The following is a 105000-nucleotide window of genomic DNA, read 5'->3' as shown; positions in this document are numbered from 1 at the left end:
AGTAGGTCGTCAAAGCGGTCAAATGACCGGGGCGCGGCGCTTCTAGTGTTAAACACACATACACACACACACACACACACACTCTCTCTCTCTCTCTCTCTCTCTCTCACACACACACACACACACTTTATTAAGAGTGTTGTTACTGTATGTTTGTATGTAATGTAATGTTTGTGTCCATTGGGCCTCATTAATGATCTCATCTCTGCTTCTGGTTTCTTTAGAGATGATGAGTGGTAAGTATCAGAGAGGAGTTGGAGTGTTTGGGTTTTTTAGGGGGGAGGGGGGTCATCATGGTCATCAGGCCTGGTACACACACACACACAGGAGTTGGAGTGTTTGGGTTTCATTAGGAGGGAGGGGGGAGTCATCATGGTCATCAGGCCTGGTACACACACACACACACACACACACACACAGACACACATACAGTACACACAAACACACACACACACACACACACACACACAAAACAAACGCGCACACACACACACACACACAAACACACACAGACACACAAAAAACAATCGCGCGCGCACACACACACACAATTTTAGAGATCAAATTGTTAACTGTTAAGAAGTGCAAAGTAATGAAAGCATAAGCACATGTAACACACACACACACTGTATTAAGAGTGTTGTTACTGTATGTCCTCATGTAATGTAATGTCTGTGTCCATTGGGCCTCATTAATGATCTCATTTCTGCTTCTGGTTTCTTTAGCGATGATGAGAGGTAAGTACCAGAGAGGAGTTGGAGTGTTTGGGTTTTTTAGGAGGGAGGGGGGTCATCATTAGCCTGGCACGCCCTCCCAGTGACGTAACGCCATCAGGCTGTTTCTGTCGCTGGTCTGGTCAACTGCTAATCGGGAAGGATTTCTGAGTTCCCGAAATCTGCGGAACTGCCCCCTTTGGTCGAGAACCAATCAACTTTGAGCAGCTCCAACGGCTCTGGGTAGAGGCGTGTTCAAGGCAGCGGGAAGAGTGTTGTTATTGGTTTAAACTCGGCAAACCGCTTTCTGACATCGACCAGTAGCAAATCGAGGCACTTAAAGGAGGCAGGTCAACCAGCGCTTGGAGAAACCGTGTTAGCACAGGCTGTTGGTCAGACTAAAGTCTCGCAGAGCCTTTGAAAGTCGATGGTAATCAGGCTAGGTCATCATGGTCATCAGGCCTGGTACACACACACACAGGGCAGCCGTGGTGTACTGGTTAGCGCATCGGGCTTGTAACCGGAGGGTTGCCGGTTCGATCCCCGACCAGTCCACCACGGCTGAAGTGCCCTTGAGCAAGGCACCTAACCCCTCACTGCTCCCCGAGCGCCGCTGGTTGGGCAGGTAGCTCACTGCTCTGGGTTGTGTAATTCACCTCACTGTGTGTTCACTGTGTGCTGTGTGTTCACTAATTCGGTTAAAATTGGGTTAAATGCAGAGAACTGAATTTCCCTCACGGGATCAAAAAAGTATATATTCTATTCTATTCTATTCACACTCTTATACACACACACCAGAGGAGGCTCGTCCATTGAGGAAAGGGAGGACAATCCTCCCTAAACTTTTCAGGGAAATTAAAATAATAAAATATACATATATTTAACCAACGTCCTAACTAAAACAACATAGAACTAATTGCTTTTCAAACGCAATGTTACTGAAATTAGACAAATTTGTGAAAGCGACCCCTATCGCAATTGAAAACTAGATGCACCGCATAGCGGTACACAATATGACCGCCGCTCAGTTCTGCACATTCTCTCCAAAACGTATTACGCTTGTCAACTTTCCCGAATCTCCGATTTGTGCAATATACTGTATGTATATATCTCCTACTCTTGCAGCTCATGTGTATATGAGTGTGTGCATGTGTGAGTTTGCTTGTATAAAGATGTGTGTGTGTGTGTGTGTGTGTGATCCGTGAAAGTGTGTTTATCTGTGTGTGTGAATCTGTTGATGTGTGTGTGCGAACTTAGTTACTTTTTAAACTAAGCCCCCTGCCGGCTCAACATAAAAATGGCAATCGGTTTTGCCAATAGCCTACTCACTATATTGGAATTTAACAGTTACGCCATTTTTTTTAATGATATATAGAAGACATCACAACCTACAAAAAGTAATTTCAGGGAGGTATCTAAAAAATACTTTAACCTACTGAGATACTGAAATACAGATGAATAGCCTATGTTTGTTCAATAATGTCTAGTCAGTATACCAAATAAGAGAGGCCTATAGATAGAAACTGTGGTAATAAAATATGAAGATTTTGGTAGTTTGGGCTTTTCGTGTATCCTTCTACTGTAGCCATTTAGCCATCTACTATAGGCCTGGATAATATGCCAATGAAATTACACTTGTTAAACTCACCTCAATAAATATTTTGCAATCATTTAATCCACCATGGGCAATGCTAAAGTTACTGTTACAAACCAGCAGCAGCGTTGGCAGTCCAACGGCGGTACCCACCAGTGGCCCGCTGGAGTTTTGCTCATCGGTTCTCTGGCGGTCCACCGGCAGCTCAGAAGCGGCTCCAGATAAAGGGCCACCCTTTTGCCGCTTACTACTCACCAGCTTCTAATTGGCCTTATTTATGGCCATAATAATGAAAATGATGTACTAAAATAGCAATAATACATTATAACACTTTCCATTTGCCCTCAATCAGAACAATTTACAATTATTTACAGGGCTTACCAAAGTTACCAAATTTACTAAGGTGAAGACAGTGCCTGCTGATGAGAAACCTATAAATGTATTCTGTAGTTTAATAATCCAATATAAAAACATTTATCCTCAGCAACTATTACACAGACTCACCACACATAGTATTAGGTTCAATACATTTTGTTTATTTATTTATTTTACATGCTTTTGTTTATTTATTTTACATGCTTAAACAATTTATTAAAATTATGTTTAATAATGATATAAATATGCAACACACTCTTCAGATGTAAGGACTTAAAAGCCACCTTTCCTGCTGCACCAGTCTAATTAATTTGGAGCGCCAGGGACCTCCTCAAAGCCCGGCCCAGCATCCTCTTAACAGCATCTTTAGTGGTTTTCCCTCCCAAAATAGCAAGTATGTTCACCTGAAATGCAAAGACCAAAATTACAATGGCATCACAATGTTTTCAGCTTAAGCTGTTTTGCTATTTCATGCACAACCATCAAATACAGAGGGTATATATGATGACAAAAATTGACAACATGTCATGTATCAAGCACACAACGCTCCACTTGGGAATGAGATTCAAGTTTAACAACACTCAAAGAGTTGAATGACGTGGCTCTCAATATATGATGTCTGTTCCCCAAAAATGTAGTGGGGAAGGAAAAAGAGATGTGAAATGCGACAGTTGTTTCAGATAACAATGGCTACTCACATGGTCTCACTTCTCAACACCCATTCCGTGATTTGAATAGTATTTTTGAATCAGTGAGTAAGTCAACATTAAAGCAAGGCAGAGCCACATTCATTACGAGAGCCAGGCTAGGACTTTTATGCCTACAATAATCACATGGCAAAACATTTAAAAAACAGACATACCAGTTGATTTTTCAGGTCCGCATCGGATGCAAGCCACCTCTCCAACTCGTCCAGGTCCTCAACATTACTCAATGGCCTGTTGTTGTCCTCCACGAGGCCAAGATCTGCCACACCACCACCACCTAGCTTCTGCAGCATAGATGTATTCACAGCCACCTGCTGCTTTACCTCCTTCAGCTCCTCCTCAATTGTTCAGAAGTGCTGCAGAACAAGTCTGTAAAAATCTATGAATCAAAAGGAATAGATTGGAATTGGCATGACACAAAAAGTAAAGATGCAAAGAAGTTGTGACAGACATTCATGGCTTGTTTCTCCCTTGATATTGGTGCCAGATTAATGAAAATGCAGTTCTACATTGCTGGGGTGTTACTGGCAGCGTTGTGAGCGAATTTGACAGAGGTGTAGGTCTGACTGGTAAACTCTGTTGAACAGATTAGACATGAAAAGGCGTATTTAGTGAGATGATTACTGCAATGGCAGGGTTCATACAAAAAAATTGAGCTGAATTTATACCTATTCACTACCATCAACATGTTTTCTAAATTCTACTACATAAGCAAAAGGTGAAGAATAATGTAATGCAATCACAATAACACATTTAAGATTGGACAATGAACAAAGCTACTGGCATTTGAACAGGGGTGTAGGCTGTCAATAGGCACTGTATTTACCAGCATGGCTGGAGTTGATGAAGCTTGCTGGGTGGTGGAGCTGGCAAAGGTGTAGTGGTCTGACTGGCAAACTCTGTTGAACAGATTGGATATGAAAAGACGTGTTTAGTGAGATGATTACTGCAATGGTATGACACCTGGCACATGCTAACTAGCGCCTAAAGTACAAACACTTCTAAAGGATATTTCCACTTAATTTTCAGACAAACCAAGCAAGGGACCACATGTACAAACTCTACAAATACTAACCATGATATCCATTTTTTATTTAAATGACTTGAAAGAGATCGTCAGGTATAAATGCACCATACAGTAGTGGCCAGTTCATTCATTCAGATTCTGTTACATGCTAACTAGCGCCTAGAGTACAAACTTCTAAAGGATATTTCTACTTAATTCTCAGACAAACCAGGCTAGGGACCACATGTACAGACTCTACAAATACTAACCATGACATAACTTGAAAGAGATCGTCAGGTATAAATACACCATGCTAGTGGCCAGTTCATTCATTCACATGCTGTTACATGCTAACTGGCGCCTAGAATACAAACACTACTAAAGGATATTTCCACTTAATTTTTAGACAAACCAAGCTAGGGACCACATGTACAGACTTTATAAATACTAACCATGAGGTCCGTTTTTTATTTAAATTACTTGAAAGAGATCGTCAGGTATAAATGCACCATGCCAGTTCATTAATTCAGATACATGCTAACTAGCGCCTAAAGTAAACACTTCTAAAGGATATTTCCACTTAATTTTCGGGCAAACCAATCTAGGGACCACATGTACAGACTCTATAAATACATTTTGGAAACAGGTGTTGGCTAGAATTACGCTTTAAATACAGTTTTTAAAATGAAAATAGTAGAGATATAGAGAAGAGATGTTGTACTTACCTAGTCCTAAGTCTGCTACTGGTGGTTTGAGTACTGACATTGTAGGCTATTCGCATCTGCTTGGATGAGTTTGCTTGATTACGTTTCTAAACGTAAAGACATTTACCAACTTCATTATCAGTCTGAGGGTTACACAGTTACGTGCAAGAACAACAAGTCACGTAAGAGATGAAATCGTTAAGCTTACTGCAACATGAGAAATCAAGTAGTGTGAAACTAGCGCATAGACCTAAAAGAAATGGACAAACAGACTCTGTCGTTCTCAATGAGAGGGGGCTGAAACAAACATTCGTTTCCTGTTCATCGTACTGCGCAGACTCAAACTCATTTTGTGACGTTAGCCTGCTGTAACTTGTCTGATAGATCGAAAACCTCTGAAATTGTTAACGTTCGTTTTTTAATATTATTATTATGTGTAGGGGAGCGCCGGGTCAATTGAGACACTTTTCAGTTAAACGATCTTTTCAAAGATTACGTTATGTACACACACATTTTTATCATGTGATCAACAACTCACATGTGTTGTGTCTAAGTTACAAGTGTAATTTAACACATATGTTGGATGATCGCGCTGTTTTCAAACTTTGAACGTAAGTTGACATTTGTATCAAATGCCCCACCTATGCGTGTCGTTTGAGACACATAGGAGGGGCAATTAATACAGCATGTTTTAAACAGAAACTACTGACCTTACTCACGTTTTTATGAAGCATATCGGACAACATACTAGTGTACTCGTCATCCCGAAAATTTCACATTATTTCTCGCAATATAACTAGGTCAAACAAATATTTTTGTCCCGTGCGTAACTTCTGATCAAAAAAAAAATCTACCGCATACAATATTTGTTTCCCTCACTTCGCTGAATATCTGTGGATTCATGTCATACACATGTTTTGTTCATTCAAAATATATGTTGTTCATTCAAACAAGTTGTTGTTAACTCAAATCAGTTGTTGTTCCTCGCAAAACAGTTATTAATTCGGTGATTTATACAGATATTGATCGTGCATGTGGCCACATCCGGGTTATAGCGTTAGGGACATTTAAACAGCTGTACCAATTGAACCTCCAGCGACTACTGACACTTAAACCTGTTTTGCTTCTAAACTTCAAAACTATGACATTGCATACTTTAGGGTCTGTTTAAGTACGAATTCATCTGTTGTTTGATCATATTATTATTGCATGGCACCCAAAATAGAACTTTTGATCACAAAAAAACTACCGCATGTAAGATTTTACTTACCGTAGACAAAAACCGGTTCCCGCTAATAACTTTTGAATGGCGTGACGTAATTTCACGAGATTTGCCAGGATTGGTAGGTGTTATGTGCTAGACGTAGTGTCAAAATATGACGGCTCAAGATTGGATGGTTTTCGAAGAAATCGCTGTGTATCAATTGCCCCATGTCCCAATCGACCCGGCGCTCCCCTACTTGCCTCTAGGTAATGCTTTACCATATCAAACAGTAGGCTACCGTAGGCTACACGCATTTTCACTGATCTTGCGAATGACTCTACGTCATGGTTTTCGTGCAGGCTCACTCAACTTCTTATCCAAACATTACGGGCGAACGTTAGCTTCCCTACAACAGACATGCTAAAATACTTCTTTACGGGAAACCAACGTAATATACGGGGAAGAAGTGAATTAATTTTGCCTTCGATACCCTATATAGAATACACAGAAGCTATAAGGGAGACAAAGGGCACATGTTACATGAAGTTATGGGATCGCAAAAAAATCTGAAATCTATGGCCGTCCAAGGGAGTTAGCAGAGTGTTGATCACCAGCTCATTTCGTGTTTCTACTTCCGGGAATATGCCTGCCCCCTTGAACTAGCGACAGTAAAGAAAATTCCAATATGGCCGCCATTCAGAGCTGAGAAATCCACAAGGGGGCAGCGAACGTTCTGAGAGTGTAGACAGTATGGCGGCCGCCATGCTAATGAGAAGACCGTGGCTAGCTGGCCATTCCATTGAATCCTATGGGGCGTAAGCGCCACTTTGACATCAAATTACGTTAGAGCTGAAGCGTTTTAAGCCCTTTATATGAACATTTTCTATTGTCGGGGTACATACTACATTGTGAAATTGACATAATAATCTCGTAACTGTCTTATCGGCTGAGTAATTAACGTTTTTCCGAAGTCAATGCTAAAGTGTTAAAGGCGCATGCGTCCAGCGAGAGTAAAGCGTCGCCATAGGTCAGACTACGTGCCTACGTCACATGTACGACAACTGAGCCTGCGCAGGAGACAAGACCTAAAAAAAGCCGTTGAGATTTGCTTCCTCGGTCTCTGCTGCCGTCTACGTGATAGCTCTTTCCATATCTTTTACTGTCTATGGAAATCCATCAAACTCCATCTTCTTCGTTTGTCTTCTTCTCTCTGATCTGATCTATCATTCACTGAGCAGCGCCAGCGCCACACACCAGTGGCAGCAGGCTGCAGTGTTTTTCTACCCATGTAGAACGTTGTTGCATTAGTTCTGCTTTTGACGCTCATGTAAAATCGTAATAAATACATAATTGTTTTATTTGGTAAGCACAGGGTAGCCACGGGGGGTGGCCAGTGACACAGCTACATGGGGCACGGGCCATCCTAGGCTTCAGTGTAGAACAGCCACGTTGAGGGACCATTCACTAAATGCACACAATAGCCCCTTTCAGACCGTCGGGCCAAAGCCGAGCTAGCCAGGCCGTGCCAGGGCTAATTGCTTTCACACCTCTTGGCGGGTGCTAACTGCGGGCCAAATCGGGGCTACTAGCCCCTGATTTCTGGCCCAACAAAATCGTTGGGCCAGTCGGGACTACAGTCGGGCCAGAGGCAGCGTCAAGGTGAAGGCGGAGTCAACCCGTTGCTCTGTGTGGAGTCCACAAACATTGCACATGGAATTTAGACATAACGTTACATCCACATAGATATTTGCCTGTCAGTAGGCTAACTCCGTCCAGAGATCACCATGTAGCACAGTAAAAAGTGAACTAATATAACTAACTAACATAGCGTCCCACTAATTTAGGCTATTCCTGCCAGTGTGTTTTCTGCTATTTATACGACCAAATATCCTTAAATAGTAGCCTAGATTAGCCCAGCTTGACATTACATTATAAACTTTGTTTTTCATGCTAGCGTGAACTTCTCCTTTTAGTACACCAGAAGAATACATAAACGCCTGGACATGGTAGTGATTTTCACCGCTTAAAATTCATTTATTTTCATTTTGAAAGAAACATGGTGAGGCAATAGAAAATGCCGTTTGTTTAGAACAGGAAATCGCGTTGCCGGGACAACCTGACATTTTCACTCACGCACTCCAGCCCCTTTCGTTCGGAAATTCTAAAATAACTCTTGTTTGTTAATGCTTCAAAATAACATTTAATAAATGAACCTTACATTTTCCAGTAGCCATAGAGTTGTGGATTATAACAAAGTAGCAGGAGCGTCTACTACTGGCTTCAAAATATTTTCTTTAGCCTACTCTGCTTGGTGCTAGGCTGTGAACTCGTGGCATCGTCGTGAAACTAAAATTCCACTGGAGCTCCATGCGGATTTTACTGTCTATGGATTGTACACACAGCCTTACAAATGTTTACTGCTCTTCGAGTCAGGTAAAATGTCATTTATGTTACATAACTCATTTAGATACACGTCTGTGCCATGCGTTTCTTTAGGAATCCACCGTCTTGTTTTGTATAGAAACGAATAGCCTAAGTGACATACAAACGGACAATAAATGGTGACTGACTTCTATAGCACAGCATAGGAAAGCCTACGCGACTTTCTGCTTATCCTGCTTGAAAAGGTGTGGTAATGGTGACGTTTTCACAAGCGAGGGCGTGTCGAGGTGTAATGCAGAGAGGCTAATGGCCTGACAGTCTGAATGCAAAGGTGAGGCTTGTGGACCCGGGCTATTAGCACCAGTTTGGCCCGAAGTTAGCCTGGCCCAAGCTGGCCCGATGGTCTGAAGCCGGCTATTTATACATTTATTATAGCCCCCCATGGATGAAATTCCACAAAACTTGGCATACTCCCAGAGGGTGTCAGGTTAATCATACACATGCAATTTGGTGCAGTTCATAGCATCTCATCTGAAGATAGGGGCAATTAAAGCAATATTACATTACATTTTCAATTTTTACCATGGGGGTGCAAATCACAAATGACTGGTTATAAGCTAAGTTGATCCGAGCTCTTGAGACCAACATACCATAAAAATGTTGTCATCCTCGGTGCCACGGTTCAGGTAGTTATGTAGGAAAAACTGCAATTTTTGGGCTTCGGGCAGGGGCAGCGCGGGGGGGGAGTGACCCCCGGGGACATAACGAAATTTTTCCATAGAAGTCTACTGGGGCTACATGCCCACCAAGTTTCATGTGCGCCGGTGTTACGGTGTCCCGGGAATCGTTGACGGAAAATTCAGAATCGATGACGGGAAAAAAGAATTAAAAAAAAAAAAAAAAAAAAACTTTGACAACAACTATATGACCAACATAATTACTGCACGAGGATCTTCCTCCTCAAGACCCCCATTAGCGCCCATTATAAACTCTCCAGACCCCCGTGGCTCGTGGATACCATTCAAGTGAATGGCCGAAGGGAGGAAGATCCTCCGCGGAAGTGCCTCCGTCAATGAACCAATCAGTGGAGCTCATGCTGCTAATATCCAATCAGAAATGCAGGATAACTGTACACATCAGTTGGCATGCCGCAGGACAGTCGAGCATGTGGATCGAAAATGAACTTAATTAACTTAATCATTTCAGTTGCTTAGTTGTTAATAAATCAAACTTTGATTGAGCATCCAACTTTGTGTCACTCACTGGACTTACAAACAGAGTCAGAACGGCAGAAAGACGTATAAGAAACTCCAATAGCAAGCAGCTAGCTAGGGTAAGTCTGTCAGTTAACTTAGCCAAGGAGACAGCAATGAAAATAGATGTTGCCTCGTACCTAGCAAATGAATGAACGTCTGAATGAAGACATTTCTGTAACTATTTAGGTCTAATTTAGATGAAAACGAATTTAAGCTAATTTGAACAAGATTAACTAGCCAGGTTGAATCGTAGCCTTCACTAGCTGAACGTCATGTTGCCGTTTTGCACACTATCAAGCTTTCATGAAAACGTGAGCCTCCATGAGCATATTAGGGGCTGTTGTCTAGGGCTACTTGAATATTTTTTAGCCTAGCCTAAATGTCTCTGTCTGTGTTATTGTTTTGGGTTAGATCATGATTGTGCAACTGGTTTGGGGGCATCAAAGTAGAGCCAGAATACTTTGCTTTAGAAATTTGACACTTCTACCCAGCTGCTCACAATTCACATTATCAATCGGCTGAAAACTATAAGAAATGTCAAAATAAAAGTCCTTGCACATTTTCAGTGCATGAATTATGTCTTGCAGTAAAGGGGTATAAAACAGTACAGGATACTAAAAGTATACTAACAAGCTGGGGTACAAATAATTGTATTTATTAATTCCAATTTACTTACTTTGGCATTAAATCATATCCATAACCATAACGTGGGCTTAACAACTTCCCTCTCTGAAAGACCACCCCCCCCCCCCCACACACACACACACACCTTCCTCCGTTAATTCTAAAACCACCAGCCGCCACTGACACACACACACACACACACACACACACACACACACACACACACACACACACACACACACACACACACAGGAGTTGGAGTGTTTGGGTTTCATTAGGAGGGAGGGGGGGTCATCATGGTCATCAGGCCTGGTACACACACACACAGACACAAACATACACACACACACACACACACACACACACACACATACACACACACACACACACACACACACACACACACACACACACACACACACACATACACACAGACACACAAAAAACAAACGCACACACACACACACAGACACACACAAATACACACACACACACCCACACCCACACACTCACAAACAAACACAAGCACACAGGAGTTGGAGTGTTTGGGTTTCTTTAGGAGAGAGGGGGGTCATCATGGTCATCAGGCCTGGTACACACACACACACAAACAAACACACAGACACACACAAACAAATGCACACACGCGCACACACAGACACACACACACGCACACACACACACACACACACACAATTTTAGAGATCAAGTGCAAAGTAATGAAAGCATAAGCATATGTAACACACACACACACACACACACACACAGAGTGCAAAGTAATGAGAGCATGAACATATGTAACACACCCACCCACCCACACACACACACGCACACAGTGCAAAGTAATGAGAGCATGAGTATATGTAACATACACACACACACACACACACACACACACAGTGCAAAATAATGAGAGCATGAGCATATGTAACACACACACACACACACACTGCAAATTAATGAGAGCATGAGTATATGTAACATACACACACACACACACACACACACACACAGTGCAAAATAATGAGAGCATGAGCATATGTAACACACACACACACACACACTGCAAATTAATGAGAGCATGAGTATATGTAACATACACACACACACACACAGTGCAAAATAATGAGAGCATGAGCATATGTAACACACACACACACACACACTGCAAATTAATGAGAGCATGAGCATGTAACACACCAAAGGAGATCAGGAGTCTGTTTCTAATGTCGCATGCTCTGTTGTTTGTGTGTGTGTGTGTGTGTGTGTGTGTGTGTGGGGGGGGGGGGGGGGGGTATTGATGTCTGTTGCTCCCATTGGCTGCCCTAGGCGATACTGAGATTTTGCGCCCCCCAAAAAAAATTATTAAATACTGATGTAAATGCATAAATTCTGCACACTTTCAGTCAGAGATTAGGGCCAGCACTATGCCTAAAACACATGTATGTCTCCAAAACATTCCTCACCTGTTTTCAAGGCATGTCAGGATATAATTTGGTGTAACTTTAGTTAGTGTGATTACACTGTAGGCCAGTGATCCCCAATTATTTTTCCCAAATTATGTACAACAAGTGAGGCCGCGGGCCAGAACCCCCCCCCCCCCCCCCCCAGGAAATCTGCGAGACACGGCAGTTTACAAAAAAGAACACTATTTATTTTGACTGTTAATTAAGCAATAAGCCCCGAGAGGCCGTGGGTTATACTGTATAACCCACGGACTCGAGTGGCTTATTGCTTTTCTAAAACGGTTACCGCGTCGATCTAGCAAGATTTCATGAAACAAAGGCACAGCAACGAAAAAGTAACGATTTATTCATAGATAATCATTCTTCCGCCAAGAAATATATTCCCCCATATGAATGGTTGCCATGCAACAACGAGACGCAGCCACTGCTAGTTTTGTGCTAGCGCATTACTACAGAACGAAATGCGGTCAAGGTGTGTATTTATCGTCCTATATACAACGGCATGGAACGCGATTCAGCCAATCATAATCAAGGACCGGAACTATCCGTTTTAGAATAGCAAACAATTGTACAAATTGAGACACAATGTGGACAATTAAACCATCCACCAAAAAGAGAGAGAGCAAGAGAGATAAAGGGCAAAAAACTGAGAACAAATGTGTTCAAACGGCTCTCCAGCACAGTATTGCATTATCAGCCACATCACTGTCAGCCACTTCACTGAAGAGAGAGAGAGAGAGAGAGAGAGAGAGAGAGGGGGGGGGGGAGAGAGAGGGAGAGGAGAGGAGAGGAGAGGAGAGAGAGAGGGTGAAATAAGACAAGATTCTATGTGAGCTAACTAAAATTTCACTTTAAGTGATTCATGCTATTATTGACAGACAAAAAATATTGTTCACTCACCAATCAGTGTGAGAAATGACAGTGACTGCATGAGCTGGCAATCTTCTTGAAGTCTGGTCTGTATTCTGTTGTGGCAATCTTCAAACACTCGCCAAGGTGTGCATCAGACATTCTGTTCCTCGCTTGGTTTTTGAGATAGTTCATTGCAGAAAAAGAGGATTCACATATGTATGTGGAGGGGAAGACTGTTAAAAGGAGCATTGCAATTGATCTGGTGCTTTTGAATCGATCGCGGTCAACATTGATCCAAAATTCAATCAACCCGTTTTCCTTGTGATGTGCTTTAAGCATGTCAGATGTGTTCATTTCCAAGACCTCCATCTGGAGTGATGCTTCATCTAGAGACGGCAGCAGTTTTTTGGCCTCCGATGTCCACTGGCCATCAGGTGACACAGAGACCGGCTGTCTCAGAAAGAGAAGGATGTCGCGTGACAGTTTGTTGTTGTTTTCAAATCGTTCCTTGAAATTTTCTCTCAAATTGGTCACAAAATTCGTCATTGATGGATCCTCCCGCATATCGTTCTTCTCACAGTGCTGTCGCAAACGAGGGAAATGCAACTTTCTCCCGCGAATGTCTCTCTCTAAAAGGCTCAGTTTTGCCTGGAACGCTTCAATAGCCTCGTACATGTCTGCAACAGTGTGATTCTTGCCTTGTAATTGAAGGTTAAGGTGATTCAGATGAGACATGATGTCACTCAAAAAACACATAGGCTACCTGCCATTTCCTTCTGATCAGTTAAAAACGCATGGAATTCGTGCGCTTTTTGACTCTTCAGGCTGGAGAGAAATGACACAAGCTCACCGTGCAGGTCACACACCCGTTCCATCACACGGCCTTTGCTAAGCCAACGAACATTGTTATGTAGCAAGAGGTCTGTATGCTCCGCTGACATCTCCTCCAACAGTGCTCTGAAAATGCGGTGTTGCAGACTTGAATTCGCCCGAACAAAATTGACTAGTTTTGTCACCGAATCCATGATCACTTTCATTTCGTTGCCAAGTTTAGCGCACAGCACTGATTGGTGAATAATGCAATGAAATGTCAAGAGCCCTGGGATAATTGCGGAGAGCCTGCTCACCAGGCCCTTGTGATGTCCCACCATAGACGGGGCTCCATCCGTAACAACAGACACGATTTTGGCCAAACCAATCTTCACAAAGAACTGTGTCAGCTCGTTAAAGATAATCTCCCCAGTTGTGCGCCCAGGCAGCGGTAGCAAACAAAGTAGCTCTTCCCGAAACTTACTCCCATCAAAAAATCGGACGAACACAGATAGCTGTTCCATGTCGGTTCGATCACATGACGAGTCTATTGCCAGTGACATAGCCTCTGTTTTAATCAGATCCTTGTTTAGGCTGGATGAACAATCCTCGGCTAAAACTTCTATCCTTCTTGTTGCACTGTTGGCCGACAACGGCACCTGCTTTAGTAGCTCCACAATATTATGCTTGTTTTTCTCGTCGTGACACAGCACCTCTTCCACCATATCAATTGCACATTCTTTTATTAACACAGCATCAGAGAAAGGTTTCTTTGCTCTTCCGAGATTCCAAGAAACACGTAAAGAGACTGCTCTTGCCCTTTGTTGTCCTGTGCTGCATGTCTCAATAGTAGAAACTGAGCGTCTGAAAGAAGCTTGCATGCTGGCTATTTTTTGTCTGCGGTGATCCGAATTTTCAGGATAATTTGAATTAAAAGTAGCAGCATGCATTGAAGTAAAGTGCCTCTTGATATTGTCTGCCTTGCAGACAGAGACAGTCTGCATGCATATCAGGCATGTTGGCTTAGCATTTTGATGCTGCGGTAAAATAAAACAAAACTGATCCGTCCAGTCAGGTTTAAACTGACGATTTTCGCTGTCGACTTTCCGTTTTTTTGCACTTGTCATGCTCGCTATACATAGGTTATAAATACGATTTTATTTCACTCACTGACTAGCAGAGATAGCCTACCACCCACTATAGTGGAGAGATCGCTTGTCACGCATGGCCAAAGATAGCGCATGTCTGTTTACTTATGTTCAGACGTCACTTGGCGGGCCAAACATTTGCCCCTCGCTGGCCGGATCTGGCCCGCGGGCCGCCATTTGGGGACCACTGCTGTAGGCCCTAGGTGACATGTTGTTTAATCAGGTGCATGTCACTTTTAGTTTTAGGTTAAGAACGTGATTGAATATGATGCACGGCATGAGATTTTAGGAGTTCCACGGTTTTTCTGGCCGTGTTGGTCGTGTCAATTGTATGAGTATGAACTGTGCTGTTTGTTACAATAAACATTCGAACATTAACTGGAAGACAAGACTTTTTTATAAGAACACGCGTCAGCTATAGGACTCCTATTAGATAAGTTTTAAAGGGATATTCCGCCATTTGTGGAATTACGCTCATTTTCCACCTTCCCTCGAGCAAAACAATCGATATTTACCTTGTTCCCGTTCATCCAGCCATTCTGTGAGTCTGGCGATACAACTTTTAGCTTCAGCCTAGCATAGATCATTGAATCGGATTAGACCATTAGCTTCTCGCCTGCTAGCTTCATGTTTAAAAGTGACTAATATTTCTGGTAATTTTCCCATTTAAAACGTGTGTCCTCTCAAGTTAGAAAGTGCAATAAGACCAACTGATAATGAACCCTGCCGTTTTTCTAGGCTGATTTGACATGGAACTACATTCTCATCTGGCGTAATAATCAAGGCAACTTGCAGCTACTGGCACTACTACTGCTTGATGTCTATGGGGACTATTTTCAGATGCTGCGTACGATATCACTGCGCCTATGGTATGTTTGCAAGTTGCCTTGATTATTACGCCAGATGAGAGTGTAGTTCCATGTCAAATCAGCCTAGAAAAACGCCAGGTTTCATTTTCAGTTGGTCTTATTGCACTTTCTAACTTGAGAGGAGACACGTTTTAAATGGGAAAATTATCAGAAATCTTAGTCACTTTTAAACATGAAGCTAGCAGGCGAGAAGCTAATGGTCTAATCCGATTCAGTGATCTATGCTAGGCTGAAGCTAAAAGTTGTATCGCCAGACTCACAGAATGGCTGGATGAACGGGAACAAGGTAAATATCGATTGTTTTGCTCGAGGGGAGGTGGAAAATGAGCGTATTTCCAAAAATGGCGGAATATCCCTTTAAGATACCAACGTAACGTTGCAAAGATTATGCAGACTGTTACGATGGACTGACACACGCTCACACACACATTAGCCTGTCGAAATCATATGCCGGACGGGTCTCTCTACATGGGTTTAGTTATTGGGCTATAATTAATGAGACCACACTTTTGTTACAATTGAAGACGCTAGCTCCGCTTTGCAGGCTACTTTGTAATGACTTTCTGTTTCCAGCGTTTCTTATTTTTTTCATCAATGTTGTTAAAAGAAAGAAAGATGCTTTAGGGCGCCCTCCAACCAATTGGCGCCCTAGGCGGTCGCCTTGGTGGCCTGTAGGAAGAACTGGCCCTGTGTGTGTGTGTGTGTGTTGTGAATCTTTTTCTATATCAATGCCAAGAGATTTGACTCTACTGTTAATATGGGTACATGAGCATTTCCCAATGTAGTGTTGTGTGTGTGTGGGGTGTGTGTGTGTGTCGGTGTACTGTACTGTATGTGTGTGTGTGTTCAGATGTGTTCATGTCTGTTGCTCATCTCTCTACTCTGGTATTACAGGACACACACACACACACACACACACACACATAATCTAAACACATCCTTCAGTTCCTTGTTATACCCTGGGCCAGAAACACACACACGTTAAATGGTTACACATTCTCTGTCTCAAACAAACTCTCTCACACACACACACACACACACACACAGTTTACTTCTTAATTTGGATTGACAGATAGACATTCATCATAGCACAATCCAAATGTAGTTTAAATGAGTCTTACACAGAATTAAAAGGTCTGCCCACTGAGTGTTCTAAGGATAAAGGTGACACCTACATCTCCAAATGAAGAGGCTCCCAATTATGCTAGATATTGAGCAGAATTTTGCCACAGACGCGCATTTTATGAACATGGCCCAAACTACCAAAGATGAACACTACACACACACACACACACACACACACACACACACACACACACACAGGTCCAAAGTAGAAATAGAGATCATGAATCTATTTCAGTGATGTCTGTTGTTGATGTCTGTTGTAAATCAATGCTCAGAGATTTGACTCTATACTGTATACTATGTGTGTGTGTGTGTGTGTGTGTGTGTGTGTGTGTGTGTGTGTGTGTGTGTGTGTGTGTGTGTGTGTGTGATGTTGATAACTGATAACTGTGTGTGTGTTCCAGATGTGTTCATGTCTGTTGCTCATGTCTCTACTCTGGTCTTACAGCACAGCAGAAGATCAGTGCTGAAGAGAGGAAGAAAATGGAGGAATCTGTCCAGTCTCTGGGTGAGTGGAAGAGATGATTGGTGGAGATCTGATGACTGATGAGTGAACAGGAGAGATGATTGGTGGAGATCTGATGACTGATGAGTGAGCAGTAGAGATGATTGGTGGAGATCTGATGACTGATGAGTGAGCAGTAGAGATGATTGGTGGAGATCTGATGACTGATGAGTGAGCAGTATAGGTGATTGGTGGAGATCTGATGACTGATGAGTGAGCAGGAGAGATGATTGGTGGAGATCTGATGACTGATGAGTGAGCAGGAGAGATGATTGGTGGAGATCTGCTATGTGGTGACTGGGTCAGGTTGTCTGTGTGAGCAAAAGAGCAACAAAAGAATCAGATACTCATCTAACAAAACTCACTGTGTGTGTGTGTGTGTGTGTGTGTGTGTGTGTGTGTGTGTTTGTGTGTGTGTGGGGGGGTCTTCACTTTCAAAATGCCCCTAAAAAAAACAGCAAATGGCACTTCTGCTGCACTCTGAGCAGATCTAAGCTAATCTACACAGTCTTGACCCCCTGGGCAAAAGAGAGTCAGATACTCAGATAACAAAACTCACTGTGTGTGTGTGTGGGTCCTGTAGGGTTTCAAATGCCCCCTACCTTGAAGAAAAGCAAATGTCCCTTCTGCTGCACTCTGAGCAGGCCGTATGTAAAGCAGCCATAGGAAGTTTGGTGTTCTGCTAGGAATCCACCTATAGGTGACATCTGCTTTCCCTGCTGTACGTTCATTTGTGTTCAGAATACGGGTGTTATGGGTGCAGACACACACATCTGCTTTATGCTCATTTGTGACTATTCAAAGCGAAATCAGTCGTTTTGCGCACAACGTTATTTTGAGAAAATCAACAATAACAAAACTTCCGGGTTAAAATGTTGAATTTCACGTTTTTGCATAATTCGACTGTATACAGTCTAAAGTTTCATATCGTGACCGCATTTCACGGAAAAACATACGTTTTGACTGTTAAACCCGGCTAAGATTCAACACATTTGCTGTCATTCCCGTTGTGCACGCGCTGCTTAAAAAGGTGATTTCTCCTCTTCTGGCATATCGTGACAGGAGAACCATGTCAACTTTAGATGCGGTTATCTTAGCGATAGTTTGTGTAATACCCTCGATATACATATCGTTGGAAAGCTTAGTTTATGGCCGTTCACATGAGCACAATAACTTAATTTAATAAATTTTACCGAAACGACTGGTTCCGCTTTACAGGGTCACATTTGTGTTCAGAATACGGGTGTTATGGGTGCAGACCAGTGTTGTGCATGAACGAGTTCAAAAGAACGTGTTCATTGAACACGTTCATTTTTCTGTGAACGTTGAACTGAACGCAACACATTTGTAAATAATGAATTTGAACGTGAATTCGTTCAGATTATGTGAAATTAACGACGAACGTCACTGTTGAGGTCTAATTAAACGTTACGGAATTAGTTTTGTCCTGAGGAGTCGAGTGACACTGTCTGGTCGCATTTTAGAAACAGCATGTCGTTGTCACACTCACTGCCCACGGCGGGCGCCAATCCAAAACTACAGCCAAAGTTCTCTTCTACAGCTTTGCACTACGTTACCCATGATCACGTAACCCATGATGCATTAGCCTACACACAACAGCATAGCAACGTCCGCCGTAGCAACAGCAGAAATGGCAAGTGGAAGTGCGGAGAGAGATGTCGACGGCGGCTCTTATGATTATTTACGGACATATTTTTCATTTTCTAGCAAAGACGCAGACGGTAGAAACGTAACATTTCTGTGCACGTTGTGTCCACCTGCACTAAAAAAACAAGTTCGAACGTCAACAAGTTAATTTTCGAATTTGAAAAGACACATCGAGCTAAAGCATCCATCCAGTCTGAAAGCATATATGCAGGTCCTCGAGGGTCAAAAGGGAAAGGGTAAGACCCCTAGCCAAAATCAAATTCAACAACTCAAATAACACTGCCGACAGCCTTCAGAGGAATGATGTCACAGCAGCAGGTAGACAAACTAATAATGGACTACATTGTTGGAGATTTACAGCCTCTGAGTAAGGTTGAAAAACCCTCCTTCATAAAACTAGTGACTGGTTTGCAACCAGGCAGACATGTGCCTTCAAGAAGGCAGGTGCAGGGACTGCTAAATAAAGAATACATTGAGGTTATCAATAACCTAAAAGCTGAACTTGCGGAGCTTGACTTTGTATGCACAACAGCTGACTGCTGGTCAGCAGTCAACAAGGGATTCATGGGCATTACAATTCATTGGCTTGACAAAAATGATGTATCACTGAGGAGATCAGCAGCCCTTGCATGCCGTCGTGTCAGAGGATCACACACATATGATGTACTGGCAAAAGTGCTGGCAGATGTCTACAAGGAATTTAAAATTCAAGTGACTGACAATGCTTCAAATTTTGTAAAAGCATTGAACTGTTTTGGAGAGAGTGTTGCTATTAATGCAGCGACTGATGAAACAACTGAAGCCAACGACTCAGAATCCACCCCTGCTGGTGAGAGCTCGGATGAGGATGATGATGATGATGGGCTGGAGCCTGAACCTCTCTCAGCATTAGAGGATCCTTGCCTTCCCCCTCACAAAAGGTGCATGGCCCACACCTTAAATCTAGTTGCCCAAGATACAAAGAAGGTAACTGAGAGACAATACAAAACATTAGCAAGGCCTGTGTTTTCAAAGGCATCTGCTCTGTGGAACAGAGTGAAACGGAGTTCAAAAGCCTCCGATTTTGTTGAGGAAAAGCTTAAGATTGGCTTTGTCACTCCAAACGATACACGTTGGAACTCTATGTTCCTCTCAATGCAACGTCTGGCTCGCATAGCCACCTTGACTCCCCAGGCCAGCAGTCTGTCAGTGCCAGTGGATCCTACTCCTGAATACGACAGACTCCTTCTGCACACCGTCTGTGATGAGTTTGGCCTTTGTCGTTTCACTCCAGAAGAAATCGACTTCATCCACAAGTTTGTGAGTGTGATGGGTCCCTTAGCGAATGCACTTAACATCCTTCAGGGGGAAAAAAACACATTCCTTGGGTACCTGGGCCCTGTAACTCGAAGCACACGTTAGCTGCTCTTAGACTTTAAGCATATCTTAAGCCTATCGTAAAAAGATACGCATGTAACTCAAATGATTCGCAAGTCTACGTGTAACGTAACTTAAGACAAAAGTTACGACTGCTTCATACCACACGTAACGCTGTCGTAAGTGTCTGAACAACCTAGGATAACCAAGGCTACTGTCGCTTGCATTCATGCTTGCCCTCTTGCATTGTCTCCGCCTCCGTTATTTTAGCAATTGAGCATTCGTTTCCTGCCATTTATAGTCGCGTCTTGTGTGCTCCTCACCCAGCTGTTTACGGTTTCTGTTTTCAAGTCCCAAATCTTCTTTCTAGAATGTATCTTTGTGTTCGTCAGCTTGAGAACAATTTTTTTTTTTTTAATTCCCTCTACCGAAGTGACAGTTATTTCATTAGGCAGCTGTAAGAGCTTTCATTCCTCAGCTGTAAGAGCAGCTTGGACGAACAGCATTTTCAAGTTGTCAGGGGGGAAACGGACGCTGATTCCCTCGTTACTACAACATCTATAGTGGTTGCTCTTTCGAGTTACAGTTTAAGTTGCGTGCATCTCACGTGTGACTTGCGACAAGTTTCAGTTAAACCCGGATCGTTATGATTTACGAGTTCGTAAGCCATGCGTAACGTAAAGTTAAGTTTGATTTTTCGAGTTACAGGGCCCTGGTTCCTACCATTGTGCAACTGAAAAACGATTTGATTAGTCTGTTGGATGAGAGTTTGAAGCCTACATCTACTGAAGGTCTGACTGCATGCCGTCCCCTCATTCAGAATATGTTGCAGTCAATCTCTAAAAGACTGGATGGCATGCTTGATCAAAAAGAGCACATACTGGCAGCTATACTACTCCCAGTGTTCAAGCTGGACTGGGAGGAAGATGAGATTAAGCGAATGCAGTACCGCTTGATGTTGAAGCAAGAGTTGCAATCTGTGGCTAATGAGTCTGATCAAGCCCAGACCTCTAATGACCTTGAGAGGAAAAGCAGTGCTCCATCCTTTTTCAAGTTCACTCGAAGCCCATCAACCATCAATAAGTCTGAGGTGGACATCTACCTGGACGCCCCGACCTCTGATGAGTTTACTGAGTACATGCTCCTACCCAAACTGAAAAAGCTCTTCATCAAATATAACACAGCAATCCCATCAAGTGCTCCAGTGGAGAGGCTCTTCAGCACTGGAGGCCAGATATTTAGGCCTAGGAGAAACAGATTGGGAGATGGCAACTTCGAAAAGCAATTGCTGTTGAATGCCAACAAGAAACAGTTTGGACTGAAACTGTAGGCTTAGCCTGTGGACTGCTTATCACTTACTGCAACATTGGGATTCCTTATGTGTGTGTGTTTTTTTTTTAATAGTGCAGTGAGACCACAGATCTTCAAAAAGGGTGCATTATGAAAAAAAATAAGACCATAAAGATATTTTCTGTTCAAATGCATGTAACACACTGATTTCTTAGGCTGTCTATTGCAACACTTGGTCTTGCTACCCAACTGTTAATTATATGTTACAACATTAATGGAACATGTCAAAATAAGAATACTTTTTTTCATATTTCTTTACCCAAGAGTGTTAACCCTCCCACTACAAAGGGACTCCTAGTTTACAGGGGTGCATTAGTTGATAAACAGTGAAAAAGAGGTTCTGTTCAAATGCAGTATGAGACTAGCCTTTTGTCTATATTTCAGCACTTTAATTGTTATTTATTTTAAGTATTTGTTTTTATTATTATTATTTTGAGCACTTTTTAAGAAATGTTAGTGCCTCAAACTTTTTGACAAAGATGCCCTTCTGTCACACTAAAATTATTTATGATGTGTGTGGTTTTTTTTATAGTGCAGTGAGACCACAGAGCTTCAAAAAGGGTGCATGATGAAAAAATAAGACCATAAAGATATTTTCTGTTCAAATGCATGTAAGACACTGATTTGTTAAGCTGTCTATTGCAATACTTGTTCTTGCTACCCAACTGTTAATTCCATGTTACAACATTAATGGAACATATCAAAATAAGAATACTTTTTTTTTTCTCATATTTCTTTACCCAAGAGTGTTCACCCTCCCACTACAGAGGGACTCCTAGTTTACAGTGAAGCATTGATAAACAGTAAAACAAGAGGTTCTGTTCAAATGCAGTATGAGACTAGCCTTTTGTCTGTATTTCAGCACTTTAATTTTTATTTATTTTAATTTAATCTAATTAATTGTTTTATTTTGAGCACTTTTTAAGAAACGTTAGTGTCTCAAACTTTTTGACAAAGATGCCCTTCTGTCACACTAAAATTATTTATTGATTTTTTGTTTATATGATACTTTTCATTTATGGTCCTTTTCTAGAGGAACAGTACTGGGGCAACAGACAAATACACCAAAAACAAAAATATTTTTCTTGTCCTTTGTCCATAATATATATGCAAAACCTCCATTTTGTGTAATTTTAAGATCTACGGTGAACAGTTTTAGGTTATGGTAGGGATAGTGATAGAAGTCTAGTTTGAAAAACAAGTTCAGATTTTCATTTTAATTTCTAAATGAACTGAACTTTGAACTATTCAAAATTAAAAATGGTGAACTATGAACGCGAACAGTTCACTTTGAACATGTGTGAACTGAACTTTGAACTAGTTACTAAAAGGTGTGAACTTGCACAACACTGGTGCAGACACACACATCTGCTTTATGTTCATTTGTGTTCAGAATACGGGTGTTATGGGTGCACACACATCTGCTTTATGCTCATTTGTGTTCAGAATACGGGTGTTATGGGTGCACACACACACACACATCTGCTTTATGTTCATTTGTGTTCAGAATACGGGTGTTATAGGTGCAGACATCTGCTTTATGCTCATTTGTACATTGGCATCTGTATTCAGAGCTGCAAACTGTTCTTGATGTATAACGACCCACTCTCTCTCCAGTGTGCCTCTCAAGATTAAGGGCAAATTATTTTAATTGAAAATGGCCGTATTCCTCACTCTGACTTCAGTCAAGTGAGTGAGTGACTTACTGTAACAGCCCTGTTAGTGAACCCTGTATGCATGCAGTGCACTATGGGTGCTGATCTCAGTTCATTATATGAAGTGATATGAAGGGCATGCTTCATCCAGACCTCTTCTACCAGCCCAGGCTGCTGACCTCAGTTCATCATGAGTGCAATAAAGTTAGACCTCAGCCCTAAGGAGCAGCTATCAAGCATCAGATGTCGTTGTCATCATTAGCAGGTTGTGTGAGAGACACTCTACTGAGAGCTTTCACTACTAGGTTGTGTGAGAGACACGATGCTGAGGGCTTTCACTAGCAGATCATGTGAGAGATACGATGCTGAGGGCTTTCACTACCAGGTTGTGTGAGAGATACGATGCTGAGGGCTTTCACTAGCAGGTTGTGTGAGAGATACGATTCTGAGGGCTTTCATTAGCAGGTTGTGTGAGAGATACAATGCTGAGGGCTTTCATTAGCAGGTTGTGTGAGAGATACGTTGCTGTGAGTAAAATATGTTCTTTAAAGCCAGCAATAAGAAAACAAACAAGACGCGCTCCATGGTATACCACAGAGACTAAAAGCCTTAAGCAAAAAACACGCAAACTAGAGCAAAAGTGGCGCACCACGAAAATGGAAGTCTTTCGCCAGCATGGAGAGATTTCCACAATTTCCTCATAAAAATCTGCAACTAGTCTGCTAGACCCTATTCCCACTCACCTTCTTAAGACTGCTCTCCCCCTCCTTGATAACGCCTTGCTTCAGATTTTAAATAATTCAATGCTATTAGGACATGTTCCACAGCAGTTTAAGATGTCTGTTATCGGCCCCAGCCGTGGCGCGACTGGCTGGGGCACCTGCACCGCACGCCGGCGACCCGGGTTCGATTCCCGCCCCGTGGTCCTTTCCGGATCCCACCCCTACTCTCTCTCCTGCTTGTTTCCTGTCATACTCTCTACTGTCCTGTCCAATTAAAGGCATAAAAAGCCCAAAAAATAATCTCTAAAAAAAAAAAAAGATGTCTGTTATCAAGCCATCACTCAAAAAGCCTAGCCTCGATCCTAACATCCTAGCTAAGGCCTATTTCTAATCTCCCTTTTATGTCAAAAAATAGTTTCCAAACAAATTGGCGCCTACTTACAAATTAAAAAAAATCAAGAACTGTACCAATCTGGCTTTAGAGCCCACCACAGTACCGAATCAGCCTTAGTTGAAGTGTTTAATGATCTCCTCATTGCTGCTGATAACGGATATGCATCAATACTAGTCCTCCTTGACCTCAGTGCTGCTTTTGACACCATAGATCATGACATACTACTTCACAGGCTGGAACATTCCATAGGTATCAAAGACTCTGCACTTGCTTGGTTTAGATCTTACCTTACTAACCGCCAACAATTTGTACAGGTCCATAATGAACCATCCACCCAGACTATGGTAAAATATGGAGTGCCTCAAGGCTCAGTACTAGGGCCCCTATTATTTTCTCTTTATATGCTTCCCCTAGGTTCTGTAATTAGAAAACATGACATTAATTTCCATTCTTATGCAGATGATACACAATTATATATTTCCATAAAGCCCGATGACCCAACCCCGTTAGCCAAACTCAACACATGTCTGAGAGACATAAAAATTTGGATGACTAATAACTTCCTGCTATTGAACTCAGATAAAACAGAAGTTATGGTTTTAAGACCAAAAAAGATTAGGGACATCCTATCTACATCACAAGTTACATATAGTGATCTCTCACTTACCTCATCCACAAGTGTTAAAAATCTAGGAGTTATAATTGACCAAGAACTTCTACTCAGTAGTCACATAAAGCAGATCACAAAAACTTCATTTTTCCATTTAAGGAACATCTCAAAGATAAGGAAGTCCTTATCCTTACCAGACGCTGAAAAATTAATTCACGCTTTTGTCACTTCTAGGCTAGACTATTGTAATGCACTATACGCCGGCTGCAATAATACCTGTCTAAAAAGCTTACAGCTTATACAAAACGCAGCTGCTGGCACACTCACTAGGACCAAAAAATATGAACATATTTCCCCCATCCTAGCATCTCTACATTGGCTACCTGTTAAAAGTCGCATTGACTTCAAAATTCTACTTCTAACATACAAAGACATAAATGGCAGGGCACCTGAATATATTAAAGATCTTCTAATCCCATATAATCCACCTAGACCCCTACGATCACAAAATACTGGACTTCTTGTAACTCCAAGAATTTCAAAAACTACAGTAGGAGGCAGAGCTTTTTGTTACCGCGCACCTCTCCTCTGGAATAATCTTCCTCCCTCAATCCGTTTAGCAGACACCCTCCCTATTTTTAAGTCTAGACTTAAAACATATCTCTTTAGTGCTTCCTATAGTTAGGTATGGTGCAGTGTGGAACTGCAACCACTTCAGGGTTTCATTGGAACGGACCACCTCTGCTGTGGACTTGTGTGACTGGTGCTCCAGTCATGCCTGCCATGGTGGCTACTGACCACACCTGTGCTGGTGCTGACTACCCTCCACCATGCCTTAGTTATGCTGCTATAGCATAGCACTGTCATGGACTTCTCATGTGTCATGCCGTACAACTCTCTCCCCTCTCCCTCTGTCTCTCTCAACTCTCCCTCCTCCCTCTGTCCTGTCATTCAACTCCCTCTCCCCTCTGCCTTTTCCCTCTATAGTATAATAATTTATATCCCCATTTATATACTTATTAATACCAACCATTATGACTTATAGTAATACTAACACACTTTATTTCTCTTCCCTTTCCCCTATACCTCACTTGTGAGGTGAACCCTTACCAGTCATCAGCCATCTTTGTGCCTGGCCCTCATCACACCTGAAGTCCCATCCCCCTGAGTGCCATTGCCATCATCATCCCTATGATTGCCCTACCATCGCCTGCTGTGGTTCCCTGCCAGGATCCCTGGCCCACACATCCTAGCGACCCATTACCCTCCAAAATTACTAATGGATTACTGATGGACTATTTATTCCCTATACTGGACTGCTTGAACCTTCTGAGACTACAAATGACTTTACTACTTAACTGACCCTAGGCAGATGGGTTGGGCCCTTGAGTCGTGGATCTGTCTGAGGTTTCTTCCTATATGTATCTCCAATTCTAGGGAGTTTTTCCTTGCCCCTGTTGCTCATGGGCTCTCTTTGAAGGTTTGACGCTCTGTGAAGCGCCTTGAGACATGTGTAATGTTTTGGCGCTCTATAAATAAAATTGAATTGAATTGAATTGAATCCCCAATGTCACATCCAGCATGGATGCCCAGAGGGAAAACAACACACGTGTGGCGCGTCAACACTATCTCCTCTTACTTGAAACAGCAGTGAGTTAAGCACAAAGACATCAGACAAACTTCAACCAGGTTTCGCTTCCAGTGGGGAAATATTTTAAGGCTCATTTGTGTATGACAGTCCATAATTTAAGGCATGAAACACAGTAGGAATGGTTTCAAAATGAAAACCTGATTTAAAAAAGGCCCACAAAACATAATTCGAAATAAGGAAAAATAATCAGAAAAGTGAAATGCATTAATTGTTATTAAAGGAACCGTATGTAGGATTTTGACCAAAACGAGTACTGCAATTACTTTCAAAATACTGTAGAGCGGTGAATCGCCTCCCCCTCCCCTCTGAGTCACGGTTGCCAGCTAGCTGCAGCAGGAACGTAGGCTGCTAGCTTTCAATGGCAAGTGCTGTTTTCCTCAGCATAAAAACAGAGAAATGAACTCTGATAATGCATTGCTAACGTTAGCAATGACTACTAGCTGCTTTTATTTTCCAAACAATTCCTTAGCCTACCTTTTCAATTCAATCCTCCATATGGCCGACATACTTTGCACAAACTTGCATAATTTGTTCAACTGTCATGAATAGGCTATTTAAAATGTCCATTTACAGTAGCCTACAAGTAAGTTAGCCAAACTGATGAATCTTTACCTGTTCAGGAGCAAATTAACAACACTGACGTCTGTCTTCAAGTTCTTCTCCGTTTTCAGCCGTCTCAATCTCCTAAATCCTTGTTTTATTTAGATGTATTTTGGTCTTCGGTAAGGTCTTTTAGGTTCCATAACGTTAGACATTTTTTATCCAACACGTTTGTAGCTGCAGCTGTCTATGGTGGTAACTAGCATAGCTGGCAACCCGGATGGCGAAATACTACTGACTTCGTGATTCGTAGATAAGTGTAGGGCGGTGCATCAAACCAAAACACAACATAACAACATCAACATCAGTTGAGGGCTGCAACTTCACTTTTAAATGAAAATATCTTGGCCGGACTACTGTTGTCAGTATTTGAAATTAGCATGATTTCTAAATGTCTAGTGACATATCAGGGCCATTTTATGATTAATTGAAATACATTTCCTACAAATGGTTCCTTTAATTTTGAAAAGATTAAAAAATCGAATCAAAGCAAAAATGAAATCTTGTATTAAGATCAAAAAAGCTATTTCGTCAATTTGGTAAAATCCAACGTCTCTCCGCAAAAATAAATAAATACATACAGTAGCTCCTGCTCTTGCAGCTCATGTGTATGTACAGTAAATGAGAGTGTGCATGTGTGAGGCAATGGATCAAGGTGATACAATTTGTACACAACTCTCAATGCCTGTTTCCCATGAAGATCCATTCACACACCTGTTTCTCAATTGCTTCCATTCATTTACCGCTCAGTGTTACTCCCAGGCACTTTTGAAGTACACTACTTTTGAAGATGTTCACACACACACACAGTGATGTGATACAAATACATTAGTTAATGCACTATTTGCTTTATTGTATGTCCTACACAGTTGCAAACAATAAAGAAGAACAAATCAGACAACTAAAGGACACAATCCAAGAGCTGCAGAGCAGAATGGAAGAGCTGGAGCAGAGGAATGCAAGAGATCATCAAGCTGGTGAGTAAAGCAGAGCACTGTATGTGTATGGGCCCCATCTTGTGCCTGGAGAATCACACCGCCAGGACACAATGCTAGTTTGAGACCGACATGATTATTGTTCCTGTGAGGCTCAAAATGGCAAATAAACGTGTGCCCACATGGCTTATTGGTTTGGTGCAGCTTTGGTGCAGGCTCTGTCGGTGCTCAGGCCCTAATTACAATGGCAACTAGATGCACCGCATAGCGGTACATATATTTTGTACCACTTTTGCGGTACATCTAGTTATTTTTGTTATCATTTGTGTACATTAGTTACAGTAATATACTATTTTCTATTTCTCATTTATACATAGGTGCAAACAAACAAGAGGAAAATAGCAAGCAACTCAGGATGCTGGCTAAGCAATTGCAAGAGCTGGAGCAGAAGACTGACAGAGATCATCAAGCTGGTGAGTAGGAGCAGATCTTAAGCCTGGAGAATCACACTGCTAGGAGGGACACAATGCTAGCTTGAGACCAACATGATTATTGTTTTCCTTTGAGGCATGTTCTTCTCAAAATGGCAAATGTGCCAACATGGGCACCCAGGAGTGTTGGTGAAAAAAGATGTGGTTTGGTGCAGGCTGTAGGCTACCTGTGCTTGGGCCATAATTATGAATAGTCTATTTACAGCTCTACATTTTCTGATGTAGCTACAGTATGTAACTACAGATCTAGTTATGTGGTAAATGTCAGGTGATTGTCTAATTTTGGTCCAACATCACCATGATCATTGAGATAGTTGAGTGAAAAGTTAGCCAGTCTCCTTGTATAACATCTGTGTGTGACCTCACAAATGCACTTCTAAGAGAAGGGTCAAACAATCCCATAAACACACTGGAAAGTCTTCCCAGAAGAGTCGATGCTGTTATAGCTGCAAAGAGTGGACCGACGATCTGTAGCTACATAGATAGATCAGAAAATGTAGAACTGTAAATAAACTATTCATATTTACTTTTCGCCAAACCACAGCTTTCTCTCGCCTATACTCCTATGCGAGCCCATGTTGGAACAGGAATGGTCCACCCCTAAACTTCCCACTAAGTTGGGAGCATGGAATTGTCTAAAATCTCTTAGTTAACCCTTTGGGCGCCGGATTTTATTTTGAAAAATACTAGATTTTGATATCTAAATTTCAGAAGGCTCTGGCTGGAAAGTGATTTGAGATGGAGACAAAGTGTAAATGAGACAAATATTAAGAATGACCTAAAGTTTATGTTGAGAGTAAATTTTCTCATCTAATTTGCATATTATGACGTCATATGGCGGCGGCCATATTGGATTTTGTATTTTTCAGGAAATACCTGATATTTTGAAAGAGAGCTGAACTTATTTCATCAAATTCAACCTCTCCATCTGTTTGTTATGTTGTCCACATATAAAATGAACAGGAAAAAGTAAATTGTAAGCCAACAGTGGTAAACTAGAACTATTACTATACCACAACACTCAAACACAAAAACGGAAAAAGAACTCTTTTTTTTTTTTTTCTCCACCACCACCCTACTCTATTGGAGGACATTTTTATTTTCTTTTTTCTTCTCTTCTTCATTATTATTATCATTATAATCATTATAATGATAATAATAATAACAGTAACCATTTTTTAGATGCAGAGGCCTAATCAGTGCCCATCTATCCACATAAACATTTATAGTACAAAGTGTACAACATCTAATTGCAAAGCAAAGCACAGAGACAATAAGAGCAATATTGAGATGCCCTCAGAACTATTGCCAAACTGCAAAACTCATGTAAACAGTAAAACAGTTTTTTTGTTTGTTTTTGTTTTATACTTTTTTTTATCTTTTTTTTTTATATGTAATTGTGACTATTGTGCCGTAGCACACACACATGAACAGCAAGCTGGTATTTTATGTACAGAGGCCAAATGTGTGTCTAGCCATCCAGATGACACTGTTTGTAGTTGGTCAGAGTGTGGAACCTCTCATTGCATGGCACAGCACACAGGCCTACCCCACATTGTTTGCACCTGTACTGAGTCTGGCGACGACCTTTAGGGCGGCTACGGTCAGAGCAAACGGCACAGTCTGGACGATCGTCAGCAGCATGGAGCCAGTGGCGCTCTGTAAGCCTCTGTGGCCTTTCTCCCCCCTCTGCTGAAGGCCTTCCCCGTGTTTTGGTTTCTCTCTTTGAGAAGCCCTCAAGCAGAGAAGTGATGACATCCTGCACAAAGGCCTTCAGTGACTTGCGTGGACCGGCGGTCATGCTGCAGTAAATGATATGAGCATTGACCATGCTTATGCTGAGGATCGCGTTGACTATGCGGTTGTACCATTTCTTTGACCTATGTGGAAAGAGGTAGGTTTTCATCCTCTGATCAGCAGTGTCTACCCCCCCCATGAACGAATTGTACCTATCCACACACACAGGTTTATTTATGTCCCTAAAGCCACTGTCTGTGTTTTTGGTCCTGATCCGTTTTCGGACACACGAGTTCCCATGAAGCGTGGACAGCAAATGGAAGCGCTTTATGTCATGCCACGCACACGCCAACATTTTGCCATGCCTCATAAAGACTGGGTCATCTCCTCTGGCCAAGGGCAACTCAGTTTTTCTCATAGCCTTTGGCATACCTCGCCTTTGGCTACTGACTGTCCCACACAAGCCAGTGTCACTATTGGCCAACTCATCTGCTACAGATGGTGATGTGTAGTAGCTATCCATGTATAGCTCATGCCCTTTCCCTATGTGCGGGGCCATCAGCTGCTGAACTAAAAGATGGGTGGCACCTAAATCAGTGGCCTCATCACCATGCTGTCCAGTGTACAGGGACCACTCCAGAACATAACCAGACTTGGCCTCGCTCAAAACAAATGCCTTGAAACCATATTTGTCAGGCTTGTTTGGATTGTACAGCTTCAAGGTGGACTTTCCCTTGAAAGCTATGGTCATCTCATCCAATGACAGTTCTCTGTGAGGGCCATATACAGCAGAGAAGCGTGGGATGATGAGGTCAATGATTGGGCGCACCTTGAACAGCCTATCATAACCTGGCTGGCCCCTCTCAACAGTGCAGTGTTTCCCACACATAGACAAATTTGTGGCGGTGCGCCACAGATTCAGCACCGGCCGCCACATATTGCGTTTCGTTATTTTTTATTTATTTATTTATTGTGCGCTATTGAAACGCGCAGCATTCGTTAAGGTGAATTTCCTTTCCTTGCGCTTCCTCTCTGTCACTCACGCGTCTTTCTCTCATACACACACACAGGCACACACAGCCCATCACCTCCGCGCACACCGCGTCTATCTCCATGAAAACCAACAAGATCATCCCTGGAAGCGTGGTCGGTGGTCGCACTGATGAACCTGACGCTGCTCGGGTAGAAGCATAAAGTTCTCCCGCAGCTTTTGTAGACTATGCGTGCAACTAAATTACCAAACAGTAGAAGTAAACTCATTCTCCTTGGCCGGCTCTCGTGCGCGCTCAATGGACACCCGCCATCGACATGCATATTTAATCCAAATAAAACATTCACAATCGTGAACGCATTGACGCACAGAACTAGCTAAATTACTGTCAAATTCGGTTAGCATCATTAGTAGGCTATGCTGCAGGTATTTGATTAAAACTCTTCAAGTTGACTGACCATCTCAATACCAATATTTTCAACTCCAAGACTTAATGGGTCTGTCCCAAGGAGAAAAAGTATTAGCTTACCTTGAAACTTAAACACATGTGGGGAAACTGAACAGTCCAACCAGTAGAGTATGATAAGCTTAGCCTGCTACTTTGTTTACAATATTTTGAGGCTTCAACCAGACAGCTGAATTTAAGAAGTGGAGTTGTAATATGAATAGTAGGCTATAATCTGCATAAAGTTTGCTGTTATGAATACCAGAAATGTCAGTATATTATATAGAATGTAAATAATTACATAATGTGTGTGCTTCAAATAAAGACAAGCTTTACATCTTGTTAAAAACATAATTTACATTATATGAAAGGAGAGCGATAAAAAAGTGATGCAATGAAAATATGGGTGCACCCCCCCACCCCCCCGTCGGACATGGGGCGACCACCACACATTGCCTTCCAATCTGTGGGAAACACTGCAGTGTCATCATTATTAGCAAAGTGGAAAAAAGACAATGATTTCAAATCTGTTCCTACTCATCACTTTCCCAAATCCAGGTGTATGAGTTGGCCAAAATTCTGCCCAATAGTCCTCAATCTCTGATTTATTTACCAACCCCATGCTCAAATGTAGTGCTAGGAAGGCTTTCATTTCACATACAGTGACATCACACCATTCATGGAAACGGGAACTTGGCATCAGTTCATGAGAGGCTAGGTACTGATGAGTGTATCTATTTGTTTCCACTGTAATATGATTCCAAAAATCATCGGACAGAAAGAGGGACAAAAACGCTATAGGCTTTGAATCATTGCTCAACTCGGTGTCACCGCGATATCCAGTTTGCTCATCAAAGGGCTTTATCCACTCCTCATACATTTCCTCGTCTCTCAAGAAAACCCAGCCATCATCATCATTCCCAGCCCTGTTCTGCCGTCCCCTGTTACCTCTCCCACGCCCACCTCTCCTGCCACCGCGACCGCGAGTGGCTCTGCCTCTGCCCCCACTTACGTTCAGCAACGGGTTGAAAGACGCACTGCTATCGCTACTTTCAGCCCTATTCAGACCACCAATGCTGCCTCTACGACACCCACCAGCCCTTCTACGAACACTTCGCCCACGGCCACGTCTCCCCCTGTGATCAGCACTAGAGCTGGGAGCAGAGTTGAACTCGTGTGTATGTTGGTGAACACTGCCGCGCACGGAGGCACTGTGGCCGGCTTGGTAAAATGAGCGAACACTAACGCTGGTCCCAGCGCTATTCTCACCACTCCTGCCACGTCTAACACATCCATTATGAATGCTCTCATCAATGTTGGGAAAAGGGTCGTGTGTGTGTGTACGTGTCTGTGTTTGTGCTTGTGCATTCTCCTCGCTTTGCCTAGCATCTCCACACGTTGCGTCTTTGCCTAGCAAATTACTAGGCAAAGACGCAACGTGGCTATCAGGCTTGCTAAACGACCGACCATCATCTCCCAAAGTCTGATTTTCTCCTTCAGAATCAGAATCGGCGAAGAGGAGACCTATCACGTCAGTACGTGTAAACTTTTTGCTTGCCATGTTGTTTAAAATCGTGCTAAAATCCAGTAATACCGCTTCTGCTAAATAGCTCCGTGGCTCACTATCTCCGGTTTCTCATCCACGAGTTTGAGTGGGATTTCCTCGAACACTTTGCATTGAAACATGACGTCATTGTGCTCTCGGGTCGAAGTATGGGATGTCTGCCAACTAGTGGTGGGGAGTATATATGAGATTTAGCACTCTACTCGGAGATAATAGCTGTTTTATTCAGTAATAAATGATGTCGCAATGTGGCGACTTTGGCGCCTAAAGGGTTAAAGGGATATTCCGCCATTTTTGGAAATACGCTCATTTTCCACCTCCCCTCGAGCAAAACAATCGATATTTACCTTGTTCTCGTTCATCCAGCCATTCTGTGAGTCTGGCGATACAACTTTTAGCTTCAGCCTAGCATAGATCATTGAATCGGATTAGACCATTAGCTTCTCGCCTGCTAGCTTCATGTTTAAAAGTGACTAAGATTTCTGGTAATTTTCCCATTTAAAACGTGTCTCCTCTCAAGTTAGAAAGTGCAATAAGACCAACTGAAAATGAAACCTGGCGTTTTTCTAGGCTGATTTGACATGGAACTACACTCTCATCTGGCGTAATAATCGAGGCAACTTGCAAACGTACCATAGGCGCAGTGATATCGTACGCAGCATCTGAAAATAGTCCCCATAGACAACAAGCAGTAGTAGTGCCAGTAGTGTGCAAGTTGCCTTGATTATTATGCCAGATGAGAGTGTAGTTCCATGTCAAATCAGCCTAGAAAAACACCAGGTTTCATTTTCAGTTGGTCTTATTGCACTTTCTAACTTGAGAGGAGACACGTTTTAAATGAGAAAATTACCAGAAATCTTAGTCACTTTTAAACATGAAGCTAGCAGGCGAGAAGCTAATGGTCTAATCCAATTCAATGATCTATGCTAGGCTGAAGCTAAAAGTTGTATCGCCAGACTCACAGAATGGCTGGATGAACGGGAACAAGGTAAATATCGATTGTTTTGCTCGAGGGGAGGTGGAAAATTAGCGTATTTCCAAAAATGGCGGAATATCCCTTTAATAATGAAACATTCAGAGTTATTTTCACTGGAACTAAGGGGCCAAGCCCAGCTCGGGGATGGCCTCTCCCTCTTCCAACATGACTGTGCACCAGTGCACAAAGCAAGGTCCATAAAGGCAAGGATGATAGAGTTTGGTGTGGATGAACTTGACTGGCCTGTACAGAGTCCTGACCTCAACCCAACAGAGCACCTTTGGGATGAATTAGAGCGGATAAATTCCCATAAACACACTCTTAAACCTTGTGGAAAGTCTTCCCAGAAGAGTTAAAGCTGTTATAGCTGCAAAGGGTGGACCGACATTATAATATACCCTATGGATTAAGGATGGTATGTGACTGAAGTTCATATATGAGTGAAGCTGTGGTACATCTAGTTTACATTCTACTGTACATGTTCTGATCTAGCCATGTAACTACAGATCTAGCTGTGTGGCGAATGTCAGGTGATTGGAGGAGGTTCTGAAAAAATAATCTGGTGTCATTATTACCACAGCCAAGTTCAAATTGAACTATTGAGAAATTAACCTCTATTTGCAGAATTTGGCTCATTATGTCAAAACTCTACCTATACAGTATAAGACATAGTACCTGGACATAAACAACTCACATCTTTGCAAAAATGAAACACTGCAATCAAAATGTAACACTCCTTTCCAATCATGAAATTCTTGCAACAAAATGAAACACATTAGCACCTTTTGAATTACTCTTTCAAATCAACAGCAACACACTGATGCACTTTATATAAAACTGTAAGGATCTAAAATTCCTAGGCTGATGACATTCCTTTCAATCACATATGGACTCTTGATTAGCTACTAAGTGTGGGCCTATTGTGGACCTCCTGTCACATGTTTGTCCAAAGTCCTCAGAAGTCAACTTGGACCAGGAAATGTAACCAAATGTATTGTCATGTCTTGATTGATTCACTCAAGTGGTTTCACTACAACAATGGTCTCAATTTCACCTACAGTACTCATCATGTGATCCCCATTCATGTAACCTATATCACTGTCTGAACCAATCACAAACTTTGTAGCCTATATAAGGGTAGACAGAACATCATTCATGGAGTTATTCTGTTGTCAGATCTCCCACACCGTAGGTGTGTAGTCTTCAATCCTCTGAGCTGGTAATGTATTTTCATTCTCTGACTGTTTTGCACGATAGCCTAAGTAATTCCTTTAACCTGTTGAAGTAACTTTCACACTATGCATTTAGATGTACTTCTGTAATGTGTCGGATGACTAGCTTGAACCTGTCCAATAAATTGTTAAACTCTGACCCGCATGGCTTTCGCACTCATAGTATGAATTGACGTTCATATTGCAATATTTTGGGCGTCTGCCCACCATGTGTAGTAACAGTACTTTGTAACAGAAACTTTTCCATATTTAGCGAGGTCAGAAATGATTAGGTTAACAGGGGTTCTATAATCCATTGATATTTTCAACAGTGCGCGGATGCTTCACGAATTTCCTTCGACCACTCTCTGTTCCCTCATTGGTTCAGAAAAGTGACGTCTTACAAAACACTGCTGTCTTTGTGTCTCTATTTCTATCAGAAAGACTCGAGGACAGGCATGATGAAAGTTAACATATGTTTTAATCCATCAAAGGATTTACGAATGACACAAGCAGCAATGAGAGTCTTTGGCCTCAGTCCAGGTCACTGTGTGTGCAGACCCTTGCAGATCCTGCCGGAATGACGGCAGGGGGGCGGAGCCTTCCCCAAAAGAATAAGAAAAAGATACCCACCACGAATGCTTAGATTGGTCATCCTTCTGAAATAGAGCATAACAATATTAAACGGTGCATGACATTAACCTGTTGAATCTGGGAAATGAATCACGAAAGTGAGACTGTTATGTGTAAAGGGTCTTGACAATAGAGCCAATTGCGATAATCAAGACTATAGCAAATCTCCTAAGCTAGACTGAATTTTTGCCTAGCCTGTGACGTAGGCTGGTGATAAACGAAGAAAACAGAGCAGTTATACATTTCTAAGGTTCAGGGTGAAGCAAACTTGCATGACATGCTGGGCAATGAGCTTGCAGTTGCAGATGCTCGGAGTCGGTACAGCAGGACAGCACTTGCAGTTGCAATACTTGGGGTCAGTGCATCGGGTACAGATTCTGTGGTTGCAGATGCTCATGGTCGGAGCATCAGGAACAGAGCTTGCCGTTGCGTATGCTGATGCTAGTAATTTAATGACATGTCTCAAAGAGTTGATGTTTGATCGGCTTAGAGGCCCAGCAGGCCTGATCTGATCTCAACATGCCGGAGCAGAGTCGCCAGAAACGCCAGCCACGCAAGTGCGGTCAAGCCGAATACCGGACCCGGCACAAGCACAGATGAACGATGTAGAGTATGATTAATGAAATGACCACCACCAGACATTTTGCTAGAAAATGTACATTATGAAAACTCATTGCAGAGCAGTCTTCATCATCCAAACAGTCACACTAGGCTACTGAGGATAGTCATGAGTCTTGAGATTAGAGCTTTAAGAGCAAAAGATTGGAGTTTGGGAAGTCGATACGTTTTTCTGGTTCAATGACTACTGAAGTTGCAAGACAAGATGCTAAATAGATCAAATATGTAGACATGATGAAGACAAACTTTCCAGAATTTGTCACGAAGTGTACAGGTAGGATAAAAGGCAAATAAGCGAGTTTCAATTAACTTACCTTTTGACCCACCTGAATATCAAACAGCAACGGCACAGTTTTCATGGCAGATTATGATCAATTTAGTATCAACCCCTAACGAAATGGGATGGGCGGGCCGTATCCTGCAACAGAGTCAAGCTAAACAGACCCAAGGGCAAGACGGAAAAGTGTGAGCCACGCCTTTTCACCTTGCTCTTGGAAGACACCCCCAAAATAAGATGTGGGCAGCATAAATAAAGTTAGCAAACAAGTTCATAAATCTCATGATAAACCCCGTACACAGAAATGTATGCCTTTGAATTAAAGGCACGTAACAGCAGCTCAGGGAGACTCGTTCTCTCGAGTGAATAGATGAGCATAACCAGCGTTGGCATATGCAGAGATTGAAACAAGATCGGGAGCTTGCATAAGCTCTGAGCTTTCGTAACTCGTAACTCGGTTACGATGCATGGATGTGGTGCAGATGTGGTGCAAGCACCCGTGGCTTAGTGCTGATTGAACGATGCGGTTCGATTCGAGATAACTGCCGGAGTTGTCCATGATGGGGGCCTATATGTCGATGTCGATTGGCAAGTGTTGTGCATACTAAGAAGTGATATTGCAGAGGTATTTTGGCTGTGTTTGCAAGCAGTCGAAATCCGATGTCCTGCACATCCAATCGGAATCTGATCTTCTCATTGCATATTGCATGTGATCTCATCCGATCTTGGTGTGCAATGCTCAGAACTGATATAAATTACAAACGCCTGGATTCATTAGGTAGAGTTGTAAGCAACCAAGTAGTCAATTTTCAATTCAATTCGGATTAAATTTTTGATATTTTCCAACTTATTATACGTAGCCGCGGCCTAAATACCTTAGTTTGTGAGAAAGTGTCAGAAACGGAGGAAACTACTATATCCGAGATTTTTTCTTTGCAGTGATGCACGCATGACACTGCAACGGGCCTGGTGCACGTGCTGAAACAAAAAAATCAATCGCTTCCACCACTCAGAATTACGTTGCAATTGTTTGATAGGCCTACAGTGCAAATGACGAAAAGGGCACATTTCATGCGGTTTTGAGCCATTCAGACTACACAAAATTCAAGCTAGATACAAACCAGATAAGCAGAAACTGGATTTCGACTGACTGCGGACAAAGCCCAATGTTGTGGCTAGATGTGCCGTGGTTTGAGCTTGCAGAAGCTGACCAGGGGCGGCGGTGCGTATGTGACTATAATGTTTGCAAACTTAACTCAGCGCATAAGTGCCGGCTGTGCGAAGTGACTGAAGTAAGATAGCGTTCTATTAAAGGGATAGTTCGGGTTTTAAGACACAAAGTTATATGGGTTCCCTGTCAGCAACGTTGTGCATCAGCACTGACTTACCCCCCGAGAGCGTCCTGTGAGCCGAGATCCAGCCGGTTTTTGATCGTTTTTGATGCTGAAGAGTGATATATTGAGTGATATATTTGCACCACAAAAACGTTGTCCAGCTGTCAGTAGCGCGCAGTGATAGGAATCGAGAAAATAGTGCCAGTGATAACGAGGTTTGAATTTTTCCTGGACAATGTTTTTGTGGTGCAAATATATCACTCTTTTGAACACGTATGGTTTTGAGAAGAAAAACACTTTACTTTCGTGACCCCAGAAACTTGCCGGACTACTTTCTTCAGCATCAAAAACTGGCTGGATCTCGGCTCACAGGACGCTGTCGGGGGGTAAGTCATTGCTGATGCACAACATTGCTGACAGGGAACCCATATAACTTTGTGTCTTAAAACCCAAACTATCCCTTTAAGATTAAACTAAGGTTTAGCTGAGCTGAAAACCACTACCAGACCTTTGCAAGGTAACGTCGGACCCCAGAAAGAATAGCTATGACGTAAGCCCCAGCTAATCTGGCATAGAAACAAACAAACATGCAACAACCCCAATGGAACATAACCTTCTGGGAGGAGGTAAGAGCAGCATGTGCGTTCCCCTTGGTTAGTCAGCAAACAAAAAACGTAGGCCTACAGGCCCGCATGATGTGACATTTAACCGAATGACTAAATGGTAAATTCCAACAATCGAGATGAACATTTAAAAACGAGAGCACTGACTGCACGTCATGAATTTAACACTTGATAACAAATGAAAGAAAATGTAAGACCATTTAAAATACGCCTTCAAGTGCATATGGAATAATGGAATAGCCTCGCAGACAAGACACTCCGTTGTACGCTAACAGCACGTCTCGTGAATGATTGAGGAAGCGTTTTCCCCAGTGCACTGCACCTTCCAGCAAGGAAGAGTAGCCTAGCAGCGAAACAAAGTGTTTGAATGAAAACAGACACATGACTTTCTAGCTTCTTCTTCTTCTTCTCCTCCTCCTTCTTCTTCTTCTTCTTCTGGCGGTTAGCAAACAGCTTAGGTGCATTACACATAGCGTGAGAGAACCTTCAAAAAGTTGTGGGATCTGCTTTGTCCGAACAGCCGTAACGTTAGCCTACGAGCCGACAAAGACAACGATGTGGCCGATCTACTCTCCGACGAACGAGAGCTAATATGACAGAGTTGAATGATTACCAGATACCTGACTAGCTTCTTCTTCTCCTCCTTCTTCTTCTTCTTCTGGCGGTTAGCAAACAGCTTAAGCCTACCTTACATTGCCAGACTTTGCAAAGATTTGGAAAAGATTTTTGAAAAACTACAGTCTCAGACCCTCTCACATCTAAAGACAATTCATTGAGTTTTTAGTCACAGTCTAGTCACAGGCCAGTCTCAGATTAGGATTTTGCAAAGACTGTGAGTCACTATTTACAAGACTGCTGCTATTCCTTCAAATTATTTCCATCGTGCAATAGGCTACACGTCATCATTCACAGGAAATCACATGATAACCTACTCATATCAAAGTATTTTTTTCGCGTTTCTGCAGCATTGTTTGATGTGTGACATCACTAACATATAGAGTTGTTCTGTCACGTAGAACAGCCGACTAATAGATTATAAGAAATTAAATAACAAATAGCCTAATCATAAAGGCTACAGCTGTCGCCTATTTTGCCCCTTCCTGTTTCATGTTCGCGCAAGGTTACTATTGGTTTTTAATGTTCACGTCACTATTTGCATGAGCCACGACTGAAAAGACTTCCGATAATATCAAACATGTTTGATATTGTCGTAACGGCAAAACTAGAAAAAGACTGCCTCAGACGGACTTAAAACCGCTAAGATTGGCACCTTACACTAAACGATTTAGGTGACGGGAGCGCGCTGCGATTTCAGTACAACTCCCAAGATTTCCGCCCGATTTTGGAAATTTAGTCGCCGACTGTTAAGACAGACCAAAATCGTGCAATGTAAGCCAGCCTTTAGGTGCATGGCCTACACATAGCTTGAGAGAACCTTCAAAAAGTTGTGGGATCTGCTTCGTCCAATAACAACAGCCGTAACGTTAGCCTACGAGCCGACAATGGCAACAATGTGGCCTCTCCGACGAGAGCTAATTTGACAGAGTTAGGCTACGTGAATGACTACCAGACACATGACTAGCTTCCTCCCCAGACAGCAAAATGTATTTTCACTTGCATTTGGCCCAAATCCGATATACGGATCTGCGCCGGGGTCTTTTTTTCCAACGGCCCAATACCGGAACAGTTCCGAATTACGGATCAGAAACAGAGCTGGGCCAGAACTGGCCCAGTACGGTTGTTAATGGCATCGCATTTGGTGCGGATCTGGCCCAGATCCGTGACTCATATTTTACATCTGGAGCTCATCTGGCCCTGGTCCATGATTCATAGTTAGACTATCATACAAAAAATACCCACACAATTTGTAATTTTCATATAAGGAAAACTGCTCGTTTTTTATGTATATATTACTTTATATATTATTATATATAATACATATACATGTATGATGTATGTAAACACAAACATACACACACACACAGGGGAGAATACGTATTTGAACCCATGCTTAAGTTGACTAAAAAGAAGAATAGAAAATCATCTTCATGCCTTAATTCAAAAAAATGTGTAAAAATCTAGGATTTTCTTCAATAAATGAAGAATGTATCTTAAATAAATACATTTTCTTCCTTAACACTAGAAGCGCCAAGCGCCGGTCATTTGACCGCTGACGCGTATTACTAGAAGCGGCGTGTGGGTTTGACCTAGGTATACCTAGAACTGCCGGGCTGCGGTCATTTGACCGCAGTGATTACAAAAAAAAAAAAATCTTTTCACTCGATTACATTCCAGGACCCTACGTTCACGACTTTTCCTAAATATGCGTGTTTTATCACCCAGTATTTTTACATGACCAAAAGCACACCGGTACAAGTTAGTTTAGAGCTATTTTGCTATTACTTATTTCACAACAATGCGAGTCTCACGTTCGGCCATGTTTTTCCAGGCTGCTATTCTCTTTTCTCACAGCAGATGTCGCAAGGATTCCCATAAGTTTCCTGTCAGTCGGGCATGAGGATAATATAATAAAACATATAGTTTATATATGTGCAATATGTAGCCTATTATATATGTTATTTATTTTAATAACTATTTTTCCTTTACATGGCATAGCCTAGTGTATGGAGGCGATTTACAGTGGTAAAAAGTTTGTTTTGAAAACGTTGCGCGACGTTGTTCTATTAGGCATAAAGATATGTGTGTAAAAAATATTTTCATCTGAAATTCGTCGTAGCTTATTAAATTAATTTAGGCCAAATCATTCATCTGTGGGCAAACCTTTCTTATGCATTTATTTGGGCTTAGCCTACTTAGTAGGCCTATGCCGACGTACATTCATAGTTCTATATCTTCTAAGTTGTATCTTCTATAGGCCTAGTTGTATCTTTAAAGCTCAGACTAATGTAGGCTATAAGCATTTTCTTATTTGCTGTAAATAGTTTACTATTGTAGAAACTATTTTCTATGATGATATTCATTCCAGGGTTTTGCGACGGTGGGTGGCTCAATACCCTAGTAGCCAATCTCTCTCAATACTACAGTTGTCACGTAAATCAGTTGGACTAGGGGTAAGTATCTGATCTTCCACGCGAACGACCGGAGGTCGATTCCCTGAGTGTCTCTTTCTAACTCTCATCTAGATTGAGTCTGGATGAAATCAGAGATTTTCGATAAGTTTGTAAGAAACAGCATTTGAGGACAATTAACTGCCTCCCCACCCCCTCTCTCTGTCCCCTGTAGACTGTAGGCTGGCTAGGCAACTCGTGGAAAAATGCACAATCATGTTTCATCGCATATGCGCGTTTCAGAATGTTTGAATTCGCCAGCGTGCGTGTAGTTGTGTGAATAGAAAATAATAGAATAGAATATAGCCTACTGTATTGATGCCTTACTCAAAAGTAAGCTACTTCAGCCCTGAATAGGTCGGGAATCGAACCATCAATCTTTGGATCATGAGGCCGACGCTCTTACCAGTTGGCTACGCTTAGACTACTCTTCGTTACGCGGTTCAAATTTTTGAGTCAATCCTGAATCTCGAATTCACATAGAAGTTATCTTAAATTTTAGAAACAATAGGCCTATAACTTTTTTCAGCAGACATCGCAAACATAGCCTACACATTCGCAAAACGGAGAATATCTTTCACTCGCGCATATGCCTGCTCAGCATAGCTCTCTCTATCTCCCTCCCTCCGAGGTAGCTAGACCCTAAAATGCTTCTCCCTAAATGAATGAAATTTGGTGTTGGGTCGACATTTTTCATCCTTCCCCTCCCGTCGGGTCAGGCTCCTATCACAGAACGCATGCCTCCATTTTAAAATAACATTTCTAAGTAGCATACAAAATGTAAAAACGAAATATAAAAAATGAAATACTATGAAAAAGTTGAAAGTCAAGTTTGCTTAAGGTTTGTTCAAGAACTCTTCCAGAGTTTTTACCTCAAACAACACAAATCAACACAAATAAATGAACAGATAACTCAAACATGCTGTAGCCTGTCATAATGAAACAACTACAGACTATCAACAACACGGTCTGACACGAATGACGCATGGCTTAGTGCAAACTGAATTTATGACCAAACGATTTGATTCGTGCACGAAGCGCCATCTAGCTATCATTATGTGTAAGTAACAGCCTTCCATTCTAAGGACTCAGCGGTCTTTTGACCACCTCGCCGCGCTTTAAGTAGTTCACACCAGCACGGCGCTTCTAGTAGGTCGTCAAAGCGGTCAAATGACCGGGGCGCGGCGCTTCTGGGTATAAGTGGGTCAGAATGGCCCGGCGCTTCTAGTGTTAAATACAGGGGGCATAAGTAGGCCTGTTTTGACCCCTATGTCAATTCCCATAGGTGCAGGAGGATTTTTTAATATATATGTCTATGTTTTTATTTTTAAAGGCCAGTTATTTCATGGATCCAGGATACTATGCATCCTGATAAAAGTTCCCTTGGCCTTAGGAATTAAAATAGCCCCACATCATCACATACTCTTCTTCACCATAGCTAGATATTGCATGGTGTTTTTTCCAGTTAGCCTATTAGTCCGTTTGATGCTCATTGAGCTCAATGCAAATCAATGCGCGTCCTGCGTTCTACAGAGGGTGTATTAAACGTTATTTGCATTTACCTATGACCTAGATCCAATTTATTGGCCGTATCACACTGGAATAGCCTATTAATTTGGCAAACTCATTGTGAAATTTAAATGAACGGTCACGTTGCATCCAAGCTGTAGTGTAGACGTTCAGAACATAACATTGTCGCACATGACGGTGGTTGATTTTAGCTAGTTGGATGGCATATATAGGGCAATTAAAATAGCGATGTTTCATAGGTAAGGTTCATAGAGATAGAACTGACTGGCTTTTGGCCATAGCAATCATCCATTTAGAACTAGTAACGGCAGTTTGTACTGCAAGTTTAGAAATTAGTTGATATGTGGTGGAAAGAAGTAGCCTAGTTCTATTAACAAGACAACATATTTTTTTTGCGATTTCTAGTAACACCGTCTCTGTTTCAATGTTTACATCATAACAGGAAATTAACACAAAACAAATGGTAACAGTGGAATGAGTGGGATAATGGACTCCACGGCGTTCGGTCCAAGAAATAAATGCACTTAGAAGGGGTCGTTTTTACCTCTACGTTCATATTTGACCGAACGCGGTATCATCCCTGACAAAAATGACTCGCGCGGTCGCCAGGCGTCCAAACGTGAACTTCGCGCTGTGTTCAAGATTCTGAAGAAAGTGCTAAGACTCCGATTGGCCCAGAGAAGTGTCAATTACAAGAATTAGCCAATAATATTTCGCAATTCTAGCCTGCATTGCATACAGATTAAGGGCAGCCTTCACCCCCCCACCCCCCCAAAATAAAAACTCTCCGGTTTTGCGCGATTCACGTGAATGACCCAATTGACCAAGAAAACGGTGATTGTCGCCGAAAAGGACAAGTTTGCAGGTCTGGTTAAAAACGGTTTAGAAAAACAAATACAAAACCAAGTAAGACCTACTGTGAACACTGCACATTACTGCTCATTAGTTGGGTGGGACCGGGGACTGGGCAAGGTACTGTAAACCGGCGTAGGCTATCTCTGTGTCGGCTTTACTGCTCATTAGTTAGGTGGGACCGGGCAAGGCGAGCACCCCGCGGCCGACAGCAAGGTTACTGTGTAGGGCAGGCTATCTCCGTGTCGGCATTTCAGACTTGCGATTCTCCCTCACTGCTCCTATAAGACGTAGGCTACAAAGGCATTTTTCATTTTTAACTAGGTGGCTCTATACATGAAATGAGTGGTTATGGGATGGGTTGATATGGTCCTTTAAGACCAACACACAACAAAAGGTGGTCCTACGATTCTCCAGCGGGAGGGAGCTGGATCAAAACAAAAAACACTGGTCCCATGCCACCCTTGTGGGGCTACATGTCAAACAAGTTTCGTGCACCCCGGTCCCGAGAATCCTTGACGGACAACTGCGCATGCAAAAAAAAATCTGACTAAACCTGCGCTGTAGGGCGGTCATAATAATTTTACCAACAAAAATTAAAAACCAACAAAAATAGCACAAACGATGCACAGTTAAAGGTAAAGTTCAGTTTCTCACAGCGGGGAACATAGAACCCTTTTTCCAAAAAAAGGGTCCTATGTTCCCCGGGAGACCTGGGGAACATAGGACCTTTTTTCAGAAAAAGGGTCCTATGTTCCCCGGTATGTATTGCAACCGGGGAACATAGGACCCTTTTGGGAAAAAATGGGGAACATAGGACCCTTTTTCTGAAAAAGGGTCTTATGTTCCCCGAGCGGGGAACATAGGACCTGGGGAACATAGGGATGACCCCTGACTGGGAGTGCACAGGGCTAACTTTAAACCGGCGTAGGCTATCTCCATGTCGGCTTTTTCAGACTTGTGATTCTCCCTCACTGCTCCTATAAGACGTACAAAGGCACACAAAGCAAAGAATAAAGAGTAAATATTAGATTCAATATTCAAAGATTATTATATGACAGTGTCTCTGTCATGTTTGTAAATCCAATTTACACAGCTAGCAGCTAACTTAAAAAAAAAAAAAAACGTTGGTAGGCTATGACTTGTAGTGCACACAGGGCTAATTTACTTTTGCAGCTAACACTAATGGACACGATATTCAGCAATTTTGGTAAATTATAAGTGAAGATCATACCGATTCAGCCTTATAGCCTATGTTCACATTAGTTGTAAATGTTTTAAATAACCTATAGGCTAGTTAAAGGAGCATTTCACCCATTTATATTAAGCTTTCTATTGTTGGAAACCCAGTCATATTTTCGAATGGTCGTGCATCATTCTCATTTTCCCCTGAGATGGGAGAAAAAAGCCGAAAATGTATTTTTGGGTCATGTGGATAAAATCCAACAACTCCCAGAATTCCCTGCCTTTCACTGCCTTACCAGCAACCACCAGGAAGTAGGACAAGTACACAGAAGGACTCATTAATGTAACATTTTGGCATTAATAACGATTCTAAAATTAAAACGATCATTGTTTTATGTTGTACTAAATCTTGTGGCCATATATCAGTGTTGCTGGTCTTCAAAAGGAATTAGCGAAACAATCGCGATAAAAACCAAAACGTTAATTAACATATTTCCATGTCAAATGTCCCGCAAATTGATAGCATATGCTAGAATACCCGACCTTCAACAAGTATTAGTATCGCTAATACTATTTGTGCAATAACTTGTGAATAACATTAGGATAACTGACCTTGTGAGAGCTAGTCCATTCTAGTTTGAGCTAGCCCAGGCAAAGGCTAATCGACAGCCAATGTTCCTAATCGACGTCCAGGCTTGCTGCAGGCCTTGATGTTCTATGATGGCGGCTATTTTAGTTTCTGCAAGTTAAGTCCCACCGCTAGCGCCGCCTCTTGGAAAAATGAGGAAAGTGTTTGTAGTTTCATCTACTCGACAAAGATATAGGACTTCCTGCTTTCAATGATGTAAAATGACGAATTTTACATAATTGAAAGCAGGAAGTCCAACATTGAAAACCGTGTTTCTCCCGTCTCAAGGCAGCAGCAACAAAGAGTGGCAACAGCTCTGGGTGTTTGAGAAGGATCACTATCACTGGTTTGCTAAATTAGACTCAAAGTCGGCAAAGTCTATCTGTTAAAAACAGACCTGTCTTCTAGTTATTCCACCTTATGTCTTTTATGTTAATTATTCTTTATTGCTTTCTTTTTATTTTTTATTTGATCATTATTACTATTATTATTATTATTATTACTCTTTGCTCATCTATGCTTTTATCTGCTATTACTGTTTGTTTTTTGTTTATGTAAAGCACATTGAATGACCTCTGTGTGTGAAATGCGCTATATAAATAAACTTGACTTGACTTAAAGATACAAAGCTTAATGCTAATCGGTGAAGTGTCCCTGTAACCGTTACCGTACCCACTAGACAGCAAAATAGCCTACCAGGGTGTCCGCGGGGTCTTAAAAAGTCTAAAATGACACATTTTCAATTTTAGGCCTAAAAAGAGATATTTTGCACTGTAAGTCTAAAATTGAGTTTGAGTAATTTAAGACATACGTTTCAATTCAAAATATCGACAAAGGATTAATGTTTTTTGTTTTGTTTTACGTCCTTTTCCACGCCGTTCTGTTTTTTTCTTTTCCTGTTATGGTGGCAGTTACGGTCCGTGTAGTTCTACATGACATGTACTGTTAGTGGAACGTAATAATAAAACTACAGATGTGAAATGGAAATGTACTGTCGTCCAGGGCTCAAAATTAGTACCCGCCAAGCGCCAATGGCTTGTAGATTTCTGTTCTGGCGAGTGAATTATGACAAGTTATCCGCCACTTTGGCGTGTGTAAAACGGCCACTAGTCATCAACGAAATAGCCTAGCCTACTTAGTTATATGGTTATATTACATTAACGACAAAACTGTGCTGTATGGTGTGTGTGTGATTGCCGCTAGCCCCTCCTTGGCTCACCGTCTCTCTCCCACGGCAGTGACTGCTAGCTCGCAGGCAGCCGTGTGCTTGAAAAGAGTGGCTGTTCTGTCCAGTGGCAGTGAATGCTAGACAGTGGTCTGATCTGGCCGCTCGAAAACTGCAGAGTTAGTTGAGCATGTAGCTTCAATACAAGAACTACAAGCGAGCATCACAGATTTGTCAGCTAATCCTGTCCACCCCTGCCATTTTCCGTTCTGTAGCCTAATAGATTATTGACGCCTTGACTGGCGTGATATATGACGCAAAATAAAAGTAAATAAAACAGACAGCGATCGCGCAACTTCTGTGTCAGTGATAGGCTGAGTGATAGAGCCAGAATTCAACATTGTATCCATAAGTGAGGCGGAAAACTATATCCTGCTGAGAGTCACGTGAAAGGGTGTTCGAATGAAAAGGCCAGACTTCATGGAGGGCATAGTGGATGAAGAACAGACACATGAATTTAGTTTATTTTATTACTTTGCCTCATATGTTCAGTTCTTTCATCCTTATGATTGAACAAGTATTAATGAGATACACGTAAATGAAATTTAAGGTATTAAATTTAAATAAAAATGGTTAGTGTAATAATGACTGGAAAGTTAAAAAAAAATGGTCTTTGTTAAATCTTTTCCAAATAAAGTGTATAATGACATGAAAACAAGCAATAGTTAAAGGTACTATATCATTAGTTGTAAGTAAGGGTGTCACGATCTCGATTTTAAATCGAAATCGATCGAAATTACATCTCAATCTCGAACTTCGAACTGAAAAGTAGAATCGACGATGCAGCCACACCCCCAACGTGACGTCCAGCATGTATGCCCAAAACGCAAAACCACACACGTGCAGCATCAACACTCCTCTAATTTCAGGCTGCAGCCAGTTAAAAAATGCACATCAACCTCTTGTTACTCTGAAATCACGGGTGTGGAAGCATTTTTGCGTTCATTCCTCACGTCAGTTAGCCTAACAGCAATTTAGCCTTCTCAACTTAGCAAGTAAAAAACGATTTAGTTAGCCTACAGTTCAAAATGACTTTAAGGCTTAAAATGCACATTGATAAGTACTTATTCCATTAACACTAACCTTGGGTTTCTTCAGAGTGTCTTCAGAGTGTGCACAAACATTCAAAGTATCATTCTGTGTTGCTTCATTTCACTATGTTCACATGTCTATGTTTGACGTTTTTTTTTTTTTGTTTACAACCTCACGGATGGAACGGTTTCAAAATAAAAATTGCTTTCAAAATAAAAGCCCCCTGAAACAGAATAGGAAGAGGGCAAAAAATAAAAATGAATATAATAATAATAATAATGACACAAGGAATGCATTAATAAAAAAAGGTCGAAAATCTAATCGAATCGTGGCTTTAAAATCGAAAATTAAATCGAATCGAGGATTTGGAGAATCGTGACACCCCTAGTTGTAAGTGCAGCAAGCTGACTCACTAGCTTAGGACTTCAAAGTTCTTTTGTACTCAACACAAAAAACGTCAGAAAATAAAAGTCTTGAATCCAAAGTTCTTCGTTGGTCGTTTACTTGTATATTTCAAATCACACAGCATACAAAAACTTAGAATATTCACTTTTCTTAAATTCACTATTTCTCTGCGTAGTTTAGTGTAGGTCAAAAGACTGTGTTGCTCTAAAGTCCAGCAGCTTCTGACTGTTTCGCGGGGTTCTATACATTTATACTAAAACCAACAGCCAATCAAATTAGACTATTCTGGCTCACTGATGAACTGTTTACATTCAACACAGGTTTTCTTATGCATATTACAAATAAAATCAAAAATATTATTACATAATAATTACATAATAATAAAATAGTAGAAATGGCTTCAACATTAGTACTTAACAATAGCTTTAAAATTGTTTTTTTTTTTAATTTTGGCTGGTAAAAAATCTGCTTGGCCGGTAACCTTTTCCAGTTACCAGCCACATTGGCACATTTTGACCCCTGCTGTCGTCACAGGATGCAGGATGATGACAGGATGTCAATTGACCGCAACCTGGCTTGTTATTTCTTTTTTTTAATACTTCGTGATGGTCTTAAATTTAACCCATGATGGTCTGAAAATGTCTAAAATTGCACTTGTTAAAATCTGCAGACACCCTGGCCTACCCAACTTGTCTGACACATCTCAGGTTGTCAGAATGCCTGTTGAACTTTTCGGTTACATATAATATTTATCACACTAACATGACATCAACACCAATTTTGTTTTACATTTGTTCTAGATAATGCACTTACCATGATCACAAAGACAGCAGTCTTGCCCTCTCTGCTTGTCCGATAGCGAGATGTTCCGTTTAGAGAGTGTTCGGTTACTTTAGGCTCCCGCGGATCCGGCCCACACCCGCCGGGCGGACCATGGAGCGGAATCAGTCAATTTGTGGCGCTTCTGGTCTGCGCAGCTGCCCCAGATCGGCGCCGTACCCGCCGGACGGACTGTCACAGTCAGAAGCTACACACAAGTCTGGCGCAAAGTTACGGATCCTGGTCCATATGGATCCGGCCCAAATGTAAATGCTGTCTGGGTCTTCTTCTTCTTCTCCTCCTTCTGGCGGTTGGCAAACAACGTAGGGTGCACTACACATAGGCCTAGCGTGAGAGAACCTTCAAAAACTGTGGGGTCGCTTCGTACGATAATAACACCAGCCGTAACGTTAGCCTATACGAGCCGACAATGGCAACAATGTGGCCAACCTTACACTGCAAACAACGTAGGGTGCACTACACATAGGCCTAGCGTGAGAGAACCTTCAAAAACTGTGGGGTCGCTTCGTACGATAATAACACCAGCCGTAACGTTAGCCTATACGAGCCGACAATGGCAACAATGTGGCCTACCTTACACTGCGACGTATGACGTAGCTAATTTGACAGAGTTACATAAATAATTACCAGACGCATTAGCTTCTTCTTCTTCTTCTCTTTCTGGCGGTTGGCAAACAGCTTTCAAGTGCATTACACATGACTAGTGTGAGAAACCTTTAAAACACTGTGGGATCTGCCTCGTCCGATAACACCAGCGTGATGTTAGGCTACGGGCCGCAAATGGCAGCAATGTAGCCTACCTTACTCTCAGACGTTACGAGAGCATTAACATTGGAAGAATGACCGAAACTGGGATGCGTTCGCTGATATATTACACGATTTGAATGACCAACGTGAGGCAAGATAGCCTGCTTAGACGGCACAACCTGTAAGGTTTGGTGAAGTGAATAGCTGCTCATGCCTGTGTGGCAAAGTGAATGGTTTGCTATACATTGCTACGTGTCGACTACGCCACCTGAGGCCCTTCCCCTCAGAATATAAACTCTTTGAGACTGGTTACTCAGCTACCAGGCAACACAGGTTTGGGGTCACAGAAAACCAGAGAGGCGTGTGTCCAAAAATAAACTCTTATTTATTCACATTAAAAACATAAAGAGTGAGTTCTCTCCAGTGTGGGTTCGCTAAAATCCATTATAGCACGTGTGGGTTCGCTAAAGTCAGTAGTTGTACTCTCCAGTGTGGGTTCGCTAACAGCAGCAGTAGTACTCTCCAGAGTGGGTTCGCTAAAGTCAGGAAAGGTGACTATTCCAGGAATGAGACACTCGTGAATAAAAGAGCACATCAAATGCATGCAGTTGTCACGGCAAACAGTGTAAATCACCACAATCACTACACGCAGGGGATGGTGACAATCATGACACGCAGTGTAACAGGCTAAGAAATAGCCTCCCCAACCGAACTGAATTAGTTGTCACTCGGGAAGCAAACAGCAGCACACCTGTCGTCACTTCAGTTCATCAATTAGGGGCTGACTTCGTGGTGGTTAAACACAGCCAATTCCACAAACGGAATGAAACGAACAAGACAAACTGTTACGAGACCATACCAATAATCTGATGGTACAACATAACATAACAAAAGGCCAAGAAGAGTGAACGGTTTAAGGTTGTTTATTAACAAAAATGTCAGAAATAATATCGCTACGGGTGCGTTGTTGAACAAAGAATAACTAAGCGAACATTAATAACTAAAGAATAAGGTGGTGATTCAAAGCTAGAGTGTAACAAAAACAGAAAACAAACCCTGCAACTACCTTACTCAAAGAAAACCAGTCTGCTGACTCCCGAACAGAAAACAAAATACAATCCGGACGGTGAGTCGTCTCGCAACTTCTGCGCTATCTAATCCTGTAACTAAGAACGTGCAAAAACCCTTCACCAATCACCACCTGTATAATAATAATAATAAATAAAGACTTAAGTGCTTTGAAAACGGACTGTTTGTAAGTGAGTGCTAACTAACGCAAGTTTCAACTGAACAAAGGGAAAACATGGCGTGAAGTGACGACGCAGCGGCAGGCAGCCAGCACTTCTGTGATACGCAACGAGATGGAGAGAGAGACCTCCTCCTGGGACGTCTCCGGCTTAAATAGGCCCTGCCCCGCCCCGCAATCGGCCCACATGCGGAACGGCCTAAAGAGGGGGACAGAGAGACAGAACAAGCGCAAGAGCGCAAACAGGCAACACACAGTACTATGCAGCGTCTGCGTAACACCCCCACCATTAAAAAAATAAATTGGGGGTAAATATAAACCCAACATTGAAAAAAACTACTTCCACCACCAAGTGCAAATTTTCCTTACAAATTGTGACAAAATTGAAAACAACTGCAAGAGAAAACAACTTATCCGCCAGCGACGTCTCACACACGCAGCTGGACAGGAAAAAGCAAAAAGGTTAACAAGAAACCACCCAGCAACGTCTCACACACGAAGCTGAGCAGAAAAGACAACCATCAAACAGTTTAGGCTACACAATATGTATAAACGGTTTTTAATAGAGAAATCTTTGTCTTTTTTTTTTTTTGTAACCCACAATTTATTTCACCATTTCACAGTTAAATTCTAAAGCCTAGACAAAGCGTCCGCTACAACGTTGTCACGTCCACGAATGTGCTTTATTTGAATGTTGTAACCCTGCAAAATGAGGCTCCACCGCATCAAGCGCTGATTGGAGTTGCGCATGCGATCAAGGAACACTAGAGGGTTATGATCAGTGAAGACTACCACGGGCTCCACAGCACCACCAACATAGACTTCAAAATGCTGGAGAGCCAGCACCAAAGCCAGGCCTTCCTTCTCTATTGTAGAGTAGGCGCGCTGATAGCTGTTGAACTTCCGTGAGAAGAAACACACCGGGTGCTTGAACCCATCCTTGTCGTGCTGCAGCAGGACAGCTCCTGCGCCCAGGTCACTTGCGTCGACAGCGATGGAAAAAGGGCGCGAAAAGTCGGGGGCAGCAAGGACCGGCGCGGTGGTCAACAGAGCTTTGACAGACTCAAAGGCAACCTGAGTACGAGGCGTCCACTTGTAAGACACCTTCGAACTCAGCAGATCCGTAAGAGGCGATGCAACAGCAGAAAAGTTTCTACAAAACGAGCGGTAGTAACCTACCATGCCGAGGAAACGGCGAAGCTCGCGGCGAGTGGTTGGAACAGGATAGGTCAAGATGGCTTCAACCTTGGCCTGGACTGGCCGTACCTGTCCACGCCCAACCACTTTACCTAAATAAGTGACCGTAGCCTGGCCGAACTCACACTTAGCTAGGTTTATGGTCAGATTTGCATTAGACAATCGTTGTAAGACAATAGAGAGGTGAGTCAGGTGTTGCCGCCAGGTGGCGCTATAAATCAACAAGTCATCTAAATATGCCTCACAATTAGACACGCCGTCAAGAATGTTATTAATTAGACGTTGAAATGTAGCCGGCGAATTGCGAAGCCCGAAAGCCATAACAGTGTATTGCAGAAAATGATCAGGTGTTGCAAAGGCTGAAATTTGTTTAGCACGGGCAGAGAGTGGAATTTGCCAGTAGCCTTTTAACAAATCAATCTTGCTAACAAACACAGCAGAACCTAGCCGATCAACGCAATCATCAATGCGCGGCAGGGGATGACTATCAGGTTTTGTAACTGCATTGACTTTTCTGAAGTCAGTGCAGAAACGCATGGACCCATCAACTTTAGGCACCAACAGACACGGACTACACCACGGACTACAGCTGGACTCTGCAATACCGTTGTCCAACATGAACTTCACCTCGTCTTGAAACAAGCGTCTTTTAAGAGGATTCGCACGATAAGGATGTTGCTTAATTGGGCGTGTTACACCCACGTCGATGTCATGAACTATGTCTGTGGTTTGGCGAGGCACATCAGGGAAAAGATCCACATGCTGTTCAATGAGTGAGACGAGGTCCTGACGATCTGGAGCAGGCAAATGTGACAAAAAAGAATTTAAGTTACACAGAAGCTCGGAATTCTTCATTCTGCCCTCAATCACCTCAACTGACGGGAGGCGGCCCTCATCTTCACACAAAGGACCCGCCACAGCACCTTGATCAGACGAAGAGGCAACTTCAGCACCACACGCAGTGGACAACGCCACCTCTGAAACGAGAGTGCCGCAGTCAAACGCTGAAGAGCTGCCTGAGGACGGAGATTCAAGATCTGACTTTTCGCGATCACAATAAAGTTTCAAGCGATTAATGTGACACAGTGTGGTCTTCTTTTTACGATCTGGTGTTGAAATGACATAGTTCAGATTGTTCACACGTCGCACAACATCGTATGGTCCACTGTAACGAGGTTGCAATGCAGCACCCATCACTGGAATCAGAACCAACACGCGATCACCAGGGTTAAAATTGACGTGCAACAGCCTTCTTGTCAAACCTCTGCTTCATGCGTTTTTGACAGACACCGAGATTTTCCTTGGCCAACTCACATGCACGGCTGAGCCTGAAACGCATTTTAGAGACATAATCAGACAGGTCACAATACTCCTTGCTTTCTGTTAAAAATGACTCCTGTAGCAACTTCAGTGGCCCACGGACCGTGTGCCCGAACACAAGCTCCGACGGACTGAATCCCAAACTCTCTTGAACAACTTCCCGTACAGCGAAAAGAGCCATCGGCACGCCCTCATCCCAGTCCCTCTCGAACTCTAGACAGAAACTTTTAAGCATCGATTTAAGAGTGAGATGGAACCTTTCGAGAGCACCCTGAGTTTGAGGTCGATAAGCTGTGGACTGTACATGTTTTATCCCAAGCTGACGCATAGCCTGCGCAAATACACGAGACATAAAATTAGTGCCGCGGTCAGTTTGCACAGTCTTAGGGAGGCCAAACAATGAGAAAAAATTAACCAAAGCCTTAACAATGGCTGGAGCATTAATTTTCCGCAAGGGACAGCATGAGGGAACCGTGTTAACGTACACATGATTGTGAGGAGGTGTTGATTTCCCGACTTCGTCCGAGGCAACGGGCCAACACAATCCAGAATTATGTGTTCAAACGGCTCTGTAGAGACAGGAATTGGTTGTAACGGTGCAGGGGGAATAACCTGGTTAGGCTTACCCGTAACCTGACATATGTGACATGTACGACAATGCTTAGCAACATCACGATTAATACCTGGCCAATAAAAGTAACGGGTGATTCGATCTGATGTCTTCGTCACACCGAGATGACCAGAGAAATGATGATCGTGAGCAAGACTCAAAATGTGACCACGATAACTGGTAGGGACCACAATCTGGCAGAGTATTCTCCACTCATCCTGCGCAGAGGCCGCAAGTGGTCTCCATTTGCGCATTAAGACCCCATCTCGCAAAAAGTATCCACACGGTGAATTCTCAATATCTTCCTCGGACATAACATCAGAGAAAAGCGAAGCGAGAGACGGGTCATTAGACTGCTCCTTAATCAAGTGCTCACGGCTCACAGACACTTTAGGAACTTTAGACAGTGAAGGGGAATTCAAAGGCAAATCACTGCCAACCTTGAGTGAGGGCTGCACTAAAAAGGTATCACAAAGATTAACTAATTCATCCTCAACCTGAGACTTCTCCTCACGCTGCGCCATAGCACGCGTAACGACGCTAGCTTGAAAAACCTCAGGGAAATTCACATCCAAAACATCTGGACACTGAGAAACAGGAGAATCAGTTACAACGGGCGAGGGGAAAACAGTGCCTCCCATAATATCATTGCCCAACAACACATGCACATTTTTAACTGGAAGAGTACGGCGTACACCCATTTTAAAGTCACCAGTTATTAAATCTGAAATGAGCAAAACCCCATGGAGTGGAACATTCACAAAACCCATCTCAAAACCTTGTACAAGGACATTTTCACCGGCATAAGACTTAACATTAAATGGCAAAACACTCTCCAGTATGAAACTTTGTGACGCAGCAGTATCTCTGAGAATTTTAACAGGCACGCGCGTTTCGCGCTCACCTGACAGAACGACGTAACCCGTTGAAACAAACGGAGCAAAGACATCACTAACTTTCTCGTTTGTCTGAGACGTCGGAGGAAATGTGGAAACACAAAGACCCACGTTTGAGTCATTTCTAGAAGTGGACTGATACTTATTCCCACGCTTCAGTTTAAAGCAATTAGCCATCAAATGTCCACGTTTATTACAGTGCCCACAAGTAATTTGATCCTTTGCATGATTCACACGCTTATCATCGGATCGAACAGGTTCAAATACAGTTTCTTTAGGGACATGAAAGTTCCTTTGAAAACCAGCACTCTGAAACTTAACAGGATAGGGGACTGAGTCCTTTCTCGCAAGTACATAATCATCAGCAAGCACAGCCGCGCTAGAGGGTGTAAGATCCTTGTGCTCACCAAGAAAAGTAGCTACACTTTTAGGCAGAGAATTCCTGAAATCTTCAACAACAATTAAATCACGAAGACCCTCAAAAGTAGTAACATTTTGGGAATTGAGCCACCGATCGAACAACATCTCCTTCTCGCGGACAAACTCCACATAAGTGAGAGACTCACGCTTTTGATAATTGCGAAACTTCTGCCTGTAAGCTTCAGGCACAAGCGAATAAATGTGCAAAACAGCCTGCTTTACTTTATCGTAATCCGCAGCATCTTCTAAAGATAAAGAGGAATAAGCCTGCTGGGCCTTGCCTTGGAAAATACTCTGTAAAGTCATTGGCCACACTTCGCGAGGCCATTTAAGTACAGTAGCAACCCGTTCAAAATGTGCGAAAAACTTGTCCACCTCCTTCTCATTAAAAGGTGGAACAAGTCGAATATTTCGCTTAACATCAAAATGAGTGACAGGAATATGAACACCAGATTCGCGAGCCTTTATCTCCAATTCCTTTAGACGAACAACCTGGGTTATCTCCAAATTCTTCATTTTAATTTCATGCTCTCTACGCTCATGCTCGCGTACTGCTAGTCTATCAGCCTCTAGTTGTGATTTCTCACGTTCCCAAGCCATCTCTTTTTCACGAAGCTCTAGGCGCTTCCATTCTAAAGCACTCTTAGTAGGTGAGGGATCAGAAATTGAAATAGGTTTACCAGGAGACGGCTCAGAAGGGCTTTCAGAACTCACTTTCTCCAGTATTCCTTGTTCGCGCAAGTCAGTCACCAGCTTATCGAAGAGTTCCGCTTTAGAAGGCGAACCCCGTACTTCAAGTTTATAATGGCCTGCGATACGGACAAGATCATCACGCGTAATACATGACAACGCTTCTACAGAAGGAGCGTCAACAAAGGCTTCGAGGTCAAACATAATGCGTCGTAAAGGTGACAATTAAACTAACTATCAAGTGAGGGGGAAATAGCGAAAACCTACCGAACACCATATGGCACACTCTAGAAACGCACAATTATACAGCGAAAAGACGCCAAAAACGACCCAGTACAGGGAAGTCAAACTATGACAAATAAGTCACGAAATGTGGTTCAAAGACCGGAATCGAGCCCCCATTATTATGTTACGAGACCATACCAATAATCTGATGGTACAACATAACATAACAAAAGGCCAAGAAGAGTGAACGGTTTAAGGTTGTTTATTAACAAAAATGTCAGAAATAATATCGCTACGGGTGCGTTGTTGAACAAAGAATAACTAAGCGAACATTAATAACTAAAGAATAAGGTGGTGATTCAAAGCTAGAGTGTAACAAAAACAGAAAACAAACCCTGCAACTACCTTACTCAAAGAAAACCAGTCTGCTGACTCCCGAACAGAAAACAAAATACAATCCGGACGGTGAGTCTTCTCGCAACTTCTGCGCTATCTAATCCTGTAACTAAGAACGTGCAAAAACCCTTCACCAATCACCACCTGTATAATAATAATAATAAATAAAGACTTAAGTGCTTTGAAAACGGACTGTTTGTAAGTGAGTGCTAACTAACGCAAGTTTCAACTGAACAAAGGGAAAACATGGCGTGAAGTGACGACGCAGCGGCAGGCAGCCAGCACTTCTGTGATACGCAACGAGATGGAGAGAGAGACCTCCTCCTGGGACGTCTCCGGCTTAAATAGGCCCTGCCCCGCCCCGCAATCGGCCCACATGCGGAACGGCCTAAAGAGGGGGACAGAGAGACAGAACAAGCGCAAGAGCGCAAACAGGCAACACACAGTACTATGCAGCGTCTGCGTAACACAAACACAAAACAAAACAAGACAAAACAGCAGCGTTCGAACTGGAACCAAGATGCCTTGATGTTGCCGCTCCCTGTTACGCCCGAGATCTGCTACACAAAGAACATACAATTAAACCCACGCAAGTTTACATATTACTTTTAAAAACGGTTAACGTGACCTACCGCTCTGCTGTGGTCAGTCATAAGGCCCATGTTCAGCGACTAGCTGCACTCCTAAACCCCAATGTTTGAGTTAGCCCACTGAATGATACAAACGTAGCCAACTACAAACACAATACCACAATCACCTACCGAGAAGTCGGCGGACACACGGAACCGGCCAGAGGCGAAGCCAATACGGGGAGCGGTGAAGGCTGGGGTCAGGCAAACGATGGAGCTACGACGTCAGCCTTCAAAATAAAAGCTAAGACTTTATAGCCGCTCCCACGTACTGATTGGCTCACCTCCAATTGCCCAGAGCCACTCAGAAGGGCACTGCCAAGCTAACTAAAAGGGGCATGAACCTAGTCCTGCTACATTCTACCCGGGCTGCACTGTACACCTTGGAGAAGGGGGGGGGCACCAGGAAGGCAATAACACCAGGCCCCGCTAATGGCTGTCGCCCTCATGGCGACCCATGACCCAAAGGCACAGGTGGGGAGCTACCCTGGCTACAGCGCTGCAGTGAGCTACACGCTGTACAAACTTGGGAGGGGGAAGGGAGAAGAAAGGGCACCAGGAAGGCAATAACACCAGGCCCCGCTAATGGCTGTCGCCCTCATGGCGACCCATGACCCAAAGGCGTAGGTGGGGAGCTGCCCTGGCTACAGCGCTGCAGTGAGCTACACGCTGTATAACATTGGGAGGGGGAAAGGAGGAGAGGGGGTACAGGGGGGAGGGGGCGACGACACAACCCAACCGAAGCTGGCCATGCACCAACCAAGCCTACCTGACTCCTTCTTGGTCCAACAAACAGCTGCTGTTTTGTCTGAGAAAAAAAAATAAACCAATAGTAATACGACAAAGCAAAGACAAAGTTACAAAAGACATAAAAACATTGGAACACACGTCTCTGGCTTTGCTATGTGATCCTCTTCCAACTACGCCAAATGTGGCAAAGTGAATGGTTTGCTATACATTGCATCCTGCCGACTACGCCAAATGTGGCAAAGTGGATGGTTGGTATACATTGCAACATGACGACTACGCCATCTGAGGCCCTTCCCCTCAGAATATGAATTCTATGAGACTTGTTAATGGGTTAACCTAACGGCAACACAGGTTCGTTGTTTACAGAAAACCAGAGAGGCATGTGTTCCAAAAATAAACTCTTATTTATTTACATTAAAAACATGAGTGAGTTCTCTCCAGTGTGGGTTCGCTCAAGTCAGTATTACTCTCCAGTGTGGGTTCGCTAACAGCAGTAGTACTCTCCAGAGTGAGTTCGCTAAAGTCAGTAGAGGTGGCTATTCAGGGAATGAGACACTCGTGAATAAAAAAGCACATCAAATGCACGCAGTTGTCACGGCAAACAGTGTAAATCACCACAATCATACACGAAGGGGATGGTGACAATCGGTTACATGCTGCCACTCAGACATGCCACCACTACGACATGCTTCCATTTAGACATGCCTCTATTTCGACATGCTGCTATTTAGACATGCTGCCAATCCGACACATTTTAGTACCCCCATTCCGACAATTTACAAATCCTATTTTTTTCCAAGACAATTTAACGGACCCTATGAGCCCGACGGACGCAAAGTGCGTAAAAAAACACACCCATTTTTCTCTGTACATTGCTCCGCGATTATTAGTCATAGCGAGATGAGACCTATATTGCATGAAAGAGCAGAACCGGGGCTTTAACGAGACTAGACAGTGTCTGTACGATCAAGTATGAAAATAAAATAAAATCATGAATTTAAATCAAAGTATAGGCCTATCATATTTACAGTCTATATTGCTCCACGCAGCCACTGCTCTCGCTTGGATTACTCCGGGACCAGGCATCGCAGGCAACAGACACGCATATCAAATGAAAGAGGAGAAACAGAGCTTTCCATTGATACCAAACACATCGATCCTTTTGTGTTATAAAAACAGACGAAGTGACAAACAAATAAGAATGTCATATAGCTTCGGCTACCGCTACTTTCGTTTGATTTAGGCTACTCGTGAAACCATGGTAAAAAAAATATATGGCTTGCATGTCAGATAAAAGAGGAGAGCTAGAGCTATCCACAGATGCCAAATACAACCTTCTAGGTCATAAAACAGACGAAGTGACGTGAAAATAATAACTGTAACATTAATAGCCTATTAATTACCTCATGTCGGAATGGCACGTTGTTTGAAAAAAAAAGTTAAATACCGCCACTGCGACCATGAAAAAAAAATATGTCGGAGTGGTGGGACTTTTTCCCTTAAGGAGACATGCCTCCACTACGACAATTGGACGTCAATGTCGGAGTGCTGGTATGTCGGAATGAACGGCGGATACCGTGACAATCATGACACGCAGTGTAACAAGCTTGGGAATAGCCTCCACAACCGAACTGAATTCGTCGTCACTCGGGAAGCAAACAGCAGCACACCTGTCGTCACTTCAGTTAATCAAGTTCGTGGTGGCTAAACACAGCCGATTCAACAACGAAATGAAACAAACACCACAGACACAAAACAAGACAAAACAGCAGCGTTCGTCGGAACTGGAATCAAGACGCCTTGATGTTGCTGCTCCCTGTTACGCCTGAGATCGCTCTGCTGTGGTCAGTCTTAAGGCCCATGTTCAGCGACTAGCTGCACTCCGAGAAGTCGGCGGACACACGGAACCGGCCAGAGGCGAAGCCAATACGGGGAGCGGTGAAGGCTGGGGTCAGGCAAACGATGGAGCTACGACGTCAGCCTTCAAAATAAAAGCTAAGACTTTATCGCCGCTCCCACGTACTGATTGGCTCACCTCCAATTGCCCAGAGCCACTCAGAAGGGCACTGCCAAGCTAACTAAAAGGGGCATGAACCTAGTCCTGCTACACCTGCAATCAGACCATCGAATAATTGGCACCTGAAAGTGGAAAGCAGGTGCAAAGACGTGTCATTTTAAAGACTGATGCAGACTGATGATTGGTCAAAAGTAATGAATGAGAATTGAGTCTTCCTGACAGAACTCAACGCTTACGCTTTCATTTCTATTGTCTGGTTCTCAGACTCTGTTCTCAGACTATCTGCAGTTATCAACTGATATTTTTTTTTATCATGTTTTTCCAAAAAACAAACATTCTTGCAGAAGAATTCTTCCCAGATAACATTTTCCTTTGGGCCGGATCCGCATACAAGCCTTAGATCCACATGTAGCGGACCTACGGTATCTGACTGTGGGCCAGATGTGGCCCACACACAATCAGCGGACCCGTATTGCAGATCCGTACGCTTATTGTGTGTGGTACGGATCTGCAATATGGGTCCAGGCAGATATTCACAACATCCCCAACTGGTCACCACTATAAAAACTTTGCTGAATTAAGGATACTGCTTATCATAATTTTATGACTTTATAAACAGGGCTGCCAAGTCTCACGCTTTGAGCGTGACAGTCAGGCAATTTGACCCATTCTCACACAACATGCCATACTTGACATTTCTCACGCAAAATATTTCCCCATTCAGTGCACTATTTTTTTTTTTTTTCTTCATGATGATAAACTTTGGTCATTGCCTTGCCGTAGTTCGAGCTCTGATTGACTGACAGCAATAACCAATCCATCAGTCCTTTGTGCCTAAATCTCACCAACCACGGAAGGCATCACGCAATATAAACAAATCAGAAGCAAGGCGGGTCTTGGTGCCTCTACTTATCTTTGAAACACACAATAGCACCGACTCCGACAACTAGATTAAAAACGTTCTACTGCTTGCTAGATTTTGTTCACCGTTGATTCGCTGTTTCTCTTTGATTTTCCAAGTTAATGTTAAGGCTGCTAAGTCTATATTTGTCACTTGTTGCAGAGCTGTGTAACATTTATTTGCCTCTTTCTTGATAAGTTCACACTTGAAAAATCGACTCTAATCGGAGCTACCAAATGCCACCGAACGAACGGCGGACGACCTCTCACGCTTGTCATTTTCTGAAACTTGGCAGCCCTGTTTATAAACGTCATGGTTTAGATATAAAATATAACCTAGACATTCTCTGATAACTTTAATTATATTTTGTGTAGGCTACTTTGTTGAGGTTTGCTTCCCAGCATGTATTGCAAATATTAGTTTTGAACTTTGAAACAATGTGGTTGGGACATTTTAGCTTCTAAGCTAACCTACTCCACTGATGTTTTGAACAATAAAATTACCAGATATGACCATTGACTTAGTCATTTATTAGGGGAAAAAGACACTATAGTCGTGAAAGTATTGGGTGTCAAATTTCGTTCAAACTCCCTGCCACTAGTTGGCAGACATGTCATACTACATCCCCGACTCAGAATTACGTCATGCTTCTATACAAAATATTCGAGCAAGGGCACTTTAAAGCAGTGCGAAATATCAGCTGAGCTAGCTTGCCTGTGAGCATTGTATCAGAGCGGTATTGTGAACGTAAGCGAGTATTAGCATTAGATAATCGTCTAAACACCTGGAAAAAGTTTACCAGGAATGAAGTGTTGGGTCTTCTGTTCGCTGACAGTTATTCTGAAGGGAAATATCTGCCTTCAGAAGATGACGGGGATTTGTTTATTCACACGCGTCTCAGCCTAGCCATGCTGAAGCTGGACAACGTGAGAGATAAGTCCTACACAAGCACAAACGTGGATCCTTTGCCCAATGTCAGTGTTAGGAACATTATTTTATGGGTCTAGGTGTTCATAGGGAAGTTAGAAGACCCTCATCAGACGTGTTATTTGTGTAGAGAACGACAGTATTGGTCAGGGCACTGCCATGTTATCGCACTAGCAATTTTGCCCTTTCGTTTTCATTGTGCCTCTCCATAATTGCGAGGACAAGTAACGTGATGGAGAATTTGTCTAACACTATTGGGTATGTCGGTATGGAGGTCGAAGTGTCCATAGGAGAACTGTGGGGCAACGTAGCAGCAGTATAGTCGCAATGAGAATGAGAACGAAAGCCACTCCAGGCGCGCGTGGCAGGTCCAGGGTGCCGTCAGACAAAATAGCCAACAGGTGTAGGCAGTTTTTTTATGTTATGCCTTGCAATGAGAAGTAGGCATATTGTGAGACCAGGGGGTCAGGATTTGACTGATTAGCTTCGCCGATTAGCAAGGCACTTCCTCGTCGCCATTTTCCAGAAATATATCATGTCCGGTGCCGTTTTCCCATAGTTTTCCTCATGCTGATTGGTGGCTGTTCCACTCTCAGCTCATGCACGAGCTTAGTGTGGGCACGAGCTCTCCCTCTGTTCCTTACGTCAATCAGTAACCTGGCACTTAATTGGCTAAGTAAAACGGCACCGGAAACAAGCCCCTTGAAATGCCATGTTGAAGCCTGAAAAAATCGTTCAATTTTGGCAATTTTCACTAGCATAGCATTCCCATTGAAATTAATGGGGGCGGGACTTATTCACTTTCTCCAGTTCTTATAATACCTCCATGCGTGAAACAGTTACCCCGCATTCACACTGTCTCCGTCCGTCAACGGATCTCATTCACTTTGCATGGGGCAGACTCGAAATGCATTGTGGGTCCGTCCGTCGCTTCAGCTCCGTTGCCTCCGTCAAGAAAGTGCAAATACAGATACGGCAGATCCAACCTCCGTGATCCGTTGACGGACGGAGACAGTGTGTACGCAGGGTTAGCAGACCCTCATTACGTGTTAGTTGTGTGGAGAACGAAAGCTTATGGTCGGGGCAATGTGTTTTCTTTTTTTTTTAATATATACAGTACAGGCCAAAAGTTTGGACATACCTTCTCATGCAAAGAGTTTTCTTTATTTTCATGACTATTGACATTGTAGACTCACACTGAAGGCATCAAACTATGAATTAACACACGTGGAAATATGTACTTAAAGGTATACTATGCAACGTTTTTCAGTTAATCAATTCGTTCCATACTGTTATATATGATTAAATGGGTCATTCCCGGTCGAATGGTGTTTTTTTTGGCCGCTCTAGTGGTCTGTAGCGGTAAAACCACACTTGCAACTTCAGGAGACACCGGGCACGCACCCATGCTCTACTCCAGGAAGTGTCATGTAAAGTCTCATGAAAAGGCACGGCAGACTGACCGATTGAGGAGTTTTGTCAAATATACACGCTAAAGCTGTAGGGGAAGCTCTGCAGAGAAATATGCAAGCATAAAACGAGCGAAAATGAAAAGTGAAAGCGAAACCGGCGATGAAATCGCCAATCCTGCATAGTATACCTTTAACAAAAAAAGTGTAAACAACTGAAAATATGCCTTATATTAGTTTCTTCAAAGTAGCCACATTTTGCTCTGATTACTGCTTTGCACACACTCTACATTCTCTTGATGAGCTTCAAGAGGTAGTCACCTGAAATGGTTTTCACTTCACATGTGTGCCCTGTCAGGTTTAATAAGTGGGATTTCTTGCCTTATAAATGGGGTTGGGAATCAGTTGTGTTGTGCAGAAGTCAGGGGTGATACACAGCTGATAGTCCTACTGAATAGACTGTTAGAATTTGTATTATGGCAAGAAAAAAGCAAAGAAAAACGAGTGGCCATCATTACTTTAAGAAATGAAGGCCAGTCAGTCCAAAAAATTGGGAAAACTTTGAAAGTGTCCCCAAGTGCAGTCGCAAAAACCATCAAGCGCTACAAAGAAACTGGCCGTCCCAGGAAAGGAAGACCAAGAGTCATCTCTGCTGCGGAGGATAAATTCATCCGAGTCACCAGCCTCAGAAATCGCACGTTAACAGCAGCTCAGATTAGAGACCAGGTCAATGCCACACAGTTCTAGCAGCAGACACATCTCTAGAACAACTGTTAAGACGAGACTGCCTGAATCAGGCTGTTAAAGAAATTATTATGTTATTATCATTGTTAAGGACATTTAGGTGTGTCTCATGTCTCACATATTATTTTGCAATGTCTGCAATATTTCATGTATACGTGCACTGCTGATGCCAAGAGTATTCTTGCCAACATTGTTCTTGTTTACGTCAAAGGAAACAGATGTACCTGCAAAAGCAGGATATGGGAGATAGGACGAATAATGACAAGACCGCTTCTTCTAATAAAAGAACTACCCAGAGTTTCAGAGGACAGAGACTGTTTAGCAGGGAGGGGGAATCCTCCTGTCTGAATGCTCTCTCCTCTGGCCAGAGTACAAAACATACTACTTGTTGTGGTTCTTGTGTTTTAAAATCTTAAATACTTGGAAGATTTTCCTAACACAGGCCTTCATGGTAGAATAGCTGCTAGGAAACCACTGCTAAGGACAGGCAACAAGCAGAAGAGACTTGTTTGGGCTAAGGAACGCAAGGAATGGACATTAGACCAGTGGAAATCTGTGCTTTGGTCTGATGAGTCAAAATCTGAGACCTTTGGTTCCAACCACCGTGTGGACTGCAGAGTGAAGGCAAAAGGGCCAACAAGTGCTAAGCATCTCTGGGAACTCCTTCAAGACTGTTTGAAGACCATTTCAGGTGACCTCTTGACGCTCATCAAGAGAATGCCAAGAGTGTGCAAAGCAGTATCAAAGCAAAAGGTGGCTACTTTGAAGAACCTAGAATATAAGACATATTTTCAGTTGTTTCACACTTTTATGTTAAGTATATAATTCCACATGTGTTAATTCATAGTTTTGATGCATGCCTTCGGTAGCCTAGAAATCTAGACGCACCCTAGCGGGCAAAAATATTTTTGCCTGGCGGGATGGTCTAGGGTCGCACCGTTGAGGACAAGCCTGCGCCAGGATCGAGTTCAGCCGAGCCAATCAGAACGCTCTATCTGTGTACGGAGTCCTTGAGCCCTCACCTTCGGCTTCCGATAAGACGCCAGGGGGCTGGACCATGCGTCCTCGTTCGACCAGTTGGGTTTGAGACCGTATCGCACAACCAGGGCTGCCAAGTAATTTCTCACGCAAAATATTTCCCCATTCAGTGCACTATATATTTTTTTTCATGATGATAAACTTTGGTCATTGCCTTGCCGTAGTTCGAGCTCTGATTGACTGACAGCAATAACCAATCCATCAGTCCTTTGTGCCTAAATCTCACCAACCATAGAAGGCATCACGCAATATAAACAAATCAGAAGCAACGTAAGGCGGGTCGTGGCGGCTCTAACTTGTCTTTCAAACACAACAGCACCGACTCCGACAATTCGATTTTAAACGTTCTACCTGCTAGTTTTTGTTCACTGTTGATTTGCTGTTTCTCCTTGATTTTCCAAGTTAACGTTAAGGCTGCTAAGTCTATCATTGTCCTATACCTGTTGCAGAGCTGTGTAACATTTATTTGCCTCTTTCTTGATAAGTTCACACTTTGAGTGTGACAGTCAAAAAAAATGTCGCCAAAAACAAAAGATGGATGAGGCTAACGAAGCGCGCTCGTTTGAATCGGCTTTGGAAGAGTTAGACTTGGGCTTTGAGCAGAAAGAAGCACTTAAGTCATTCGTTTTAAAGAAGGATGTATTTGCCGTTTTGCCGACCGGCTACGATTGGTCACAAATGCTGGCCTATTACGTGCAGAGGCAGTTTGAAAGACAACTGTTCATCCCACCCACAGGCTTCAACTCTGTGAATGGTCCGACCCCAGACTTTACATTTCTGTGTAGTTTGGCTTGCCAGGCTATGCCTTCGGTATAATCTGCCATTTTCATAGTCTTAGTCATGAAAATAAAGAAAACTCTTTGAATGAGAAGGTGTGTCCAAACTTTTGGCCTGTACTGTATCGCGCTAGCCATATGCTCCCTTGACAGTGACCGTGTGCCTCTCCATAATCGGAGGACGGTAATGTAGTGGAGCCTTTGTCTAATATCAATAGATTTGTTAGATGAGGTCGAAGTGTCCATAGGAGAACTTGGGGAAACGTAGCAGCAGTATAGTCGCAATGAGAATGAGAATGAAAGCCACTCCACTCGGGAGGCGCGCATGGCAGATCCAGGTTGCCGTCAGACAAAATAGGCAACAGGTAGGCAGTGTGGGTTGATTTTTTATGTTATGCCTTGCAATGAGAAGTAGGCATATCGTGAAACAGTTAGCAGACCCTCATTACTTGTTAGTTGTGTGGAGAACGAAAGCTTATGGTCGGGGCAATGTGTTTTTTTTATATATGTATATATATATTGCGCTAGCCATATGCTCCCTCGACAGTGACCGTGTGCCTCTCCATAATCGGAGGAGGACAGTAATGTAGTGGAGCCTTTGTCTAATATCAATAGATGTGTTAGACGAGGTCGAAGTGTCCATAGTATAGCTTGGGGAAACGTAGCAGCAGTGTAGGCAGTCGCAAGGAGAATGAGAAAGAACAGCCATGCTGATTCACACCACTCGGGAGGCGCGCGTGGCAGACCTTACTTACAGGCTGTCTTCAGACACAATAGGCAACAGGTGGGCAGTGTGGGGTGGGTTTTTATGTTATGCCATGCAATGAGAAGTACCATGAAACACTACAAGAAGTGTCACCTGGATGAATAGGGATTCATTATATTTGCAATAAAAAGCCTGCTACAGAAATTTGCATTCCCATCATCTTTCTATTTATTATTTATTACACTATTGGTTTACTATTTCCCTGACCATTTAGTATGGCACAATGTGTGTTCTTTTTGTGTGTACATGTCCTTGTGATGTGAATGTCTGTCAACTAAAAAAGAAAAATAATAATAATAATAATAATAAATATAGCTGCAAGCAGCAATGAGGGGGCCAAGCAGTAGGCCGGAGTAACCACGGCAACTCGACACTGTTGGCTCAATGCCGCAATGAGACATATGGCCGTAAGCAGTCAGAACAAGTTTCATGTCTAACACGTCAAAAGTTACAAGCGAACTTGCATTTTTGCTAATCGAAGCTATCCTAAAGGTCAAAGGTCACCAAATTTCTTGAGAGTCCTCGCGATCTGGTCACGAGCCCATGCACTAAGTTTGGTTTTGATAGATTCAAAGGTTGCTGAGATATGAGCTCACTTCCTGTTTGGCGGTTTCACACCCTAGAGGTCAAAGGTCACAAAATGTATTGGGTGTCATCCCGATTAGGTCACAAGCCCATATACTAAGTTTGGTGTTGATAGATGCAAAGGCTGCTAAGATATGGGCTCACTTCCTGTTTGGCGGCTTCACCGCGAATTTCGATTGGCTGCGACGGGCAAACGCTTCTGTCAATTGTTACAGAAATCAGAACACTTACAAGGCATGGTCTGACGATGGTCTGTGCCAATTTTGGTGAGGATCAGTTGAAATTTGTGACCTAGGGAAATTTGTTAGTGTTTTTGATTAAATCCAATATGGCGGCCGAATCAATTACGTTGATGTCATAAGTTGCCATCTGTCCACATAAGGATCTTCCACAGTATTACTAGACATCTCTAATATATTGTAATTCTAAGCACAACAGCAGTTATAGGCCAAAAAGCATGTTTCTAAATTACAGCGCCCCCTAGAGGTCAAAGGTCACCAAATTTCTTGAGCGTCCTCCCGATGGGGTCACGAGTCCATGTACTAAGTTTGGTTTTGATGCGTGCAAGGGTTGCTGAAATATGAGCCCATTTCCTGTTTGGCGGCTTCGCCGTGAATTTTGATTCGCTGTTGTGGGCGAACGGTAATACTTCCGGAGACAAAAAGCAATGCGTTGGCAAAACACATTCTGTGGATGCTCCGTGTCAAGTTTGGTGTCGGTCGGACAAAATTTGTGAGAGAAGTTAGCTTTCAAGTGTTTTTGATGAAATCCAAAATGGCGGAAAATCCATCATGGCGGAAAATGACGTCACAGGGTGCGTTGAACTCGGGCAGGTCCAAGAATTCCAACGATACCTGACTTTTGAAAATCGGACCAACGGGTCAAAAGTTACGTGCGTGAACGCACGTCCAACTTTGACCTGTTGGTGGCGCTAGAGCGTATGAGGTGCCGACATGAAACTTAGTCACATGAATCAATGAACTGTCCCCAATCAGTGTGCCAAATTTCACAACTTTTCACCAGTCGGTTCTATGGGCTGCCATTGACTCCCATGACAGAGGAATAATAAATATAGCTGCAAGCAGCAATGTGGGGGCCAAGCAGGCAGGACAAAAAGGCCAGAGTTGCCATGGTAACTCAATGCTGTTACGTCAGGCATGTAGTTTTAAGCAGTCACAAGAATTTTGATGTCAAACAACCCAAGATTGGCCGAGAAGCGGGCTCACTTCCTGTTCGGCGGCTTCGCCGTCAATTTCGATTGGCTATTGTGGGCGGACGGTTTAAGATATCCTTTCGAAAAGCACAGCCTATGTTACACTCGGTCTGAAGATCATCCCTGTGAAGTTTCGTGCAGATCGGATACATTTTGTGACCTGTGGAAATGTTTAAGGGATTATTATCAAATCCAATATGGCGGCCGAATCAAATAAGGTTGATGTCACAAATTGAAATGGCTCAGCCTAAGGACCTCCCACAGTATAATTAGACATCAGTAGCAAGTTTAAATTCCAAACACATCAACAGCTACAGGCCAAAATGCCTTTTTGCTAACTGCGGTGCCCCCTAGAGGTCAAAGGTCACCAAATTTCTTGAGCCTCATCCTGATGGGGTCTAGAGTCCATGTACCAAGATTGGTTTTGATGCGCGCAAGGGTTGCTGAAATATGAGCCCACTTCCTGTTTGGCGGCTTCGCCGCGAAATTCGATTGGCTGTTACAGGCGAACGGTTATAGTTCCGAAGAAAAAAAATAATTTCAGTATACAAGATGGTCTGTAGATTATGTGTGTGAAGTTTGGTGTTAATCGGACAAAATCTGTAGGAGGAGAAGGCATTTAAGTGTTTTTGACAAAATCCAAAATGGCGGAAAATCCATCATGGCGGAAAATGACGTCATAGGGTCCGTTGAACTCAGGCTGGTCCAAGGATTCTAATGATTCCTGACTTTTGAAAATTGGCCCAAGGGGTCAAAAGTTACGTGCGTGAACGCACGTCCAACTTTGACCTGTTGGTGGCGCTAGAGCGTATGAGGTGCCGACATGAAACTTGGTGAAATCAATCATTGGACTGTCCCCAATCAGTGTGCCAAATTTCACAACTTTTCACCAGTCGGTTCTATGGGCTGCCATAGACTTCAATGGCAGAAGAATAATAATAGTTTATAAATATAGCTGCAAGCAGCAATGTGGGGGCCAAGCAGGCAGGACAATAAGGCCAGAGTTGCCATGGTAACTCAATGCTGTTACGTCAGGCATGTAGTTTTAAGCAGTCACAAGAATTTTGATGTCAAACAACCCAAGATTGGCCGAGAAGCGAGCTCACTTCCTGTTCGGCGGCTTCGCCGTCAATTTCGATTGGCTATTGCGGGCGGACGGTTTAAGATATCCTTTCGAAAAGCACAGCCTATGTTACACTCGGGCTGAAGATCATCCCTGTGAAGTTTCGTGCAGATCGGATACATTTTGTGACCCGTGGAAATGTTTAATGGATTTTTATTAAATCCAATATGGCGGCCGAATCAAATAAGGTTGATGTCACAAATTGAAATGGGTCAGCCTAAGGACCTCCCACAGTATAAATAGACATCAGTAGCAAGTTTAAATTCCAAACACATCAACAGCTACAGGCCAAAATGCCTTTTTGCTAACTGCGGCGCCCCCTAGAGGTCAAAGGTCACCAAATTTCTTGAGCCTCATCCTGATGGGGTCTAGAGTCCATGTACCAAGTTTGGTTTTGATGCGCGCAAGGGTTGCTGAAATATGAGCCCACTTCCTGTTTGGCGGCTTCGCCGCGAAATTCGATTGGCTGTTACAGGCGAACGGTTATAGTTCCGAAGAAAAAAAATAATTTCAGTATACAAGATGGTCTGTTGATTATGTGTGTGAAGTTTGGTGTCGATCGGACAAAATCTGTAGGAGGAGAAGGCTTTTAAGTGTTTTTGACAAAATCCAAAATGGCGGAAAATCCATCATGGCGGAAAATGACGTCATAGGGTCCGTTGAACTCAGGCTGGTCCAAGGATTCCAATGATACCTGACTTTTGATAATTGACCCAAGGGGTCAAAGGTTACGTGTGTGAACGCACGTCCAACTTTGACCTGTTGGTGGCGCTAGAGCGTATGAGGTGCCGACATGAAACTTGGTGAAATTAATCATTGGACTGTCCCCAATGAGTGTGACAAATTTCACAACTTTTCACCAGTCGGTTCTATGGGCTGCCATAGACTTCAATGGCAGAAGAATTATAATAGTTTATAATAATAAGAAAACTAAGCATCACTATGGGTGCCTTCGCAGCTTCGCTGCTTGGCCCCCAATAAGAAAACTAACAAACACAATAGGTGCCTTCGCAGCTTCGCTGCTTGGCCCCTAAATATAGCTGCAAGCAACAATGTGGGGGCCAAGCAGTAGGCCGGAGTAACCACGGCAACTCGACGCAGTTGGCTCAATGCGGCAATGAGACATATGGCCGTAAGCAGTCAGAACAAGTTTCATGTCAAACACGTCAAAAGTTACAAGCCAACTTGCATTTTTGCTAATTTAAGCTATCCTAAAGGTCAAAGGTCACCAAATTTCTTGAGCGTCCTCAGGATCGGGTCACGAGTCCATGCACTAAGTTTGGTTTTGATAGATTCAAAGGTTGCTGAGATATGAGCTCACTTCCTGTTTGGTGGCTTCATACCCTCGAGGTCAAAGGTCACCAAATTTATTGGGCTTCGTCCCAATTGGGTCACAAGTCCATATACTAAGTTTGGTGTTGATAGATGCAAAGGCAGCTAAGATATGGGCTCATTTCCTGTTTGGCGGCTTCGCCGCGAATTTCGATTGGCTGCGACGGGCAAACGCTTCTGTCAATTGTTACAGAAATCAAAACACTAACAAGGCATGGTCTGAAGATGGTCTGTGCCAATTTTGGTGAGGATCAGTTGAAATTTGTGACCTAGGGAAATGTGTTAGTGTTTTTGATTAAGTCCAATATGGCGGCCGAATCAATTAGGGTGATGTCACAAGTTGTCATCTGTCGACATAAGTATCTTCAAAAGTATTACTAGACATCACTAGTACATTGTAATTCTAAGCACAACAGCAGTTATAGGCCAAAAGGCATGTTTCTGAATAACAGCGCCTCCTAGAGGTCAAAGGTCACCAAATTTCTTGAGCGTCCTCCTGATGGAGTCACAAGTCCATGTACTAAGTTTGGTTTTGATGCGTGCAAGGTTTGCTGAAATATGAGCCAACTTCCTGTTTGGCGGCTTCGCCACAAATTTCGATTCGCTGTTTTGAGCAAACGGTAATACTTCCGGAGAAAAAAAGCAATTCTTTAGCAAAACATATTCTGCGGATTCTCCACGTCAAGTTTGGTGTCGGTCGGACAAAATTTGTGAGAGGAGTAGGCTCTCAAGTGTTTTTGATGAAATCCAAAATGGCGGAAAATCCATCATGGCGGAAAATGACGTCATAGGGTGCGTTGAACTCGGGCAGGTCCAAGGATTCCAATGATACCTGACTTTTGAAAATCGGATCAACGGGTCAAAAGTTACGTGCATGAAGGCACCTCTAACTTTGACCTGTTGGTGGCGCTAGAGGGTTCGAGGTGCCGACATGAAATTTGGTGACATGAATAATGGGACTGTCCCTAATCAGTGTGCCAAATTTTACAACTTTTCACCAGTCGGTTCTATGGGCTGCCATTGACTCCCATGGCGGATTCATAATAATAACTAGAAAATGTAATTCCATGGAAGAAATTACCATTGCATGTAAATGCAAAAAGGTTGCGGACTGTGTAAAACATTACATTAGGCCTATAGTTAAAAAGACAACTATAGGCTACACAGAAGAATAGATAAATAACAATAATAACCCAATTACAATTCCACTGAAATTACTTGGAAAGTCACATTTAAAAAGTGATTTATGAAAATGCATCAAAATTGTGGATATAGGCTATAATGGAAAATAACATTTATTAGAATTTAAAAGACTGAAAAGTTGCCAACTTCAAACGAGTTGCAAGAGCTGACACTTTAGTAGCCTGCAGTGAAACGACGATAGTTTATAGCCTTCATATCTACACTAATGCATGCAGGTTAAAAGTAGGCCATCTGAGACACCATTGGAATACGGAATATAATCTCAAACAACGCCAATCAACGATGATGCAGCAACAGGTGGGATGTCTAGCAAATGTATTTCAACTGAAGATCTGTCGAGATGGCTAAAAGCCCTTGTGTAAGCCCTGGCCTTGCAGCCTACCCGACGTTAAACCTAGCCTGGAGCAAGTTTGGTTGTCGTTAGCTAAAAAAAAGTGTTACATTTAGGCTACGTTGACGTTAGGTTAGATTGTCTTTAGCTGTTGATAACGTTACCGAGAGCAAACCGGTTAGGCCTACTGTAACGATATAAACAAATCCAGTAAGGAGTAACAGGAGACGACGATAACGTCCTGGCATACAGCTTAATGAGTAGACATAATAACATTCAGGTTTGGCCTGGTTTAGCGGGCGCAGCGGTGGCATGGCTTTGGATCAAAGATCCTTGATTACTGACAGCTGAGCACTGACGTAACAATTAATCTTTGCCGCCAAAGGGTCTCAATGTAAACTCTATGGGAATTTTAAACTCTTTTATCGTAAATATCTCAAAAAGTATGAAGTTCACAAATGTCAAAAATACAATCGTCAAATCTCCGTTACAGGATCTTTGTATGAGTGCTTGAATGACGTCAAACGGTTCAGTGGTTTTAGTGTTATAAATCGTTGATTTTGGTCGGAAGAAGAATAATCCCCATAATAATAAGAAGAACAGGGATAACAGTACATTGCATTCACATGCAATGTAACTAGAAAATGTAATTCCATGGAAGGAATTACCATTGCATGTAAATGCAAAAAGGTTGCTGACTGTGTAAAACATTGTATTAGGCCTATAGTTAAAAAGACAACTAGGCTACACAGTAGAATAGATAAATAACAATAACCCAATTACAATTCCACTGAAATTACTTGGAAAGTCACATTTAAAAAGTGATTTATGAAAATGCATCAAAATTGTGGATATAGGCTATTTTGGAAAATAACTCTTTAAAAGACTGAAATGAAGTTGCCTACTTAAAACGAGTTGCAAGAGCTGACACTTAGTAGCCCACAGTGACGACTGGTAGGATAGCTTTAGACACCATTGGAACACGGAATACAATCTCAAACAACGCCAAACGATGATGCAGCAACAGGTAGGATATCTAGCAATGTAGGATATTTTATGTAGGATACACATATTAGCCTACAGGATGAGCTAGTATGTTCTTCGAAGTATTTCCAGGTGTGTGATTGTCCTAATAGGCATGTACAATACGCTGTTAACAAAGGTTTTTAATTTGTGAATGATGCCGAAAGTTTTAAATGATTGCCTGGCTGGCAAGTCTGAAACGACTAGCGTGCTAACAAACAAACGTGAAATGATAGCAATGCAGTTTGTACTAGAAACGACTGTAAGAAGGCTTGAACCTAAATCGTGCAACTAGTTGCTTGTACTGTAACTTGCTAGTAGGCTAACTTGCTTGTCGTATACAGTGTTTACGTTGACGTTAGGTTAGATTGTCTTTAGCTGTTGATAACGTTACCGAGAGCAAACCGGTTACTGTAACGATATAAACAAATCAAGTAAGGAGTAGCAGGAGGAGACAAGACGATAACGTCCTGGTTTAGCCTACAGCAGTGGCATAGAATGTTTTCATAGCTACAGCCTGGTGCAGCGGTGGCATTTGGATCAAAGATCCTTGATTACTGACAGCTGAGCACTGACGTAACAGTTAATCTTTACCGCCAAAGGGTCTCAACGTTAACTCTACTCTAAAATCTTTTATCGTAAATATCTCAAAAAGTATAAAGTTCACAAATGTGAAAAATAATAGAACACATCTCCGTTTCGAGACCTTTGTAGGAGTGCTTGAATGACGTCAAACGGTTCAGTGGTTCTAGAGCCTTTGATCGTTGATTTTGGTCGGAAGATATAATAATAATTATAAGAAGAAGAACAGTGATAACAGTACATTGCATTTACATGCAATGTAATAATAAGAAAACTAAGTAACACAATGGGGTCCTCGCAGCTTCGCTGCTTGGCCCCCAAATATAGCTGCAAGCAGCAATGAGGGGCCAAGCAGGGAGGTTTGAAGATTTTTGCAGCGTTGGATTTGTCAGCAAATTTAGCGCATTGTCCTCAGGATGTGCTCTCAAGTCCACGTACCAAGTTTGGTGTCGATACGAGAAAGTTTTGCTAATTATAGCGCCCCTAGTGTTCAAACGTCACCAAATTTAGTTTAGGTCCTCAGGATGTGCTCACAAATCCACGTACCAAGTTTGGTGTCGATCCGAGAAAGTTTTGCTAATTATAGCGCCCCTAGTGTTCAAACGTCACCAAATTTAGCGCAGGTTCTCAGAATGTGCTCACAAGTCCACGTACCAAGTTTGGTGGTGATCCGAGAAAGTTTTGCTAATTATAGCGCCCCTAGTGTTCAAACGTCACCAAATTTAACACAGGATGTGCTCACAAGTCCACGTACCAAGTTTGGTGTCGATCCGAGAAAGTTTTGCTAATTATAGCGCCCCTAGTGGCGCTACAGCAATCATGGAAAAGTCTTGTTAACTCATTCACTGCCTTTGACGTCTTTAAACGTCAATTTAGACACATACGTTGACTGCCATTGACGTCTATAGACGTCAATTGCCGTTTTCAATGGGGAGGGCTCCTGGGTGGGCTTGGGAACGATCTGGCAGAGTTTCAGACTTGTAAACAGACTGCACTAGCGATCCGAACCTCTAGATGGCAACAGTGCCATTTGGATCATTAGTATCTGCCTAGAGTGCACAAGTCATGCAGAGACAACTAGCAATCACACTGAAGATCGACCACAGTGGATCTAGTTTGCACGCGATGCAGGGAATAAATATGCTTACTTCTTACATCAAGGATGGAAAACACGTGAACGGTATGATCCATTTACATTGGATATTGTGATATAGACTAACAACAACCTTGCTAGTGCTAGCTTGCTAAGTCTAGCATCCTGTTCAGAGTCTTTAGCGACCATCAGAGTCCCTAGCAACCTTGACGAGACTGACGAGATAACAGTGCAATCGTGGTTGACATACTACTGAAACGCTAACGTTAAAAAGTTGATTTTCACAAAAAGATCGTTTTCTCCATGTTTTGGTCAAAAACAGGTGTTTTTAGCAAAACTAACCCATGTTCTACTGACGATTACTAAAGAACGGAAAACGATAGAAACAAGCCGTTTTTTCCTGGTGAAAGAAGAGAGTCTACTCTTTCATTTGGTACCTTCGGTGTTTACATAGTCATAAAGCTCACCGTTCGGTGGATCTTGGAAAAACAGTCAAAATGCTGTAAAACGTCTGGCAGTACGGAGCGCTCTGCACTGAAAATCGCTGGCAGCCAATGAGTTAATTGGTGGGTGGGGCCTTGACTTTTGCCTTAATACACTGAGCAAGTTTGAGCTTGAGAGGTTCAAGCATAGCAGAGATATTTGCATTAATGTTGTTGCTTGGCCCCCTTTAAACTCTTTGAGTGTGATTTACCCACAATGCTCAGCTCTCAATCGTCCAAACACACACCGTCGCAGAGACACCTCTGGTAAGAGTGGGCTATATATAGAGAATGAACTAGCAGCATGTTTAACAGTGAGTAAGTCCCTCTATCCCTTTCGAGGCTGCGGCATTACTAAGATTCACATGGCCTCCGGCTGAGGCACAGCAGCGGAAAATCCCAGGTGTCTTACCACCCGCTAGGTGGATAGACGTAGTGGTCATCCAGGAAGTCCATGGGAAAATGTGGGAAAGTCACCCCCCCCCCCCCCCATGACCACCATAGAGGAGAGTGTGTGTGCTTGTGTCTGAGTTTGAGAGAGAGAGATGAAAACATGAACGAAAAATGAGATGACTTCATGTGATTATAGCACCCCCCTAGTGGTCAAAACACATGAAATGGGAGAGTGGGCGTGCGCAAATGGAACCCCCGCCCCCCACGATCACCATAGAGGAGATTGTATGTGCTTTTGTCTGGGTTTGGGACAGAGAGAGAGTGGATGTTAAGAAAATAGCCAAAATTAATTTCTATTTTTTTTTTTTTTTTGTGTGTGTCCTTGGGATGTGTTCCCAAGTCTTGATACGTGAAAGCCTTGCTGAGATGTAGGTTCACTTCCTGTGTGGCGGCTTCGCCGCCAATTTGGATTGGCTGTTAGAGGCGAGCACTTCCGTCAATTGTTCCACAAAGCAATGCAGTAAGAAGGCATGGTCTGAAGATGGTTTGTGCAAATTTTGGTGAGAATCGGATGAAATTTAAGACCTGTGAAACATTTTGGAAGTTTTGAACTTGGTCTGTTGGTGGCGCTACAGCAATCATGGAAAAGTCTTGTTAATTGGTGGGTGGGGCCTTGACTTTTGTCTTAATACACTGAGCAAGTTTGAGCTTGATAGGTTCAAGCATAGCAGAGATATTTGCATTAATGTTGTTGAAAAATTGATGAATTTTGACCTGTTGGTGGCGCTAGAGTTTTGGGGTCTGGAGTCTGTAAATTGGGGAAAGTGGTCATTGGCCATAGAGAAATATGTGTGTTAAATTTCAGAACTTTTTACTGTATGGTTCTAAGGCTTCCATAGAGATATGGGTTTAATGTCTGTGTGGCGGCTTCGCCGCCAATTTTGATTGGCTGTTACGCGCAAATTATTTTGTCAATTCTTCCAGAAAGCAATGCAATAAGAAGGCATGGTCTGAAGATGGTGTGTGCAAATTTTGGTGAGAAATGGAGGAAATTTGTGACCTGTGAAACCTTTTGAAAGTTTTGATCTTGGTCTGTTGGTGGCGCTACAGCGTTAATGGAAAAGTCTTGTGAATTGGTGGGTGGGGCCATACCTTTTGCCTTAATACACTGAGGAGGTTTCAGCTTGATAGGTTCAAGCATAGCAGAGATATTTACATTAATGTTGTTGAAAAATGGATGAATTTTGACCTGTTGGTGGCGCTAGAGTTTTGGGGTCTGGAGTCTGTAAATTGGGGAAAGTGGCCATTGGCCATAGCGGAATATGTGTGTTAAATTTCAGAACTTTTTACAGTATGGTTCTATGGCTTCCATAGAGATATAAGTTTAAAGGGATAATCCGGAGTGAAATGCACTTCAGATCAATTTTTCGGACTATTGGGAGTACGTACGTTGAGTTGACACCAAAATCATGTCATTCGGATGTATTTTGAGAAAGTTCGAGCTCACCGTTTTTAGCCAAAACTCGTTAGCCTGGAAGTGACTCGGGCATGTCCTTTCGCCGCTACAAAACGCTATTTTTATACTCTTTTACTGTTCCAAACAACACTACACTTGCGTGGTAGTGAGTAGAGGGTCCCTAAAGCCAAACCGAAGTATCCCCACGTCTTTATGTGGTCGGATAGAGAGTCCAGAATGAATTTAATCGAGTCAGTACCTTTCCGGAAATGGCGCTGCTGCAGCTAGCAACGCTGAAACAACACTTTATTAACATTTCCGGAAAGGTACGGACTCGATTAAATTCATTCTGGACTCTCTATCCGACCACATAAAGACGTGGGGATACTTCGGTTTGGCTTTAGGGATCCTCTACTCACTACCACGTAAGTGTAGTGTTGTTTGGAACAGTAGAAGAGGTATAAAAATAGCGTTTTGTAGCGGCGAAAGGACATGCCTCAGTCACTTCCAGGCTAACGAGTTTTGGCTAAAAACGGTGAGCTCGAACTTTCTCAAAATACATCCGAATGACATGATTTTGGTGTCAACTCAACGTATGTACTCCCAATAGTCCGAAAAAATGATCTAAAGTGCATTTCACTCCGGATTATCCCTTTAATGTCTGTGTGGAGGCTTCGCCGCCTAAGTTGATTGGCTGTTACGGGCAAATAATTTTGTCAATTCTTCCAAAAAACAATGCAATAAGAAGGCATGGTCTGAAGATGATGTGTGCAAATTTTGGTGAGAATCGGATGAAATTTGCGACCGGAGTAGCCTTTTGAAAGTTTTGACTTTGGTCTGTTGGTGGCGCTACAGCGTTCATGGAAAAGTCTTGTTAATTGGTGGGTGGGGCCTTGACTCTTGCCTTAATACACTGAGCAAGTTTGAGCTTGATAGGTTCAAGCATGGCAGAGATATTTGCATTAATGTTGTTGAAAAATTGATGAATTTTGACCTGTTGGTGGCGCTAGAGGATTGAGGTCTGGAGTCTGTAAATTGGTGAAAGTGCTTAGAGTTGTGTGTAGAATAAGTGTGCCAAATTTCACAACTTTTTACTGTATGGATCTATGGGCTGCCATAGACTTCCAGAGGAGAAGAATATATAATAGGAAAAGGTACAAACACTATGGGTGCTTCGCAGCTTCGCTGCTTGGCCCCCAAATATAGCTGCAAGCAGCAATGAGGGGCCAAGCACGGAGGTTTGAAGATTTTTGCAGCGTTGGATTTGTCAGCAAATTTAGCGCATTGTCCTCAGGATGTGCTCTCAAGTCCACGTACCAAGTTTGGTGTCGATACGAGAAAGTTTTGCTAATTATAGCGCCCCTAGTGTTCAAACGTCACCAAATTTAGTTTAGGTCCTCAGGATGTGCTCACAAATCCACGTACCAAGTTTGGTGTCGATCCGAGAAAGTTTTGCTAATTATAGCGCCCCTAGTGTTCAAACGTCACCAAATTTAGCGCAGGTTCTCAGAATGTGCTCACAAGTCCACGTACCAAGTTTGGTTGTGATCCAAGAAAGTTTTGCTAATTATAGCGCCCCTAGTGTTCAAACGTCACCAAATTTAGCGCAGGTCCTAAGGATGTGCTCACAAGTCCACGTACCAAGTTTGGTGTCGATCCGAGAAAGTTTTGCTAATTATAGCGCCCCTAGTGGCGCTACAGCAATCATGGAAAAGTCTTGTTAATTGGTGGGTGGAGCCTTGACTTTTGCCTTAATACACTGAGCAAGTTTGAGCTTGAGAGGTTCAAGCATAGCAGAGATATTTGCATTAATGTTGTTGCTTGGCCCCCTTTAAACTCTTTGAGTGTGATTTACCCACAATGCTCAGCTCTCAATCGTCCAAACACACACCGTCGCAGAGACACCTCTGGTAAGAGTGGGCTATATATAGAGAATGAACTAGCAGCATGTTTAACAGTGAGTAAGTCCCTCTATCCCTTTCGAGGCTGCGGCATTACTAAGATTCACATGGCCTCCGGCTGAGGCACAGCAGCGGAAAATCCCAGGTGTCTTACCACCCGGTAAGACGTAGTGGTCATCCAGGAAGTCCATGGGAAAATGTGGGAAAGTCCCCCCCCCCCCCCCCCATGACCACCATAGAGGAGAGTGTGTGTGCTTGTGTCTGAGTTTGAGAGAGAGATGAAAACATGGACGAAAAATGAGATGACTTCATGTGATTATAGCTACCCCCTAGTGGTCAAAACACATGAAATGGGAGAGTGGGCGTGTGCAAATGGAACCCCCGCCCCCCACAACCACCATAGAGGAGAGTGTATGTGCTTTTGTCTGGGTTTGGGACAGAGAGAGAGTGGATGTTAAGAAAATAGCCAAAATTAATTTCTATTTCTTTTTTTTGTTTGTGTGTGTCCTTGGGATGTGTTCCCAAGTCTTGACACGTGAAAGCCTTGCTGAAATGTAGGTTCACTTCCTGTGTGCCGAGGTGCCGACATGAAATTTGGTGACCCTATGACGTCAATTTCGATTGGCTGTTAGAGGAGAGCACTTCCGTCAATTGTTCTACAAAGCAATGCAGTAAGAAGGCATGGTCTGAAGATGGTGTGTGCAAATTTTGGTGAGAATCGGATGAAATTTAAGACCTGTGAAACTTTTTGGAAGTTTTGACCTTGGTCTGTTGGTGGCGCTACAGCAATCATGGAAAAGTCTTGTTAATTGGTGGGTGGGGCCTTGACTTTTGTCTTAATACACTGAGCAAGTTTGAGCTTGATAGGTTCAAGCATAGCAGAGATATTTGCATTAATGTTGTTGAAAAATTGATGAATTTTGACTTGTTGGTGGCGCTAGAGTTTTGGGGTCTGGAGTCTGTAAATAGGGGAAAGTGGTCATTGGCCATAGATAAATATGTGTGTTAAATTTCAGAACTTTTTACTGTATGGTTCTAAGGCTTCCATAGAGATATGGGTTTAATGTCTGTGTGGCGGCTTCGCCGCCAATTTTGATTGGCTGTTACGCGCAAATTATTTTGTCAATTCTTCCAGAAAGCAATGCAATAAGAAGGCATGTTCTGAAGATGGTGTGTGCAAATTTTGGTGAGAAATGGAGGAAATTTGTGACCTGTGAAACCTTTTGAAAGTTTTGATCTTGGTCTGTTGGTGGCGCTACAGCGTTAATGAAAAAGTCTTGTGAATTGGTGGGTGGGGCCATACCTATTGCCTTAATACACTGAGGAGGTTTCAGCTTGATAGGTTCAAGCATAGCAGAGATATTTACATTAATGTTGTTAAAAAATGGATGAATTTTGACCTGTTGGTGGCGCTAGAGTTTTGGGGTCTGGAGTCTGTAAATTGGGGAAAGTGGCCATTGGCCATAGCGGAATATGTGTGTTAAATTTCAGAACTTTTTACAGTATGGTTCTATGGCTTCCATAGAGATATAAGTTTAATGTCTGTGTGGCGGCTTCACCGCCTAATTTGATTGGCTGTTACGGGCAAATTATTTTGTCAATTCTTCCAAAAAGCAATGCAATAAGAAGGCATGGTCTGAAGATGGTGTGTGCAAATTTTGGTGAGAATCGGATGAAATTTGTGACCAGAGTAGCCTTTTGAAAGTTTTGACTTTGGTCTGTTGGTGGCGCTACAGCGTTCATGAAAAAGTCTTGTTAATTGGTGGGTGGGGCCTTGACTCTTGCCTTAATACACTGAGCAAGTTTGAGCTTGATAGGTTCAAGCATGGCAGAGATATTAGCATTAATGTTGTTGAAAAATTGATGAATTTTGACCTGTTGGTGGCGCTAGAGGTTTGAGGTCTGGAGTCTGTAAATTGGTGAAAGTGCTTAGAGTTGTGTGTAGAATACGTGTGCCAAATTTCACAACTTTTTACTGTATGGATCTATGGGCTGCCATAGACTTCCAGAGGAGAAGAATATATAATAGGAAAAGGTACAAACACTATGGGTGCTTCGCAGCTTCGCTGCTTGGCCCCCAATAATCTGAGCAAAAACAATAGGGCCTTGCACCTCCGGTGCATTCACTTTCAGTGGCCACACCTCGGTGCTCGGGCCCTAATAATAAGAAAACTAACAAACACAATGGGGTCCTCGCAGCTTCGCTGCTTGGCCCCCAATAAGAAAACTAAGAATCACAATGGGTTCCTCGCAGCTTCGCTGCTTGGCCCCCAAAAAACTCAAAGTGGCAGATCTACAGGCCACAGTCAGACAAAATACAGGTGTAGGCAGTGTGTGGTGGGCCTTTGTGTTGTGCCCTGCAATTAGAGGTACCACACCATGAAACACTATAAGAAGTGTCACCTGGATGAACAGGGATTCATTATCTCTATGGCAAAAGGCCTGCTACATAAATTCGCAGCATCATCATCATTCCCATCATCTTGCTATTAGTAGCCTATGATCAGGCATGAAAACTCCTCACCTTTCGGCGAAATTCGCCGTTTTGAATCAAAAATAGGTGACTTACATGATTCGTTCAGATCCGATGAGAAAATATTTAGGGGGTGTGTGGGTCAAGGTGAATTGAATTTACAACTGAGTTTAAAAATCAGGCGCAGACGCTAACGCATCTTGAGGTGTTTCCAGAGACGCATTTAAATTAAAACGTGTTTGATCAGCAACGGATGCGTGAATGTAGCCCCTATGCGTTTAATAAACATTGGAAGCTAATTGTTGACAAAGACGCAACGCGAACAGAACGCACAGGCCAAGTATAGCCTCCCTGTTGTGAGCGCAGATGCGTGAGATGTCAGGTGGAATAGTGATCCTAGGAGAGATGCCGAGGGATTTCACAGGTGGGCTAGTTGAAACTTTCAACTTATATTAGAAAAAGACGCTGAGATTAGTGTAGCAACGTAGCATAGGTTGTTTTCTTCTAAGGTTTGTTTTTTCCAGAGACACAGTTGATTGACATGATAATGCTGTCTTTTGCCTATGTAACTCAAATGATTCGCTAGTAATGTTGCCAAAAAAAATTGCGACTGCTTCAGACCACACGTAACGCACGTAACCGTTTGAGTTATGTGTGTGACTTGCGACAAGTTTCAGTTACACCCGGATCATTATGATTTACGAGTTCGTAAGCCAGGCGTAACGTACATTTCTGATTGTCGAGTTACAGGACCCTGATCAGTAGCCTAGTCTGTACCTACAGGTAGCCTTCAGTTTAACATGTAATATGAAGACAGTTCACATAACTTTATTGGTTGGTTAAACACACTAGCACAACAATTGCATGTTAAAATGTTTAAACACAATTTTATAAATTAAAGCCCATCTACCCTATTTTATATAATATTAGTTTGAAATAGTGTGTGTCTCAAGCAAGTATATTGATTACCTGGTTTGGTCCAACAAATATTCAGATTTATCCTTAAGATAGTCTAAGTGTCCATTAGGCCTATGAAATCTTCAGAAATGTGTAATAACTTCATACACAGAGAAAGAGAGAGAGAGAAAGAAAGAAAGTGGGTCCCTCACACTTTGGAAGATTTTTCCCATTTTTTTCACACATTTATTTTTTTTTATTTTTTTTCGGTGTGGGGGGGGGGGGGGGGGGGGGGTCGGTGTTCGCGCACTCTTCTCACCTTTTTCACCCCTGACCCGTTTTCATACCTGTATGATGATTTACTATTTAGTATGGTACAATGTTTGTTCTTCATGTCCTGGTGATGTGTATGTCTGTCAGCAAAACTATTATTAATAATAATAATAATATTTTTATAATAATATAAAAAAAAAAAAACATGAAAATTAAAAAATCCAGATGGCCGCCACCATATGCAAATTAGTTGGATACATAAACTTTGGGTCATCCTTAATATAGGGCGCCTAAAGGGTTAAAGGTGACATAGAATGGAAATAATTTTTTTCTTGGTTTTCATGAATTATGAGAGGTTGTGCATAAACAAGGAGCTGTTATGAACATGAGGCATGATTGTGCCCTCCTTCATATGAAAATCTTGAACATAGAAATAGACACAAAAAAATGGGCAAATCAGAAAAGAGCCTGCTTGTGATGTCAGACATCGCAAAGCCATTGAAGTTCAATTGGGGTTGCCAGAGAGGGTGCCATTTAGTCAAACAGACCATTTCAATACCCAGCCTAAATATATGGTTTTAATTAGTCTTGTAAAATTGCAAATTGAGTTTATTTTTTTATTTTTTTTTATCAAAGTTGAATATATACTATTTTAACATCAGAGAACACAGTGCAATACTCAATTCATCCATTCTATGTCCTCTTTAAAATGCTCTGAATCATCGCCGGGACGCTATCTTGTTTGTTTGGAGCAGATCTGGCAGACGTCAGTCAGTAACGAGAGTATCATATGGAACTAGACCATTCTTAGCCCTTATTGGCACCAGGGGCCTATTGCACAAAACCTAGGATAAGGGATTAACCCGGGATATCTTGGTTATCCTGGCTCAATTTATCCGTGATCCAGTTGCACAAAAGCGGGATAGGGGGCAGCAGGATATGTTATGGTATAAGTTACCATGGCGATTTATTCTGTGGAGCTAGCCTGCTCCTGACCAGGCTAACATCCAAGATAAGTTGATTCTAATGGTAATTACATTAGCTGATTGGTTCAGCTATCTGTCATTCAAATGAGACCTCCACGTGATTTTTTTTAAAGAGCTGTAGATTCCATTTATATATTATTTGCTACATGCATTTACTCGCAAAACACAGCAGAATGTCTGCCTAATACCATATGGATGTCATTTAAATTATGGTGGCCTTATAATTAATAACATAGCCTACTCGTTGTTTGCTTCTTTTTTGACAGATGTTTGATGAATAGGCTGCTGTAGGCTAGTAGTTGATTGGAAGTGGAGGGGACATTTTTCGAAGGTGTTTTCAACTAATTCGGCTTTTAAGACAAATTAAGATACTTTGTGCATCTTTGCGGTGGCAAAGCGCTTCCTTAATGACGTTGCGTGCCGAGACAAGGAAGCTCTCACGTGGGTGCATACGTAAATTTGCATTCAGTTGATCTGCCACACCTACTCCCGCTATGTAACAGAAATAATCATGATCCCCCATCCAAAAAAGTAAAACTTTACCTCGTTGTTAGTCTATATCAAAAGCGGTTGTTCACTTTGTGTGCAAGACGCTATTTTTCGCGTCTTTTTTATTCCAACCGCGAGTTATTTGGGGAGAAACGAGAACGCGCACATACACCGAATAACTTACACCTGGCTTGATGAATCCGTGTCTGCTCATCCTGGATTGGTCTTTGTGCAACCAATTCAGCCGGTATGCTCTTGTTTAGGATTCAGTGATCGCGGCTCAGTAACTTATCCCGGATGTCTTAATTCTGCTTTTGTGCAACGGGCCCCTGATCAGTAAAACGGATCCAAAACAATTGTGTTTTGCTATCTGGGACGGACCTGGGGCCTATTGCACAAAACTAGGATAAGGGATTAACCCGGGATATCTTGGTTATCCTGGCTCAATTTATCCGTGATCCAGTTGCACAAAAGCGGGATAGGGGGCAGCAGGATATGTTATGGTATAAGTTACCATGGCGATTTATTCTGTGGAGCTAGCCTGCTCCTGACCAGGCTCACAGCCAAGATAAGTTGATTCTAATGGTAATTACATTATCTGATTGGTTCAGCTAGCTGTCATTCAAATGAGACCTCCACGTGATTTTTTTTTAAAGAGCTGTAGATTCCATTTATATATTATTTGCAACATGCATTTACTCGCAAAACACAGCAGAATGTCTGCCTAATACCATGGATGTCATTTAAATTATGGTGGCCTTATAATTAATAACATAGCCTACTCGTTGTTTGCTTCTTTTTTGACAGATGTTTGATGAATAGGCTGCTGTAGTAGCTTAGTTGATTGGAAGTGGAGGGGACATTTTTCGAAGGTGTTTTGAACTAATTCGGCTTTTAAGACAAATCAAGATACTTTGTGCATCTTTGCGGTGGCAAAGCGCTTCCTAATGACGTTGCGTGCCGAGACAAGGAAGCTCTCACACACGTGGGTGCATACGTAAATTTGCATTCAGTTGATCTGCCACACCTACTCCCGCTATGTAACAGAAATAATCATGATCCCCCATCCAAAAAAGTAAAACTTTACCTCGTTGTTAGTCTATATCAAAAGCGGTTGTTTACTTTGTGTGCAAGACGCTATTTTTCGCGTCTTTTTTATTCCAACCGCGAGTTATTGGGGGAGAAACGAGAACGCGCACATACACCGGATAACTTACACTGGCTTGATGAATCCGTGTCTGCTCATCCTGGATTGGTCTTTGTGCAACCAATTCAGCCGGTATGCTCTTGTTTAGGATTCAGTGATCGCGGCTCAGTAACTTATCCCGGATGTCTTAATTCTGCTTTTGTTGCATCGGGCCCCTGGACGAGTGCAAGTCCATATCTGCCGCAGATCCGTCAAACGGATCCAAAACAATTTTGGACCAATGTGCGTTTGGACGCCGGATCAGGTCCGTTATGCAGATCCGTGCCGAATGTTGTGGTAGATGTGGCAGTTCCGTCCCAGTGTAGTTTTGCTATCTGGGTTTTCAGATCTGGCCACAATTGCTTGTTGACAGGTGATGTCCTCTCAGGCAACGGGAAAAATATTGCCTTGTGTGCCATATCCACTAGGGGTGTGAATTAGGGCTGGGATAAACGATTATTTTTTAAACGATTAATCTAGCGATTATTTTTTCGATGCATCGATTAATCTAACGATTCATTTTTTCAGTTCGATTCGACTTCGATTCGATTCGATTCTCGATTATCTCCCCATTAATTGACTAAAACCTATATATTAATGTTGATTTACATATCTGAATGAAAAAAAACACATGAATTCCTTACTGCAATACATGTTTTATTGCTCTTAGGTTGCATTTAATCAAATATTGAAGCCTTGAAACACATAAGCCTAGCTTACTGAAAAAAACAAGGTGCATCTTGTTATTTTCCTCTGAAAGAAGAATTACAACAATTTTATGTCTACCATTCAATAAAAAAATAAAAAGGTCACCCAAAATCCTCGTTTAGAGCAATTAAAAGAATACAGTAACCAATGTAAACTTGAGGGCTTTAGAGCTTTTCCAACAATGTCATGGCATCCCTCCTGAACCAACAGAATTGAACATTTATGTTGGAAACACATAGGCCTAGCTTAACGAAAAAAAGTGCATCTCTTAATTCTTCACTCACATAAAGATAACAATAACATGACGTAATACACTCACCACTCACCTATTTCTTAAACTCAAAAGCAAAATTCAAGTAAGAGTGTACAAGAGCAAAATAATGCATTCTGATGTCTAGCATTCAACAATAAGGTCACCAAGCCACCCTTTCTTGGAGCTATTGAAAATGCAATAACTATTGTAAACTTGGGGGCTTTAAGCTGATACAGAAAGTGCTTTTCAAACAACAAATAAATAATGAAAATAAACATTCAGAATTCAACATTTACTGCATGTTGAACATAGGCTAGCTTGCAGAAAACTGTGTGTCTGTTGTGTGTCTGTCTGTGTGTCTGTCTGTGTGCATGTCTGTGTGCCTGTCTGTGTGTGTCTGTCATATGTTGGAGTGAAGGAATGTGAGCATTTCAACATGCTCGGGAGTCAAGCTTGCCCTTTTTTTAGTAACAATGTTCCCAGCAACTGAGAAAAGCCTTTCAGATGGCGTTGATGTGGCAGGTATAGACAAGTATGATTTGGCTACTGCAGCCAGGGTGGGGAACCTTATGGCGTTATCCTTCCACCATGCAAGGGGGTTATTATCCCTTGAGATAGGGTTTTCCCCAAAATACGACAGCACCTCTTTCCTGACTGTCTCACTGTCCCCATCACCATTCTGCTGGTCCATGTTTTCTCCATTGCCATCTTCCTCCTCAGAATCTGTGCCCAACAAACTGTCCAACAAAGAGCAAGACCTCTTCTTTGGTGGGGAGCTTGCTGAGGCTTCCTGCCCCATAGCTGTCTGTAACAATCTCTGCTTCTTTCTGACATCAAGAGAAACAGTCTGTATCTGTACTTGTAGTTTGAGTGCATCATCTGCTGAAAGGAACTTCAGTTTCCGAAAACGAGGATCAAGTGCAGCCGCAATGAGAGACACATTTTTCCCATCCTCTTGAAATGCAAACACCTCCTTCCACCTTGACAATATCTCCTCTTCTGCTTTGGTCTGGAAAAAGGTCATGGCAGCAGAATCAAATGAATTATTCTGGGTGGATTTCAGGAGACCCTTCAGCAGGGGGGGTAGAACAGAGGCGGTGACATAAGATTGCCCACTAAGGAAAACCGTGGCTTGCTCATAGGGCTTGAGCATCTCTGCCAGTTCCTCCAGAAGAATCCACTGATCATTTTTCAGATCAAGATGGTGCTTTCCGCGCTGTGTGATTTCAGGATCTGATAGTGTCGCAACCACTGGCCATCTCTGCTCTAAAACACGTTCAATCATGTAGAATGAACTGTTCCAACGGACTGCTACGTCATGTATAAGTTTATGTTCAACTGTGCCCATCTGCTTTTGCTTTTGCTTTAGCTTCGTGGTAGCTGGCTCACTTTTCTTTAAGTGCTTTACAAGGCATCGTGTAGCTGACAGTGCCTTGTTGATCACTGGGTTGTCCATGGCATGGTGGACTACCAGTTGTAGTGTATGCCCAGCACACCGATGGGAAGCCACCCCAAATCTCTCTTCCAAAATTCTTAAAGCTGCTACAACATTACGTGCATTGTCATGGACAATAGCAAGTACATTCTCAAATGAAATATCAAATTTTTCTGCAACATTCTCCAGCCAGGAGGCAATGTTCTCTGCTGTGTGGCGTTCTTCAACTGGAAGTGTTGTTAAATTTAAGGAAACAAGCTCCCAACTCTCATCTATAAAATGGCAAGTCACCCCTAAGTACGCCTCAGTTACCAGACTTGTCCAGGCATCAGTGCTTAGGGATATTTTAGATGTGGCCATTTTAAGTCTGTTTTTAAGCTTTTCCATTGACGTTACATACTTGTTTTCCATTAGAGTAGTAAAGTGGCGCCTGCAGGGCAGAGTGTATCCTGCTTCGAAGGTTGTCAGCATGTCTTTAAAACCTTCTCCCTCCACCACTGAAATCGGCCTCATGTCTTTCACTATCATCGTCAACACGCTCTCCGTAAGAATAGTGGACTGCTGTGGGGTGCAGGGGGGTTGCAGTTTTCTTGCGAAAGTAATTTTCAACGCTACCGGTATTCGTCTTATCCCTGAAAACATAAAGCACACACACACACACACACATTAAAATAATAGAATAATAAATCAACAACAAAGAAATAGCCTATACGATTTCTCTATGTAGGCTATTAATATCCACCTCAGCCTAGATATGACCAGCCATTAATCAACAAGTCGGCTAATCAAATCTTGTGTGTTTCTTGTGCAGTCACGGCATGACATGATGCTATATTTCGTTTAAAACTGCCATGTAGCCGAACTGTGCTCACTGACCCATTGACGACTATCAACGAAGGCATAACGTTACAACTAGCCGCTTTCACACTAGCTTATTGCCAATGTCATTTTTGCTACATAGCCTATTTAGATACACTTATGGTGCGTGGATGCTTGCTTTTCTAATTACACAGAACGTAAACCGAAGTCAACTTCACGTGTTGACAACATATTAAAGACTACTCCAACATCGAGTGCAAAGTGGGGAGTTGAAAAACTTACGGTGCTCTAGGCTCATCTGCAGCTGCTCCCGGGTGGCGCCTCTTCAGGTGCTGATGCATTGCCGTGGTGCTAGAATGGAAGGCCATCTCCATTTTGCAAAGACGACATGTCACGGAATTGTTTCCTTTAAGATTGAAGAATTCCCATACTTTAGATGAGCGAGAGCGTGTTGCCTTGCCCTTCTGCAACTCACTCACGTTGCTACTCTCCGGCGCTGCCATCTTTCTTTTGGGTCTGACTGACTTCTTCTTGTCTGTGAGTTTAATTGGCAGCTCGCAAGATTGTGCCTTACCGCCATCTACCAGACAGAGGTGTGATCGCTCTTGGACATCATCAGTACATTAGGCTACTAGAAAATAAATAATATATATAAAAAAAAAAAAAAAAAAAAAATTAATAAAAAATATTTTTATTATCGACGCACCGACGCGCATATTTTGCGTCGATGTATTTTTTGCGTCGACGTAATCGATTGCGTCGATGCATCGTCCCAGCCCTAGTGTGAATCTCTCATGTGTCACACACATACCCTGAAGCTGGGCATACACTGTGTGATTTTTGGCCCATTTTGACATGATTTTTGAGTCGTGTGACATGGAGTAACAAGAAGCGATTAACACCTCACGACCACCTCATGATTGATCGGATGAAAATCAAACCCGTTTGAAATCCTGGTCGCCCCTCGTGAGGTTATCGCACTGTTGAAGCAGTAGCCCCTTTCACATTGAGAAACGATACATTAGCGTTTAAGAAATAGCGGGTTCAGGGGATTTCGCAATGTGAAAGGTAGACGTGTTTTCGTCCCGGGGTTGTTTGAAGCCGGTTTCAGAAGTGAGTTATGGGAGGCGCTGCCTCAGTGTGCGAGTTATACCACGGTCTCCGGGGGACGGGGCTGTTTTTTTTTTTTTTGGGGGGGGGGGGGCAAAGCTTAAATGCCGATCCTGCAACAGCATAGGCATAGGCCTATTATAAAGAGAAAATTCGTTGCACACGGGTGCTGTAGGAGCCATTCAGTACATTTATATTTAAGTTGATTTAATGACCCCTGCTGGCGAACCATGACCTCGTGAGCTTTGTAGGCCCGAAAGGGTTAATTTACTCACCTGTGCCAATTAGCGGCGCAAAAGGTAGACAAAGGGTGCGTTTCATGTAGCGTTTATACGTCCTCCCTCGCTCCTCGATGCCTCGATCCTCACTGATCTACATAAAGAATGATGGGGGGGAAACAATGGGATAGTCTATCCAGTGTTAGTTATAGATCAGTGGGAACGCCCCTCGAGGATCGAGCATCGAGGATCGAGGAGGCATAATGAGAGGCACCCAAAGAGTGTGTGTTTGGAACAGTTTGGAATGGTCATTGGAATCGCATGGACGCCAGCAGGTATATGGTTTTCAATCTAGTGAATCTAGTCTAGTGAATATAGTGAATCTAGTCCGTTTACCTATCGTTTATTTTCCGTTTATTTATGAGTTTAAGTAACAATAAAAACGAACACTTTATTGAAACCCCTGAGGCGTCCGAAGTGACTTAATGGAAGGCACTACAGGTGCGATAGGTCTAACAGCTATATAGCCATATTTAGACGAAACACCCTGATGGATCACGTCAACAGATTTCCCGAATGGGCTACGCAAACTTCAGTGAACTTGATAGTAAATAATCCACGGACCACCAATAATGTGTCTTCTGACTGTTTAATTGAATCAACTTAGAATTAGGCTACTCAACAACTTACATTGTTTCACAACCACATGGGATTTCCTGTACACAGAGCCAAACACACGAAATAAGCGGCTGCAACCATGAACAAATTATGGCAAAGCCTTTACAATACAGGGCACAACACAACCCTCTCCCTGTCTGGAGAGACGCAACGCCATATACAACACAACGATGCACAGAGCCATTATCATAAGTAGGCCTATCACATCACAGCAATCCATAGGCCTACAACACAGCAAAATGTAAGTAAAAACAGGTATTACCTAATACAGAAGCGACCACAGCGCCCTGGGTTCAGCTGCTTTTGCTCGAGGTCCAGTAACCCATGATGTGGACAGGCGATGACCTGATTTAAGCCAAGATGTGATGAATGGCATTGGATCGTATCTCTCCAATGGAGGTCCATTAAGGTCCACAAAAAGTAGTGATGAGATGCTGGCTTCACGCAGTCTATTGCGAGTCTTAGAGTCAGTGTCATTCACAGCTGAAAAGCCTCTCTCGCACTCCGATGAAGTGGGCAGGTATGTTCTGCTTGCTATGGACAGCTTCTCCAGCGTTTTGCCTGGTGCAACACCATCTTGCAACTTCCAGTCGCGAAGCTCCTGCACTGCTTCACTGGCAGATTCACCGAGTGTTTTCGCAAGAGCCTGTATTTCTTTTTCTCCATGGAGTACAAGTGCATTGCGGTCCTTTGGCCAAAAGCGCTTGTCGAGGGGCTTGAGCATACTAACGAGATCTGACTCTGGCATTCGCTTTTTAAGATTGTCGATCACAGACTGATAGAACTGACCCCTTTTAATCTTACCGCTGCTCTCAATTAGCTCCAAACCTTTAAACAGTCCTTCTGTTATGCGTTCCTCGGCCTTCTATGCAGATTTGCCTCCACACTCTTTCATAGCGGAAAGTACATCGATGCACATCTGGATCTGACAATTAGTCCTCACTATATCCATGTCCCTTTGCTGCAACCGTAGAGACAAGGCCTGCAGCTCACAAAGCATGTCTTTCATGCAAGCCAGATCAGCTACAAATCCAGCATTTGATAGTTGTTTATGGAGCCCGAGGAATTTCTTCCTCTCAGTGTCATTACGAGATGGATCCTCACTTGCGACTTTAAAGTGTCTTGCTAAAGCAGGGTAGTTGTTCCAGACTGCTTTCACAGTTCTAAAACTGCTTGACACCCACCTTATAGTAAAAATCTGCCCGATTTTTAAAAGCTGCACGTTCAACTCCTCTGCTGCCTCCTCGAGGAGTCTGACATTCTTTGCTGACTAGTTGTACAAACTGTACAACTTTGAAACAAAAATCTCGAAATGGTTACATCCAGCAACGAGTTTTAGAGAGTCATGAACGGCCAGCTCTAATCGGTGGCAAAGGCAGTGTATTGATTGAATTTTTGGGAAGTCCTGTTTTAGGCGAGTGATGACCCCACTGCGTTTGCCAGTGAGGACAGAAGCGCCGTCAGTGGCTATACTGATTAGATTGTTAATCAAAAACTCATCATCAAAACTTGCACCACGTAGAGTCTCTCTCAGGCTGTTGTAGATGGACTCGGCGTCTGTGCCCTGCGCTAACTCCTTGATGTCTAAAAAGACATTATCCACATCTCCCTTTCCTGTCACGTCACATCTCACATATATAATCATACATGCACGTCCGTGCACTGTGCTCTAATCAATAGTGATGCTTATTTTTGACTGGGCCTTTTTGACATTAGAAACAAACCTTTTCCGCATTTCGTGTAGCCTGGCTAACGCCTCCCACTTCTCAAATGAGACGTGGTCTGGCAACCAGACGTTCATTTTCTCGTATTTGAAAAAATGCCCAGATCCGTTCATTGGGCGCCACGGATGTCTATCAAATGCGCATAGCTCACCCAACTCGTTCGTATGCAACGCTAAGGGCTGCCGTAAATCCTTTGGCGTCGAATGTAGACGCAAGAAGGCAACGGAAACTTCTCGGATGTTCTGTGATTGGTTCGCCAACATCAGGCGAACATTTGGGCGTTAGTTTCCAGACTGGCTTAGCAGCGGGATTGAAATCACCGCGCAAGTCAGTATGGGAAAACCCAGGCTACATTTCGTGTGCAATGTGGCCAATAATTTCAGCACAGGATTTGTCTGATCTGTGTACAGGGCCTACCTTTGCGCCATTCATCTCTTGGAGCTGCATGACAGGTGGGAGTTTTCTAAATGCCATCCTTTCCTTTGCTACCATATACGCGGATCTGAAAGCATTGGACGTTTCCTCTAACAACTTTGCGTTGATTGCGAGAATCTTGTTCGGCAGTATTGCTTGTTTTCTTGTTTCTGCCAGTTCAACTGCCCTGTTGTGCGCCACACTATCCCAATGCTTGTAGATTTTCTTACGCAAGTTGTTCTTTGTTTTACTGGTTACGTCCCCGTTAATCCATTCTTCTGATAAGTGTGCTCCAGTTTTATCAGTAAGGAGAAGGCGTTTAGCATCCCTGCAAAGACTACAGCCTATTCATCCATCCTTGGAGAACAGCCATGGGAGGCGTGTGATCCACTCACTCCACTGTTGGCTGCCAGCCGGGACCACAGCAGCAACTTCGCCTCCCCCATCTCCAGCAGCAGGCAAAAAGGAAGAGGAGGAACAGGTGGGGTGATCATCAGCAGCATCATCATCTTCTTCCATATCTCCTTCGACCTCTAGTTGAGTAAGTCATCACATTAGCGTTAGCCTCTTCTCTTGGCTCGTCTTCTGGTGTCTCTTCAGCCGCCAAGTTAACGGTAGCTGTCAAGTTAGCACTAGCTCTAACGTTAGCTGCCTCCTCTCTCGGTTCTGTTGTAGCAGCAGTCACAACTTCCAATGTGCTAGGCCTACCACCAGCTACAGTTGGCTGGTCTTCTTCATCAGGTTGTTTGGACTTTTTAAAGAAATAACCCAAGGTGAGTTGCTTTTTTCTTTTAGACATTCTTTTCTTTTAGACATTCGACTACAATGCTAGTGTGAACGAGCTTGTGTGAGTGGGTAGTGGGTGGAGCTGCGGGCAGCGTCCCCACGTTTCAAGCGCGAAAGCAGGCACTTTTTTCATGAATCATGAACTCAAAATATTATTTTATTTATCTGATTTTACACCTTTGAGGGAAAACCATGGTCAAAATATAATTTATTTGGCAATCATTAATATTTTAGAGCTCCCCGAAAATTTCACAACCCATGTTTCCAGGGGAGCTCAGGTGGCCACTAGGGGAGCCATGGCTCCCCCTGCTCCCCCCTAACTCGCACCCTGCGCTGCCTAACAGCACGTCACACGCAATTTGGGAGTGAACAATGACGTTAAGCATGCCTTGGACCTCGGAGATAAACTGATGAACACAACTGTCATGCTAGTGCTACGTGGTTTAGTTTCCAAATGATGGCGGGCCACTTGTTATGTTATTTGAATGCCAAATGCGGTCCTTTTGTCTGTCAAAGTCATATTTTAGTGTGCTGAGTCCTGAACGACTGCTACTCTGACAGTTAGCTCGTTGGCTAGTTAGCTAGTTCTAGCATTAGGCAAACGTTCTAAAAAGACGTGCTGGCAGCAGACGGTTTTGGTAACCTAGCAACAATAAACACTTGACCGAAGTGCTGAGAAAAGGAGGTTCAGGGCGAGCTCAGCATAAAAAACGTGATGGTTGGACACATATATCTATGGACACAGCAGCTAAAGTTATCCTAGTCTCTTGTGTGTTTCCTGTATTTTAACCTCCTGCCTTGCCAAATACGTCATCAGTCACACACCCCTAATAGCGGGGTTGACCTACGTTCCTTTCACATTGAACACGCCTCGGCAATAATACTACCCCCCGAGACGGGTTCGATTGCCGAGGCGGGTTGACTCCCCACCCCGTGTTGTCAGTGTGAAAGGAACAGCCTTAACGTTAAATTCGGCTGATTTAGCGTTAAATTCAGTCAATGTGAAAGGGGCTAGAGTTACGAGCCCATTTATCTCAACCTGTCACACCACACATTCGCCAACACAGACACGGAAGAGAAAACAAGTAGACAACACAAAGCAGCATCTTCTTTTTCACGTTGCAGTTCCGGATACAAGAGTCCGACGAGTCATGTATGGACGTACAGTGTGGGCAGTCAGGTTCCATCCGATCATTCCATGGGATTGTGTAGTGTGAGAACAGGAATCGTGAGCTGCGTACTGTTAACCCCTGAGATTCATTTGTGCAGTATGAATGCCACGATTGAAAAAATCGCAGTGTCTGCCCATCTTTACCCTAACCCCCACTCCCCCCACACACACAAACACACACGCACACAGATAAATACATGAGTTCATGCAATATTTGCTTCCTTGTATCTCACTAATATACAGGTACAAAGCAAGAGGACAGACTCAGAAAGGTGGAGAGGGAATTGGAAAGTGCGAAGCAGAGGAGCAGAAGAAAATATCAGTCTGGTGCGTATGTATGGAGCCTATATTCATTAAACACAACACTAGTTGTGCTAACGAATCCCAAAAGTAAATGTAGACGTTTCGTAACAACAACAATATATTTGTTATGCCATATAATTTTATTCCATTTGATAAACAAACATGGAAGAGCATTTCTATGATAAAATCATATTTGTTATGAGAGGTGTCCCGCTGCAACTCATTTATTAGGTTTCCATGCTTGCAATCCACAAGCCAACTTCTGTTGTGGCACGCAAAACATCAAGTCATTCACACATATGGAAAAACCAGAGGAACTCCAAGGCACTCTCATGTAACACAAGTTCAAAAGCCTTTATTGTAGCGGCTCGGTCACATTAAACCTTTTAAAAAACTCCAACGCGTTTCGGCAATGTAGCCTTCAACAGGGAGTCAAACAGTTCTCACAGGTAAGGAGAGGTTCTTAACATCTAAATTCACCAATCAGAAAGCTCCACCTTGCAGATGTGTTAATCAGGTGACAAGTGTAAGTATACCAAACATCCAGCAGGTGTCATCCTTACTAAACAGTGAGATATAAACATTGTACATACAGCCAGTGTTGGGAAGGTTACTTTAGAAATGTAATGTGTTACAGTTACAAGTTACCCTGTTAAAAATGTAATAGTAGTGTAACTATTTGAATTACTTTATCTGAGTAACGTAACTAATTACTTTTTGACTACTTTTCTGATTTTTTAATGATATACTGTATATACAGCGCCCTCCACAATTATTGGCACCCCTGGTTAAGATGTGTTCTTTAGCTTCTAATAAATTCATTTTTTTCCAAATAATATAGGACCACAATGAAAAAAAGCGTAAAATCCAACCTTTACAGTTTTTCTCGATTGTTAACACACATTTTCTGAAAGCATGCCTCATATTCTCAGAACTCTACACACAAATCCAAAACAACACACACAATGGGCAAAACTCCACAATTCTCCTGCAAAATGACACTTTACCTTCAAAACAATGTAATTTCTCCTCAAAATGCTCTTTTGTTCTCAAGAGACACACACAAACCATCATATATCAAGACATTTATAAGGACCAGTTGAACACTGATGTGCTCTGTATAAAACACTGCGATGAATTGAAAACACTTCTTCTCCATTCATTATAATGACTTGGGCCTTTTTTTGTTCAGTGTTACACTACAAACAGTACTACAAACAGTAGATAAGCTGATACAGTAAGTTGATATGCTTACCCTATCAATATTTTGAAATATCTCATTGTTTTCTATTATTTTTCTTTGTATTTACCGTAATGTTATGCCGTTTTTTGTAGGACAATGCTCATGATTTCAGTTTCCTGTTCAGGAGACTGTGTAGGAATAGAAAGTAGGATTACTTTCCCCAAATACTTGAAACATACTTTATTTTTACAGTCCTACAGAACAGCCCACAGGCAATACTGTACTACTGTGCTACTGTGCTCATTGAGCTGTATTGTACTGTCCGGTACTGTACTGTATTGATACGCAGCACTGCAATGTTCTAGTGGCTCGGATCTCATCAGAGATTACGGTCCTTGGCCTCCCCATCCTCCTCCTCTTACTCTCACTCCTCTGGCTCTGCCTCTGCCTGTACTACTACTGTAATACTAAAGCTCTGATTGCTAATTGTAAGACTGTGTGACAGGAGTTTGCCCATCTGATAAGTCAGTGTGCATGGTAGGGCAGTTAGCTTTAGAATTTGAATGGCAGTGTGTTCCTTGAGAGAACAAGACAATTTCTTCATGAAAATTGTGTCTAATGCACAGAATTGTGTGTAGTGTTTTGAAAACAGTGTGTTATAGAACTGTAATTTGAGTGTAAAGCAGGAATTGTGCTTATAGTTCAGCAGAATCAGTTCAGGAGGTTGGTGCATGAGCTACATATTATGAGAATTGTGTCTCAAGTACCAGAAATTGTGTGTAAACAATTGAGAAAAACTGTAATACAAGTGCATTTATTTAGAAGGAAAAAATCCCACATTAAGAAATAATTATATTCTTCATAAAATCACCTGTTCCACAATTATTGGCACCCCTAACAATTCCTAGGAAATAAATGTAATTAAAGTATTTCTGTCATTTCTGTCATTTCTACAGTAGTTTACAAAGTCAATCAGAGTATGTAGGAACATTTAATTAGTAATTCTTAACATCCTGTTTCCCTGGGCTATCAATATGACGTGACACAGAGGCCATTTCTCTTCAACATGGGAAAGACAAAGGAACACACTGTTCAAGTAAGGCAGATGTGTGTCGACCTTCACAAGTAAGGCAATGGCTACAAGAAAATAGCCACTCGCACACCTGCCCATATCTATGGTCAGAGGAATCGTTAAGAAGTTTAAAACAACTGGAGCAGCGGTAAACAAGCCTGGAAGAGGACGCAAGTTTATTTTGCCACCACGCACAGTGAGGAGGATGGTAAGAGAAATAAAAAAAATCTCCAAAACTCACTGTTACAGAATTGCATCAAATGGTTGCATCTTGGGGTCACAAAGTCTCCAAAACAACCATCAGGCGCTATCCAAACCGCTCACAAAAAGTGAGGAAACTTGACTTTGGCCCATAATATCTCCCCTTTAGTAATACCAACCAATAAAGTGTTTCATATCATTTTTATAGTTGATTTGTCACCTTTACAATGAGGTATAGCTTGTAAGCATAGGGCAATCATGGAATGAGCAACACAAGCAAACGTTTAAGTAGTGCCAACGAAAAATGTGCCAAAATGGCCTGTTATGCTATTGGAATTCACCTTTGTTACTTCAAGCATTGACGATTGCACTCTCCCACAGAAATGAGGAAAACAAAACATGTTAGGCATACATTTGTTCATTTTATACTCAGTGTCAGGGTCCTCAGTAGCGTGTAGAGGATCCATATGCAGCCACAACAGCTTGGCACCTTCTTCTCATGCTGGTCACCAACCTGGCTACATTCTGCTGTAAATATGATAGTTAGTTAATGTTATTAAAGGATAACAACAGTTAACTAACTGTTAGTAACTAATTGTTAACTGCTTATTATGCACTGTTAATAGCTAATAAGCACATGTTATTCTAAAGCGTTACCCAAACTTTTTCTGAGTCCAAGAAGCGCTCCTAGACAAACGTTTTCTGAATCATTTACACACATATGTACACACATTTTAATAATTGTTTTTTTTCTCCAGGGTCAGACAAGCAGAATTTCTTTTCCAAGCACAAGCATGCGCTGGAATCTCGCCTTTCCAGTGTCCTCACCCCCATCGTGGCCTTGCTCTATCAAGAGGAGGTTCTTAATGACTGTGAGCGGCAGGACGTGGGCAACAGAGCTAGTGGTTTACAGACAAACTATTTTCTGCTGAACATGATAGAGAAAAAAGGAACCAGAGCACAAGAAGCGTTCTATGACGTGCTAAAGAAAGCAGACCCATTCCTGGTGGATGAGCTGGAAAGTAAATGTCATTAAATCCACACATACAGTATGAATGACACAGAGTTACACAGCATGTACTTGGTCTTATTGACTAGGCACTGACTCACACTAATGGACTTGAAATCATCTTGACATATGTAGACAGACTAGTTTTGCCTAATCACAGACCTATTATATCTTCTTTGCTACATGACTCATATTTTAGAATGTTAAATGGCATGCTGTCAAACAAGACTAGATAAATAATCGAAGCATATAACTTTATTTGTCTCAGTGTGTGATGGATTTCAATAGGCTCTCCATTTCTTCATGTTTGTAGGGAGACTCACACACACACTGTTAAATAGGTCAGAAATTGAGACTAATAAAAGGGCTAAGAGTTTAACCAGTACTAAAGTTGAAATGACTGGAGTGTGATTGAAATATAACCTTGTTTATAAGCAAACAGTAATCTTGCTTTGAAACTGAAGAATATCCAACAATGTGGAACGAATCAAGCCAAAAGACAGTGGAAGAAAGGGAGAAGAGATTTTAGAGTGTAACACCTGAACCTTATGTCAATAAAGAACAGATGAGGCATAAGGGAATGGTGAGGGAAATCTTAATAGGGACAGGAGTCTGAACCTCATGTGAGGGTCCTTGCATGTGCTGTTGCTGCTGCTATGCTTCACTGTGCTTTCCACAAATGCTCTGCTGTGCCAGTACTAAAGAAGTACATGTATGGTGTGTGGTGCAACCTTTATATGCCTTAAGCAAAAGCTATAATTGTTGTATCCTAACATATAACCTTTAAATGCAAACATATACTTATTGAAAATGTGTAACCTTTATTCACATTAATGTCTGTGTGTCAGGTGACCTTTTTATGCACCTCTAGAGCTGAAAACCACACCAACAGGTAAAGTGTGGAACGAGACACATGGTGGGGGTTGAGGCTGATTAAGATGTAAACCACATTTTGCAGTGAAAGGAGGAGAGTTTGTTTATGGTGTAAACCACAGAGAACATTGAGTGCTTAGACAAAAGTTTAGAGGGGAGTAATACCCAGAACTCAGGCGTAACAGAATCAGACAAACACATCCTGTGGGTGGGGATGCGAGCAGGGCCTAGGGCCTAACCTTAACCTCTAGAATGGGTAAACAAAAGGCTTCCAATCACGGGTCACTTTTGGGGAAACGGACCATATATAGGGGATAAGCAAGACGTATATAAGGAGAAGAGAGAGGGAAAAGCGGGGCTTTTTGAACCTGCATCTTTATTGGGTTGTTAGCCTTTAGTCAGTAGGTTTTTCTTTGTTCTTTTATGTTGTATTCCAGTCCTGTTTGTATACCTTATTACAATTTACTTTTATTGGATTTTTACTTATACATTTATTGGAACCAAAAACAAAATAAAAACAGCTTCCAGTGGGGAAGAGAAAGACAACCTTTTGGTCCGAGTCTCCATCTTAAGGGGTTCTTTCCCCTCCCGGTGTGCATGAAGTAATTCTACTCTTTCTGTGGACATCACTGGCTGACCCTTGGGGAACAGCAGTCAGGCCGGACGCCTGAGTCCAGAGAGCCTGCGTGTCTAGGAAGAAAGAGGGGTAAGTCAAAGGTTGTCTCTACTCTCCTCCCCTGTTGGCCTGAGGGGGAGCTCTGGTCATACGGCAAAAGGTTGTGATATGTGGGTGACATGTTGGCCTTGACAATAGGGTTCATGGTCAGTGTGAGAGTGTTTGTGTGTTTAGAGTAGGGACAGGTTTCATTGTGTGGATTGGGGAGAGGTAGGTTTTAACGTTCCTAGCATCCTTGGCCCTAAAGGGCCGATCACATTACAGGCGGCATGCGCTATGAAACCCATTCATTTCAATGGGTTGAGAGCGCAAAAACGGGTCTGCCGCTGTGCTCAGCAAAGCGCAGCGCCGGCGGCATTTTTCCGCTTTGCCGCTGTTGCGCGTACCGCGGTCAAAGTTGAAATATGTTGAACTTTGACCGCGGCGCGCTGTAAGTGAATGGTCTTTTGCGCGGAGCCCAGCAGTAACCATAGAAATAGGAGCGGTAACAGCAACAAAAATCGTAGAACGTTATCTCAACCAAGAGCAACCTAGCGGTGAGCGCAGCGCATGCCGTCTATAATGTGATCGGCCCTTAAAGCAATAGTTCGGAATTTTGGACATGGGACCTCATTTCCAACTCAGTCTGGGTGATATAGGTCGGTGAAGACCATTTTCAGTGAATTTCTGCCCTTCCTATGAGTTGCAGCGTTCATCTCGTGCTAATCTGGTGCCAAGATAACGCAAGTCAACGGTAACATCCAGCCTGCCACTGAAAACACTCCACAGAACACCCGAAACAAATACATTTTAACGTCAGACTATCGATGCACATGCCTAGTGTTGATAGAACCATGTTAGAAATAAAACGAACCTTGCATCGCATTGCAATAGCCTACTTTGTTCCCTGTATGGCAGTGGCGGATTGATATTGAGAAACTAGTCCCTCAAAATGTAATAAATCATTGAGTTGCAAGGTTAGTTTTATTTCTAAAATTATTCTATCAACACGGACATGTATATCGATAGTCCGACGATTTAATTGACTTGTCTCGGGTGTGCGGTGGAGTGAGTAAGACTGTTGTTGATGTCAGACTGATGTTACCGTAGAAATGTGTTAGCTCAAAACCAGCGTTAGCAAAGGGGGACGCTGCAACTGAAGGAAGGGGCTAAACGCGATAAAAACGGTCTCCACCGACCTATATGACCTCGGTTAAGTTGGAAATGAGGTCCTATGTCCAAAATTCCGAACTATTCCTTTAAGGTGTAAGCTAGATGAATAAACGTTTCAGAAACATATTCAAATCCTGCTGGAGTATAAAAAGTATTCATGACATAAATATGCTTTTATTACTGTGATATAATTTGCTATGAGATACAGTCAGAGATGTTTTTGTTCAAGTTTGAATTGGAACATGTCTGACAAACTGCACAGGAAGCTGCAGTCTCCATTTCCTGTGCAGCTTCCTGCAGCAACAACAGATGATTAGCAAAAGGCAAATACCAAGATAGCGAAACATTCAGATTTTCTGATGACGAAAATATCATGTCGCACTACTCTTCATATAAGAAGTGACTCAAAAACATCATTAGGCAAGGCAATTTTATTTATATAAGTAAGTACTTTTTTAAAATGCACAATCCCTAAATAATAAGGCATCTTTTATTCAAGATCACATTCAAGGCAACTTGCAAACGTACCATAGGCGCAGTGATATCGTACGCAGCATCTGAAAATAGTCCCCATAGACAACAAGCAGTAGTAGTGCCAGTAGTTTGCAAGTTGCCTTGATTATTACGCCAGATGAGAGTGTAGTTCCATGTCAAATCAGCCTAGAAAAATGCCAGGTTTCATTTTCAGTTGGTCTTTTTGCACTTTCTAGCTTGAGAGGAGACACGTGTTGAATGGGAAAATTACCAGAAATCGTAGTCACTTTTACACATGAAGCTAGCAGGCGAGAAGCTAATGGTCTAATCCGATTCAATGATATATGCTAGGCTGAAGCTAAAAGTTGTATCGCCAGACTCACAGAATGGCTGGATGAACGGGAACAAGGTAAATATCGATTGTTTTGCTCGAGGGGAGGCGGGAAATGAGCGTATTTCCAAAAATGGCAGAATATCCCTTTAATCAACACAGCATCAGTAAAATGTTTCTTAGCTCTTCCAAGATCCCAAGAAACACGTTTTAGTGCTGTGCTACATCTCAATGGTAGAAACTGAGAGCCTGAACGAAGATTGCATGCTGGCTATTTTTTTGTCTGTGGTGATCCGAGTTTTCAGGATAGTTTGAATTAAAACTAGCAGCATGCATAGAGGGCCACCAGAACTGGAAGTAAGTACATTTATTTTATAAAGCACATTCACACACAGCATAAGTGCTGTACAGTGAATGACTAACCAATAGTCATCATTATAAAACATGAAAAAAGGTAGCATCCTGAAAAAGGTCATACAACACAGATACTGTATACAAGAATTAGCAGACATATAGGGTTAGGGAACAAGAGAGGCCAAGGAGTACAGATGGCTTTATTGCAGATGTATAGAATCAGGGAGTAGAGGTGGGTTTATTGCAGACGTATAGAATCAGGGAGTAGAGGTGGGTTTATTGCCTGGATTTGAAGGAAACACTTGAGAGAAAAACACTGGTGCAATGTAAGTAAGTGGGGTAAATGGACATGTCTGATCTACTGGCTTCACTCCCTCTCAGTAGTGCTGGATTAGTCCCGATCAGAGTCTCTGGATTAGTCCTGTTCTCTCAGTAGTGCTGGATTAGTCCTGTTCTCTCAGTAGTGCTGGATTAGTCCTGATTAGAGTCTCTGGATTAGTCCTGTTCTCTCAGTAGTGCTGGATTAGTCCTGTTCTCTCAGTAGTGCTGGATTAGTCCTGATTAGAGTCTCTGGATTAGTCCTGTTCTCTCTGTAGTGCTGGATTAGTCCTGATTAGAGTCTCTGGATTAGTCCTGTTCTCTCAGTAGTGCTGGATTAGTCCTGATTAGAGTCTCTGAATTAGTCCTGTTCTCTCAGTAGTGCTGGATTAGTCCTGATTAGAGTCTTTGGATTAGTCCTGTTCTCTCAGTCCTCACCGGTTCTTGCCGTTAGTACCAGTTTAGCTCAGGTTCATACACAAGATTACATTTAGTCTAACATGTCCAGCTCAGGTGTTTATGCTGCCCTACAAAGCAAAAAGGCAGTTACTACAGTATGCATCCTTAGTAATTGTAGGTGGATTTCTGGACATGTGGAGGTTGTGTTACTTGACATTAACTTATTTTTGGTAAACATCAATCTTCATAACAACTTTGATGTCATGAAAATTATGAAAACAAATTTTCGACCAAAAATGCAGTTACTGCCTTTTTGCTTTGTAGTAGGGCAGTATGGTCCTCATGTGTGATTAACCTCTCTCTCTCTCTCTCTCTCTCTCTCTCTCTCTCTCTCTCTCTCTCTCTCTCTCTCAATTCAATTCAATTCAATTCAATTCAATTCAATATAGCTTTATTGGCATGAAGGTTTCAGAAACGTTATTGCCAAAGCTCAATGTACACATAAGAGGAAAATAAGGACATTTACATATGTTTGGAATACACATGGCAAATATGAATGCATCCAAAATGAACAAACAAACGTGTGTGTGTGTGTGTGTGTGTGTGCGTGTGTGCGTGTGTCTCTCTCTCTCTCTCTCTCTCTCTCTCTCTCTCTCTCACACACACAC

At 42.6% G+C, this 105000-nt stretch overlaps 1 protein-coding gene and 1 long non-coding RNA gene across 3 annotated transcripts; one reads left to right on the top strand and one right to left on the bottom strand.

Moving 5' to 3' along the window:
* Positions 1 to 17281: 17281 nt before the first annotated feature.
* Positions 17282 to 101127, top strand: LOC134079206 (cingulin-like). 2 transcript variants are annotated; one of them, XR_009938891.1, is made up of 6 exons: positions 17282 to 17343; positions 28216 to 28323; positions 28659 to 28754; positions 96231 to 96314; positions 98522 to 98753; positions 99505 to 101127. XR_009938891.1 is itself a non-coding variant. In XM_062535404.1 (5 exons), exons 1-5 carry the CDS (start codon positions 17319 to 17321, stop codon positions 99780 to 99782), a joined length of 591 nt encoding a protein of 196 aa, XP_062391388.1. In that variant the 5' UTR covers positions 17288 to 17318; the 3' UTR covers positions 99783 to 101127. The 2 variants fall into 2 exon arrangements, 1 of the variants encoding a protein (XP_062391388.1); XM_062535404.1 differs by lacking the exon at positions 98522 to 98753 and having other exon boundaries at positions 17288 to 17343.
* On the bottom strand, positions 58159 to 58520 carry LOC134077952 (uncharacterized). The gene is made up of 3 exons (XR_009938800.1): positions 58455 to 58520; positions 58326 to 58376; positions 58159 to 58253 (listed from the first exon to the last, which is right to left on the bottom strand). It is a non-coding gene; the product is annotated as an uncharacterized LOC134077952 (long non-coding RNA).
* Positions 101128 to 105000: the final 3873 nt, after the last annotated feature.

This window comes from Sardina pilchardus, chromosome 4 (genome assembly GCF_963854185.1).
Source record: "Sardina pilchardus chromosome 4, fSarPil1.1, whole genome shotgun sequence".
Classification (NCBI taxonomy): Eukaryota; Metazoa; Chordata; class Actinopteri; order Clupeiformes; family Clupeidae; genus Sardina; species Sardina pilchardus.
This window is presented reverse-complemented; position numbering and strand designations above follow the sequence as displayed.

Excerpts from the sequence above, each read along its gene's own strand:
- LOC134079206 (XM_062535404.1), top strand. The coding sequence starts at position 17,319 with ATGGAGGAATCTGTCCAGTCTCTGG. Across the intron at positions 28,324-28,658 it reads TGCAAGAGATCATCAAGCTG|GTGCAAACAAACAAGAGGAA; the intron begins GTGAGTAAAGCA and ends ATTTATACATAG. Across the intron at positions 96,315-99,504 it reads CAGAAGAAAATATCAGTCTG|GGTCAGACAAGCAGAATTTC; the intron begins GTGCGTATGTAT and ends TTTTTTCTCCAG.